The 134065-nt window shown below is 46.2% G+C and overlaps 12 protein-coding genes and 1 long non-coding RNA gene across 49 annotated transcripts; 4 read left to right on the top strand and 9 right to left on the bottom strand.

The window, feature by feature from the left end:
• Positions 1-33233: 33233 nt before the first annotated feature.
• On the bottom strand, positions 33234-36684 carry LOC120654654 (probable protein phosphatase 2C 45). The gene is made up of 8 exons (XM_039932268.1): positions 36384-36684; positions 35141-35274; positions 34927-35025; positions 34681-34839; positions 34395-34481; positions 34212-34303; positions 33977-34051; positions 33234-33890 (listed from the first exon to the last, which is right to left on the bottom strand). The coding sequence occupies exons 1-8, from the start codon at positions 36593-36595 to the stop codon at positions 33699-33701; spliced, it is 1050 nt and encodes a 349-aa protein (XP_039788202.1). The 5' UTR covers positions 36596-36684; the 3' UTR covers positions 33234-33698.
• Positions 36685-39633: 2949 nt separating this feature from the next.
• Positions 39634-40431, bottom strand: LOC120654308 (basic proline-rich protein-like). Its single transcript, XM_039931810.1, has one exon. The coding sequence runs from the start codon at positions 40429-40431 to the stop codon at positions 39634-39636; it is 798 nt and encodes a 265-aa protein (XP_039787744.1).
• Positions 40432-41965: 1534 nt separating this feature from the next.
• On the bottom strand, positions 41966-43520 carry LOC120654653. Of its 2 annotated transcripts, XR_005667139.1 has the most exons (4): positions 42962-43520; positions 42407-42554; positions 42111-42237; positions 41966-42007 (listed from the first exon to the last, which is right to left on the bottom strand). It is a non-coding gene; the product is annotated as an uncharacterized LOC120654653 (long non-coding RNA). The 2 variants fall into 2 exon arrangements; XR_005667138.1 differs by having other exon boundaries at positions 41975-42237; positions 42962-43512.
• A 7141-nt stretch (positions 43521-50661) lies between these two features.
• LOC120654652 (exocyst complex component EXO70A1-like) lies at positions 50662-53376 on the top strand. Its single transcript, XM_039932267.1, has one exon. It carries the CDS (start codon positions 50890-50892, stop codon positions 52891-52893), a length of 2004 nt encoding a protein of 667 aa, XP_039788201.1. The 5' UTR covers positions 50662-50889; the 3' UTR covers positions 52894-53376.
• Positions 53377-54634: 1258 nt separating this feature from the next.
• On the bottom strand, positions 54635-58105 carry LOC120654650 (eukaryotic translation initiation factor 5-like). Its single transcript, XM_039932266.1, has 2 exons — positions 57934-58105; positions 54635-56574 (listed from the first exon to the last, which is right to left on the bottom strand). Exon 2 carries the CDS (start codon positions 56272-56274, stop codon positions 54925-54927), a length of 1350 nt encoding a protein of 449 aa, XP_039788200.1. The 5' UTR covers positions 56275-56574; positions 57934-58105; the 3' UTR covers positions 54635-54924.
• A 1139-nt stretch (positions 58106-59244) lies between these two features.
• On the bottom strand, positions 59245-68923 carry LOC120654649 (golgin subfamily A member 4-like). Of its 6 annotated transcripts, none has more exons than XM_039932261.1 (11): positions 68401-68923; positions 68131-68307; positions 63500-68041; positions 62198-63002; positions 61390-62066; positions 61152-61278; positions 60991-61072; positions 60798-60912; positions 60439-60554; positions 60186-60315; positions 59245-59665 (listed from the first exon to the last, which is right to left on the bottom strand). In XM_039932261.1, exons 1-8 carry the CDS (start codon positions 68509-68511, stop codon positions 60813-60815), a joined length of 6621 nt encoding a protein of 2206 aa, XP_039788195.1. In that variant the 5' UTR covers positions 68512-68923; the 3' UTR covers positions 59245-59665; positions 60186-60315; positions 60439-60554; positions 60798-60812. The 6 variants fall into 6 exon arrangements, with proteins under 6 accessions (XP_039788195.1, XP_039788197.1, XP_039788199.1 ...); XM_039932263.1 differs by having other exon boundaries at positions 60186-60349; positions 60439-60549; XM_039932265.1 differs by having other exon boundaries at positions 60186-60349; positions 62198-62999.
• Positions 68924-70094: 1171 nt separating this feature from the next.
• Positions 70095-81948, top strand: LOC120654647 (ATP-dependent DNA helicase PIF2-like). Of its 25 annotated transcripts, XM_039932246.1 has the most exons (17): positions 70095-70660; positions 72657-72719; positions 73427-73506; positions 73589-73728; positions 74302-74381; positions 74453-74638; positions 74747-74776; positions 74854-74961; positions 75070-75099; positions 75177-75284; positions 75380-75515; positions 75624-75701; positions 75779-76400; positions 76483-76600; positions 76824-81424; positions 81518-81581; positions 81674-81948. In XM_039932246.1, the coding sequence occupies exon 15, from the start codon at positions 78309-78311 to the stop codon at positions 79656-79658; it is 1350 nt and encodes a 449-aa protein (XP_039788180.1). In that variant the 5' UTR covers positions 70095-70660; positions 72657-72719; positions 73427-73506; positions 73589-73728; positions 74302-74381; positions 74453-74638; positions 74747-74776; positions 74854-74961; positions 75070-75099; positions 75177-75284; positions 75380-75515; positions 75624-75701; positions 75779-76400; positions 76483-76600; positions 76824-78308; the 3' UTR covers positions 79659-81424; positions 81518-81581; positions 81674-81948. The 25 variants fall into 25 exon arrangements, 21 of the variants coding, with proteins under 21 accessions (XP_039788180.1, XP_039788185.1, XP_039788186.1 ...); XM_039932251.1 differs by lacking the exon at positions 73427-73506 and having other exon boundaries at positions 70095-70399; XM_039932252.1 differs by having other exon boundaries at positions 70095-70399; positions 73427-73728.
• Positions 81949-84422: 2474 nt separating this feature from the next.
• LOC120654646 (mitogen-activated protein kinase 3-like) lies at positions 84423-88531 on the top strand. Of its 3 annotated transcripts, none has more exons than XM_039932235.1 (3): positions 84423-84594; positions 85790-86215; positions 87544-88233. In XM_039932235.1, the coding sequence occupies exons 2-3, from the start codon at positions 85793-85795 to the stop codon at positions 88231-88233; spliced, it is 1113 nt and encodes a 370-aa protein (XP_039788169.1). In that variant the 5' UTR covers positions 84423-84594; positions 85790-85792. The 3 variants fall into 3 exon arrangements, with proteins under 3 accessions (XP_039788169.1, XP_039788168.1, XP_039788170.1); XM_039932234.1 differs by having other exon boundaries at positions 84424-84594; positions 85787-86215; positions 87544-88508; XM_039932236.1 differs by having other exon boundaries at positions 84526-84631; positions 85787-86215; positions 87544-88531.
• A 772-nt stretch (positions 88532-89303) lies between these two features.
• On the top strand, positions 89304-92085 carry LOC120654645 (GDP-fucose transporter 1-like). The gene is made up of 2 exons (XM_039932233.1): positions 89304-89762; positions 90787-92085. The coding sequence occupies exon 2, from the start codon at positions 90805-90807 to the stop codon at positions 91822-91824; it is 1020 nt and encodes a 339-aa protein (XP_039788167.1). The 5' UTR covers positions 89304-89762; positions 90787-90804; the 3' UTR covers positions 91825-92085.
• A 1701-nt stretch (positions 92086-93786) lies between these two features.
• LOC120654644 (protein CHLOROPLAST IMPORT APPARATUS 2-like) lies at positions 93787-97191 on the bottom strand. 3 transcript variants are annotated; one of them, XM_039932231.1, is made up of 3 exons: positions 95446-97191; positions 94205-94415; positions 93787-94086 (listed from the first exon to the last, which is right to left on the bottom strand). In XM_039932231.1, the coding sequence occupies exons 1-2, from the start codon at positions 96667-96669 to the stop codon at positions 94230-94232; spliced, it is 1410 nt and encodes a 469-aa protein (XP_039788165.1). In that variant the 5' UTR covers positions 96670-97191; the 3' UTR covers positions 93787-94086; positions 94205-94229. The 3 variants fall into 3 exon arrangements, with proteins under 3 accessions (XP_039788165.1, XP_039788166.1, XP_039788164.1); XM_039932232.1 differs by having other exon boundaries at positions 94210-94415; XM_039932230.1 differs by having other exon boundaries at positions 94251-94415.
• Positions 97192-108160: 10969 nt separating this feature from the next.
• On the bottom strand, positions 108161-118487 carry LOC120654643 (pathogenesis-related homeodomain protein-like). Its single transcript, XM_039932229.1, has 12 exons — positions 118319-118487; positions 114604-115062; positions 113806-113971; positions 113601-113721; positions 111631-111746; positions 111185-111535; positions 110825-111022; positions 110539-110628; positions 110173-110223; positions 109572-109646; positions 109036-109260; positions 108161-108898 (listed from the first exon to the last, which is right to left on the bottom strand). Exons 2-12 carry the CDS (start codon positions 115020-115022, stop codon positions 108482-108484), a joined length of 2229 nt encoding a protein of 742 aa, XP_039788163.1. The 5' UTR covers positions 115023-115062; positions 118319-118487; the 3' UTR covers positions 108161-108481.
• A 777-nt stretch (positions 118488-119264) lies between these two features.
• LOC120654642 (DNA-binding protein BIN4-like) lies at positions 119265-124555 on the bottom strand. 2 transcript variants are annotated; one of them, XM_039932226.1, is made up of 12 exons: positions 124334-124555; positions 123230-123434; positions 123058-123101; positions 122392-122581; positions 122234-122298; positions 121993-122043; positions 121397-121514; positions 121167-121213; positions 121066-121092; positions 120789-120864; positions 120373-120512; positions 119265-119733 (listed from the first exon to the last, which is right to left on the bottom strand). In XM_039932226.1, the coding sequence occupies exons 1-12, from the start codon at positions 124376-124378 to the stop codon at positions 119635-119637; spliced, it is 1107 nt and encodes a 368-aa protein (XP_039788160.1). In that variant the 5' UTR covers positions 124379-124555; the 3' UTR covers positions 119265-119634. The 2 variants fall into 2 exon arrangements, with proteins under 2 accessions (XP_039788160.1, XP_039788161.1); XM_039932227.1 differs by having other exon boundaries at positions 119277-119733; positions 122395-122581.
• A 918-nt stretch (positions 124556-125473) lies between these two features.
• On the bottom strand, positions 125474-132574 carry LOC120654640 (26S proteasome non-ATPase regulatory subunit 2 homolog A-like). Of its 2 annotated transcripts, none has more exons than XM_039932224.1 (25): positions 132363-132574; positions 132185-132285; positions 131817-131937; positions 131673-131732; positions 131476-131543; positions 131245-131287; positions 130669-130734; positions 130523-130561; positions 130221-130303; positions 129979-130087; positions 129817-129900; positions 129499-129657; positions 129317-129421; positions 129125-129229; positions 128852-128992; positions 128650-128754; positions 128349-128570; positions 128003-128116; positions 127690-127905; positions 126867-126926; positions 126669-126782; positions 126462-126547; positions 126263-126371; positions 125997-126175; positions 125474-125906 (listed from the first exon to the last, which is right to left on the bottom strand). In XM_039932224.1, the coding sequence occupies exons 1-25, from the start codon at positions 132468-132470 to the stop codon at positions 125834-125836; spliced, it is 2670 nt and encodes an 889-aa protein (XP_039788158.1). In that variant the 5' UTR covers positions 132471-132574; the 3' UTR covers positions 125474-125833. The 2 variants fall into 2 exon arrangements, with proteins under 2 accessions (XP_039788158.1, XP_039788159.1); XM_039932225.1 differs by having other exon boundaries at positions 129817-129891; positions 132363-132568.
• Between the last annotated feature and the right edge of the window lie 1491 nt (positions 132575-134065).

Raw genomic sequence — 134065 nt, 5'->3', positions numbered from 1 at the left:
TAAGAGGAGGACGGTGAACCACACGCGCGCGCGCTCGCTCGCCTCGCCGGGCCGGGCCGGGCCGGGCCGAGGCCGAGGCCGAGGCCGCGGTGCGGTGCGGTGGCTATTTTGCCGTGGACAGCAATTAATCGTGCGATTAAACGTGCAATTAAATCTGTAATTAATGGCCATAACCGCACCACCTAAATGACTCTGATGGTGTCCAGGTTCAACGAACCTGAGCACCTGAGTCACTATATAAGGAGTGCCATGCCCCTCATCCATCCTGCACCAGAGCACTGAGGCAACTCGGCTCCTCTCTTCTCCCTCTCCAGTTGCAACAACTGAGTTCCCCAACGCTAATCTCTGCGCGCACAGAATTAGCGTGAGCAGGCCTCCGAAACCTTGCTCGCCTTGAGATCCTGCACGGGATAGGCGGGCAATCAGGTTTTTGGGTAACGCTTTAGCGTGACTGCTCAAAAATACTAAGGCTTTGCCCGATTGTACGACTACTTCCTGGTGGACGAGCCGAACGACTACGTCGACATTCTGGTGGCCGAACGACTACGTCGACTACATCTTGGTGACCGTTCGTGGGACTGCACTGCGAACTTCTTCCTGCACCGATTTAGTTCGACTACTTCGACTGAGGCCAACCGAGTAGATGTCTACTCCAGTTGGTAACAGCGCAGCCAATGCCTCCGGCAACGGCCCCGCTTTAGGGTACTCCCTAAAACTTTGGTTATTTATATTGTTTATGCTTATGTGTGTGATAAGTATAAACATGTTCACATGTTTTCTTTTACTCCTTAAAGTCATAGAAATATTGCTAGTTTATACATTTAATTTTGGAATTAAAATATACCGAAAATTGCCTAGATTTCTAACAATCCAAAAACCTGATTGCGTTAATAGGCTTTCGGTATCTAGCTTTGCTGCATCAATCAAACCATCACCTTTTGATGGTTCAAATTACAAACGTTGGCAAGAGCGGCTTATACTGTGGTTAACATTATCGAGAGTGATCCATGTGAAAGAGGGTAAGCCTGAACAATTCTCTCCAGAGGAAGGGAGTGCGTTCGATGAGGCTGATATCCTCTTTCGAGGCTTGATCATTAGTGTTCTCGGTGATAACCTGGTGGATTCTTATATCCGGCTGCCAACTGGCAAAGCTTTGTGGGATGCTCTTGAGGCTCAATATGGAGTATCTGACGCCGGGAGTGAGTTGTATATCATGGAGCAGTTCCTTGAGTACAGGATGGTCGAAGACCGTTCTGTAGTGGAACAGGCTCATGAAATACATACTCTGGCAAAAGATCTCAAAAATTGCAGCAAAGAGTCCCCATGTATGTTACCCAATAAGTTTGTGGCTGGAGGTATAATCTCTAAGCTGCCACCTTCTTGGAGGGACTTTGCTACTTCTCTAAAACATAAGAGACAGGAGTTCACAATAGATGGACTCATAGGGACTCTTGATGTTGAGGAGAAGGCGAGAGCAAAGGACATACGTGGGAAAGGAGTTGTTGGTGCTTCAAGTGCCAATCTTGTTCAGAAGAACAACTCCAACAAGAACAAGAAAAAGCCACCGCAGAACCAACCAAAGACTAAGAAGACAACCACTTTTAAGAAGAAGAAGAAGACGGGAGCTTGCTATGTGTGCGCTAGTACGGATCACTTTGCTGCAAAGTGTCCGAACCGCAAAGGCAACAACTCCGCCAACATGGTTATTAGCGAGCCTGGAGGAACTTCGGGGTACGGTAATTTATTACCTACTGTTCTTTCAGTCTTTGGTTCACCCGAGTGGTGGGTTGATACTGGTGCTAATATTCATGTTTGTGCTGATGCTTCTTTGTTCTCTTCTTACCAGACCGGCGGGACTTCCTCCTTGCTGATGGGGAACGGATCACATGCGCGTGTTCTTGGTGTTGGTACGGTAAATCTGAAGTTTACTTCGGGGAAGACCGTGCAGCTGAAGAACGTGCAGCATGTCCCCACCATCAAGAAGAATTTAGTCAGCGGCTCTCTACTGTGTAGAGATGGTTTCAAATTAGTCTTTGAGTCCAATAAATGTATCTTGTCTAAGTTTGGTACTTTTGTTGGAAAAGGTTATGAAAGCGGAGGTTTGTTCCGTCTTTCTTTGTCAGATGTTTGTAATAAAATTGCATACAATGTTATTAACGTTGATGAAACAAATGTTTGGCATTCGAGGCTTTGTCACGTTAATTTTGGTTGTATGATGCGCTTAGCTAATTTGAGCTTAATTCCAAAGTTCACTTTTGTCAAAAATTCTAAGTGTCATGTATGTGTTGAATCAAAACAAACTCGTAAGCCTCATAAGATCGCGGAGGCAAGGAGCTTGGCACTCTTAGAATTAATTCATTCCGATTTGTGCGAAATGAATGGAGTGTTGACAAAAGGTGGTAAAAAATATTTCATGACTTTGATTGATGATAGTACTAGATTTTGTTACATCTATTTGTTGAAGTCAAAAGATGAAGCTTTACACTACTTTAAAATCTATAAAGCTGAAGTAGAAAACCAACTTGAGAGAAAGATCAAAAGAGTTAGGTCAGATCGTGGTGGCGAGTATTTCTCAAACTTATTTACTTTATTCTGCGAGGAACATGGTATTATTCATGAGAGGACGCCTCCCTATTCACCTCAGTCAAATGGGGTTGCCGAAAGAAAGAACCGCACTCTAACGGATTTGGTTAACGCCATGTTAGATACAGCGGGACTTTCCAAGGAATGGTGGGGTGAGGCTATATTGACTGCATGTCATGTCCTAAACCGTGTTCCTACAAAGAATAAAGAGATAACTCCTTTCGAGGAATGGGAGAAGAAAAGGCCAACACTGTCATACTTACGTACATGGGGTTGTTTGGCAAAAGTAAGTGTGCCAATAACCAAGAAACGTAAGCTTGGACCTAAAACTGTGGATTGTATCTTTCTAGGTTATGCTATTCACAGCGTTGGATATAGATTTTTAATAGTGAAATCTGGAGTACCTGACATGCATGTTGGTACTATAATGGAGTCCAGAGATGCTACATTTTTTGAAAACATTTTTCCCATGAGAGATGAAACAAGTTCATCTAGGCAAGAGTTCATCAAGGATGATGGCTCTGCTGAGCCGATAGAACACAATGAACATACACTTGTAGAAAATTCTGAGGAGGATAACAATGATGCTCCGAGAAAGAGCAAGAGACAAAGGATTGTAAAGTCTTTTGGTGATGATTTCATTGTATACCTCATAGATGATACACCCAGAACCATTGAAGAGGCATATTCATCTCCTGATGCTGACTATTGGAAGGAAGCAGTAAGGAGTGAGATGGATTCTATTATGTCTAATGGAACCTGGGAGGTCGTTGAACGTCCTTATGGATGTAAACCGGTTGGATGCAAGTGGGTGTTCAAGAAAAAGCTTAGGCCAGATGGTACTATTGAAAAGTACAAGGCTAGGCTTGTGGCCAAGGGTTATACACAAAAAGAAGGAGAAGATTTCTTTGACACTTATTCACCAGTTGCCCGATTGACCACAATTCGAGTGTTACTTTCCTTGGCAGCCTCTTATGGTCTTCTCGTTCATCAGATGGACGTTAAGACGGCTTTCCTCAATGGAGAGTTAGAAGAGGAGATCTATATGGATCAGCCGGATGGGTTTGTATCAAAGGGTCAAGAAGGAATGGTTTGTAAGTTGTTAAAATCTTTATATGGTCTCAAGCAAGCGCCTAAGCAGTGGCATGAAAAGTTTGATAGAACTTTGACCTCTGCCGGCTTTGTTGTGAACGAAGCTGACAGATGTGTGTACTATCGCTATGGTGGGGCTGAAGGAGTGATTTTGTGCTTGTATGTGGATGACATACTGATCTTTGGCACTAGCCTTAATGTGATTAAGGAAGTCAAAGAGTTTTTATCTCAAAATTTTGAGATGAAGGATCTGGGAGAAGCTGATGTTATCCTTAATATAAAGCTGGTAAAAGAGATCAATGGTGGGGTGATTCTTACACAGTCTCACTATGTGGAGAAGGTGTTAAGTCGCTTTGGTTATAGTGACTATAAACCTGTCTCAACACCATATGATGCCAGTTTAATTCTTAGAAAGAACAAAAGGATAATGCGAGATCAGCTGAGATATTCTCAGATCATTGGTTCATTAATGTATTTAGCGAGCGCTACAAGACCTGATATCTCGTTTGCTGTAAGCAAACTGAGCCGGTTTGTTTCAAACCCGGGAGATGATCATTGGAAGGGTCTTGAAAGAGTAATGCGCTATCTGAAGGGGACAATGAACTATGGAATTCACTACACCGGGTACCCAAGGGTACTAGAAGGGTATAGTGATTCAAATTGGATTTCTGATGCTGATGAGATAAAGGCCACAAGTGGATATGTGTTTACACTTGGTGGTGGAGCTGTTTCCTGGAAGTCTTGCAAGCAGACCATCTTAACGAGGTCAACTATGGAAGCAGAACTCACAGCATTAGATACCGCCACTGTTGAGGCTGAGTGGCTTCGTGAGCTCCTTATGGACTTGCCGATAGTTGAAAAACCGTTACCGGCAATCCTAATGAACTGTGACAATCAAACGGTAATTGTCAAGGTGAATAGTTCAAAGGATAACATGAAGTCATCTAGACATGTGAAAAGGCGGTTGAAATCTGTCAGAAAATTGAGAAACTCCGGAGTTATAGCCCTGGACTATGTTCAGACGGCTAAAAATCTGGCAGATCAGTTTACAAAGGGTCTTTCACGAAATGTGATAGACAATGCATCTATGGAATTGGGCTTGAGACCCACGTGAGTCATTCTATAGTGGAAACCTGTCCTATGTGATCGGAGATCCCGTGAATTAGGATGGTGAAACAAACTAAAGTCTGACTGTGAGAAGAGAACCTTTGTGAAAAGGGCTCATTCCGTGTATAAGGTGCATTTCTCTTCTAATCTGTATGGCAGGTTGGTCTATACCTTAATGTGTGCCAGGTGGTTTCTTTTAAACAAATGAGTTGTTTTCTTGAAACAAAGATGTTGTCCTACAGAACATCTGAAAGGAACACACCTATATGAGTTTGACCACTGGTCATGGTCTATGAGAATTGGGTATTCTCTAGAAACTCATGAAGGGCCTGGAGTATGACTCATAAGCTCCAAACCGCGGGGATGCTTTTGCAGCCTAGTACCAGTGTAGGGCTCTGGTCAAACTTGTTTGCACAAAACTGGCAATTCAAGGCATAGTCCATTGCACAGTTGTGAATAAGTGTAGCCTTTGTCCTAGATGGAAGTTCAACTTAACAGTCTCTGTCGAATACTGGTATATCAAAGAGAGAATGAAGGTATTTCTAGTGTGGCTTGAATTTCTTGGTGGGGATTGTTGGAGTAATGGGCTTGGCCCATTTATTCTAAAGCAATAAAAGAATTTAAAGCCCACTATTAATGCTAGGGAATCAATGTTTAATTCCGTACCGGGAATTGAGGAGGATCTCAACCGACTTAAAAGGTGGACTTCTTGTACACCACTTGTGAAGCCGGTAAGAGGAGGACGGTGAACCACACGCGCGCGCGCTCGCTCGCCTCGCCTCGCCGGGCCGGGCCGGGCCGGGCCGGGCCGGGCCGGGCCGTGGCCGTGGCCGTGGCCGAGGCCGAGGCCGAGGCGAGGCGCGGCCGGCCGGACGGGCGGTGCGGCGCGGCGCGGCGCGGCGCGGCGCGGCGTGGCGCGGCGTGGCGCGGTGTGATGTGATGGCTATTTTGCCGTTGACAGCAATTAATCGTGCGATTAAACGTGCAATTAAATCTGTAATTAATGGCCATAACCGCACCACCTAAATGACTCTGATGGTGTCCAGGTTCAACGAACCTGAGCACCTGAGTCACTATATAAGGAGTGCCATGCCCCTCATCCATCCTGCACCAGAGCACTGAGGCAACTCGGCTCCTCTCTTCTCCCTCTCCAGTTGCAACAACTGAGTTCCCCAACGCTAATCTCTGCGCGCACAGAATTAGCGTGAGCAGGCCTCCGAAACCTTGCTCGCCTTGAGATCCTGCACGGGATAGGCGGGCAATCAGGTTTTTGGGTAACGCTTTAGCGTGACTGCTCAAAAATACTAAGGCTTTGCCCGATTGTACGACTACTTCCTGGTGGACGAGCCGAACGACTACGTCGACATTCTGGTGGCCGAACGACTACGTCGACTACATCTTGGTGACCGTTCGTGGGACTGCACTGCGAACTTCTTCCTGCACCGATTTAGTTCGACTACTTCGACTGAGGCCAACCGAGTAGATGTCTACTCCAGTTGGTAACAGCGCAGCCAATGCCTCCGGCAACGGCCCCGCTTTAGGGTACTCCCTAAAACTTTGGTTATTTATATTGTTTATGCTTATGTGTGTGATAAGTATAAACATGTTCACATGTTTTCTTTTACTCCTTAAAGTCATAGAAATATTGCTAGTTTATACATTTAATTTTGGAATTAAAATATACCGAAAATTGCCTAGATTTCTAACATATGAGAGGCTGAGATGCATGGCATTATCTTCAAAGATTAACAAACTAGTAATTTGCAGCAAAGATTAGAATGATTATTGGACAAACACAAAACATCACTTGCTTCTGATGACGTGCTTCAAAAGTCAAAAGGCAAGCTCAATGTATGTCGTCGGGAACAAATTAATAGCGTTTGCCTTCTCGTACGACCTAAGGCTGTTTGCAGCGGTAGACTCCAAAATTCACCCCCTAAAACAATATTTAGATGCTCCTTCAAAAAATTTCACCCTCCAAATAACATTCTACTGCAACAATGGCCTCTAAATTTCCACCCCAAAAAGAATATTCCAACTCCTCCCACCCATCCCTGTGGCCGCACCCTGAAATTTTCCATCCCGTGCCGCCGCCGCCGCCCGGGCCCTCGCACTGCACCTGCGCTCGCCCACGTCCTCGGCTCGTCGCCGTGCCCTCCGCTCCCCCTGCACTACAACACGCACCGGTTGCCCCGCCGAGCCGCCTCCGTCATCGACGCGCCGCCGCCGCCGCATCGCCGAGCGCCGGAAGCCGGTCGGCCCCTCCTCCCCCACTTCGGTGGCCACACCCCCTCCTCTTCCTCGTCGGCGACCGCACCCTCACTGCCGTCGGATGCGCAGTGGCTGGAGCGGCTGCCAGAGAAGATGAAGCCGCTGTACATGCACAGCCTTCCGTGCATCGAGGCGTGGCTGCGCAGCCTCGGGTTCACGCAGTCCCGCGAGGACCCCGCCCTCTGGGTCGCCGAGATGCCACTCTGGCACGCGCGCCAAATCAAGTACAAACCACATATTCACTCTTCCAAATTCCAAGTCTCACTGAATCAATACTATGTGCTACCGTGGGGGTTCAATTCGTGCTCATGATTGTTACAAAAATCAGCTTGGATGACTGAACTTGGTTTGGATGTTTCATTGTTCTGTAGTCTGTACAAGCACATAACGAATTGTTCAGCTAGGATTTACAGTGTTTGTTAGGAAGGACTAAAGGATTGTTGGTCTAGTAGTTCTGAAGATTCTTTAGTGTGCCAGTGTCTTAGCTTTTTTTAGCTACTTCCTAAGTTGCATGAGTTACTCTGTCATTAAATCAGTATGAATCCTTTGCTGGATCATCATCACTCAATTTTTCATCAAATTGAGTGCCCACTAGTGCATGTTGATTGTGAATTGATGGGCTGAATGTTGATTATGGATTGATGGGGTGAATGCTGACAGCTCCCAATCAAACCAGTTGATATCTCATCTCCCAATATAGTCTCCACATACTTATTGCAGATTTATTTTAAATTGCAGAAGCTGAACTGAGCATGATGAATCTATATGATGCATACCCAGTGATTGCATATACCCAATGATTGCATATACCAAACAATGGAGGACGAAGATTGTACCCTTGTTCGTTACTTGATTGCTGAGGATAACCCGAATTACGAGTTTCTCGATGACGACGACGACATACACACTTTGGTGTCAGCCATGGATGCAGAGAGCTCCTACCACGGCTGAATACATGTGAGACGATTTGTCCCTAGAGAACGTGCTGATGGAGAGGCAAGGATCATACGCCAATACTTTGCTGCCAATCCTATTTACACCCCTGAAAAGTTTTGTGAAAGGTATAGAATATGGCATGTCAAATTATTGTCTTTTCTCTCAATATGTGCATGTTGCTTATATTTTCTATCTTGCAGGTTCCGTATGAAGCGTCACGTCTTCATCCGCATTCTTAATGCAGTTCAGTCTGTGGACAGCTACTTCCAGCAACGCGAGGATTGTACTGGGTTTTTAGGATTGAGTGCTTTGGAGAAGGTGGTGGCCGCAATGCGCATACTAGCGTATGGCTTGCCGTTAGACGCCGTTGATGAGTATGTGCAAATTGGCACGTCAACTGCTCGTGAGGCTCTTAACCATTTCTGCAGTGCTGTTATAGCTGCCTTTGGGGAGGAATACCTGCGTTCTCCAACACCTGTCGATGTGGCTTGTCTACTGCAAGAGGGTGAGAGACGAGGTTTCCCAGATATGCTTGTGTAACAGAACCGCCTAAATTAAACCGGCTTAAGTGCGCCAACTATCATCTTAATACTTAATCAAGTCACTGCACACTTAAAACGGTGTAATCCGGCAGCCTGTTGGGTTAAGGATCGAAAACACTGGAAGTCTCACTCGAAGGCGAGCATAGATGATTACAAGTAGACAGAAGTTTCTCAAATTTTAAATTACAAAACAGAGCTTAACAAAATGAGTTTATCATCAGAGTTCAAAATGCAGCGGAAATTAAATAAAAGCTCGTTTTGAAAACAACATTATTGTAACACCCCAGGTGTTTCATTAGCTAAACCAGGGTCATTAGCACCAAATCATGTACCCTTAACCCAATGCAAGTCTACATAAAATGATTAGGAATTCAAAATCTTAGTTGTGTTAGATTTAAAATAACTTCCAAACCGTGGTTTAATTGAACATTTTCCTGAAATAAAACTTGTAGAGTTTCAAGTGTTGAACAATTTTCATTCTCAAATATTTTTAAGTTTTTATACAAAAGTCGAAGAAAATTTGAATTTAACTCGAATCGGGTAATAAAGTACATTCGTCGGGATTTCAAATTTAACTTTTGATTTGAGCTCCAAATGAAAGTAAGCCTGAAACAAAAGTGGTAGGGTTTGAATTTTGGAACAGCTTTCGTATTCAAAACTTTTCGAGTGTTATTTGAAAATTTTGAGAGAAATTCAAATTTGAGTTAGTCAATTTCTCTCTCTCTCTCTCTTTCTCTCTACTCTCTCTGTTCTCTCTTTCCCTTCCCTGTTCCCGCCCGGCCGAGCAGAGGCCGCCGGCCGCGCGCCGCCCTCCCGGCCAGACCGCCTTCCCACCCCCGGGTTCCCCAAACCGGCTCCCTCCAATCCGCCCAGACTCGCCACGCGGCACCGCCCCCTTCGCGCACGTCAAGGATGGTCGCCGAGGCACCACGGCGACGCCGTGACGAGCCGGGCGACTGTGCCTCGCCCCGTCTCACACCCTTGACCGCCCAGACCCTTCTCTCGAGCCCAGAGGCGTCCTCATCCTTCCCTCCTCCACTCCGAGCCCGAGAGCCGAGCCCCGTGTGCCCCCTTTGCCGCGAACGGCCACCGCCGCCCACCATGGCCGCCACCGTCCCCTAGGCTGTCGCGGAGCCCCCTCCTCCACCCTTCCTCGCGCCCAACAAACCCTGTAGCTAGCTTCCTTGCCTTCCACCGGTGCTCCCCGACCCGCTCGCCGCCGCCCTGGCCCGCCGGACCGCCGCTGCCGCCGCCAACAGCCGCCGCCGGAGCCCCTGCTCCGCAGAGGAGCCGCCTCCGGCCGTCCCGCGCCCAATCGAGGCCACCCCGAGGTTGCTCTCGCCGCCCTCTTACTCCTCCCCCTATTCCCCCTCGCCGCCGGCCGCCGCAGGCGCCGGAATCCTGCCGCCCGCCACCTCCCCTGCTTCAAACTCCGGCCAGGGGCGTATCTGCAAGGAAAAAATTTCTTCCAGGGGCCTCTACGCAAAAAGATCTTTTCCCTTTTTATTTTTTTTTCAAAACAGCAAACTTTGAAAATGCCTATAAATTCGTAGAAAAATAGGAAAAATACAAATCTAAATGTTTTGGAATCCTTGAAACAAGATCTACAAGTTTCATTACATGCACATATTTATTTTCTGTTTATATTTTAATCTAGGAAAAAGATTAGATTACCTTGTCTATAATTATTCTAGGAATTCTACTCAGCATATATAGGTGATTTTTGGTTGGTAGCTAATCCATGCCATGATTAGTGTTGTGTAAAAATTTGAGCACCAGTTAACACTTATAACTAGATGAAACCCTAGTCTTGGCTAGATCTAGTAAAATAGTATATTCTTTTATTCCTGGATGTTCTATTATAGACATATGTATGCAACTTTTTCTGTGTTCTTACCATACTATATGAACACCACTGTCCAAGTTTAATTATTTTTAGAATTGTGTAGCTAGCTATGTGAATTAATCCTTAAAAATGGTGCTATATTTTTATAAATAGTTATTGCATCTGGAAAAATCTGAAATTTTTACCATAGCTCAGTCTTCAGAATATAAGCTAGCATACAAAATTTGAGAGCCAAAAACATTTTGTAACTCTCTATACTAATTAGTCTTGTTATATGTGAGTTAATTTTGTCAATTTTATTACTCATGTTTTATATCTAGAAAAATTCTGATAAATTTAAAGAGTGTTTAGCATCGTATTAGATCCCTCTGTAAAAGTTTGAGATTCAAAAGTGTTGTAGTTTAATTTGTGTAAATGTTGTAGTTGCTGAAACTATTTCTAATTTATGAAGTGTTGAAACTCAACCCTAGATTTTTTTATGAACTAAAACATATTAGATTTTACTCTATAAACGATTGTTCAGTAAAATATGAATGAAAGTGTTTCACTTTTTAACTTCGGGTTTTGTTTGCATTACAACTTTATAGTGAAGCAAGTTATAAATTATTATCTTTACAACAACTCACCCATGTGCATTTCATTTAGATACTACTACTCTCGCTGACGGAACATACGAGCTGGTGCCCGAGTCCGAGAGTGAGCAGCGTGAAGCTCAAGTGAATCTAATTGAAGCTACTGAAGACCCGAACCCGATTTCGGAAGAGTCCAGAACTAGTTACGCCCAGGAAGGCAAGCCCCGGAGCATGTCCTATTATTTTAAGTTTATGCAACTTATTATTGTTCCTATCTACTTGTGCATTTAAGTTACATGAGTTGATTGGAACCTTAGTTGCATGATCCTAGGTACCTATGCTTGAACACTAGTATGTGTAGGTCGCTAGTTGGCTATGCTAATGTTTCGGTAGAAGTCGAGTGATTTCCTGTCACTCGCGAGAATTATAGGAGTTGGATGTTTACTACCTACTGCAACTATAAGGCCTACGGGCGGGACTGTGGTACTTGTGATGTCCCGTCTGTTTAGTGAAATTTGATAAGGCCGCAGTGTGTGGTAGTGGTGGTTAAGCGTTTGAACGTACTAGACACATGCCGAGAATATGGTAATCGGTAAGCTTAAGTACCTGATTGGCCCGGCGAGTGGACTTCTCCCTCACCTTCTTTGAACGTCGTTTCTCATGCGCGCACATGCGGGTGCAGAGTCATCGTACTCTGTAGTCGAGGACGGTGACCCTGATCCACAACCCAGAAAGAAAGGGGAAATGTTGCACGTGTGAGTCTGGGAGTAACCACGTGACGTGTGTTTAGGTCTGCCTTGCAAGGTTAACAAATTCGATTCGAATCGTCCGCCTCTCACGGATATTGGGACTGCTTAACCCTTTTGCCATATAGAGTAAGAAGTGAAAGATAATGATGATGGTAAATTTGGCTGGTTGTTTGATGAAAGATAAATGTTTCTCACCATATATGCTATTGGATAGATGCTCACCTAGAAAGGTTAATTTAAGTAGAACCTTGAAGCTAAAATGTAAAAGTAAGGACCTACACTCTATTGCTTTTTGGCAAAACAAACCCCTCAAGCCAAACGCCTTGCATGTCTAGGTAGTGGGCTAAGTATACCCTCAGACGGGTAAGCCTTGCTGAGTATTAGTGTACTCAGCCTTGCTTGTGGCTATATTTTGTTTCAGGTGAAACTTTTGAGGATATGTTTGCCAGTTTGACCTGGCCTTGCACTCTTCCGCCTGGTTGGTCTGTGGAGTGGGATACATCCCCGGCCAATGATGACAAGAACGAGTGATGTCATGAATCGGGCTTCATCGTGACACCCATATCGTCGTTAGTTCTCGTGTTTACTTTCCGCTAAAATAAAGGACTCTGGTGAACTTCTTTTATGTTGATTTTACAAAGCTCTTTGTGAAGTGTGGAACTTGGTTTGTAATCCTGCAGTTATGTTAAACTTTCTGTGTTGTAATATATGGGTAGTGTTGCAATCTCTGGACTCGCCTTCGCGTGAGTTATGCTGCTTTGTTCAATCCAGGTTTAAGTGGTTTTATCAGGAATTTACCCGACGGTCCTCCGATGTGCTCCGTCTGCTGTGCGAGTTAAACCTAATTGCCTTTGCAACAATGGTTAGCGCACTTAAGCCGGTTTATGTCGGGCGGTTCTGCCACAGCTGGTATCAGAGCTGAACAAAGCGTGCATCGGAGAATGTGACGAGTTTTCGAAAAATTTTATCAAAATTTTGATCATAAAAATTGCGTTTGCAAAATACGTAGGTTCGTTAAGGATGGTGCCTAGTTCGTAAAGCCCTAGGGGAATTATGGGAAGTTACTAGGTGGCTATCTAACTTATGTCATTATATACCTGACTTCCAGCACTTTACTTTCCGTCAGACCTTATTTTTGTGCTCAATCAACCCTTAAATTTTGTAACGACACACCTACGCTAAGGTAAGAAGGTAAGGATCCTCAGTCAGCTGAGAGAGTCTGACCTTCCCGTCGGTGATGCGAGCCGAACGTTGCCCTTAAGCAATGGCTTACTTGAGGTGCTACCAATATACCAACTATCAGTTGACTATATTGGGAGTAAAGTATACTCAGTCAGCTGAGGGAGACTGACCTTCCCGTCGGTGATGCGAACCGAACGCTGTGCTCAAGCAGTGGCCTATTTGAGCTGCTTCCAATATATCGACCATCAGTCGATTATATTGGGAGTAAAGGAACTCGTGAATACGCTATCTCAGTGGCGTATGTTAACGTTGGCCATACGGCGGAAAATTGTATGGCTGTCGTTTCTATAGTAAATGGCAATGCATGGGTGAATATGTGGGCAACTGCATATGCGTTACCCATGTGGCGTAGGACACATGGGGGCCGTTCGTGAGTGCTGGCACGAAGGGTCCAGTCGTAAATATTCATATATATATATACACATGATATGTATCTTCTGCAGGTACACTAACCGCGATTACGTTAAGTTAAGAACGGTTAGAACTCGGCTAAATATATATAGGGAGAGACATAATTTGTGCTATGCTACCGGCGCTAACCCCGTAAGTCCAAAGCTATTTGGCAGTTGTTTGTTTTGTAAGGACGAATAGGTCGTGCATGCATCATGATCTTAATCTGAAAATCAATAAAAGTACATGTGGTAGTGGGGAATACTGAGGTTTGCACCTGAGCACGTGTTATTTTTTTCACGATTAAGTTCTATTTAGACTCTGTTCTGTCTGCCGTGTTTGGATATAGGAAGTTACCGAACTCAGCAAAGGACTCTATCTGCCGAAGTGCTTGAGTAGAATACAAAAGTTGTAGAATGTTAAATTAATCCTCGACTGACAAAAGTTGGGAGGGTTTGTTTGAACAGAACGTCTTAATTTGTTATAACAATTCCTTGATTAATGTCTAAATGTATTTTGTTTGGACGTTAATCGCTGCTAGAACGCTTAGGACCTTATACACAATACAACTTGTTTTATAAAGAAAATGTGTGCGTGTGTGGGAAGGGAGAAATGTGGAATTTTGAAAGATGAGTTTGGACAGGATGGATGGCATTTCTGTGTGATTTGCCGATTGGTGTGCTTGTACCTGTGTGGTTAAGCAAGAAAAGGAGATATCCATCTTGTCACAACTAAGGACCGAGTTGGTGTGTCATCTCACCTAACTCCACTATCGTGCAAACCACTCGACCGTTGTATGGGCAACGACTTAGCATAAACCCAACTAGTTAGTCTGATAGCCATCAGGAGAGCTGAGAGCAACAGGTGATCAAGGAGAAGGGATTAGCTCTGTGTGACTTATGCCCCGGTTAAAACCTCTGTGATAGGTCAATGACCCCTTGGTGGATCCTGTGATGGCTAGTCAGGTCTAGCTAAGGTGGGTAATGGCTTTGTTGGGATCTGCACCGACACTAAGCTGATCGAGTTGTGGTACCCCGCTTGTGGGTAAAGTTGCACACCTCTGCAGAGTTAAAATCTATTCGAATAGCCGTGCCCATGGTACTGGGCGAGTTACGATGTGGTCACATAACTAGTGTTTCTTCTGGGAATGGACGGGTTGGCGTGAGTTGTTTTGGGAATGTGTCCGGCAGTTGTGCCGTGTGCTACGGCGGATGAGGAGTCCGGTAGCAACTTAAAACTTGAATCCTGTGTGGATCAACACTACGTGTTACTTGGTACAAGAAAACTTGCTTTGAAAATCCTTTCTTTTAAATGAACCCCTGCATCAAAATTGCTTACCGCAAATAAAACCCTAGCCTCATCCTTGATTTACCCTATGCATTATATTCTGTTTATACCCCCTCCGTGGGTGTGGTTGGACTTGCTGAGTACGTTTGTACTCACCCCATTCTTAATTTTTACAGAGGAAGATCTAGACTTCGTTCCCGAAGACGTTGAGTAGAGGTTCCGTCCTGCACCCAACCTTGCCTATGGATAGGATCACCCGCAGGAAGTTTCGTATGGCGCAAGACTCTGATGGCCCCCTCTTCGTAGTTAATGTCGTTGTGTGGGTGTTAGTTGTTATCCTCGCGATAGTGGCGCTTCACTGCTGTCGTGGGTTTTTGAGGGTACCCACAGCCGGGTGGCGGAACGCACCCGCCTATTCCCCAAGGGGGAGTACTCGGGGAAGTGCTAAGCTATAAGGACGATCTAGCTTCGGGGCAAGAACGCAAGAACACCCGGATTTAGAGTGGTTCAGGCCGCCGGAGTGTAATACCCTACGTCCACTGTGTGGTGTATTGCACTAGGAATGAATGAGTCTATCCTCTGCCCCCAAGTCTCTCTTTGGATTTGACCTTTTCTCTAACGGGCGCCTCCCTTTTATAGAGCAAGGAGGGCGCGTACACAGGTGTTGGACCCCGACAGGTGGGCCCAATATGGATGTATACTATAGACACTAATGGAGCTACAGTGGTGGAGCATCTCTTGCCAGATACGCTTCGTCGCCTTGTAGATGCTCTGACCGAGGGGAGTCTTCTCCCATCCCATCTGTAAGACGCCCGTCGAGGCAGTGTAGGTTGCGGCGTAGACTGTTGGGTCTACCGCGTAGGCGTTATGATACTCCGTCGCCGAGTTGTCGTGTCTAACTGGTGTAGCAGACTGACGTGCGTGGCGTGAGTGGTGCCAGCGGCTGTACAGTGTACCTTGCTAACGCGCGGTCAACAGTACAGCCTGGCGAAAGTCTCCTCGGGCTCTGCTGTGGCAGAGCGCACTTAACGCCTCCCGCATTGAATGAGGTAGGTGGCCAAGTATTCCCGAGGAAGCTTGGCAGCCGCGCGCGTATCTGCTTCTGCGGACACGCGGCGGCTCCGGACCCCCCAGGCGGGGTGTCTGTTCCCTCCCTGCCGAGGGGTCCGGATAGTATATGGGGGTCTGAGACCCCGTGGGAGGTCCGGGGCCCCCCCGGATGTTTTGTCTGAGTGCTCCCTTCTCCGGGACACGTGGTGCCACCGGACTCGACCCCGAGCGGGATGCGGGTCCGAGACCGTTGGTCCGGTGAGATGGAATCGGACCCCAGGGGTCCGGTTGCTCAGCTCCTTTGGGCATAGTTACGGATAACTACAAGTCTTGACACAGCAAGAGGGGGTACCCTAGTCCAGAGGTACCGACAGTGGCCCCCGGGCCCACCTCGGGAGAGGTACGAACCTGCAGGTGGGGCCATTATTGTGACGCAATGCTGATTGCGTTGGCGTGCTCATGTTGAGAGCGAGTGCTCCGGACCCCTTCAAGGCCGTAGCACTTGTTGCCAGGTTCAGGTACTAGAGCGCTCTCCGCAGGGCGGCGAAGGTGCAGGCTTAGGGTACGGAACCAAGCTAAGCGGCTGCTCGGACCTTGAACCGCCCAGGGAGCCAGCACTACTTCCCCGGACCCGGCTCCAGGCGACCGTGGCGAGCGGTCTCCGCCGGAGCGGGCCACCGGAGTGGACTTGGAGCGACCGTGGCGAGCGGTTTCCGCCGGAGCGGGCCACCTGAGTGGACTTGGAGCGACCGTGGCGAGCGGTCTCCGCCAGAGCGGGCCACCGGAGTGGACTTGGAGCGACCGTGGCGAGCGGTTTCCGCCGGAGCGGGCCACCTGAGTGGACTTGGAGCGACCGTGGCGAGCGGTCTCCACCGGAGCGGGCCACCGGAGTGGACTTGGAGCGCCCGTGGCGGGCGGTCTCCGCCGGAGCGGGCCACCGGAGCGGACTTGGAGCTACCGTGGCGAGCAGTCTCCGCGACCGTGGCGAGCAGTCTCCGCCGGAGCGGGCCACTGGAGTGGACTTGGAGCGACCGTGGCGAGCGGTCTCCGCCGGAGCGGGCCACAGGAGTGGACTTGGAGCGACCGTGGCGAGCGGTCTCCGCCGGAGCGGGCCACAGGAGTGGACTTGGAGCGACCATGGCGAGCGGTCTCCGCCGGAGCGGGCCACCGGAGTGGACTTGGAGCGACCGTGGCGAGCGGTCTCCGCCGGAGCGGGCCACCGGAGTGGACTAGGAGCGACCGTGGCGAGCGGTCTCCGTCGGAGCGGGCCGCCGGAGTGGACTTGGACCGTTGCTGACGATCCCATGAATTACGTCACCGGGCCTTGCAGCAAGGTGTAGGAAACTAGGCCTTATACTAGAAAGGAGCCCGGGACCTCTAGGGACAGCAGACTCGGATACTAGGGGACTCGTAACAAGGCAGTGAAGTACGTAGGCTTAGGGTACATTATCAGGCTAAGATACGCAGAACTTCTGTACCCCAGGATACGGGTACCACTTCTCCTGAGCAGGTCCTTAGGGGTCCGAACTGCCTTCCAGCTAGAAGGGGTATCCCAACCTGACCACAAGCTAGCAACTCAATTTGGATTGTTAGCAACTAAAGAAAAAACTCCGTGCGGGAGAAAGAAACATGCAGGTTGAACGAACAAGTGCTATTAGGTTAAAGTAAAGATAGGACTGAGAAAGCGAATCTCCTTTATTGCTTGACTCGTGGTGTACATCAGAGGTCGGGATTACGAGGGCGGACCTCTACCGCTCTGGACCACTTGCTGGTGTCGCCTGTTTGTGCGATGAAGCCAGAGATCGGGTTTACAAGGGCGGACCTTTACCGCTCTAGGCCACACGTAGGCACCAAATCATTACAAAGGAGAAACACACTCTATCCTATCTAGTGATAACCTACAGGCATCACCTCGTAAAGCGTGCACGTTGCTGGCCGTAGTGGAGCTGCCATCTTGGGGGCTCTTCTGAGTCGTTGGGGCGATGGCGCCCTAGACGTGCTTGTACAGCATCATCCAGCATCACCTCGGGAGCTTGCAGGGCTTCTCCCAGCACAAGAATTGTCCTATGCTCAGATAGCATGGAAAAAAATTCTTTGGCTTTGAATGGGAGTGGCCCTGCCGTTGCCAGCTGTCGCCGTCTGCCGTCGGAGGCCGGCCCGATGACTGCTCATCACGAGCTGGGTGCTCGTTTGAATGAGCACGGAACGTGTAGAAGGGCGGTTGTTCGCCAGCTCGACCTTGGTGCTGGCGTTGGGCCCCCGCGCCTGGTGGCGGAGTCCTGTCTGCAGCAGCACCGAGAGAGACTCGGTCTTGTGGAGGGAGGAGTCGACGGTCAACTTCCCCCGGGCGACAGTGATTGGCTCCAGGCTTCGTGTTGAGAGAAAGCCTTGAGCCGACATCATGCCGCCGCCGGGGAACCCTGGCAGTTGCTTGAGAGAAAATGTTGAGCCGACGCAGAGGTGTTGTAGGGTGACGCACAGCGGGTATCTCCGCTGCGCGCCGCCGCGCCGGCCTTGAGGTGTCGCAGTGGCGACGCATAGCAGGCGCCGCTGCCGCGCACCGCCGCACCGAGGGCATCGTCGTCTCGGTGCCGTGGCATGCGGCGTGGGTGACGCCATGCCTCTCTTCATCTTCTCGTCGCTGTTGCAGAGGATGAGCTCAGCCTCAGAAGCCTGGAGATCTAGCCAACGCATGCATCCTCCCCACGGACGGCGCCAAATGTCGTGGGTTTTTGAGGGTACCCACAGCCGGGTGGCGGAACGCACCCGCCTATTCCCCGAGGGGGAGTACTCGGGGAAGTGCTAAGCTATTAGGCCGATCTAGCTTCAGGGCAAGAACGCAAGAACACACGGATTTAGAGTGGTTCAGGCCGCCGGAGCGTAATACCCTACGTCCACTGTGTGGTGTATTACACTAGGAATGAATGAGTCTATCCTCTGCCCCCAAGTCTCTCTTTGGACTTGACCTTTTCTCTAATGTGCGCCTCCCTTTTATAGAGCAAGGAGGGCGCGTACACAGGTGTTGGACCCCGACAGGTGGGTCCAATATGGATGTATACTATAGACACTAATGGAGCTACAGTGGTGGAGCATCTCTTGCCAGATACGCTTCATCGCCTTGTAGATGCTCTGACCGAGGGGAGTCTTCTCCCGTCCCATCTGTGAGACGCCCGTTGAGGCAGTGTAGGTTGCGGCGTAGACTGTTGGGTCTACCGCGTAGGTGTTATGATTCTCCGTCGCCGAGTTGTCGTGTCTAACTGGTGTAGCAGACTGACATGCGTGGCGTGAGTGGCGCCAGCGGCTGTATAGTGTACCTTGGTAACACGCGGTCAACAGTACTGCCTGGCGAAAGTCTCCTCGGGCTCTGCTGTGGTAGAGCGCACTTAACGCCTCCCGCATTGAATGCGGTAGGTGGCCAAGTCTTCCCGAGGAAGCTTGGCAGCCGCGCGCGTATCTGCTTCTGCGGACACGCGGCGGCTCCGGACCCCCCAGGCGGGGTGTCTGTTCCCTCCCTGCCGAGTAGTCTGGATAGTATATGGGGGTCCGGGACCCCGTGGGAGGTCCGGCCCCCCGGCTGTTTTGTCTGAGTGCTCCCTTCTCCGGTACACGTGGTGACACCGGACCCGACCCCGAGCGGGATGCGGGTCCGAGACCGTTGGTCCGGTGAGATGGAGTCGGACCCCAGGGGTCCGGTTGCTCAGCTCCTTTGGGCGTAGTTACGGATAACTACGAGTCTTGACACAGCAAGAGGGGGTACCCTAGTCCAGAGGTACCGACAACTGCCCACTTCCGCGTAGAGTTGTACGGTGATGTACCATCTGATGTAATAAAAGTGTTATCAGCCTCCTGGGACTGATATTGTATCACTTTTAAGTCTTCTCTCATGAGGGGATGCTTCAGGTTGTATCAGAGCCGTAGGATGTGACCCCTAGGAGCGAGACCCCTTTTCCAAGCCTTTCCCATTAGGTCCAACCCTGTTTAACCTCACAGACCGTTTTTATGCAAAACGTATTCACCTAATTTTTGTTTTTCAGATGGCTGAGGAAGGATGGACCCAGGCAATTGCCAAGCTGGACCTGGTTTCCCCAGCCTCTTGATCAATGCCCTGGAAAATCTTGGCGTTACGGAACGCCCAAGGTACTACAGCAGAGAGTACGAGCACCATGGTACCCTCCACTGCAAGGTGATCCTGGTCATCGCCAGAAGTGACCGCTACCCCGACATCCAGCCATGGCGAGTGACCGCCACAGGGTTTAGGCACCAGGACACCTATCCCTTGGCCGTCAGGAAGGCGCTCCGTTTTCTATGATAGATTTTTGAAAGACACCTCGCCCCCACACCCATGAGGTTCTTTTCGCCGGCCATCAGAACGCCAGTTTGGGAAGCATGCATGAGAAGTATGGAATGACGCCGCCATGAAGAAGACCCTCTGTACCAAGTGGCTACTTACCTAGCCTCCTTGGATCAGCTCTTTGATGATCAAGCCAACATTCTGAGGGAACAGACCCATCAAGCCGAGCAAGTAGAGCTCGCGGTGAGACTACAGCAAATCCGGGCAGCCCAAGCCGAGGCAAGAGCCGCAGCCGCTGTCAGCAGTGAAGCAGTTGCCCAAGAGAGCCTCAGGCAGGCCCGAGACCGGCATATGCAAGAATGGACCCGAAGTGGAACACCAGTCCCGGCAATTTGAGAAGACCATATTCTACTCGAGACGCCTTTCATAGGATGGGGACCACTCTTGGGAAACCCACAAGCCCCACCCGAGAACCCTGAAAGGTCTACTGCCGCTGATAGAGGAGAAGCTGCTACGCAACCCTTGGAAAATGGAAACCTAGAGGACGGCGAGCAAGGACTACTCGCACACTCCACCCCAGAAGAAGGTTCGCCCCGCGAGTAGAATGTCTGATGCCATCCTAGTGTTGTACCCTCCCAGCCCCTTTGGCTTAAGTTGTACCCTTAAGTGTGAAGCTGTACCCGGACGTGTAGTACGCGCTTTAGTCTTGTCCCCGTGTTGTACCCTCCCTTGCAGTAATAAAGATGTTTGCGCTTGTTGGTTGCTATGTTTGTGTGCTTGTTAGTTTGTGTACTTTCCGGCGGAAGGTAGATTCTGCCTTTTTAAAAATACGAATTAAACAATTTAAACATCACATAATCTTAATCCCAATCTCACAAAATCTACAGATGGCTTCCCGAAGCGGTACAAGGGCCTCCCGCAACCGGACCCCTGCAGCCGCTGAGGCATGAGTACAGCCTAATGGGCAGAACCCTCCTCAGGAAGAACAGGAAGTGAGCCAGAACATAGGAGAAAATCAAGGAGAAGTGCCACTGCCACCACCACCCCTCGGGGACCTGGCACAGATAATACACCACCAGACCCTCATACTGGAAACACAGGCCAATGCCCTCGTCAACAAGCGGCCACGAGAGCAGACCATGAACGACAAGCTGACAGCTTTTCTGAGGACCAAGCCGCCCACCTTTGCCGGATCCAGCAACCCCTTGGATGCAGACTGCTGGCTGCGTGTGATCCAAAGGAAGCTCGAGCCGTTCGAATGCCAGGATCGAGACAAGGTTCTCCTGGCAGCCCACCAACTCACCGGGACTGCCTTGTCCTGGTGGGAGAATTACTGCGCCACTGCCGAAGATGCTTCCACCATCACTTAGAAGGAATTCGTGAAGGAGTTCCGCCGCTATCATATCCCCTCGGCCACCATGAAGCGCAAGGCGGATGAGTTCCGAGCACTGCAGCAAGGGAGCATGTCAGTAGAAGAATACACTCACTAGTTCATGGAGCTGGCCCGATATGCACCAGAGGAGGTGGACGATGATGAAAAGAAGCAAGACATGTTCAAGAAAGGATTGAACCTAGAACTTCGGACCCTGCTTACCCCTCAGGTCTACCAGGACTTCAACACTCTGATGAACAAGGCCATTCTCACAAAAAGGGCCAAAGCGGAGGAAAGGAAAGATAACAAGCGCAAGTTTCTGGAAAGCAAGGCCCGCCAGCAGGACCGCTTCCAGAAACCAAGGAAATCCAGCTATATGGCACCAAGATATCAGGCCCCAATGCAGTATAGGACCTAGTCCCAGGTGACAGGCCCACAGGCCTCTAACACACAGTTCAGGAGCCAGAACACCGTGAAGGCCCCGCAGAGCAATGCCAGCCAAGTCACCACCAACAACAGCATTACTAGAGCCTGTTTCAACTGCCGTGAGATAGGGCATTTCATTGCCAACTGCCCATATGCCAAGAACAAGCCTGCCACATCAGCTTTCTCCAACACGGTGAATGGCCCAAGGCCAGTTCTGTCAGGTGCTAACCGAGTGCCCATCCGCAACAACAACAACACCTACAACAACAGTCAGCAGATGAGGCAGCCCCAGCAGTCATTTGGACGAGCCCGCGTCAACCACATCAATGCGTAGGAGGCTCAAGGAGCTTAGGGCGTAGTGCTCGGTGAGTACCTAGTCAGCTCAGCTCTTGCAACGGTATTATTTGATTCTGGAGCATCACACTCATTCATATCCTCGAGTTTTGTGGAAAAGCACAATATACCTACAGTACTACTAAAAACACCCCTATTAACCCGGACGCCTGGAGGTGACATCAAGTGTCAACTAGGTTGTCTATGGGTAAGGATCAATTTAAGTGGGGTAGAATTTCAAGCAGACCTAGTAGTACTTAAGTCTAAGGGAATAGATGTGATCCTTGGAATGGACTGGTTAAGCTGACACAATGGTCTCATAGGTTGTACTGACAAAGTGGTACACCTAACAAACCTAGAAGGAGTACGAGTGACCTGCCATACTCGGGGAAATGGATCTGACCCAATGGTGTTTAGCATGGAAGCCAAGTCTTTGGAAGAAGTCCCAGTAGTAAACGAATACTCAGATATTTTTTATAAAGAACTTCCCGGAATGCCACCAGATAGGGATATAGAGTTTGTCATCGATCTTGTCCCTGGAACCTCTCCTATAACCAAGAGACCCTATAGGATGGCAGCTTCTGAATTGGCAGAATTAAAGAAGCAATTGGAGGAATTACAACGAATTGGCTTCATCAGGCCAAGCTCGTCGCCTTGGGGAGCCCCAGTCCTATTTGTCAAGAAGAAGGACGGTAGTACGAGGTTGTGTGTAGATTACCGGGTGCTGAACGAACTTACCATCAAGAATAAGTACCCCCTCCCCAGGATTGATGACCTTTTTGATCAGCTAAAAGGAGCCAAGTACTTCTCTAAGATTGATCTGAGGTCGGGATATTTTCAGCTCAAGATTAGAGAAAGCGACATCCCAATGACAGCATTTGTCACCCGTTACGGGCAGTTTGAGTTCACCGTAATATCCTTTGGACTAACTAATGCACCTGCTTATTTCATGAACCTCATGAACAAGGTGTTTATGGATGAGTTAGATAAGTTTGTCGTAGTCTTTATCGACGACATACTTATTTACTCCAAGAGTGTCCAGGAACATGAGCAACATCTAAGGGTAGTTTTGGAAAAATTGAGAGCAAACAAACTCTATGCAAAATTCAGCAAGTGTGAATTTTGGCTAGAGAAAGTGGCTTTTCTTGGACACATTCTGACCACAGAAGGAGTAGCAGTCGACCCTGAGAAAGTCGAAGCGGTTTCCAATTGGCAGCAACCAACTAATGTTAGTGAAATTAGAAGCTTTCTTGTATTAGCTGGGTATTATCGAAGATTTATCGAGGGATTCTCCAAGATAGCCCGGCCCATGACGGAACTACTTAAGAAGGAAAAGAAGTTCGTCTGGACAGAATCTTGCGAAAAGAGTTTTCAGGAATTAAAGCAAAGGTTGACAACCGCTCCAGTACTGACCCTACCGGACATTCATCGGGATTTTGTCATTTATTGTGATGCGTCCCGACAAGGATTAGGGTGTGTACTGATGCAAGACGGGAATGTTGTTGCATACGTTTCCCGCCAACTCAGGCCTCATGAGCAGAATTATCCAACTCATGATTTGGAATTTGCAGCCGTAGTGCATGCCCTTAAGATTTGGAGACATTATTTGATTGGAAATAAGTATGAGATTTACACCGACCATAAGAGTTTGAAGTATATTTTCACCCAGCCAGATTTGAACCTAAGACAAAGAAGGTGGTTAGAACTGGTTAAGGATTATAATGTGGAAATCCATTACCACCTTGGTAAAGCTAATGTGGTAGCCGATGCCTTAAGCCGAAAATCTTATGGACCCAAGGATGCCCATCTGCAGGAAGAAATGGCACGATTGAATGTGCACATTGTCCCTCAAGGTTCCATTCGCCAGATGAGCATTCAACCCACTCTAGAGGATAAAATCAGAAAGACCCAAAGTTCGGACAAGGACTTGATGGAAATCCGAAAGCAGACTGGAGAAAATAAGGCACCGGATTTTAGAGTGGATAATGAGGGAACTCTATGGTATAAAAATAGAATTTGCGTCTCCCAGGAAAAAGACTTCCGATAAATAATCATGGATGAAGCCCATAACTCGACCTACTCCATCCAGCCAGGATCCACCAAGATGTATATGGACTTAAGACAAAAATATTGGTGGAAAGGAATGAAGGCGGATATTGCACGGTTTGTCGCCCATTGCGATACTTGTCGAAGGATCAAGGCCGAGCATCAGAAGCCAGCAGAATTGTTGCAACCCCTACCCATCCCGGTTTGGAAATGGGATGAGATAGGAATGGACTTTGCAATGGGTTTACCAGAACACAGAAAGGACATGACTCCATATGGGTAATAGTGGACTGACTCACAAAAGCGGCTCACTTCATACCCATGCGGACAAATTACGGAGGAGAAAAGCTAGCCAAGCTTTATGTGGAAAACATAGTAAAGTTGCATGGAGTACCTAGCAGGATTGTTTCAGATAGAGGGACCCAATTTACCTCTAGGTTTTGAAAAGTTTGCATAAAGCCATGGGCACTAAATTGGATTTCAGCTTCGCCTATCACCCACAAACGGATGGCCAGACAGAAAGGGTGAATCAGATTATGGAGGACATGTTGAGAGCATGTGTCCTTACATATGGCAAAGATTGGGAGCAAAGTCTACCCTATAAAGAATTTTCGTACAACAACAGTTATCAAGCGAGCCTGGGTATGTCACCATTCGAGGCTCTCTATGGAAGAAAATGCAGAACTCCCCTGATGTGGTTAGAAGTTGGAGAACATGCCCTAGTTGGACCCGCACTCATAAAGAAAGCAGAAGAAAGAGTAGCCGAGATCAGAGAAAAGCTGAAGGCTGCCCAGTCTCGACAGAAGAGCTACGCAGACAAGAAGAGACGAGAAATACATTTCAACCCGGGAGATTTCGTATACCTTAAGGTTTCTCCCATTCGGAAAAATCGAAGATTTCAAGTACAAGGAAAGTTGGCCCCTCGGTACATTGGACCGTACCAAGTTCTGAAGAAGGTCGGAGCCGTAGCATACTGTCTAAAGCTACCGGAAGAAATGTCAGATATACACCCAGTGTTTCATGTCTCACAACTAAGAAGGTGTTTGAGGATACCCGAGACGGAACACGTACCAGTAGAAGCAATAGATTTGCAACCAGACCTGCGATACCAGGAAATACCGGTCAAGATTTTGGACACTGTCACTAGGAGGACAAGAAACTCGGAAGTACGGATTTGCAGAGTTCAGTGGAGCAGACACGGAATAGAGGAAGCTACATGGGAACGCGAAGACGCTCTGAAGAAGGAGTTTCCCCATTTGTTTAGGAGCCAGCCGAATCTCGAGGATGAGATTCATTTTAAGTGGGGTAGGTTTGTGACATCCCAAAAAGTTACCAAATCAAATCACGCGCTAAATAATTTCAAAACCTCTTTTCAATCGTTGAGCTCAGTCCATTCAAAACCGATCCCCGCCCGATCTCCCGAAAACCCGGTCCCGACATCCAATCGCCGTCCCGTCTCTCTGTTTGCCCTCGTCCAGCGCGTCACGCCCGACCGGCGCGCGTGCGCGTCCGGCCGCGATCTCCGCCATCTCTCTCTTTCTTTCTCTCTTTCCTTTTCTTTCTCTTTTTCCTTTTTCCATTTTCCTTCTTTTTCTTTTTCCTCCTCCTCCTCCCTTCCTTCCCTCTCTCCTCTCCCGCGTGCTGCAGCCCGCTCGCTGCGCCGCCCCGACAACGCTCGCGCACGCCCGCTGGCTACCCCGGCCGCTCCCCGTCCCTGTGCGCGCGTGCCCCGCCCTCGGCCGGCCCACGCGCACGCGGACGCGTGCCCGCACGAACGCGGCGCTCGGTACACCGAGCCGCAATGCCCACACCACGCCCGGCCGCCTGCCCGCGCGCTTGCCCACGCCGCGCGCCGCACGCGTTTCACGCGGCCGCCATCACCTCCGCGCCACTCACCTGCTGCCAACGCGTGCGCCCCCACGCGACGCGCACCGCCCGTCGTGCCGCTCGACGCTTACGGCTCGACGCCGGCCGCCCCCAGTCCCGCTCGCCCCTGCTCCCGGGCCCGCCCACGCACGCCAGGCCCTGCTCCCACGTGCACTCGCCGCGCCGCCCGACGCCAAGCAACAGCACCGCCCCTGCTCACCTGTCACTCGCCGCGCCCTCCACCATCAAGCTGCACAGCGCCGCCTGCCCCGCTCGCCGCCTACCCGAGCTGTCGCGTCACACCGTGCCAACCTCGCCGTCCGCGCCACCTCTCCGCGACGCCGAGCAGCACAGTAGCTCGCCCCCACCGCCATTAAAGCCGGCCACGAATCCCGCCGGGCCGCCACCGACGCGCCCCGCCCTGCACCGCCTCGGACGCCTATAAAAGGGGCCGAGGAGAACCCCTGGCGCCCCCACAACCCGTAGCTCCGCCCAGCCCAGCGCCTCCCTACCTCTAGCGCCGCCGCCACGCCCGCCTTCACCGGCCGCCGCCCCCGCCGCTGCCCCGCCTTCTCGCCGCGTCCCAGTCCAAGGTGAGCGGGGGAATCAAATCCTCTCGCCTCCCTCTTCCTTCCCCCCCCCCCCCCCCCTCCACGGTCGTCGCCGGAGCTCAGGCCGGCCGGATTGGCCGCCGCCGGCGCCTTGCCTCCTCCTCCCCTGTTTCCCAATCAAAAGGAAGGAGAAGAAGGCAGATTTGCCCTTGGCCCCCTCCCCTTCTCTCTATTTCCTAAAGAGTCCCTCCCCCTTTCTAACCATTCTACAAAAGAAACCCCCTCTTTTATTATATTTCAAAATAAACCCTTCCACCATATAAACTTAATTCTAAATAAAACCCTACCTTTTTCAGACTAACCCAAACACTCCCCAGAATTCTAATCAGGCCCTTTCACTAATTACAAACAAGTCCCTGGACCCTTGTTTAGACCCTAAACACCCCATTAACTTATCATTTTATGCGCCAAACAATCTCCGATCGACCTGAAACTTTACCACGCCAAACCTAACATAATTTTGGCTGTGTCATTAGGAAACTGCCCAAAAATATTGCTCCTATCTCCATATCTTAATCGTTTCTGATTCGAGCTCAACGATAAAACTTTTATTTCTTTTTCTTGATTGTGTGTTTGCGTCGTAGATCACGTGGTGAACGAGGGAGAACCCGTCGATGAGCAGTACTGCGAGCAAGCAAACGAGGACCAGTTCCGCGACCCCAAACCCGAAGGACCGTACCTCGAGCAAGACTTCCCGGAAGGCTTCGAAGACGGCAAGTTCAATCCCACCCTTTGATGCATATTTTGTCCTAGTTTTTATAAACACAACCTATTGGCCTATTTTATAAAATTGCATATGTTTTGCCTGTTGAAAATATGGTTGGATAGCCACCCCTTGATTTGTTATAACCATTCCTTGACCACCTAGATTAATGTCTGAATGTGTTTTGTTTGGACGTTAATCGCTGCTAGAACGCTTAGGACCTTATACACAATACAACTTGTTTTGTAAAGAAAATGTGTGCGTGTGTGGGAAGGGAGAAATGTGGAATTTCGAAAGATGAGTTTGGACAGGATGGATGTCATTTCTGTGTGATTTGCCGATTGGTGTGCTTGTACCTGTGTGGTTAAGCAAGGAAGGGAGATATCCATCTTGTCACAACTAAGGACCGAGTTGGTGTGTCATCTCACCTAACTCCACTATCGTGCAAACCACTCGACCGTTGTATGGGCAACGGCTTAGCATAAACCCCACTAGTTAGTCTGATAGCCATCAGGAGAGCTGAGAGCAACGGGTGATCAAGGAGAAGGGATTAGCTCTGTGTGACTTATGCCCCGGTTAAAACCTCTGTGATAGGTCAATGACCCCTTGGTGGATGGATTTGAAGGGAAGGATTTGGAGTTTAGGGCTAAGGAGAGAGGGAGAGCTCGTGGAGGAGTGAGGAAGAGAGAAAAGCTGATGTTTTACCGTCTGGAAACAGTAGAAAGACCCTAACACGTGATATAGGATTTCAAGTCCAGACTATCCGGAAGAATATCCGGAGTATCCGGGTAAATCCGGAATTTCCGGATTCAAACCCGGAGTATCCGGGTTTCTATGGCTCCAGAATTTGAAATCGAGTTTTGAGTCGATTTGTGACTCGACTTATAACTGAGAGAATTGGATCACTAGTTAGCTAGTTAAACCTAAATTTAACATTCGGGTGTTACAGGCGAGCCCGGCGTCGAGCAAGGAGATGAGGAGGCCGGCGAGCATGGTGATGGAGGCTTGGGCGAGCATAGCGACGAGAAGGTCGGCAAGCGGCGTCAGAGGCTCGAGCAAGCTCGGCGACGAGGAGGTTGGTGAGCGCGGCAAGCGGTGAGCTCGACCGGCGAGCGGTGCGCCGACCATGACAGGCAGTGAGCGCGGTGGCGCGGCTGCGAAGGTTCCAGTGAATGTTGTGGCGAGCGTGGTTGCCGCCACCAGCGAGCGCGTCCGCGGAGGCTCCGGCGAGAGCGGCGGTAGGCAAGCAGGTCTGCAGGCTGCAGCGCAGATGAAACGGAGGCCGGGCCGGGCGTGCGAGCCAATTCATTTTTTATTTTTCAAGAGTCAACTCTCAACTATATCGAATCTTCTCTCTCCTTCATGAGTCGGGTCCTCCAGTGGTGATGCATCGGTTTGGGCATGCCATGTCGGACCATGGTTCGGTCACTGGAGAAGCTCTAAGGGGGTGTTTAGAAACAGGGACTTCAAAAAAGTCCCAGGGACTTTTTAGTATTTAGAAGTATTAAATAAATATTAATTATAAAACTAACTGCAGAACCCTGGGGCTAAACTGCGAGACGAATCTAATGATGTATCTTAATCTATGATTAGCGAATGGTTATTGTAGCATCACTGTAGCCAATCATCGATTAATTAGACTCATTAGATTCGTCTCGCGAAAAAGCACTCAGCTGTCAAAAAACATTTATAAACAGATTTTATTTAATAATATAAAATAGTAAGATTCCTTTTGATGTGATAGGGACTTTTGGAAAAAGTCCTGGAGCCAAACAGGCCCTAAGAGTTCAGTACTGCAGCTTGACTGTTTCAGATGGTCTCTGTAGTGTGACTGTTTCAGAACAGTTCATAACTTAGATTGATGTGACTTGTTCAGAGGGGTTATTGGGACGGAGTTGATAGTTGTTGTTCTTGTTTGTCTTGTCTTCCTATATATTCACATTATTGTAACTAGCTGTTATCTTGCTAGGTCCAGGCACACAGCTGATGGAAATGGACGATGCTCCAATCAATCACCACAGCAACCTTTTATTTTACCTGTTCACAGAGCAAGACCGGGCCCAAGGTTGCTGCTGCTCTTTTTTTACTGCTGCTCATCAGCATATTGTTGTCACTGTTGGAACACGTCAGTGGTGGTAATTGTACGTTATTTGCTGTAAGTCTATGCTGTGATGCAAATGTGAATGATGATGCAAGATAATAACGCACACGCACTACGGAAAAATTGCCCGTGACCATAGATGAAGTCAAAGAAGGCCTGGATAATGTAACAAAGTTTTCATTTCTGACAAATATGAACTTCCCACGCTCACCGGTCAGTGAAAGTTTTTTTTAAAAAAAAGAAAACATTTCGCCGAATTTGTTCTCTACGTGCTAAAGGGGTACAAAAGGCTTGGTGACCAATGCAAGATCAAACCAATGTGTCTATACAAATTAAAAGGGGCTAAATAAAGTGAGCCGAAAGATAGAGCCAGATGGACCAGTTAGAGGCGTTTTTCCTTTTCCCTGAACTTGGCATTGCTACATGTATACTACTGGACTCTGATGCAAACCCATAGCTTTTCTCGATCGTCAATGATAGATAGCAAACGACGCCGTCAATATCCACGAGATCTGGTCGACAAAGTGACCGTGTACAATCCTTTTCGCAAGAAGCAGTGCAATTCAACATCAGCAATTCAGCATAGACTCAAGTGGATCGCGAGAAGTTGGTGGACGGAGACGGGGCTTTTGCGATGGAGGGATCGCACCGGCGCACGTGACTCCTAACATTACACTACTATAAAATGGCTCATTCATCCCCCGCCGTTAGTACCGGTCATGTTTTGGTCCGGTACTAAAGTTGCCTCGACGCCACTTTAGTACCGGGTCTAAATTTGGAAGCTCCCAGAACCATTTTAGTACCGGGCCAAGCCACCGGCCGGTACTAAAATGGCGCACATTTTAGTACCGGCCGGTAACACTGACCGGTACTAAAATGCGATATTTAGTACCGGCCGGTGGCTTGACCCGGTACTAAATGGTCCTATAGGGTTATTTTAAAAGGAATGCATCTCTCATCCAGTCACAAGTGATGCATATGTGGGATGGTAAGCAAGGCTCGCGCGAGGTCGGAGGTCATGAGTTCGATTCCCACGGACCGCGCATATTACGCGCGAAATTCACGTGACTTGTGACACGCGCATATTACGATGCGTGTGTGTGCGGGGGCCTCTTAGCTGGTCCACATTTTTTTTCTTTAATTTTTTGGCGCAAAACCATTTAGTACCGGTCGGTGTTACCGACCGGTACTAAATGTTCTTTTTAGTACCGGACGTTGCGACCGGTACTAAATGGACGTCCATTTAGTACCGGCCAGCTGGTACCGGCAGCAGCAGCCGGTACTAAGGCGCCTGCCGCCCGGTACTAATAACTCTTTTTCTGGCAGTGTTAGCGCTCCCGATTAGTTTGATATACTCCTTCCATCCTGAAATATAAGATATTTTAATTTATTCTAAGTTAAAGTAGTTTAAACTTAACTAAATTTATTAATAAAAATATTAACACCCAACACATTAAATAAATAATTTATAAAAATATATGTTTTAATAGATCTATTTATTCTTATTTGTCATTTAAAATTTTATTACTCTTCCTATAAATTTGGCTAAATTTTAGAACAGAGCACGACTGAATTGGAGGCATGAGCCGCGGGCCCGCGGCGTGCACACGTGCGGAATCGTGGCCTGGCCTAATCACCTAATAGTTTTCAATTTCCTTCTGTGCACGTCAGCGTGAAATACACAAAGGATCCACACGTCGGGTTTCTCGTTGGGCCGGCCGACCGACACGCCAAGAAGCACACAAAACGGCTGAGCCCGAAAGGCCCAAAGAAGCCCGCCCTCGCCGTTCCGCCAGTAAGCAGCTGCCCAGAGTATAATTTTTATTTTCTTTTAATCCTTTTTAATTTAATATTTTAATAATAATATACATGGATATAAATTTTCAAAAACTAGCTATTTTTTATTACGTCATGACTTGTGGTCCGACTCTCTGAAGGGTCACACCACATACTTTGGCACGACCAACCTGCCACGCTAGCACACCCCAGCTCGACAAGGTCCGTCGCGCAATATGATTTGGCGCGAAGTCGCGCCATGCCGCATGGCACGACTCCTTCGTAAATCGCACGACTCCTTCGTAAATCGCGCTGAGTGGCTTGACGCGACTCAACTAATGCAAAATAAAGCTCTTTTGGTCATACCATTCCCGCATGCCGTCCTATCCTTCCCCTTCATAGGGCTCCATTCAGGCGGCCGCGCCACCCACGCCTCCCTCTCACTGGCCGCCGCCAGCCACGCCTCCCTCCTGCCGGCTCCTGCCGCCCATGCCTACCTCCACCATCCGCGCCTCCCGCCGCCATGAACGCCTCTCGTGGCCCTTGCTGGGCGAGGCCTGCGCGCCGTGCACGCCAACGGTGCTGCCGCAAACCCAACATGCGCCTCCCGCCGACGCCAAGCACGTCCCTCCCGCCGGCAGGGTCTCCGATTCTTGAGACCGCAGTTCTAATGGATTTGTAATGAGAGTAATATTATTAGACTTGTCATGAACACTTCGTGGACTTGTTATGTACTCCCTCCGTCCCGCAATATAAGCACTTCTAGCATTCAAAATTTTTATCAAAATGTAAGCATTCCTATGTGTGGGTCCCACCACGTTATCCTTCTGCCTCGCGTCTCCTGGATGACTGGATCTCCAAGCCCGCACGCCTGCCGCCGCACTCCTAGCTCCGGCACGCCCGCCCGCCGCCGCCCCTTCAAGCTCCGGCAGCCGCGCGCTCCGGCCGCCGCCAGGGGGCCCTCCTCCCCGGCTCCCCCTGCTCCGGCCGCCGTGGGGGCCCTCCTTTCCCTGCTCCAACCGGCCGAGGCACGCCCGCCCGCGCTCCTCCCCTTCCGCCCGGCCACCGCGCGGGGGCTGCCGTGCTGCCCTCCTTGACGGCGGCGGCGAGAGCCGCTCAGCGCTGGTGTCCCCGAGAGCCGTGCCAAGGCTCATCCACTTAAGGGCAAAATTGTCATTGCCCCCTCTTTCTATTTTTCCAATTTGAATCCTTGGAGTGCTTATATATTGGGACGGAGGGAGTAGTTTCATTGGACTAGTAATGCTAGTACACCTCTGTGTTTTGTTTTTTTTGCATGGTACAACTTAACCGGTGTGAAAAGGTTTAGTCCGACAAGTTGAGGTAGAATTTGTCTAACAACAATCTGCTCGTGGTCGACCCTTGGCGCGACTCCTTTATGAGTCGCCCCATGACGCTTGGCCCGACAATCTAAAGTGCGGTCACGAGTCATGCCAAGCCGCTTGGCATGACCGCTTTTTTTAGTCACGCCAAGCCGCTCGGCATGATTCATGAAGAAGTCACGCTAAGGTGTATGGCGTGACACAGTCACGCGCTAAGGCTAAGGCGTGATGCAGTCGCACGCTAAGGCGTATGGCATGACACAGTTGCTCAAAGGCGTATGGCGTGACACAGTTGCGCCAAAGTACATGGCGCGACTCAACTTTGGCACATCAGCAGTGCAAACCAACTTTGGCACATCAGCACATCAGCAGTGCAAACCGTGGGAGTCCCAGCATGGCAAATTAGTCAAACTTTGCCACATTAGCAGCACAAATCGTGGGAGTCCCAGGGTGGCAGATTAGTCGCGTCATAGCGTGGAAAATTAGTCGCATCATAACATGCGACGTGACCCTTCAAGAGTCAAGGCACAAGTCGTGGTGTTACCGGAAGAGCTACTTTTTGAAAATTTAAATCCACGTTATCATTAAAATATTAAATTAAAAAGAATTAAAATAAAAGAAAAATTCTCCAGAGAAGCACACAAATGCTCTAGCTTTTCATACAGCAGGCTTTCTTGCATAACAAAATCAGCACACAACTCTGAAGAAGAAACAGATCAGATTCATTTGTTCGCAAAAAACAGTAACACGGCGACTAACGTACCAAATTCTTGAGTTCGACACCGAAAGGCAACAGAGCAAATGTTGAGAGATTAATTGTTACATACTGCGGTGCACAGCTTGCTTAAAATCGTTCCAACAGTTTCACACGCACTTGCTGCGAAGAAAACATCTAAGCACGATTCATGAATCAACAGCAACGGAAAAGCTACATTACAAAGCTTAATGGAAATGAAAGAGTCCACCTTGGATCATACAGTAACAGCACCAGCCCTGTCGTCCATCTAGGCCGGCCAGGAGCAAGAGCAAAAGCAGGATGACGAATGGGGCAAGTCAGTTTCCTTGCGGAACAGCTGCGCGGACGCACGGCGGCGGGGCATCTACTTCGAGCATCAGATACAACAGCCAGAAGAACGCATGCATGATTGATGATTCTACATGAGCAACTAGGAAGTTTGGTCATTGGCAGACTCTTTCTCTTTCTCTTCGCCTGATTTGTCACCAGAGGTCGTTCCATCTAGGAAGCGGACAATGACAACTGTGATGTTGTCGGAACTTCCCCTTTTGGAAGCTTCTTGGAGAAGCTTGTCTGCTGCTTCCTGGGGATCCTGAATAGGCTTCACCATGGCAACAGCTTCCTGGGAAATACATTACATCAGATAGGCAGACCAAGTGCAGAATATCCTAAGACTAAATGAAAATATTTCAGCAATATTTCTGGTACCTCATTAGTGACGACATCCCAGAGTCCATCGCTAGCAAGGATGAGGAATTCAAGGGAGCTGTCGACCACCTCCTCCTGGTAGTAACAGAAAAAATCGCTTTGAGATGGCTATGACAATTGGTGATGATAGAACCTCCATTTCTAGGCACTTACAAACTCGAAATACTTCTTCAAACCATGATATGTTTGGAAAAATATCCACAAAAATCCATAAGTCAAAACTAAGACAACAAACCTTGATTTCTGGGTCAGCAACAACATACTGCTTCAAGAGTTTATCGCCAAATGCTCGAGAGACGGCAAGAACACCACCCACACGCCATGTCCCTACAAAATTCCAACAAACAGTACAAAAAACAATTATTGGCACATATTAAGATAGTTTCATTTTGATAGATAGATTCAGAGGAATCATTACCAGCCCACATAACAAAGCCCCCAGCATCCTCAATTCTTTGTCTCTCATCTGACTGATCAGGTTTGTGATCCCTTGAAACAGCAATAGCTGCAGGTCAAGATGAGAAAAGCATTGTTAAACTGGAATGCGAGAAATTTGGAATGCTGCTATTCAGTTTAACCATGCGTCATGGTGAAATACTCGACCACGAAAAGGTATAGCACATAATAATTTGAAAAGTTCTGATGGAAGTGGAAGTATAGGGACAAGACACTGCGATACGTTATGTTACAGACAATAAACTTACCCTGTCCTCCTTTAGATATAACGGCTCTAGAATCTCCGACATTTGCAACAAGCAAACGATCACCTACAATAATAGCTGTTGAGGCAGTTGAGCCAGCATCTCGAGTCTGACTACTATCAGCTTTCAAAAATTCTGAATCTGTGTGGTTGTAAGTTTCGGCTGCAGAAAAATAACAAAAAGGAAATCAATATCACCCTATCCCAGAGTAGAAGAAGCACAATGTCTACCGTAGTTATGTGCGCATACCGATTGCAGCCTTGGTATCAGTGATGAACTTTGGGTGTTTAATTAAATTGCTGAAAAGGTGCTGCTTGACATATTCAGCTGCTCTCACTCCACCGTGACCTACAAAAACAGAAAACTATGCTCACTTTACCACTCAAAATAACAGCTCCGTGAAGGGGTGCTGGCACTATGAAAATCAATAGTCAGTACTTTTAGTGGCACTTGGCATACATACCATCATATACGCCAAACATTCCAACTTTCTCTCCATCAATGTCGTCTATCCTTGCCTCATAAAAGTCCTCCATCGATGCTCTTTTCCCAGGAGAACTTGCAACTCCATAAATGTAGCGCCCATTTTCACTGTTACTGCAAAGGAAAATGTTCTGTCAACCCACTATGAATTAAAACTTGCAGGATATTGCACACTATCATATAAAGAGAAATCCGGTACAAAGAATTTCCTGTGACATTAATAAATCTAGATAGGAAGTCTGTGTGCTCTATATGTCAAGAGGGGAAGAATTGATGAAAAAAAAAATTAAAATCTTACTTCCACCAAGTTCATCAAAGTAACAGTTTCTTTCTTTTTTTTAAGTTTTTTAAGTAACTTAAAATACAGTTTTACACATTAGTGCAACTAGTTATCTTATAGTGCGTATGTTTAACACGTAATTCTTTGATTAATCTCAGGACATAGTGATCAGTCTAGCACTTCTATTGTAATGAAAGAGCACCAATGCAAGGAGTGTTTTATTTGCAAGGGGTATATTTGGTGATCCAAGACATCCTTAAGGTCCAGTGATAAACACATGACCGAATCAAATATCGGAAAAATCCACAATAAAACATGCACGCACGAGTTTAAGTTAGTGCGGACTTAGAGCAGGCACGGGGCGAGGAAGGTTAATTAGCTAGGGTGCGCTAGACAAACTGACTGGATGACCAAAACCTTAACAGATCCTGACGCTTTGGCATCAAAACGGCAAGGTATGCATCATTGATATGACTTTGTGCGACACATCGTTAGGGGAAAGTGGGATCGGTGACGTGCAGTAATAAGCAATGGAGTGGTAGTCCTCAATAATGATGAAAAAGGAAGGAAATACTTGTAGGCAGAAGAGGATCAGAGGAACTCATGGATGACCCAACCATCACGTTCCCGTGCTCGTCAGCATCGCTACAGCACGCGGCTATCAGAAATCGACGCCAGGAATCACACAGATCCAATTGAGAGGCTGGCGGCTCAGCTCACGTCCGCCGTCTAATTCACCCGGAAGGAACCCGTAACCACACCACCCCCGAACGAGAACCCAGAGACCGCAAGCAGCACAGCTCATCCCCGCGGCCATGGATCTCCGCTCCAAGGCACCAGAGCCTCCCAGAAAGCTAAAAAAAAGTCAACCAGAGGAGGAGAGAGAAGGGGCCCGATAACGAGATCGCGCGGAGCAACCGGGTTCGAAGCGGCGAGGCGTCACCTGATACCGCCGGCGGCGTCCGGCGGCCCGTCCCCGTCGAGTCCCATGCGCGCTGCTGCTGCTGCCGCCGCCGCCACCCCCGCGCCTTCCTCCGAGCGGCAGGAGCAGGAAGAGGCCGGCCGCCCCGCGAGCAGGAGGGAGAGGAGCAGCACCGGGAGCGGGGGCGAGAGGCGCGCGGCGGGAGGCGGTGGACCCCACGGCCCCTCGCGCATCAAAGGAGGGAGGAGGAGGAGGAGCGGTGGGCAGCCGGGGCAGCGGGGCGTGGAAGGAGGGGATGGGGGGAGGAAACGGATGGACGCGACGGGGAGTGGTGGAAGGGAAGGGAAAGCGAGGAGGAGTGGATGAGAATGATCGGCAGGTGGCTGACGTGGCGGGCCGCCCGCGAGTCCGCGACCGGACGGACGGACCTGGTCAACGCCTCCCCTCCCCGGTCAAGCCGCGCACGGGAGGAGGGAGGTACGTGTACGCCGGAGCCGGGACAGCTCCGCACCCCCTGTTTTTATACTTGGTCACGACTCGTCGGGACGTTCGTGGTGGTGGCGCGGTGTCGGGACGTTCGCATACTCGGATCATGTCAGTGCTCAGTTTTTCTTCTTTTATTTAATAGTCCGAATAAATTCCAACATACTACCTCCGTCTAAAATTATAGGTTATTTTCACTTTTCTAACTATGTAGATAGACATAATATAGGAGACGTACGCCCTCCGTCCCAAAATAAAAATGCAATTCTAGAATCGAGTATGCGAATCAATACTAGATGTAACATTACAAAAATATCATTTTGTATTTTGTGATGAGTCAATAAGGTGTTAGTTGTCTTTTGCGAGAATATTTCGGAAATTGTCTTGTATTTTGTGGTATGGAGATCAAAGTTGTGGGAAATTTTTTGAACGTTATAGTTGTAATTATTTTGGGATGGAGGGAGATATGCATTTTAGAAAATATTGAAAGCATACATAATTTGAGAAGGAGGGAGCATGAGGTGGGAGCTTGGTGTAACGATGTAATATAGTGTTAGCTAAAATATAGTAGTAGTACTTTGCTTGCTTGTGTGGCAACGCGTTCTTCTTGACGGAAAGGGGACAGAGGACGAGAGTATATGACCACGGTGAAGTCAATGGAGTCTCGAGCGGGGCAGACACGGGTGATGGGGGGAGCACAAGCACATGCGGGGAGTTGCCCGCCCGTTTCCTTGCGACCGTGCCTTGCCTCGCTCGCAAGATGGCTGGCTGGCTCCATCGGATCCCCCGCTCCGGGATCCGAGCGCTAGCTCGGGCGGCTTGTGCCTCCGCATGCGGAGCAGCCGGTCACGGTTCGAGCGCTGCTCGGCCGTGATTTCCACCGGGAACAGTTGCTTCCCTATTTATCGTCTGCAGTCTCTCTCGCGCGTGGAGCCACAGAGGGAGAACGACGTGCTCGTCGTCTACGGCACCATGGATGGTTCCGGTGATCTCTTTAAGGACGCGGTCCAGTCTGAGTGTAGTTGTAGGTTTGTTTGAGTACTCGTAGTGTGTGGGGTGTGTGCGTGGGGTGTGTGCATGCGTGTGTGAGGTGTGTGTAGTAGTACTTGAACAAATACTACAGCTGTACCCAGTTGAGAGTCAGTCAAAAAAAAATCCCCCGCTCCGGCCGGGGGCGGGGGCGCCATCTCCGCGTGCCGGCGATCGACAGTGACCCAGCCAGCCCCACGCTGTGCCCTCGAGATTTACGCGGGGACACGCGCGGCCGGCGGCTGACCTGAGCCCCGCTACAGGAGTTGGGTGTTGGGAACTTGGGACTCGGGGTGAAAAGGCGAAGGAAGAAGGAAGTAGAAGCCGAATCCGGAATGGGAGTGCTCCTGCTCTTCTTGTCCATTCATGGGGGGAATGGAAGGAGCTGGCCGGCCTGCCCATGACCCGACCTGAGAGAGTACCAGAGTAGTACCAGACTACCAGCATTTTCATCAGCCTAGTATTTTTCTTTTTAATTTCCGCTTGCTCTAATTTTCTTCCTCCTCTTCGGTGATCCATCACTGAATTTCGTTAGAATTTCATCGAAGAATCTGATCCGCGAGCCAGACAAGTTTGGGAGCAACCATATCTTCTGCCAGCTGATTATATTAATTACTAGGTCCATGCCCGCGTTGCCACGGGTAAAAAACAAAAAACTCAATGCAAAAAGAAGATAACTTGACAATCAATAAGTAATTCAAAATCCTGATTTGCATTGACAAAACAAAGGGTTACTGCTCCAATATTATTTTCTATTGATATCACATACTGTATTATACTTGTGCCAAGCAAAAAGGAGGCAATAATTCATTCAAAAAATTGGAAACATAGGTCAATACCCATGCGTTGCTACACGCGATACAAAATGAATTCAGTTCATTCATATGAGAAGCGTACAAGATTTCAAAATGAAGTTAAAAATATCATCCAACACCAGAGCAATAATATCATATGGTCAATCTGCAAGCAAAGAAAGAACAATTTCTAGCAAAATACTTTAAAAGATATGAAGAGGGTTTCTGTGAAGTAAATAAGATCGCAAAAAATTTATAGCTGGCAGAAGCATAGCAATAAAAAAATTAAAATACTCAATTTTTCACTTCATCCTCAAAGTCTGCATGATTCTATAGTTTGATGGTGTATGTGCTACTGGACAACATTTGATACCTAGCTCCCAGTAGTAATCTGAACAGCAGAATTCTGCTTCAAAACAAGCAATCAACATTTATCAGTTAGTTTACATGATACAAAGCATAGGTCATCGGACATGACCAAACTGCTAAACTAACCACTGATTAGTAGCTTAACTGCATCTTTATTACCTTAAGACTCTCCGCACTCGTCACTCTCCAAATTCACTCTCCAAAAGGAATATTTTTGCCTGGTCATCGAGATTCTCTTCTTTATATTCAGTTTCTCCGCGTTCATTCACTCTCTATATCTACTCTCTATACCAACTAGTCAGTTTTTTATATCCCCACCGATGCCTTCCCCCTCCCCATTCTCTCTCTCCCCTTCCCCACCGCCAGCTCCCCTCCCCTATCTCACTCCCCTCTTCTTCCCAACACGGCCGGCGGCCCTCCTCCCTCCCCCTCCCCCTCCCCCTCCCCCTCCCCCTCCCTCGGCGGCGGTGGCCTGCGCGGGGCGAGCCCCGCATCCGGCGTGTCCTGGACGGTGGATGCCGGGCGGGCAGCGCGAGGCTCCTCGGCCCGGGGCTCTGGCGGAAGGGCTCGTGCGAAGGTCTTCGCGGCGGCGGGCCTCACGTAGAGGTCAGCGCGCGGCAGCGAAGACCATGGAGGGGCGGGCGGAATGGCCACGGCGAGCAGGAGCCCGCGCGCCATGGCGGAGGCGCCGTCCCGGCCCCTGCCCCCGGCGGCGGGGTTGCTCGGCCCGGGGCCGCGGCGGCCTTGGGCGGGCGAGCGTCACTGCGGACCGCGGGCGGGGAGCTCCGCGCTGCGCGGCCTTGGGCTGGCGGCGTCGGCCTCGGCGGGCCGGACCTGGAGCTCGGGGGTGCCGCCCACTGGAGATCGGCGGCGGGCATGCGCTCGCGGGGCGCGGGGATGCGGCGGCGGGCGGTCGAGCTCCCGGCACTCCGCGCCCTCCTGCCTTTGCTCTGCCTCCCTCCCTCCCCTGCGCCGCCGCATGCCAGCCACCTTCTCGCGCGCATCCATGGCCGGCTCCAGCGGCGAGCGGCGGCGTGATTTCCATGGCTAGGCGGCGGCGTGCCCGCGGGGCGGCGGGGCGCGCGGCCCGGCGGCGTGCCCGCGGCGCGATAGGGCGACTGAGGCACGGCAACGTGGCCGCGGGGTGCGCGAGGCGCGGCGGCGTGCCCGCGGTGCGGCGGGGCGAGCGAGGCACGGCGGCCCCTCCCACCTACTGCTGCTTCGGGCGGCGCGGCCACGGCGCGCGCGAGCTGCGTCCCCTGCGAGCGGCGGCCATGGCGCGCGTGAGCTGCGGCCGCAACGAGCTGCGTCCCTGCGAGCGGCGGCCACGGGGGGGCAGGGTAGGGCACCGCCGCGGCCCTTGCTCGCCAGCGCCCCGCCGGAGCAGGGGCCATGGCGCACCCTCCCTCCCGGATCCGGATTGGAGCTCGCCCGTCTCCTCCTTGCGGAGGACGGCGGCGTCAAGGAGGCGGCGGTGGGCCTCCCTCCGCTCGCGGCAACCGCGGCCCCTGCTCGGCCCGGCGCGTGCGGCAGCAAAGAAACGTGCTATCCATGTGCTATTGCGTGTAGCGAGTGTTTTACAGAGTGGGTTCAGAGCCCACTGCGGACAGCCTAAGGAGATCATGAAGCCATGATTCTATGAAGCATATTTTTCTAACATCATCAGCAACTGCTGTAGAATGGTTTGTCTAGTTTATCTACTGAGACAATACTGTTGAGACTCTTACTGTCATTGCTCAGTTCATTTTCTACTCTCTAAAATTCTGCACAAGGAAAACACGAGAACAAAGTAAATAAGCTGTCACAAGGAAAAAGATTCATCGATTTTACGGCAGGTGCTAACTTGCGAAGCATTGTCACAAAAATACGAAGGCTCACTTCACTACTCTGTCTTCCTCTTCCTGTGTAACAAATGCTAAAATAAATACGTATTGATCATGGAGTTAAAGCTGACATGTACATCATATATCTGGTCCAGATTAGCCATATTTTCTTATAAGGGCAGAACTACAGCATCCTTTGACATTTTTGCAGCTAAGAACATTTAACCATACTCGATTAACTTCACCAAGCCAGGGGCAATTCTGAGGGCAGTTGGCTTGAAACACTGGAGTATTCATAAAGTATTTAAGACCACAAATAATTGAAGCATATCAGCCTTAAAAAAACAACAGCATGGTGCTTGAGCTACCAAACATCTCACTGAAACATGCAAAACACAGTAGCGAGTACCTAGCATCCAAATTTCATCCTTATAGGTTTATACTGAATTTAGAAACTAAAAAAGGCCAAACAATGTGAATTCAAACTCAAAGGACAGAAATATCTGTAGTATGACAATTCGGTAATATTTATCAATGACTCACTGCAATGAGCATCAATAATCAAGTAAGAGACACAAACTTTCAATTGTTTAGTGTGTTTGCTGCCTTGCTGGATCACCATTGTCCTTCCCATAGTCACAAAGTTCCTGGGTCGACCGGGTCGAGGAACGGGGTCGAGGGTCGAGGGTCGTCATTTTATAAAATTGTGGTACGAAGGGGATATACATCTATGGAACGATAAATTATTATGTGGGACGCGACCCTAATTCATCGGGGTCGATATCTTCGGGTCGATAAAGACAAAAACTATATATGTGCTACTAATGAACAAACTAATCTGCACAAGCATATAAGAAACATATAAAAGAGTACATTTAGACCATGCTACACGTGCTTAGCTCATTGTCTAACAAAAACCACACCAATCCACTGTCCTTAACCTCCTTATCCCAATTAAATCTGCTAGCAATGGGGCTGCGACCCCTTTCAAACCGGGACACGATCCAACCTTGAATGGGACACTGACCCTCTTCGATCCTGACCCTCGAATCGGAACGATGTTCCCGGGTCGAGGAACGAGGCATCGACCCCGAATCGTGTGACTATGGTCCTTCCTGATATCTTTCTTCTTCTCCTTTCCAATATTCTGCGGTTAAAAAAGGAAGAGCTAAATGGTATAGAACTACTTGAATGCTTGAACCAACTCATTTTGTAATTGTGAATTAAAGTACTGAGAATAGTTTGACTACCTGTTTATACCTATGAAAAGCTGTTAAAAATATAATGAAAGACCTTTGATCATAACAGTACCCTCGGAATCCATCCCTGATGTCCTTTACACTCCGGAGTTTAATGCATTGTTGCATTCTCTTGGACCTATTAATTAACCATGATATGATCACTTCAACAAACGACCATAGGGAGCTACGGTATACACAAGTTCTGATGACCGCAAATCACCTTTCAGATAACTCAAATGTACAGTTGCATACAAACAATTCTACAGATTGTAAATATGAAAATCATGTGTCGAGAATAAACACACCTTGACAGTAAATCTGTTTGTTCCCGCGACAGATAAACCTGAGAGCATTGCACATTGCTCACTGCTTTATTTGATCCATTCCATCATCAATAAAGAAAAATTTTTACAAGAATAACTTGTACGGTTTGATACTACAATCCTGATGACACTGCAGATGCAGAAAAAACATATGAGTTAGCATCAAACAGGATGAGAAAATATATCTCCATTTGACTCTGTAATTGGCTTAAATTGGAAACCCAATGGTATGCTGTGCTTGGCACACGATCATTGGGTAAGGCAAGTTGAATCTTTCTCATGCAATGAAGGTTCAGATAATGTACAGGTGCAGTGTATGCCATAATTCATCAATGTTGCAGATTGGCAGATAGCTATTTAGTGGCAAGAAAATCTGACTATTTTCAGGCAAGAAAACTGCTGCATTGTTTTCTCACTGAATTGCTTTGAAGATGGTGTACATGGAGTGGTTCTACAGCGCAGTTGACTTTCTTTGGTTCAAGGCTGGCTAGATCTGAGTGGAGCATACTACGATTACGAAGGTATTAGCTAGCTAACCTTGGAGACAGGGGCGCGGCAGCAACAGGAAGAGTGGCGTGGAGGCGGCGGAAGCGGAGGCAGGGGCGAGGGCGGAGGGTCGTCCGCCGCGTCACCTGCTGCTCGAGCGGCCGCGGCCGCGTTGCGGTGGGTTGCGACGACGGCACCATTGGGCTCCTCGACCGCGGGATCCGCCTCTCCTATGGCTTCCAAGCCCACGCCTCCTCCGTCCTCTTCCTCCAGCAATTCAAGGTACGGGGCGCGCAGACTCGATCTATTTGATGCTGCGGGAGGGATTCTTCTCCGCCTCAAGGTACGGGGCGCGCGGGGCGGCGGGGGAGGCGGGGGCGGAGGAAGAGTGGCGCGGCGGTGGCGGCGAGCACGAGAGAGAGAAAGAGAGAGACGAGAGCGGCACGAGAGGGATGCGCGGCGGCGCGAGCTGCGGGGCCGGCGCGAGCGACCCGCGGCGGCGCGAAGTCGAGGGCTGCGTGGCGGCGGCAAGGGTCGGCGAGGAGATGGAAGTGGGTGCGGGACGTGGGGACGTGGGTGGGGAACGGTGCGTGCGGGGGACGACGAACGAACGAAGCCTGCGGGGGGAGCGCGTGACGAACGAATCTGCCAGGAATATTCGGATGACGAAAAAAAAAGTAACCCTTAAGGTTTTTTTAGTAGCAGAGAAGAGAAGAGAGAGATAAAGATAGAGATTTATGCATGTCCCTCGTCTCCCTCAAGGACCATTAATCGATTGAGGGTGTGTTTAGTTGGTGAAAAAATTTGGGTTGTGATACTATAGTATATTTCGTTGTTACTTGACAAATAATATATAATTATGAACTAATAAAACTTAAAAGATTCAGCTCGTGTTAATCATTTTGTGCTTTCCTAAAATATTGGGCAGGTCTACACAAGGAAGAGGTCCAGACCCAGATCAAGGAGGGAGTCGGGCTGCTGCTATCGATGGCCTACCAGCTGCTCTCCGATCAGAGTCGTTCTACAGCAAGAATGTTTCTTCCTCCGCCGTTAGTTGACCAAGACCAAGGTGATGTTGTGCCAGACGAAGAGGATGCGTGAGATCAAGCTCATCTCATGTTGGGTTCCTTAGGTTGTCGTTAAAATTGTGTTTTTGGGATGTTGGCTTCCCCGGATGTTAGTCTTGCCTTTTGGTTTGGTCTGTAATAACGCTACTTCTGCTTCCCGAGGCCCTGTGGTGTCGTTTGGCTCGAATCAAGTCAGATGGCTTCCCACACTAGGAATCTTCTTCCCTAGCCTTTCCCCCCTCTATCCCCCCCCCCCCCCCCCCGCTACTCGTTCACAAACTTCTGTATTTCCGTTTCATGCGAATGGAAATGGGGGCCGGCCTCGATTAAAAAAAATCAGTTAAACTGTGTAATTAGTTATTTTTTTCAACTATATTTAATGCTCCATGCATGTGTCCGAAGATTCGATGTGACGGAACTAAACAAGGCCTGATCCACGAGCGAGCTGTTGCACCCATGCCTATACGTCGACTATGTTACAATCCATCACCTGAAGGCTAAGTCACATTCAGCCTATAAATCGACTTCCATAGCCCACGACGGCCTTCCTCTTCCTCCCGCGCCATGTCTTCTTCCTTCTTTGTTCGTCTTCCTCTGCTCACAGCCGCACTAGGGTTAGGGATCAGGGCTTCGAGGGTTTGTGTTGCTAGGGCTGGGTTGTCTCCGGACTCCGGCATGTCTGGCCATAGAGGGAGGTCAGCGACGGTAGGGTAGCAGGGGAGGCAACCCTGGATGGGACGGCGAGGCTGCGGGAGCCACTGACCGCGGATCGTGGAGGACAATTGATGGCGCGTGATTGTGACGGGAGTCACGACGAGGTCCTCGAGGTTGCGGTCGGTGTTGCGAGGGCAAGCGGGGTCGGCGATGACAGCGGCTCCAAAGGCGGGAGCCCTCAGAGACGGAGGTGGTAGATGGCGGCGGCAGCACGGGTGCGAGCAAGGGCCTTGTTTGGTTTCAAAGCGCTAGCTAGCGCTACAAAGGGAATCTCGTATGCATGGTGTGCTAAATGAAGTTAATTTGCAAAACCTTTCCAGAAATGGGTGTAATTTTTCGTGACGAATCTAATGACGGTAATTAATTGATGATTTGCCACAGTGATGCTATAGTAAAAATCCTCTAATAGCTCGGTCAAAGGCATCATTAGATTCTTCAGGGTCACTAGCGCGGGAGTTCTGAAGTTGGTTTTGTAAACTGACTTTGTTTAACACCGTAATAAGCGGTCAAAATATCACAATTCATTAGCACGCTACACACCAAAACGGGGCCAAGGTAGCAGCGGGAGCCCTCAAAAGTAGAGAGGGCCGGCGGCGCAGGGGAAAGATAAAGCTTCCTCACTCGTGAGTTGCTCCGCTAATAGGTTGTCCGTGTGCTCCGAAGAGATACGTAACCGGTTCGTTCTTATCCACTCATCTACAGTAGAGAGGGAGAAGAGGGCGACACCAAGGCGGAAAGAGCTTCCGGCAGCGATTCCGCCGGCCCCTCTCCTCTCCGATGGCCGGTCCAGCGTCGGAGAGAGGGGTGGGCCGCAGAATCATTGCGCGGATGTATATAGACTAGATGTAGTTGTGTCTAGGTCTAGGATTTGCCGAAGGAGGGCGCAGTTGTTCCTGTTCACGTGCGGATGGCGGCGGTGCTTTCTCCTGCTCGGCCGGGCTTCCTCCCGATAGTTGTCGGAGACGGCAGTGCGGCGGGGTGGATCTTGTTCCTTCTGTTCGCCGCTGGCGATGGCGGCGCGGCAGAGAGTATTTTGCTCCTCCTAGAACATCCGGGTGAGTTTGTTCGCTTGGATCTTCTTTGTGAGGCTGGTTGGAGTCCCTCCGTTGGTGTGTGGATGGATCTCCTCTTCGGGGTGCTTCTCCTTGGCTTTGTTGTTGGCGTTGTTCTCGCCGGAGTTCGGGTGGCGTGCTGGGTGTCGGGGTTAGCGATTGCGGAAGGATTTGGGGCCGATTCAAGGGAGCCGACAGCTGTGCTCTCCAACCAACGATCTCTTGCAGCTTTCCAATGTTTGGGGTCCGCTCTTTGCTTTGGCATGGCATTGAACGGTGGCTTGAAGTCCGGTTGCTCTGCTCAATGTCCAGCGGGATCTAGGCGTCAGCGACAGTTGAGGAATAAGATAAGCAGTAGCGGTTAGGACCTTGTTGTAATTTCATTGTTACTCAGGGACCTTTCTGCAAGATTGGATTGTACTGTGCTTTCTTTTTAATATATGTTACAATCCTTCTCGCAAAAAAAAAAGAGATACGTAACCGTGTCCCACTGTGGCGGTCTGCACGGCTGCACAGCACCTCCCGTCCGGCATCCAGAGCTGTGCTTGGAGCTGGAAGCACAAGTGCCTAGGGCTGAGCTGATGTAGCTATACAAAAGTTTCAGGACCACTAGGTAAAAAGAATAGGAAACAAGAAAGTAGCAAAATAGGAAATCTTATTTTTTGGGATGGTTCAGAATGGGCCCTGTCGTGGTGTGGTAAACCACAGCCGGGTGGCGGAATGCACCCGCCTAAGCCCAGAGGGAGAGTACTCGGGGGTTAGTTAGGACTAGTTCGATCTCCTCATGAAGCAAGCGCACAAGAACACTCGAGGATTTAGAGTAGTTCGGACCTCCGGAGCGTAATACCCTACGTCCACTGTGTGTTGTATTGCTTGTGCTCTCAAGAGGTTGAGAGCAGGGTTGTTCGGCGTGAAACCGAGCTTGTGTTGTGAGAGTCTTGGAGTATCTCGTGTCCATGTGAACCTGTGTTCTAGCGGGCGTGCTCTCCCTTTTATATGTCCAAGGGGAGCACATACACTGAGCGGGCCCCGACAGGTGGGCCCGGCGATATATTATAAACTACAATTTGGCCTTCAATGCCTCAGATCCGGAGATCTTGTCATCGGCTTCCGTGCGTAGCTTCTGACCAGGGATGGTCTTGAGCTGTCATGTCAGAGTAGAGTCTAGCCTCTGCAGCCGTGCGTCGAGGACATGATGAAGCCTCGAACTACTGACTCAGTCCACTATAGCAGCGTGCACTATTGCTCCAGTCAGTAGCTGGTCATCATGACTCGTCGCCCATGCGTGAGGCACTGAGTATTTAATGCTTGCCTTGGTAACTGACGAGCCGCCTCGGTAATTGGCGATCCATAGTGTGGACTGACAAAAGCGGCACCGTGCCCAGAGGCAACAGAGCCCGCCTCAACCACTCGCACTTAATGCGGGTGGTTGAGGGAGCTTCCAACGGAAGGCTTGCGCCCGCGCCTGCGTTTGTGTGACACGTGGCGGCTCCGGACCCCTCCCGAGCAGCTAGCTGAGCCGAGAGCTCACGGGGGTCCGGATAGGCACGTGGAGGTCCCGGACCTATCTGCGGGAGTCCGGATGGCACGTGGAGGTCCCGGACCCACCAACGGGGGTCCGGGTCCGCGGCCACAGGTGCTGAGCATTTCCACCTCTGGGACACGTGGTGACACCGGACCCGTCCCCGAGCGGGAAGCGGGTCCGGGACCGTTGGTCCGGTGAGATGGAGCCGGACCCCAGGGGTCCGGCTGCTCAGCTCCTTAGGGCGTAGTTACGAATAACTACGCGAGTCTTGGCACAGTAGGAGTGAAATGTCGTGGTGTGGTAAACCATAGCCGGGTGGCGGAATGCACCCGCCTAAGCCCAGAGGGAGAGTACTCGGGGGTTAGCTAGGACTAGTTCGATCTCCTCATGAAACAAGCGCACAAGAACACTCGAGGATTTAGAGTGGTTCGGCCCGCCGGAGCATAATACCCTACGTCCACTGTTTGTTGTATTGCTTGTGCTCTCAAGAGGTTGAGAGCAGGGTTGTTCGGCGTGAAACAGAGCTTGTGTTGTGAGAGTCTTAGAGTATCTCGTGTCCGTGTGAACTTGTGTTCTAGCGGGCGTGCTCTCCCTTTTATATGTCCAAGGGGAGCACATACACTGAGCAGGGGCCCGATAGGTGGGCCCGACGATGTATTATAAACTACACTTTTGGCCTTCAATGCTTCAGATCCGGAGATCTTGTCATCGGCTTCCGTGCGTAGCTTCTGACCAGGGATGGTCTTGAGCTGTCCTGTCAGAGTAGAGTCTAGCCTCTGCAGCCGCGTGTCGAGGTCATGATGAAGCGCCGAACTATTGACTCAGTCCACTGTAGCAGCGTGCACTGTTGCTCCAGTCAGTAGCTGGTCATCATGACTCGTCGCCCATGCGTGAGGCGCTGAGTCTTTAATTCTTGCCTTGGTAACTGACGAGCCGCCTCGGTAACTGGCGATCCACAGTGTGGACTGACAAAAGCTGCCCCGTGCCCAGAGGCAACAGAGCCCGCCTCAACCACTCGAACTTAATGCGGGTGGGTGAGGGAGCTTCCAGCAGAAGGCTTGCGCCCGCGCCCCACGTCTGTGTGACACGTGGCGGCTCCGGACCCCTCCCGAGCAGCTAGCTGAGCCGAGAGCTCACGGGGGTCCGGATAGGCACGTGGAGGTCCCGGACCATGTGCGGGAGTCCGGATGGAACGTGGAGGTCCCGGACCCACCTGCGGGGGTCCGGGTCCGCGGCCACAGGTGCTGATCATTTCCACCTCTGGGACACGTGGTGACACCGGACCCGTCCCCGAGCAGAAAGCGGGTCCGGGACCGTTGGTCCGGTGAGATGGAGCGGGACCCCAGGGGTCCGGCTGCTCAGCTCCTTAGGGCGTAGTTACGGATAACTACGCGAGTCTTGGCACAGTAGGAGTGGATACCCCAGTTGCAGGGTACCGACAGGCCCAACCCAAGCTCACGGAAAATCGATCTCCTCCGGTCAAGGGTCTTGGATTACGCTAGAATTCTAGTGTGCACGTTTCCCGAAAAAGAAATCTCACATGCATGGTGTACTAAATGAAGTCTATTTACAAAACTTTTTCAGGTATAGGTGTAACTTTTCGCGGCGAATCTAATGACGGTAATTAATTGATTTGCTACAGTGACACTATAGTAATTGTCCTCTAATCGCACGTCAAAGGTCTCATTAGATTCTTCAGGGTCACTAGCGCGGAGGTTCTGAACTTAGTTTTGTAAACTGGTTTTGCTTGACATTATAATTAGCAGTCAAAATCTCACTATTTCTAGCACGGGGATAAACCAAACAAGACCAAGGTAATCGGATCTCTGTGTGCCCACGAAAATATGGTCGACATACGGGAAGTGTCAACTTATTGGGCCCACACCATCAGGCCTGCGTCCAGTGGGCCCAGAAAGGCCCGCTAGTGCCGTAACAAGCCGATGGCCCAGCCGGGACTGTTTGTGTTGTTGGTCTCATCTTCCTCGTTGCTTATTTTTTTTACTATAATATACTGGGCGAATTAATCGAGTAACCAGGCTCACCCATCCGCCACGAAGACAAAGCCACTCCAAATCTCTCTGTCTCCTGTAAATTCGTCTGGATGAATTTGAAGCAACGTCACTTTGGATTTGTAATTTGTTCCCAGTTTGTGTTCAAAGTTTGCGAGAGTTTTGAAGCCTGGACGACCGAGGAGAGAATCTCTCCACAACCAGACCAGGCCGCGGCGGACGCCGGGCGATGGCCCACGAGATCGAGAAGCAAGGCCCGCCGCCCCTCTTCCTCCTGCCTGCTGCGGTGCGGATGCGCTCGCCTCTCAATCAGATCCAGCCCGTTGCGATTTGTCACCTTGCAGTGCTGCAGCGTGCACGTGCGTGGCCCACCGCCCGGACCCGGACATGGCATTGGATCTCGACGATCACATTATTCCCGCGCTCCACATGCAATCATACGATACGATCGTCTTTTTCTACCTTCAACCCGGCAATGATTCGGCCAGGATTGAAGTCCATCGAAGTTTCAATTGCTAGTCCCCCTCTTTTTCTTCTTTTTTTTTTCTTCACTCTTAATTCTTACCTCTCCTCTCTCTACATTGTGGTTACTTAGGTCTTTGTTGGAGAACCAGCTCGTTACGCGGCACGCGCGAGCAACAATCTAGTACTACTCCTATATGATTGAAGATGAAAAACTATCAGCTCCGTATTTGTAAGTGCAACGAGCTAGAAGATGAGATTGTGAAATTCGGAACAACATTCATCGAAGCTGGTTACCTCCTTTTCCCCCACCCCCACAGCCAAAAGGAGGAGAGAAGGAAGGAAGACGAAGAGAAATAAAACTCTCTAAGAGCTTGTTCGGCTGTACATGGATTCAATTCGGGGCGAAAATGATAGAAATAATAAGAGATATATAACAAGAGACCGGTATTTATTCCAAGTCAGAAACTAATTACAACAAAATAGACTCATGATAGCTGTAATAGGAGACTAAGAATCAATCCATGAGTTTAAAAATGTGAATTAATCACAGTCTCTTATTGTATCTATAATGAATTTATTTTATTGCAAGTAGTTTCTGACTCGGAATAAAATCCGATCTCTTGTCATGTACGAAGTATGTTATTGTTTCTATCATTTCCGGTCGGAACCAAACAAAGACTAAATTAGACCTCTTAGATACCCCACTGTTGCCGCTTGCACATGCGAAGCCAAGGCGGAGCAGAACATTCTCCCTCCATTTCTCCTCTCTTTTCGCTCACTCGTCAGCACATTACAGCACAAAGCGCAAGATTGCCGGCGCACGAGCAGAGCAACCCTACGAAAAGCAAAACAGCCACGCGAGCGCAGCCAAACGTGCTTTTCCGCCCGGAAACAAAACCCCGCCTCCCTTTTCGTCCTTCCCTTCCCCGTTTGCCCCCTGCCTCTTCGTCTTCACCCGCCCCCAACCAAACTCCCCCTCAAACCTCTCTCTCTCTCTCTCTCCACCCGCAACCCGAGAGGAAGGAACCGGTACCAGTGAGAGGGGGAGAGCCGGAGAGCGCAGAGAGAGTGGGAGAGGGGGAGGCTCCGGCTCCGGCATCCGGCATCCGCCATTGTGTGCCGGGCGCCGTCGATTCGGGCGGCGGCGATGGATCAGGAGGAGGAGGACCGGGTGGCGGCGAGCCTGGCGGCGGCGCGGCGCACGCTGCGGGCGGGGGTGGAGAAGTCGCGGGCGCTGGGGCACGCGCTGGCGCGCGCGGGGCCCCGGCTCGAGGAGATCCAGGTGGCGCTGCCGGCGCTGGAGGCGGCGGTGCGCCCGATCCGCGCGCCGCGGGGGGAGCTCGCGGCCGCCGGGCCCCATATCGACCGCGCCGTCGGCCCCGCCGCCGCGGTGCTCAAGGTGTTCGACGCCGTGCACGGGCTCGAGCCGCCGCTCCTGGCGCCCTCCGGCGCGCGCGGGGAGGACCTGCCCGGGTACCTCGCCGTCCTGGCGCAGCTCGAGGAGGCGCGCCGCTTCCTCGCCGGCAACTGCGGCCTTGCCGCGCAGTGGCTCGCCGATATCGTCGAGTACCTCGGCGACCGCGACCTCGCCGACCCGCGCTTCCTCGCCGACCTCGGGGTCACGCTCGACGGGCTCAAGGCGCCGGAAGGCGACCTCGACGGCGGGCTCCTCGCCGCCGCCCTCGACATCCTCGAGGCCGAGTTCCGCCGCCTCCTCGCCGACCACTCCGCGCCGCTCGCGATGCCGAAGCCTGGGGCCGCGGCGGCGCCGGCCCGTGTGCCCGCCGCCGCCGTCCACAAGCTCAGCCTCATCCTTGATCGCCTCGTGGCCAACGGCAGGCAGGACCGCTGCGTGGTGGCTTACATTGATGCGCGAGGGAGCGTGGTGAGCGCCAGCCTAGGTGCTCTCGGCCTTGACTACCTGCGCGACCCAGCGCAGGACGCGCAGGCGTTGGGACCTGCACTTGAGATGTGGGGGCGGCATTTGGAGTTTGTGGTGCGCCGCCTCCTCGAGTCAGAGCGGCAGCTCTGCGCCAAGGTGTTTGGGCAGCACAAGGATGCTGCATCCGCGTGCTTCGCTGAGGTGGCGGCACAGGCCGGCGTTCTTGATTTCTTGAGGTTTGGCCGTGCAGTTGCCGATGCCAAGAAGGACCCCATCAAGCTCCAGAGGTTGCTGGAGGTGTTTGATTCATTGAATAGGCTGCGGCTGGACTTCAATAGGTTGTTCGGCGGTAAGGCCTGTGCAGAGATTCAGAGCCAGACGAGGGACCTTGTGAAGCTGTTGATTGATGGTGCCGTTGAGATCTTTGAGGAGTTGATTGTGCAGGTGGAGCTACAGCGACACATGCCTCCCCCATCTGATGGGGGTGTGCCGCGCTTAGTTACCTTTGTCGTCGAGTACTGCAACCGGCTGCTTGGTGATCAATACAGACCAGTGCTTGGACAGGTGCTCACCATTCATCGCAGCTGGCGCAAAGAGGTGTTCGATGACAGGATGCTTGTTGATGCGGTGCTTAATATCGTCAAGGCCCTCGAAGCTAACTTTGATGTTTGGTCCAAGGCGTATGACAATGCTATGCTGCCGTATCTCTTCATGATGAACACACACTGGCATTTCTTTAGGCATTTGAAGGCTACTAAGCTAGGTGAGATCTTGGGTGATGTGTGGCTGCGAGACCATGAACAATACAAGGAATACTATTTGTCAATGTTTATCCGGGAGAGCTGGGGAGCACTTTCCCCACTACTGAACCGGGAGGGATTAATATTGTTCTCAAAGGGCCGAGCCACGGCGAGGGACCTGGTCAAGCAGCGTCTCAAAACATTCAATTCAAGCTTTGATGAGATGTATTGCAGACAATCATCGTGGGTCATACCGGACAAGGATTTGCGGGAGAAGACGTGTAATCTTGTGGTACAGACAATCATTCCTGCTTACAGGAGCTACTTACAGAACTATGGGCCACTTGTGGAGCAAGAGGGAAATACTGGCAGGTATGTAAGGTTCACTGTCGATGGTATGGAGAAGATGCTCAGTGCGCTCTACATGCCCCGTCCCAGGAGGGCTGCAAGTATCCAGATCAGGCACTCGAGCAGCAAGATTAACAGTGCAATGACTGGGTTGCATTGGAGCGCTTCTGCAGTGAAATAACTTCTGTTGAAGAACCCAAAGATTGGATCAAGTATTATGCAATGACTGGTATGTGGCAAATGATTCATTTGACCCAGTCGGCAAAGAGTCCCGCGCTGGATAGGCGACCCAATTATGGACCAATGATGATAGCAGTGGTGGCATATGAACATAAACTCCTCTTTAGTTAGCATGAGAAGAGAAGATGGTGTGATCGTTCCGCAGCTCCTACTTGCGATGTTACTTCCTCCTGGGCTATCTTCTCTTGTTTTTGTTACTTCCTCCTGGGCTATCATTCATTTGGAGGATATTCAATCAGCAGCTTAGTGTATGTAAAATCTGTTGTATTTTGAGCTCATTAATTCATTATATGTAGTGGATTATATGGAAACATAACTCAATTAAAAGGAACTGGGAATCTTGGTTGCTAGCAGTCCTGGGGTTCCAAAGTGAGGCTCTGAGATTTGTTTAACCGGTGATTATATGTGCCCTATATCAGTTGAATTTCATATTTTCCTTCAGTTCGTGCCACTATTTCCAAATGAATTAATTCATTTCTACTGGACCCTTTTGTTTTTTTTTTGTCTAAACTGTTTTGTGCAGCTGAAGGCCCGAAAGATCCCCTGTATCTTGACTCGACATCCAATTCATTGACTTCGATCTGGGACAGGTTTTTAGCTCTGGTTGCAACTCGGTCCAGTGAGCCATGAGCCCATGACATAAGCTACTGGTGTTTACAGTGTGCACTGATGCAGGATGAATTTGAAGGAAATTGAAATTATGCAGCTTATTTTGTGCATATTCAGTAGTAAGCATCTGAAATTTTCTTTGAGATTTTTTTTCTCTCCCTTGCAGTTTGATTGGTTCCTTCTTCTTCTTTTTTTCCTTTTTGCGGGAGAATATTTTGATTCACCCGGCTCATCATTTTTCTGTTCGGTTCGGTTCAAAATGGCTTGACGGGCCGCAAAAAAACGTTTGGGCCGACAATAGGTTGTCGTGCTCGACGAGCCCACGAACAAAATGCTAACATACGGCCTCCTTTATCTGGACCGTTGGCTGGGCTCGTTCCCGTGTCCCGCGCGAAGTCTCTAACCCTGCCTTGTGCGCCCTGACCACTCGAAAAGAAAATAAGTGCGGCGACAAGAGTTACCGGCGTGTAGTAACAGTTCTCCTACTGACGTGTGAGCCCTGCACTGCTCTGGAAGCCTGGAAGGAATCACACTTTGTTCCCGAGTTCTTTTTTTTTTTTTGAACTTAACGTTCCCGAGTTCGGGACCTCCGGCTTGGACGTTCCATTTACAACTTGTCCTCAAATAGGAACACAGTTACTAGTTTCGCCGATTTGGTAATAAGATGCAAGTTGCTACTTAAAGGTGGTGGCCAGAAAATGTTTTGCAGGAGCTAGTGTGCAACCTACGTGGATAGTCACTAACAATTTGCTAAGCATTTCGTAGTACTTCAAAGTGTCATCTACTCATCTGTCATACCACTATAGCATTAGATGTACTAGTATTATCGGGTCATGTGTCATACCACTGTAGTATTAGATGTACTAGTATGATCCATCACAGGAGTACGGGTTGGAAAATAAACAAAGCTCCTGTTGGACTTCTTATCTACGTCGAGGAGTTTAGAATCCTAGTGAACTTTTTTTTTGTTATATTGTTCAGACAAAAGGTTCAGGAGGGATATGGAACCATTCTCACAAAACAACAAATCTGAACAACCCCTAAAGCATGCAGACAAATAAACAGTCGACAGGTGAAATAGGTAAACCGAAACTTCCAAAAAACATCACACTGAATGTAGCAGCAAACGGGCACACGCCACGACAAGCAACAAACCACAAAGGTACGCTTGCTTACAAACTCGCATAACGCAGTTTAGACAAACACCAATTGTTGAGACTGGATACAAAAGACTGACACGATCACACGGGATACGACACCGACAATATCACACGAGATAAACCGACTACGAGACAATCAAGACACAAAGATAAGTAGTAATGGGGAGCGCTGTGAAATCAAAGCAGCACCGCATCCACAGGCCTCACTCATCATCCTCTTCTTCAGACTCGGCGCTCTGGAGCCAATCCACAAACGGCTTGGCATTCTTCAAAACCTGGGAGTTCTTGCCTGCAGTCACAGCAGCATTGTACCACTCCACGATGGTTTCCTCCTCCAGCACATCTCCATCGTACAGGGCTTTCAGAACGACTGGGACCTGCTTCAGTGCCTCGGGGGTGCACTTGCCGCCAAAAGACTCAATTGCCTGGACCAGCACGGTCTGGGCACTCTCATCAGGCACAGCGGCAGCAAGGTACTTCTTGTTCTTCACCACCTCCTTTGCAAATCCCTTCCCCACTCCATCAAAGAGAGCCTCGAGGAGAGCGTTCATCACATCCTGGGGAGGGAGGGCTGAGGATGCCAGTACAGACTTGAGCTGAGTGGGTGTTGCAGCACTTCCCAAGCTAGCCTTGATGTCTCCAACCAGTTCACTGTAGGGACTGGGCTTAGTGACGGCTGGCTCAGAGCTCTCTTGGGCTTTCGCAGAACCATTAGCAGTGGCTTCTTTAGGGGTGGCCTGCTTCTTCTTCTCAGTATCATCAGTGGAGAGCATCACCATCTCAGCAGTTGCCGCACTCAGTTGCTCCTGCATGCGTTGTTTTGCAGCCTCCAGAGAAGTGTCAGTCTGCCACTCGACATCATCATCCTCTTCTGCAGCTGCATTGTCTCCATCACGACTGCGAGTTGGAGATGTTGAATGATCTTCATCAGAGCCAGCTGCAGCAGCCTTCTTCTTTGAAACCTTAGCTGTGGATTCCTTGGAAGATACACCTTTCTTCTTTGCATCCTTCTTCAGTTTCTTCTGCTCCTCATCGGCAGCCTCACCTTCCTTCAGACGTTCCTTCTCAGCTCTCCTCATGGCCTTCTTATCTTTTCCTCCCTTCTTCTGTTCAGGTGGGTTCTTCAGGATGAAGGTTGTAAGCTTGTCCCTCATGTCAACATCTGAGATGAAGCCACAGGCAGCACATTTCAGTGACATCATCTGGGTCTTAGAGATCAGAATCTCAGTCTCAGGGTTGCCACACCCGTAACACTGGACATACTTCTTGATGAACACCTCAAGTAGACCAGCCAGCTTTGCAGTGTCATGAGCACCATTAACCAAGGAAACTCCTGTCTTCTCATCAAACTTAGACTGTGCGCCAAGCTCACACCCAAAGTATTTGGTTGTGTAGGAAGCTGGCCTGGCAAGTGCTTTTGCAATGTCAACCATGTTCACAATGTTTGTCTTGATGCCATTACCACGCCCTTCTATTTTGGTAATCATCCTTGGCATCTTGTACCTGTAGAAGGCATCATCCCTGTTTGAAGCACCAATGTTTTGCAGAGCCATCTTGGATAAAGATTTCTGAAGCTGATGCTATCAGATGTGGCAGAATCCTGAACCGAGAGTAGCTGCTGATCCTTGGAGAAAACCAGGCTGACTCTGAGCACCAGCAAAAGACACCTCAGAACAAGATGACCAGATGGGCTCTTGATGCATGCAGTGGAATGGAAGCTTGTGCCTTTTTCTCGTTGCACGAGAATACTCTCCCAACAATCCCAAATAAAGCAAAGATTGTTCAGACATAAAAGAAGCAGCAACACCTAAGCCCTCCACTTTGTCAGACTGCAGCAGAACAGATGCTGCTACCTGTTTTAGCACAAATAGAAGAACAAATGTCAGTGGTCAAGTAAGATTGATAAAAATTTGTCAAGATTTGGCAAATCATCACGCCATGCCATAATGAGGAATACTGTGTGAACTATGAAACATTGTAAGGCACCCAAATTCAACATCCAGATTAATCATTCTATATCAACAAGGCACAAACAACAGCATAAATTACATTATATACCACACAAATAGACTATCTACAGCCTACACAACAACACTCCAGTCTTACCACAATCAGAACTGTGCCGAAATAACATACCCAAAACTAAAACAAAAAGGAGATAGTAAACAGCAAAACCCATGACTTGACAACAAAATCTTACATGATCCCACAGCTAAAGTAATGTTATGCTAATTCAGTAGCACAGCATGACATTACAAGGTACTTGTTCTATTCCTCAACATGAGTAAGTGCATCCCATATGCTTAGCAAATAATGAATTTATGCTACATTTGTAAAAGCAATGGCAAGAAAATACAAAACATAAGCTGTCAATCAGAACAAAATATGAGCTGCAAGTGCATTCATGACCTTCCACAATATAATTGATATGCAAAATTTGTGCAACAAAAAAGGCCAGCAATTCTAGCGCAGACAACAAACAGAGCAAAATAAAAAACCACAGGAGCACTAAATCGCTTAATCACTTCCGTTGCAACATCCAACAAGATATTAATGACTTAAAATAGCTAGAATAACCACCTAGCACACGCTGCATGAAGAATTCCAATCCCCCTAGCTGAGCAGTTCCTAAAAAGCTAAGCTACACAGGACTCAAGATTGAACTCTCCACGATTGAAAATTTCATCGATCTGACGTGGAATCATATCCTACCTACACCCAATCCGGCGATTGCTACCAAAACCAACCCAAATAAATCCTAGTGCCAAGCTGTCACGAAACCACTCAAACCCTAGCTTATGCCGACATCACAACCACCACCTACGAAATTAACTCCAGGATCTGGAACCTCTGAACCCGGCAGCACCACGCCCAGATCCGCCGATCAGGACGCTCAGACCACCGCCCCGCGGCCCCGAGCGGAGCCTGCCAGTTCCAGTTCGCCGACGGCCAACGCCGCGCCCACCAGCTACCCGCACCCAGCGACCGGACGCGCCGCGCGCGAAGCGACCGGCGGCCCGCGCGAGCGCCCTATCAGCGGCGCCGCCGGCTCAAGCATGTAAATCCGATAAGGGGAACACAGGATCCGAAGCCTCGAGAGGCCGCTACCTACCTCCCCCGCCGCGGATCGAACCGAATCGAATCGGAACGGAACGAGCATAGCAAGCAGTCAACGAGCCAAGCCGTGGACGGACGGGCGCAAGGATGCTCACCTCGGCGGCGGGGCGGAGATCTGGAGAGCGCGACGGCGAGCCGGGGCCGGCGCGCGATTAGGTCGTGAGGTGTTGCGGGGAACGGCGGCGAGGCGATGGAGTGCGGGGGATGGGGCGGAGGCGGGGCTTATATAGTGGGGCGACGCGCAGGGGCAAAGCAAAGCGAGCGAGCTAGGGCTGCCGTATCCACCTCGCCTTCTTTAATTTTTTTTTTCTGAGTTTTTTTTTCTTTTCGTTTTCGGTGTGGTGTGCAGTGTGCTGGCCTGGCGTTGGCTTCTCGTCCGCTTCCGAAAACTGTTTTGCGTTCTGAGTTGTGTTGTGTGGCCGGTAGGAGGAGGATTTCGTGGACCGGACTCCACCTGCAGAAAAGAAAATCATAAAGAAGGAGAGGGCCGTGTTGAATAATCTCCCACAAAAATATCTGACGAAACTTGAGGGAGGGAGGGTCACTGTAAGTCGGTACTAGAATTATCAAGGGAAATTAACATCAAATTTTCAGGAGACTCTTGTACGAGTGTCTCGTGTAAAAATGAACGGGGGGGGGATGTTGGTGAACAAGTTCGAGTGATAGTAGCTTCTGTTTAGGTTAGGTGATGACACAACAGGTTCAATCTAGAATGCAACAAAATCGGTGATCAAGATCAAGATACTTTGTTACAAGATAGAAGCAGAAGAAGCATGTTTTAAGCATGAGAGATGTCACAATTATGCGGCGGTTCAAGAGCCTGTGCTCAAATCTAAATGTTTAGCATTGCCAAATGCACGAGGTGATTAAGGAATCTCGATCTAGCTATTTCGATTATAAAACTAATTTTTGTATGCAAGCATTTCTTTTCCAAACATCTTTTATTTTCTGGAAACTCCAAAGGTTTTTTGAAAACTTTTTAGAGATTTCTGCTGAAGGACTTTTATGAAGTGCCTGAACAATAAAATAGGAAGAGAAATAAAATGCTACTCATAACTCATCGCTCTTTGCATTGAAAATTTTTAGTGAAAATATTGCGTGTTATAGAAACAGATGAAGATTTGATCACAATGTCTGTATGGGCGTACGGGCGCGGCGCTAACCTCTCAGCTGAGCATGATCACTGTACCGCCGTGGGTACGGAGATTTTGCAGCGATCGAGAAGTCATGTTGATTTTTTTTTAAAAAAAAGCTCTGACTGGCCGACGCATCTTGAGGTAACTAAAATAAAGTCAAACTTGTGTAACTAAAATGTATGATCGTTTTTTCCCCTTAGATTGCTCATTGTTCAAATGCTGCCGTGCAAAGCCCACATTCGCCCAAAAAAATGAGAGAGGAAAAAAAAATGGTTACGAAAGGGAGTTTTTCTCAGGATCCCACCATCCAGCAGCAACTATAAGCAGTTTGAACGACCATGCATCTTGTGTTTCTCACAAATGGACAAACACAGTAGCGCAACAGCAAATAGGTAACTGTTGTATAGGAATTCTATCTAAAATATGCTCATAATATGAGCGTATAGGACGTGCTAGAGCCTGCAGAACATGATGAAGCATCACATTGGAAACCTAAAAAAACTTTCGGGCATGTCATGCCTCAGGAACCGAACGTAACCTGCTTTCATGTCAGATATACTGATTGCACATGCTATCAGGATGAACTAGCTGTGGTTATCAACGAAATCAAAAAGGGCAACTGGAAATTCTCTACAATCTTCTCAAGTCAAGAGCGACGATTTCTTCCTTTGGAGCGTCGAGGTCTTTGTAACTGCAACCAGAGCGAGAACCAAGTTACATATAGTCGAAAAGGTTCCTTAAGACAGTGGATTCATGATGAGACATTCTATCGCTGCACAAAGAGTAAAATGCAAATATACAGCAAGTCTTTCAACCCTAGGATAAGTCCCCGCATGGTAAACCTAACATAGTGGGAAATCTGTCAAAGTTACAAAGCTATAACTTGCAAAGCAGGTGAGCATGGAAGAAAACAGGGTTAAGGTGAATGTGGTTGCCACTTACTAATATGGAATATACTAGTTCTGCATAGTCTTGAATCAGTCTGACTAATCCAAGAGAAAGTTGATGAGTAAAAAATGGTTGCTATTCCCACCACAAAAAGCAAACCAAGTGGGTCTGTTTAGTTGGGGGAAAAGGGTGTAAATTTTTGTATTGGGAAGCGTGCTCCGTGAGAGGGGGCACGGTCTTCAATGCAAATGTTTTTGGGGATTTCGGGGATTAAACACGGCCATAATCTTATGACTGAGTTGATTAGAAGGGAACTAAAGTACCTTCAATAAGTACGTCTGTCAAGTGGAAATGATGGATACATGGGTAGCATTGGTCCCATCACTGAACGCTTAGATTGTCGGGCAGCATTTGGTCCTGGGAGTCCTTTCTGCATCATCTGCATGCCCACCTCTGCAGGTGTGCAGGAACAAATGGACCGTGTGGGCTATAAGCAGAAAACAAACAAAATACCCAACTTTAGTATACATCATGGATATTCTAACCGAATTATTAGCTGTTGAATTCATAACCTACCCAGCACCAAGCACAGGTATTAGTACTAGTGCAGGTTTGGGGAGAAGTAGAGTATCTGAACCACGTCCACCAGAAGCACCATACATCTGTTCATCAGGCCTTCGTCTCATTCTATCCTGCAAATGAGGAAGATTACCAACAAACATGTTAAACTGCAAATCTAGCATGTTGAGAAACATCACTATTAGCTATAAGAATGAGACTACAAATGCAAGTGTGTCAGCACGAATCCTACTCAGAATCCTGCTCAGCACAAACTAGAAATGTAATTTTACTGAAGATGTTCTAATCAAACAGAAGGGTCAAGGGTGCAATAAGAGTAGAGAGATCAATAGGTGTTTAGTAAAATTATCACGCACCACTACACATAGACTTCAAATAAAACTTGCGAGCAATGCATGCAGTGCAATCCAATATATCAAGACACCAAGTCTTAAGGTCGGTTGCCTCATGAGCAATCTATCACCAGAGACCCTGTTAAAATAAAAAGAAAATTAGTGACTCTGCCAAAACATCATCAATCAGTAAAGTAACAGGCGTAATTGCAGTTACCACATCCCATCAATTCTGTCTGATATCGGTCGAGTGAACTTGGGAACAAAGTGTGACATAGTCAATGACTTGAAACCATGCGCTGCCATAACAAATGTGAGATCAACAAGAGAACAGAACTAAAAGTGAGTCTGTATTCAGGAAGCAGGACATATGATTACCTTTATCATCATCTTCATCATCTAATGGCTTGTCCTTATCCATCTCTACATCGATAGCAACTTGGTCATTGTTGACTTTTCGCGCCCCTCGAAGCTGAGTGACAACTGATGGGCTTACTTTGTCATTCTGCACTCAATTGAAATATGCAGGTAAGCATAAATAATACCTATTAATTTGTTCTATGTTCTATCCAGTCTGTACAAGTACTTGTATATTCACAAAATAGAACATACTTACCATTTGCTCAATCTCTGAGGTACCAGGCAAGTTTATAGATCTGCTCAGCTGACTGGAAGCTCTGTCCCGGCGAAGCAACCCTATTTGAGAATCCTTTTGGCTCAATGAAGCTTCTAAAGCATCTGATTTACGCATCAATTCTTCCATTTTGGTCCTTTCAACCTGTAGTAAAGAATCTTTGCTTTGAACTATTACCCTTAAATCATCTGATTCAGTTATCAGAGATCCTATTTTTTTGCCCAACATATTCATATAGGCAGAAACTTGAGAGCCATCACAATCACAATGCACACCAAACTGCAAAAGTGCTGTTTCTAACCATTTAATGAAATCATTTATCTGTGATGAGTACTTTTTGTTGCTCTCTTCAGTGGTTAGCAGCTCATTAGTACTTCTTGTAACTTCCTGACGCAGAAAAGAGATCTCTGAATCTCTTTCTTGCAATTGTGACTGAAGGTTTTCCACTTCTGCAAGAAGATTTTCAGACAAGCTATGCAATTCATCAAACTTGTCAACAGTTGTTGCAAGTTTTGCCAGAGCTTTAGTCCTAGAAATTTCTGCGCTCTTTAAAGCAAATTCTTTTTCTTGCACCAATTGCTCCAACTCATGGCTTTTATTCTCCATGACTTCAAGCTCTTTTTCTTCTTCATCAAGTGCTTGCATCAAACCTTCAATTTCTGCAGAACATACGAACATATAAATCACCATAGCAACATATGTTTTCGTTTTTTATTATGCAAAAATATTTAGCAGTGAACAAAACAAAAGTGATCAAACTAAACTGAATCATAGCATTCTGACAGCTCACCTTGGTCTTTTCTGCTTAGTTCATCAGTCAATTCCTTAATTCTTCCGTGCTGCTCACTTGCCACTGACTCCATATTTTTAAGCTCATTTACTTGAGTCTCTAGAGCCTTGTTCTGATTATGCAACATATCAACTTTCTTTGCCAAATTGTGGACCTCCATTCTTGCATCTTCAAGCTCAACTGAGTGTTGCTTTGCAGAAGATTCAGCTACCCTTAACTGATATGAAAGCTCTGAACTGATTGCACTAATTTGGATATCTTTAGCTTGAAGCTCCTGCTGCAACTCAAGAACAGTAGCCTTCAGTTCCCCTGTGCTGCCTTCCTTGCTGTTCTGAGAAGTTTTTATAGCCAATACTAACTGTTCAACTATTGATTTTATACATTCATACGCAGAATGCTCAACAGCATAGGTCCAGTTACCAGGGTACATATCAGTCATCCCTTCAATCTCAGCAACTGAACTGGTGCATGCTTCATATAGCAAGCTCATATTCCTGCGTGCAGATACAATCTCCTCGTCTCTTTCCTTCAATTCTGACTGTAGTTCAACAACTTTTGCTCTCAAAGATTCCAACTCATTATGCTGAGAAGTGAGTCTGCTCTGCAAGTTGGACATAACATCTAATAGCTCTGTTGCTTTCTGTTCAACTGAAAATCCATGCTCATCGATGCTCCTTTTGATATCATTACAGTCCTTTACACAATCAGATAAAGCATGGCACGCAATAGCAAGATGATGCAAAATATGTCTTTCATCGGTATCATCCATCTTAATTTCCAAAGGAGCATTTGGAATATGAGCCTTCTGTAAAGAGCAATTTAAGACCAATTAGAAAGTGGTTAGGGCTTATTACAAATCCAAAAGTAACACTCTTATAATTCCATAGAGCAAAAAAGATGTGTGTACTGTTTCGGCACAGGAAAAAAGCAAGGTCTTCCATCTTATTATGGGTGGAAATGCCATATTCTGAGGAAAACATTAATGACTTCCATGGTGAACGAACCAACATGGAAGTTTAAGGATAAGGATATATTTTATATAAATATTATCTTTCAGGTTTTAACAATATGAATCTCACTTAAAGAAAAATAGGTTGGAGTCACCTAACTATGCAGACAATGCAGGAAAATGAGCAGGGAGTACATGTCTAGGATATACATGTGATGAAACACAGATACAAGTTAACCTAAGCAATCAATCCTATCTTCAAAATGGTACAGAAATAGCTAAACCATAGAAGATGTTGCGAGTATATTGAAATGAAGCAAAACACATAGAAGTGTACTTATAGCACAATATACCTTGTTATTTATGCGGTTCGACAAAACATGTTTAGAAGCAATGGGTACATCCATCATATTTGTGTCATCCATCCATTTACCAGAAGCCTTCATGAAGTTTTCCATATAGCAGATAAGGTCCACATCCTTACTGAATGCATTGACAAGATGATGTGAAAGTTCATAGCAGACTTCTCTTAGTTGACTGCTGGTGGAGTTCAACTCCATCAAATGATCCACTTGCTTCCTTCTTGTTTGTGACTGCACATGCATAATATGCTCAAGGTGATGAACAGCATTAGCTCTTGCAGATTCTGTAACACTGTATTGTTTAGAAGATTCAGAAAGCACAGCTTCTGCCTTAACCAATTCCTCCTGCAGGTTGTCAGCCCTTTCATGGGCTTCATTTAACTCGGCTAGAAGCAGTTCTGTTGCTCGCTTCGATTTCTTCACTTCATTTTGTGATGAAACCACTGTTTCCTGTAGGTCAAGGCAAAATTTCGCTATTTTTTCAACCTTGGTGATTGGATCCATATCAAATTCCTGAGCAACATCCACTTTATTTAAAGCATTTAATAGTCCACTCAAGTACTGGTTTGTTTCATGCAAGCTCTTCTCATTCTCAGCCAAACGGTCCATCAAAGATGATTTCTCAGTCTCAAGTGATTCTATATGTTGTTTTCTTTCATCTTTAAGTTTCTCTATCACAGCACTCATCTCTTCCATAGTTTGCTTCAGGCTGTCTCTGTGTTGCACTAGGCCCTTCCCTTTTCTGACAGCAACATTTAGTTTCTCCCTCAAAGAGGTACACTTTTGCTCTTCCTGAGTTAACTGCTCCTGTAGATTGTCCCGTTGCTTACCCACAGATTCTAGCTCAAGAGCTAGCGACTGGTACTTTTGCATCTGCTCAGCATCACTTTCGTGTAATTTGTTTATTTGAGCATGTAAGGTCTCAATTTCCAGCATTTGTGATTGCATCTTCTCCATAGCTTCATCACGCTGCTGCTCCACTAAGGCCAGGTTGTTGCGAGCATGATCTAACTCACTATTTAAAGAATTTAGTTCAATCTCTTTGTCACTTGTACAAGTGTTTGATGTAGAGGCATTGTTAGATGGCTTGATATCCTCTAATTGAACATCTCTGTCAGCAAAATTCCCTTCAGTGGACTTGGACAAAAGAGTACCATAGTCATCTAAAAGTTTTGTCACCAATTTACCCAAGCACAAAATAGCAGACATGTCACCCGATGAAATTTCAGAATTACTGCCATCCTGCAATGTGTTTTGCACCAAATTCAGCAGCTTGTGGATCTCTATGTCCATTTCGTGATAGTGCCTGTTCTCCTCAGATTTATCAGCTAACTTCTCCTGCAATTCAGATAGATCTTTTCGCAAATTATCTCTGACAAACTCATCTTGAACTGCTTTCTCAGAGAGTCCAAGGAATTCAAATCTTAGTTTCTCTAGGCTTTGTGAGAAAAAATCCTTCTCAGCCTTTATAGCAACAACCTCTGCGCTGAGTTCAGATATCCTTTTATGAGACTCTTCCAGATCAGCAATAAGCATTTCAGAGGAATCCTCAAGGTGCTCAATCTTCATTTGTAATGAATCTCTTTCCTGCTCCACCTCCAAGAGTCTGTTTCCTAACCATGCTATCTTATCTTCTGCTTCCAACATCCTGAACTGTGGGGGGGTGCTAATTTGACCAAGGACTTCTTCCCATTTCTGTATAACACTGTTCCTCTCCACTAGAGATTGTTCCAACATGTTATTGTGTTCAGCCAGCTCATAGAATCTCCTATGCAGCTCCTCATATCTGCTCTTTAATTCATCTGATGCAGGATTTGAATATGAGTTCTGCTCATCGTTTATGGCATCCATGGCCAAACTAGACTCAGAATGCCCATCAACAGAGGATCTCTTGTCACCAACAGGTAGAGTAAAAGAAGTGCCAACTGCCATCTTTGACAGCAGTTCTATTTTTTCAACTATATCTCGAGAATGAAATTGCTCTGGCAAATCCAGGTCTTCTAAGACTTCTTCAATTCTCTGAAGAACAGAGTCTTTGAGAAGAAATGAGTCCCTTAGAGCTGTAGCTGAATTCCTTATGTAAGAGAGCTCTGATTCCAAAGCTTCAATTCGATCTGCTTCTGTATAGGATTTGAGCTTGGCTTCCAACTCGTTCAGCAATGTTTCCTTTAACTGCAGTTCTTGTGTGAGCTTCTCGACCTCACCAGACTTCTCCAACAGAGACTGCTTCAGGCTGTCACGCTGCACTATCAAACCTTTACCTTTTGCAACAGCAATGCTAAGTTTCTCCTTGACAGATGAAAGTTTCTGATCTAACTGTTCAAGTTCAGAAACCTTTTTTTGAAGCTCAGTACGCGAAGTTTTAAGAGCTTCATCCAGCTTTTCCATGCCATCCCTGAAGACTGGAATTTCAGTTTCCAGCTGAATGTTTAGTACATTGAGCTGGTCGAATCTGTCTTGCAAGTCACACAGCTTCGGTAAAATTTCCTCTTTGATCAATGTAGGCAAAGGGTAAGACCACTTGTCAAATGAAATCTGGTTAAAAATATTGATCTCTTGCAAGCATGTCTTTGACAAGCAGATTTCTTCAGCTGCATTTTCAAAATTTTCAATGCATGAAGTCACACCCTCCTCAATGCATGGGAGAATGGTGTTAAGGATATGATCTTCCTTGCTAAACCCTTCATCACTATCAGATGTCAATTGAACAATTACTGAGGAATGATTTGCTGAGTGGGAAATCAACTTTTCTGCTAAAGCAAGGCATCTACTTCGTAGTTCATCTTGTGTGGCATTTTTACTTAAAGAAGCTGACTTAAGCTCTTCATTCAGAATGCAAACATCATTCAAATTTTTTGTAAGAGAACTGCATCTCATGTTGAGCTCCTCAACTTCTTCACATTTACTCAACAGTCTCGACTCAAGGTCAGCATTAGTTGAAAGCATAGAATTGTGTTCGTGCAACAAATTCTTTAAATGCTTGATGAGCCTTCCATATTGACGTTCAATTGGTTCCTCAGCACTATATCCTGTACCCAACTGATCTGAACTTCTAAGTGAATCACATAGAACTTCCTGCAGGGAATCATATAGTTTCTTCATAATTTCAAATGCTTGTTCACTCCCCTCTTGAGCAACACAGTTTGCTTTCCTGAGCTCCACCAGAGAACTATTGAGCTGAGCATTATCAATTTGAGCAGCCTCTAATTTCTCCTGAAGACTTTGCAATAGATGGTCCCGCTGCTCCTCAACTGTTCTTTTTGCTTCTTTCTCAAAAGCAAGGCTTGCAGTAAGCTCCAGATTCTCCTTTTGCAGGGCCTCCAGTAATAATCGGCTGTCAACTAATTCACTCTGGATTTGTTGTGAGTTTTCCTTGGAGGAATGTAGCTCAGTCTCCAAATGTGCACACCTCAAGTTGCTAGTGTTGATTTCTTCTTTCAAGGAAGCCATGGTAAGTTCAAGTTCTCCCTTTACTGTGATCACCTCGGAGAGCTCATGTCTACATTGATGAAGCTCTTTGCTTACTGCTAGTTTGGTTTCTTCAGTTTCTTTTAGTAGTAACTGGAACTTGGTGGTCTCATCAGAAGACTGCTGTGTAACAGCTGAATAAAGACCGGCAGCCTCATCTAGCTGCAACTGGAGAAAATCCCTCGATAAAGTTACATGATACAGATGCCTCTGTATATCCTCAAAATGATCTGGCACAATGCCTTGCAATACCACACTTCTAAATAAAGCTGGATCACTATTCAGTTCACAAAGTGGCGTATCCACCGGCCCTGTTGGCTTGGCCTGTAAACTTAAATCATTTGTAGTGACAGCTTCATCAGTTACATGTGTTGCACTTGGATTTTCTTCAACAGCTTCCCTGTCTACTCCATCAGTTTCCTCCGCAGTGCCTCTTCCCACAGGACTTTCAGGAATCTCATTTGAAGCTGTAACAGTCAACTCTTCTTCAAGTGCAGTCGCAGAAACTATTTCAGCAGAAACTGCGGGCTCAACATCAAGTTGTACATCTCCATCTAATGGCCTCCCAGAGACATCCATCACCATTTCTTGAGCTCCTTCATCATTGTTCTCATCAGCTCCAATGTCTTGAGAAGGAATTGGCACCTCGGTGACTTTTCCGAAACCGGAGCTTGTTGGCCTGTCAACAGGATCCATTTCCACCGGCTGCTGTTTCCCTAGTTGGTTGGAATCATCATCAGCTCCATCACGTTGAGAAGAAGTATTCAACTCCATGTTGTCCTTCATAATCGTATCTGGCAGATTACTATCAACATGCACCTCACCCAGCCGAGCTCCTACAAGATCGTCTCCACTGGTAGAAGGAATTGGCAGGTCCTCACCATCAGCTGTCCCGCTTTCACGTTGCTCGGAACTGCCCTGCTCACTAGTACCGACATTATGCGCATCAGAACTATCAGCTGCCATCTCCTGCTCTTGCACTGCATCTGCATTCTCCATAGAGCTGGACTCCACGGTACCAGGACCCTCGCCATTGCATTGCTCTGCCTGCGACCCCTCAGCTTCCTGCATTGACAGACGAGCATTACACACAGAGACAACAGCAGCAACCCACTCAAAACCCAGACCCCCAGACTGGTGAACACGAGCTTCACCTCAAACAGAGTGCTGCCGCCCTCCCCGGCAAGGAACTTCAACCCGACAGGCGATCTCGGCTCGGGCACGGGCTCCTCCGCCTTGGCCGGCCCCTCCTCGGCCTCCGCGTCGGCGTCAGCTTCAGCCGCCTTCTTACCGGGCTCCCTCTTGTCCTTCTTCTTCCGGAACTGTTGCAGCTGCACGCAAGCAAAACGCAACACCCGATCAAAAATCGCAAGGAGGAAAAAACCGACAAAAAATGGGGAGAGGAAATCCTTGGGACTCGCTACCTTCTTCCGCCCGGCAGCTAGGAGATCGGTGCGGCTACTGTTACCGCCGCCTCCACCACCTCCTCCTCCTCTGCCGCCGCCGCCGCCGCCGCCGCGGCCCCTTTGATCCATGCGGAGGAGATCTCCAGCCCCGGGGCAGCGGTCACGCGTGGCGGGGAGGCATCAACCAATCCCGTCCCGCGGCGCCCGCCCGCCCGCCCAACCCAAACCCTAGGCGCCGGCGGACTTCCCGAATCGGACCGGGTTGGCGCCAATCTGCAAGATCTGGGAGGCGGGAGGGAATCGGCGTGCTCGAGTTTGGGGGATTCGGGAGCATGAGGTGCAGGAAGGAAGAAATTGACGCCCCGGAAAAACAAACAAACAGGAGGTTCGCGTTCCACGTTACGTCCCGTACTGGGTTTGGGCGGGGCCCGGCCTGGTTGGTGGCCAGTGTGGCCTGGCCGGTGTCGGTTCGAGGGCTACGACGAGACGGCAGCGCGACGGTTTCCGCCCGCGTCTCCTCACCGCTGCTTCCGAGTGTTGTGCTCTCGATATTTCTCTTCTCTAAGGCTAAGGCCGTGCCGCGGAATCGTCGTGCGGATGTACATAGCTTATTTAGAGTTAGTGTCTGCTCCCTGTTGATGCTCTTTGACAAAGTTAGGCGTTGTCGGAGGGATTTCGTTTCTTTTGCGGCTTGGTGTTTGTGGTGGCGTCGGAGCGGCGAAGGCGACGACGACACCGACGAATAATGGCTCCCAACCTTGTCCTCGCCCCAGTGATGCTCTACTTCGGCGTATCTAGCGGGGTCGGCGAGCTATGCTTTCGAGTCCGTGTGTCGGGCTCATCTGTAGTCTTCGGGTGGCAATGGTGATGCCGGTGTGCTTCGTCAAGGGTGCAGCGACGACTGACGGTTCAGCAGATGGCGGGCGGGTGGATCGAGCTCAATTTCCTGTTGGCGACTGTCAACGGCGAGCGTCGATCTAAGATCTGGAGGGCTTGGGGCGCGCCCCGGCCGATGCTTCTTCAACGGCGAAATCGTCCCGGCCTCGATGTCGGGCGACTACTGCGTCTCGTCAACGCCTTCGTGCTATTGAGCTTCTCCGGGTCTGGGCGGCGGCAGAGTCTCCTGTTGCCGGAGTTGGAAAGGAAAGGTCCCAGGGACTTGGTTGTAATTTCTATTTTCTTCGAGGGCCTTTCTGCAATGTTGGGTGGCACAACTGTCTCCTGTGTCCACAGTGCCCGTACCTGTATTTCTACTATGTGTACGTTTTCCTTAAGTATAATACAGATATCTTTGCTAAAAAAAAGCTAAGTCCGTGTTTAATTGTTTACATGTAAAAATTTTGCAAAAGAATCTTGCTAATTTGAAGTACTAAATGAAGTCTATTTACTAAATTTTTTTCATAGATGAGTTGTAAATCGCGAGACGAATCTAATGATGATAATTAATTTATGATTAATCCATAATAAGCGGATAATTACTGTAGCATCATTGTTGCAAATTATGGATTAAGTAGGCTCATTAGATTCGTCTCGCGATTTACAGCCCATCTATGCAAAAAGTTTTGTAAATAGACTTCATTTAATACTCTATGCATGTGTCCAAATATTTGATGTGATGTTTTTTTTTTGTGTTTACGGGGTTTACGGGTTGGGTGATCTAAACAGGGCATAAGGTGACTTTTTTTTGGTTCGTCATCGCTCCCTTTCTTTCGTTCGTCCGCCCCCGCCGCTCCGCTCCGCGCGCGATTTTTCGTCCGTCCCCGCCCAGTGCCCGACGGTTCCTCCCCGACGGTTGCTCGCTCACGCTGTCACGCCTCTTCCCCCCACCTCCCCCAGGCAGTTCCACCTCGCCGCCGCCCTCACGCCACCTCCGCCCGCTCTCTCGCGCACGCGCTACACGCCTCCGCCGCCGCCGCTCGCCCACCGGAGGTCCGAAGCATAATCGCCACCACGAAGCAGCTCCGAAGCCGGCCGCCGCCGGCCGGATCCCGGGCAAATCCGGCCCTCTCCGCCATAGGTGAGTACACCCCTAAGTTCCCCTCCCTCTCCAATCCCTTTTTCCCTCCTCTCTGGCATCCCAATCCCCACCTCTCCGCGCGTCCTTCTTCAAGCGCCGCGCCTCCTCTCCACTCGCCCTCCTCGCGGCCGGGACGCTGCCGTCGCGCTGCCACCTCTCCCCGCGTCCTCCTTCCAGGATCGACTCCTTCGGGGTGGTGGTGCAGGAGGGAAGGCCAAGCCGCTAAAGGCGCCCAAGGTCGTCAAGAAGGAGTACGACGAGGTATGCTGCTACGCGTTCTCCTTTGCTCTCGTTTCGTTGCGCGATTGTTGGTTGCCTGATTATGGATCTGCGCCTGTCGTCTCTGAACGCAGGGTTTCACGGTTGATGCGGGTTAGGTTCGTTGATGTTTGGTGGTTTATTCAGAGATAAGGTTAAGCTTATATTATACGAACAGATAGTGCAAAAATTAGAGCACAATTTAAATAGTTTAACATATGAAAGCACTGGTTTCTTAAGGATTTTGCTTCCACGTGATATCAGTTTTCACCTAAAGAAACAGATAACCAAGTAACCGAGTTGGGCACAATGGCTTGAATCCCTTTGCAGTTATTCGCTCCATGGGGGCTTAGAGCACTGCTCTGCTCTGCTCTGGCAATGTAACTGAGCTGCTCTATCTTAAATGGTAAACAAAGATTTTTTTTTTGGTGGGAGATGCCAAACAAAGTTGGGAATGTGAAATAGTGCCATTGCAAATTTAGAGGATCCCTACAACAAAAAATAACAATATTAGACTGAATTTTGGTGCGGCCCTCAATAATTCTGAATAAAGTGCCTTTCTGAATAATGTGCCTCTCTGAATAAAGTGCTTGATAAAGTGCCTTTCTGAATAATGTGCCTTTCTAAAGTGCTTGATAGTTCAGGGATTAGGCTTTAATGCAGTGCTTGATAATTCATATTAACATGTCATGGACGAAGGTGTCTGCGACATTCATCCACATAAGCTTCTAGGTTTTCTATCTTCTTTTGGAATGATTATGGGAAATTCAGGATTTGGGTTCTTTTCCTATACTGCAGACAGTAGGAGCTGTTTTTTTTTGTCTATTCTGTTATCGTCTGTAATTAATGTAAGCTGGATGGGGTATAGTGTATAGAGGGACGAAAATTTCTAAAATTGAAATTGCACAACCTTATGTCTAAGCCAGGGAGAAATACAATAATATTATAACAACAAATACTCTTTATGTTATTGGTTCTTTTGCTGGAACATATGGCTGTCAATTTTCATTATAACCAAGCATATTATGGAAAGTATTGAGTACCAATCTGAATGCTTGATAATTCATATTAACATGTAATGGACGAAGGTGTCTGCTACATTCATCCACATAAGCTTCTAGGTTTTCTATCTTCTTTTGGAATGATTATGGGAAATTCAGGATTTGGGTTCTTTTCCTATACTGCAGACAGTAGGAGCTGTTTTTTTTTGTCTATTCTGTCATCGTCTGCAATTAATGTAAGCTGGATGGGGTATAGTGTATAGAGGGACGAAATTTTCTTAAATTGAAATTGCACAACCTTATGTCTAAGACAGGGAGAAATACAATAATATTATAACAAGAAATACTCTTTATGTTATTGGTTCTTTTGCTGGAGTAGAACATATGGCTGTCAATTTTCATTATAACCAAGCATATTATGGAAAGTATTGAGTACCAATCTGAATATATTTTCCTGCTATAAAAATCCATATCTCTTTTGATTTGGACATCTGTTATTGTTTGAGCTGATAGTGCAAAAATTATAAACAGGTTAAGCTTATATTATACGAACAGATAGTACAAAAATTATAGCACAATTTAAATAGTTTAACTATTTAATTTGCAGTATGTAGTTTATGTACACTTACTTCCAAGAAATTGAATGCCCATGCTTGAGAGAGGGAAAATCATCATTTGCTATCTTGGCTTTTTTTTTGGGAATCATTCCATCGACCTGCTGTATCTCTTCTTATAATTTAGAAAGGAGTGAAATTCTGATGACTTGAAAATGTTAACTAGCTACCTTCTATCGATTCCCACATGTTTAACCACGAAATGATTTGGATTGTCATCTTGCATATAGTTCTGATCTATTTGGATATTTTATCTGCTGCAGAATTTGATACATTTGTTATATAATTTCGTGGAACCCATGTTGGTGTTTTCAAAAGAACAAAATCATGTGAGTCCAGCCGGCTATCTAAATTTCTCTCTGCTTTTATTTTGTTTTCTTCCAGGTTGAGCTAGCTCAGGAAATCATTCCAAGTGTTCTGGCTCATGGGGTGTCTACTTATTAAGAAGTATGATTTCACTCAACCTGGCGTTACTGTTTGCGGCCTGCTTTCATTGTCTAACCAATATATGTTGACTAGCTTAAAATAATATTTTTGTCAAGATCATGAAGATTGTAGTCATCGTAATACTGTGTTCTGAGCATAGACCTTAAAATCTCCAGCCCAACCAACATAAATAGCTAGCTTCTCCAACCAACATAAGAATGTTAATGCTAGACATAAGAATGTTAATGCTAGAACTGGTTATGGATGATTACTTGCAGAGTTAAGTGCCATTCAGAATTAAAGGTAACTCTTGCTTTAAAACTCAGTTAGCAACTTAGTATCGCTTCCTCTCTGTATTCTGGTCCTTTTTTCTCTCTCTTAAGTGATGCTAAAACTTGATGAACTTGGATTTGAGGTACCATGAAAACCATTTGATCCGCTTCACTTAACCAGATCTATGGATACATGAATTTATCTGTTATAGATGCTCTGGCATTTATTTCTTGCCCCCTGCAAGTGTGAGCAAAAAATTCTCCTTATTTTTGTGGCTCTTGTGCCTGAAAATATACTATTGCAGTCGCATCGAGCCTACTATTGCAGTAGCATCTGCTTTGAGTATTAAGTGATATGTAATTCAGTAGTGCAATAAATTTGCCTGTTTGGTTTAGAAATAAACATACACGAACAGCCCATTTGATGCTGCTTCAACACGTTGTTTGCTTATGCAGGTGAGTGTCCAATAACATGTATGCAGTGTCACTTCTATCTACTCTGTTTTGAAGTTGATTTTGTCCTGAATAAATTAATGGTAACAATTGTTTGGTTCCAGTTCCACTAATCCAGTTCATGTGTACCTTGTTCTGCTTTTTATAATTTTATGTACTTTAAAGGTGTGTGCTTGGTGAAGAGGTGGAGCGGACAGGCCTGAATCTAGGACCTGAGCATTGCCCATTGTTGTCATCCGAGTGAAGGGCTCCAAAGAAAAGGCCACGAGTATAGATAATTGGTGAAATTCTGGAAATCGTACTAGGTACTGAAATTCTTGCAGTTACAATGTGCATAATTGTTGTGGTGTGGCAATCCAGAAATACCATAGAGTGAGATCATTTCCTTGGAATGATGTTGTGGACCAGTTCATGTTGCTAGGTTTGTTGTGCCCCATGTATTATTGGCTATGTGCACTATCAACAGGATATATACTGTGTATGATATGATGGTTGTTATGGTCTATGGATACACGAGATTTGATTAAATTTACCAGAATGAGATAAAATTGTGCAAGTTAGGGCACATCATGTTGAAAATATTGATCGTGTAAGTTTGTCAGGGTGAAAACCTAACTGCTCTCCACAGTATTATGCCGATATTGGATTATATATTTATCCAATGACTTATGCAAGCTTTGAACATTGTACTCTATATAAATAGTAGTATTAGGAGTACGAATTTCTTTGAACTCCCGTAGCAACGCACGGGTATTTAACTATTCATTTATCTCTGATCAATGATCTATTTAGTGTGTGTAAATTATGTTTGAGCACTTTTATCTCAGTACCTGATCTGTATGATCATGAAAATATTTTTTCCTGTCGCTGACTTTCAGGTCAGCTGCTAATCTGACGACATTATTTTTTGTTGTCTACAACGCGTGATCAAAGATGGATCCTCTGAATAATACTAGAGGTAGTGCTTTGAATAATACTATAGGTAGTATTGTTCAAACTCGTTTCACGGTTTCTTTTCTCACCGTACAGAACGGGAAAGAAGACCTTGTGCTACCCCACTAACAGATGAGCAAAGGGAGGAGGAGAACAAAAAGAGGCGTGAGGAGTATCGTGAAAGAATTATTACAGGCGAGCAAAGGGAGGAGAATAACAGGAAGCAGCGTGAGGCATATAAGAGGAAGAAGAGTCATGCACTCAACAAGGAAAATGATCCGGGTTAGCACATGTTCGATTTAACGGTTCGATTGTTAGTGCACACATGATATTGTGCACGCTTCTATTTAAAATTACCGTCTCATCTTAAGATGGTCTCTTAATGTGCAGTGGGTGGAGTCATGGCTGAACATTCAATGGGTAAGAGATCCTATGTTATTTCCTCGAGTTCTTATGCAATTATAGCATGGCAAAAACCCAACTGTCCGTGTCTGCAGGGTCGGATTTGCTCAAAGGAAAAAGTCAGAAAAACAAGAGTCCCTTGAAGTCTGTTGATACAAATATTGAAATGAACAAAGAGAGGCATAATAATGAAAATGATCCGGGTTAGCACATGTTTGATTTAACGGTTTGATTGTTAGTGCAAGTATGATATTGTGCACGCTTCTATTTTAAATTACCGTCTCATCTTAAGATGGCCTCTTAATGTGCAGTGGGTGGAGTCATGGCTGAACATTCAATGGGTAAGGGATCCTATGTTATTTCCTTGAGTTCTTATGCAATTATAGCATGGCAAAAACCCAACTGTCCGTGTCTGCAGGGTCGGATTTGCACAAAGGAAAAAGTCAGAAAAACAAGAGTCTCTTGAAGTCTGTTGATATAAATATTGAAATAAACAAAGAGAGGCATAATAATGAAAATGATCCGGGTTAGCACATGTTCGATTGTTAGTGCAAGTATGATATTGTGCACGCTTCTATTTAAAATTACCGTTTCATCTTAAGATGGTCTCTTAATGTGCAGTGGGTGGAGTCAATGGCTGAACATTCAAATATACAGTGGGACAAGTCAGTAGATTCAAATATTGAAGTAAACAAAAAGGGATGTGAAGGTTATCGGAAAAAGGATGATGAAACTGATAGCAGAGCAATTTCTGCAGGTTTGTGTCGAAGTACATACAAAATTATACAACTGTTTTCATTTTGTTAGTGGTCTAATTATCAAGCATAATATTTATTAAATTTTCTTTATTTCATATGGTGCTAAGAACCCGTCGTACCTATCACGTGCACTCCCATAGTCATTGAGCGTTCGATGTCTCTACCTTTCACCGATGAAATAAAGGGTATGAATGTCTTCCCCATTAATACAATATTTTGTTTTATTAGAATGAGATTTAAACTCATTATCATTCTTTATCAGATTCATACCCGGTCAGTGTTGCAACTTCTAAGACCAAGGTTTTAACCAGTGAACAGCGGGGCCGTATAAATAAGTGTCGTCGTGAAATATATCATGAGAAAAAACAATCGATGATGCTGTGTGATGTAGATCGACGGGAGAGCATAAAGCAACGAAGACGAGAAGCAAGACATGCAAAGGAGGCAAAGTCTAAGAAGACTCATGCACAACGTAGTCGAGAGTACAAGATAAGAAAAAGAGTCTCATGAGAACATTCTACACCTGGATTCCATCGCTATGGAGAATCCACAATTTACACCTCAACTCATCTTCCCCTCCGAAGGTCAACCCACCGTAAGAGCTGATGATTTGGTTTCTCTGGAGTAAAATTTAACACCGTTGTATATCCGGACTACATCAGATCAAGCTTCAGAAAACCAGACGCTTGAACAAAGCATTGAGTTGCCAGTTGCCTATCACGCAAAACTTCCAGAGACGTGGAATTACTGTGGGGAGAGACAAACCCTATTAGCGTGGCGAAATCTTCAATTTGAGTCAAAGATAGGAAGAAAGCACATGGGTTCTACTGATGAAACTCCCACTCTGGATGGCGATCCGACTCAATCTACCGTCATCAATCTAGGTGAATACGTCTTATTTCTTAACATGGTCTGGTCAACCCCAGTATCATTGTTCACTAAAACCTTTGTCTTATGCTTCTATAGGAGCATCGGGCCCAACACCAGCACACCACACAACTCCTCTGTCTCAACCATCCGATGCTAATGCAAGTGATTTTACAACCATCCATACAACTTTTTGTAACACGGAGGAGCATTCTTGGTGATATGTTGTTTCAATTTTTATTATTTAATACTAGATTCTCATTCCCAAGGGACACAACATTCGAGAAAGGGGCAAGCACCTGACACCAACCCTAATATGCATGCATCATTTGTTGATGATGGCCAGTTATTCTAAGTTATATTAGATTAAACAACAACAAACTATTCACTTTGAAACGTACTAATTACGAAAATATTTTCTAAATCTCTCCAATACATAGATGGTGACGAGGATGTTGTATTTGAGGAGGATAAGAAAGAAGAGGAGGGTTACCTTTTCGCCTGACACGGTATTTTCTTATCCATCTAATAAGATCAGTTAAATACTTTGATCATTTAATAATATAGATATAGATTATTAATTATTATATTCAATATAGAAGAAGACGAAGCTGATGTGGAAATCAACCTTGATGATGAAGATAACGGTGCGCCAGATGTGTTGGATCCTTATGACATTTTGTATGCCAATGTCCCATCGGAAACACATAAGTTAGAGGCGGTGGAGAATTGTGAGCGCTGCAATGCTAAGAAGTTTGAGTATGAAACTCCTGGATTTTGTTGTCGCAGTGGGCAAATACATTTATCCACACCCGACACACCTCCTGAACTTGAGGCTGTGGTCGGCTTCAGATGATGATGCAAGGCACTTTCGTTCTAACATCAGATTCTTCAATGGATATTTCTCATTTACCTCGCTATATTGTCACCTTGACCACATGACCACGGACATGCGAAATGGAGGTGTGTATACGTTCCGTGCCCATGGTCAAATTTACCACAATGTACGTTCATTTGGTATAGAGGAGGGTACTGAACCAAGACATCTTGAGTTGTATTTCCATGATGATGATCCTTCGCTCGAGCTTCATTATCGAAGATGTCGAGAGGAATGCCTAAGGAAAGACAAGGAAGTCATCGACAGGTTGGTTGTGATCATGCGGGGCAACCCATACTCAGAGCATCTTAAGACTATGGGTACAGTTGATGATCTGGATGATTATCGTGTGGAATTGAATCTTGACCAAAGGTTGGACCAGCGAACCTACAATGTACCTCTCACGTCTGAGGTTGCTGCGGTTTGGATAGAGGGTAGCGAGTGACATGGGCAGTTCGAGAATAGTGTTGTACTCTAGGGGAAGGATAGATCTATTCACAGCATTCGATCGTACCATGGTTGCTATGATGCTCTGTCGTACCCAGTATTCTACCCTAGGGGTGAGCATGGGTGGCACAATTACATCCCAAAGGTGGGAGTCACAATGGAGCAAGTAAATGCTGCTCATGAAGACCGTAAGGCACGTGCAGGCGGCGAGGATCTAGGTACATTATCGAACGCATCTATTCATTATTTATTTTGATGACTTTTTTGGATGGTTTATTAATTACAGTTACATTCTCCATTCGTGTAGGGAGTCCTGGGAATTTATGCGTATCAGTGCGGGACTACTACTGCTACAAATTTCAAATGCGTCTTGGCATTTTTAACCCAATACTTTTCGGCAAGCGACTTTTTCAACAATTTGTGTTGATACATATGTTAAGATTGAAAGCTCTCTATTAGATTACATCAGAAACAATTAGGACAGTATAAGAGCTGATCTGTACCAGGGTCTTGTCGATAGTTTGAATGCTGGTGAGGGCCGAGGCAATGTGTTGGAAGACGTACTGTTCTTTCTACGTTGTTCATCGGAGGTCCTCGTGACATGAGGCGTCGGTACATGGATGCAACGGCCCTGGTACGCAAGTACGGTAAACCCGATATCTTCCTGACAATGACCTGCAATCCTAATTGGAATGAGATCGGGAATGAGCTGTACCCAGGCCAATCAGCCCAGGATCGGCCAGATCTTGTAACTCGTGTGTTCAGGGCGAAGTTGGAGGCTATGAAAAAGAAGTTGCTGAAGAATGATATATTTGGAAAGGTTCGGGCATACGAGTATATTGTGGAGTTTCAAAAGAGGGGTCTACCACATGCTCACTTCTTGCTCATAATGAAAAGGAAATGGAAACTCACATGTCCGGAGCAGTACGATCGACTTATATCTGCTGAGCTACCAAACAAGAAAAAATATCCAGAGCTGTACAAGATGGTGGCTAAGCATATGATGCATAGGCCGTGCAGTGTGCTAAACCCAAATTGCCCATGTACTAAGGGACGTTCTTCATGCAAGAATCACTATCCGCGTCCCTTTGCGGAGTCCACCTCACAGGGGAAAGATTTTTACCCTATATATTGTCGCCGTGATAATGGGTGTAAAGAGAAGGTTCGAGGTTATGAGCTTGACAATCGGTGGGTTGTGCCTTATAACCCGCACCTACTGCGTGCGTTCGATTGTCACATAAATGTCGAGGCATGTAGTAGCATTAAATCAGTAAAGTATTTATTCAAGTATGTATACAAAGGTCACGATCGGGCTTCCATAGCAGTTAGGGAGTCAGGCCAGGCTGACAAAGAAGGGAACATAGATGAGATCAAGGCATATAGAGATGCTCGATGGGTGACCCCTCCAGAGGCATTGTGGAGGATATATGGTTTTGATATTAGTAAGAATTATCCGCCCATACAACAACTTCAGCTGCATGACATGCACATGGTGTCATTTCACAATCGTCAGAAGATTGAACATATTGTTAATAAACCAGGCGCCGATGAATCAATGTTGACAGCTTATTTTAAAGCAAACGGAGTGCACGAGTTTGCTCGCAACATTTTGTACAGTGATTTCCCAGAATTTTTCACATGGCAGTCTGATGGTAAATTTTGGCGCCCTAGGGAACGAGCTAATACTGGGCAAGTTGGGAGGATCGTATCAGCTCATCTAGCTGAAGGTGAACGCTACTATCTTCGGATTCTCCTAAACCATGTGGCTGGAGCAACTTCATATGAAGATTTGAGGACTGTTCATGGTGTAATTCAGCCTTCTTTCTGTGAAGCTGCTGAGAAAAGAGGATTGATGGAGGAAGACACTCACTTGATGAGTGTCTTAAGCTGCCACGTATCAGATGCCATCATCACTACGAAGGCTTTTTGCAACAATATTGGTATTTTGTGAACCGAGCGATGTATTCGCACTCTGGCAAAAACACCTGGATGCAATGTCTGAGGATTATCGTCGCAATAATCCATCAGATGCTATCGTTGAGCAGATGGTCCTAATTGATATTAGAAACATGCTGCAATCAATGGGGAAGGAAATAAAATCATTCCCTCTCCCTGAGATTGATAACACTTATGATGACGCATGTGGTGTTCCACATGAGATATTCAAGGAATCAAATATAGAGAGCATCGAGGATGATGTGGCCTTATCAGACTCCCTTAATAATGAGCAGAGGGCTGCTTATGATGAGATCTTGTCATCTATTGATTCCAAAGATGGCGGGTTGTTTTTTGTGGATGGCCCGGGTGGCACCGGGAAAACATTCTTGTATAGGGCTTTGCTTGCCAAAGTCCGCAGTCAGAACAAGATTGCTGTTGCGACTGCTACATCTGGGGTTGCTGCGTCCATAATGCCCGGTGGGAGAACAGCACATTCCCGTTTCAAGATCCCACTTACCATTGAAAGTGGAGGATATTGTAGTTTCACTAAACAAAGTGGTACAGCGACTCTGCTGCGCACTGCATCTTTGATTATTTGGGATGAGGTTTCTATGATCAAGAAACAGAAAGTGGAGGCGTTGGACAATAGCATGCGCGATATAATGGATAGGCCGGATTTGCCTTTTGGTGGGAAGACTGTTGTATTTGGGGGAGATTTTAGGCAGGTCCTACCGGTTGTCAGGAAGGGGTCGAGGGCTCAGATAGTGGATGCTTCGTTACGCAGATCATACCTGTGGGATTACATGCGTCACCTAAAGCTTGTGCGCAACATGAGAGCTCATAGTGACCCGTGGTTTGCTGAATATCTTTTGCGCATTGGCAACGGAATAGAGGAGAGCAATGTTGATGGTGAAGTTCGTCTCCCAGACGAAATTTGCGTACCGTATACTGGAGATGACAATGATCTTGATAGATTAATTCAATGTATCTTCCCTAACCTTAATGAGAACATGGCAAACAAGGACTACATCACTTCGAGAGCTATTTTGTCCACAGCAATGATTGGGTTGATAGTATTAATATGAAGATGATTGGATCTTTCCAAGGTGGGGAGGTGGAGTATTATAGTTTTGATTCTGCTGTGGATGATCCACACAACTACTATCCATCGGAGTTTCTTAACACGCTTACACCTAATGGATTGCCTCCACATGTGTTAAAGCTAAAGGTAGGTTGTCCAATAATATTGCTTCGGAACATTGATCCTGCTAATGGTTTATGTAATGGTACGAGGTTGGTTGTCCGTGGTTTCAAAAGAAATACTATCGATGCTGAAATCGTGTTGGGCCAGCATGCTGGAAAACGAGGTTTCCTCCCTCGGATACCATTTTGCCCCTCTGATGATGAGATGTTCCCGTTTCAATTCAAAAGAAAACAGTTTCCTATCCGACTCAGTTTTGCCATGATGGTTAACAAGTCACAGGGGCAGACTATCCCTAACATCGGTGTTTACCTTCCTGACCCCGTTTTCTCGCATGGGCAATTGTATGTCGCAATGTCAAGGGCAACTGCTAGAACAAACATCAAGATTCTGGCACTTCCACCTAATGCCACTGAGCTGGAGGAAAGATCTAAAAAGGAGAAGAAAAAAGCCGAAAGGAAAGGTAAGGAGATAGTTAATAACAAGAAAGAAAAGAAAACGACCCCAGTGTACAATGGGACATATACGAAGAATATTGTATACAAGGAGGTCCTAAGTCCTAACAGCATAGTATAGAGGTATTATGTCTAATTACGGCATATAACTAATATTGTTATTTTCCAAGTTGAATCTTTGTGCATCTAACACTTTTCTTTGTTTCATCACTGCAGATTTGTGTAGTCACTTTGCTCTATGTGTCCTCTTTTTCGATGAGCTTGACTCTCTTCCTATTCAGTTATTGTCTCTCGGTTATGCTCTTATGCATACATGATCGCTCCCTGTAACTTAGTTATGACTTATGACTGTTTTTTATATGTGTATTTTAGAGGGGAGGCAGCGATGGTGATGCTGGATGGTGACGCTGGAGGTGCTACAAACAGGGCATTGAAGATTTAAATGCTTATCGGAAACTGCTACCTGTGAATGTTAAAGATTATCTTAGCCGCATCACAGATAAAAAATATAAAATAGAATATAGTGTACAATTGGTTGAATATTTAGTTGTCTTTGGTGACAATAGTGATCCAATTGCTTTGATTTATTTCACCATAACTTTTAGAGTGACAACGTTATATACAATGAATGTTGTTATTTGCTGATAGATTTATATCGTTAAGCGCTTGATTTTTTCCACACCCGTAGCAACGCACAGGCACTCAACTAGTCAAAAAAAAAGTGCTGTGCTCTCGAGCTGCTCCTGCTGATCCGCTGCTCGACCTCTCATCTCTGATGGTTTATTTAATCTCTCTGGATAACAGTGCAGACTAAAATGAGATACTCCCTCCATCCTAAAATAAATGTAATTCTAAGAGCAAACTCGCAAACCAATGGTAGATGTAAAATTACCAAAATACCCTTTGTCTTTTGTGGTGAGTGAGGTATTAGGCCAGTCTCAGTGGTAGTTTCATGAGCACAGTTAACAACACTGAAAACTAGGTAACTATGCCAGATGAGTTTTATGGTGATGAAACTCTCCTCATATACCATAAAACTCCAGCATTATATCTCCTTGCCATGTCAGCAAAATTGATGATATTTAATGCTATGAAACCCTCCATGAAACTCCCATTGAGATTGGTCTTAGTTGTCTTTTGTGAGAATCTTCTAGAAACTGGCTTGTCTTTTGTGGTAGGTGGGTCAAAACTAATATTTTTTGTGGGACAAATTTTGAACTCTAGAATTGCATTTATTTTGGGGCGGATGGTGTATGTTTTAGGGCAATCAAGAGGGTACAGAGAGTTTGTACTTACCTACTCTGAAAACGAAAGGAACCGGATCGTTTTCATGTGTCGCATTTTGTACTTAGGCCATGTTTAGATCCTAAAACGCAAAATGCAAAATTTTTATAAATCGCTTGCATGGTGTACTAAATATAGTCGCAAAATAAATTGCATTACACAAATGGACTGTAAATCACGAGACGAATCTAATGAGCCTAATTAGAACGTGACTAGGCACTAAATTGCTACAGTAATGCTACAGTGAATATGCTTTAATTAGGCTCATTAGATTCGTCTCGTAGTTTACAAACGAGATCTGTAATTAGTTTTGTGATTAGTCTCCATTTAATACTTCAAATGTTGAAGATTCCCTTCCAAAAATGCAAAATACAAATTAATCTAAACAAGGCCTTACCTGCTGCTTTTGCAATGTGCAAAGTGAATAGGCTAGGTAGTAGCTAGAGTCATCTCTTCTTTTACTTCAAAAAAAAAAAGAGTCATCTCTTCTTAACACTCTGGACAGTGCCCTAGTAAGTGCTAACAAGCTGATCAATTACCGCAAGCTGCTTCTAAATATTGCAAGTCATCTCCTAGATGGGGTAATAATAGATGGGTGAGTGTTGAAGTAATCGGTCACTAGAAAATTAGTGAAGTCACACGGTAGAGAGTTGCTCATGGTGAAGCTGCTTACCGTACAAGAACCTCCATTTACTAATCCCCCGTGAGGTCGAGTTATTTAAGGCGAACATGGATGTGGGCAAGTGGATTCATGTTGGCCATAACAGGCTTGCCAAGACGAGCCCTCTTCCTTAGCCAAGCTTTTTCCAAGTGTTCTCATGTATTTGGGGGACATGAAACCAGGTTTCATATATTTACAAATGATTTGTTCGATACTAGGTTATGGATACCTAGGTCATTTAGAATGCCATTGTCTCTAGCCGAATTGGTTAGATGGCTCTACTAGCACTCCTCGGATCCTAAATTCGATTCCCAATGCATATTCCCACCAGAGTTAGTAATTTAGCATACATATGGATTGCTCTTATTTTAGTCAAAGCTGGAATTAAAGGAAGAATACACAACAATCTACAAGGTTGGAGGGTCATTTTGTGATGTTCTAAAATTCCATGTACTACTAGCACATTGTCTCATGAAAACACCAATAAAGGACGATTGCTATTGCCCGTTTCTCTGTTTCGGTGCGAGGGAGAACTCTCTTAAAATTTTGAACGACATGTTTGATTTATTTGCTAATCTTATTTCAGGCCGAACGAAGATAAAAGGATGTACACAATACAACCATGTGAACATCTGCTTGTGTACGCATTTTACTTTATTTAAAAATATTATAAAAACAAATATTATAGCAAAATGTAAACAATATTATAAAAATTGTGAGAGAGTTATATAGATCATATATTAATGATGAATAAACTAACCACTGTACGAACGGACCGATAGATAGGCTGCAAGCAGTTGCAAGTATCCTTATAACCGGCGGTTGATTAAATTATTATTATTATTGCTCTAAAGCTTCAAATGCGGCACTGGACAGTTCCGTGCCAAGTGCCACCTTTCCTCCTCGCACCGTCCGGCTGGTCGGCACGTCACCCCCCTCGCCCTCAACTCACACGCATCGGTCGCGTCGAGCGCCGCCCGGGCCGACCCGTCGCATGCATCGGTCGCCCCGACTTCCGAGCATCCATCCCCCCGTGTCGGCCTCTGCCCGGCAGGGCCCCCCCGCATCCGACGGCCGACCGGCGCCGGGCCGCCGGATCGACGGCGCGGGAGCCGATGCCTCCGTGACCCCGTCAGAATATTCCACCCCCGCCCCGCGCCCCCGCCCTCTCGCCCCCGCGTCCTCACGCTCACGGGACTCCCCCCTCTTCTCCTCTGTTTCTTCCTCCCCCTTCCTCCCCCCGCCCTCGCTCGCGGCTGGAGGTGGTGGCCGCAGCGAGCGTCGCGAAGCCTCCGGTTGGTTCATGGCGCTGCCGCTCCGATCCTAGCTGCTCACCGCCCCCGGCCAGGCGCGCCACCCCCCTATCCTCTCTCTCTCTCTCTCGCGTGAGTGAATCCATCGCGGTTTCTTCTCGCGTCGTATTTTTTTTCTCCCTTTCTGTCTGCTAGCTTGGTTTGTCCTCCAACCGTCCAGGAGCGGCGCGTTCCTGTCCGGACTCGATCGATCTCGCTTCGGAGGAGCTGGGGCACCGTTCCGAGCTCTTGATCTGGGTTACCCTAGCTCTAATCGCGAGCTCTGATTAATTGGCACCTGCGTAGCAGAGTGTAATTTGGTACCGACCGTCTGGTACTCTGGTGGTGATGAATTCAGGGGTGGGACGCGGTAACGATCGGGGAATGTGGTGATCGGTCGGTCAGTGTCCGTGATCTGCTGGTTTTGTTATCAGTTGCTGTGTAACCATCTGGGTCGTTGCCTTCAGGAGCTAGATGTGGGCTAAATTGCTTGCATGGGGCGAATTTGGGATTAGGAAATTAGCTTATGATTGTAGCACAGAGGCTATTCTAAAACACGGGAGCTGGTAATAGTAATGCTATTGCATGCTGGCCCGCGATCGAGGGCATCAAACGGTTGATGGTGAGAGTGCTTTGCGGAGAGAAGAGGCACACTTCACAGGGGTGGAGTTGCATAGGTGGGTTGACCTAGCATTGAATATGCCCGGTTGCCCAAACAATGCTGTGATTCAGCAAGGATGTTATTTATTTGCATTTGGTACTTACTCTACTCCTTTTCTGAGTTGATGTACAACATTTTAATAACAACGTGTTAATGTTTGACTGCACGTCCATGTGAACATGTACTCATTGGTGCTACTAACTGCTGGACCTTATTATGATGTAATAATGGATATATTGATTTGTAGTACACACTGCAGTTTTGGTCTCAGATCTAAATATTCTAGCTAAGTTTCACCTCAATGCTCATTGGGATAAAAGATGAGGAGACCATGTTATTTGGCGTGCACTTTCAGGTGCTCTCAGCTAAGAAGTGAGAATTGAGAGCATGTCAGTTACCACATTGTATTATAGCTGGTGACCTACAGTTTGTGGGCATTCTAGTTCTAGATAACCGTGACCACACTGTTCTATCTGGTCTTTGACTACAAGTTTTTAGGTCTCTTGCATTTGTAATCTTGTAATTGTTCCAACTCGTCTGTTTTAATCATTACTTATATACTAAGTTAATTTCTTTTGTTTCCTTAGTAGAAAATGGCGATGATGGTGGATCCTCCGAATGGAAATGGAAGCCAAGGAAAACATTACTACTCTATGTGGCAAACATTATTTGAGATCGACACCAAATATGTGCCGATCAAGCCCATAGGGCGAGGAGCTTACGGAATAGTTTGTTCATCAATCGACCGCGAGACAAATGAGAAAGTTGCAATAAAAAAGATTCACAATGTTTTTGACAATCGTGTGGATGCACTAAGGACCTTGCGGGAGCTGAAACTCCTTCGCCATCTCCGCCATGAAAATGTCATTGCTTTGAAGGACATAATGATGCCAGTACACAGAAGGAGCTTCAAAGATGTGTACTTGGTCTATGAGCTCATGGATACTGATTTGCATCAGATAATCAAATCACCTCAGGGACTTTCTAATGACCACTGCCAGTATTTTCTTTTTCAGGTAAATATTATTTCATATCTATGTTGTTATCTACACAATCGCAGTCAAAAGAGCATAATCTCCAGGGCAATTCTAGTTCGTTTCACATATGCTTGCACTTAATTACTAGTGTTAGATATAACTGACAATAACTCGTCGTTATCTTCTCCATTGAAGCTCAGATTACTTTATAAATATATAGACAACTTTGAATCTAATGTCATGGAACAATTTAAGCCTTTCTATTTCTTTTGGGCTTAAAAGGTTAATCCTACCTTTTCGGCTATTCAGTCCATAGAATAGTCCAAATGTGATATGTAGACTCCCCCCTCAAATCCAAATTAACAACCAGCTGAGCATGCTGCATATGTTAGTAGCTGTCACCGTGAGCGCGGTCTTTGACAAATTTTGAATTTCTCAAGTTTGATTTCATATGCGTATGTTGTCACAGGCTCATAAATACAGTCATTCTTTTTTTTTTGCGACCGTGCCTAAGCACGTATTTTATTAGACGGAGAAGAAAAAGGTTTAGTACAAACGAGCATTGGATAGAGACCCAAAGCTCGGCAAAGAAAAGAAAAAACAATTACAAACGCAAGCTCAACAAAGTGCAACCAGACCTGTCTCCAAAGACAGCAGGGAAAGCACCAATCTGCTTGAACCCTGCTAACAACCAGACATCTGCTTCTTCTCTGACACGCAGGAGCAGCTCAGCGACTGTCAGCTGCTTGTTGTTTTAAAAGTTCTAGCATTACGTACCTTCCAAATCATCCACGAGGTGAGAATGACTAGAGAATCAAAACATTTGCGGTCCGCCTTCTGCAATCTCTTTCTCAACCGTGTCCACCAATCAGCAAAGTTTAAATACAGTCATTCTCTCATTGGCTTATCAAATGTACTTTAGTAATAGCCACATGCTTTATGGAGCCTAACACCAACACCCTCTCTTTAGATATTTATCAATCACAGTATGTTTTACTGACTTGTTCGATCCACATCTCCCATTCCAATTGATATATTAAGGCAACTTGGACCTTGATCAGACTTCCTGTTTAAATTAAACAATAGCTTTTATTGGAAAATGGGGTCATCTGATAAAACTGCACAATAGCAATTTTTCAGCTCGATTGCATAGTAGTTCTGCATAGGGGCTTCTGAGACCACAGAAAGTAATCTCTACATGAAGTAAAGAGCAGGTTGATGAATTTCTCATTCACTCTAGCCTTAAGCAATTCAGCTTCATTTTTATTTTGAGGACATTTGAATTATTTTGTCCTTTCATTCTTGATGTTTGCTACCTACGTTTCACTGATAATCTGAGACACTGTTCCTTTTGTTCTTTATTGTAGTTGCTCCGAGGACTGAAGTATCTCCATTCAGCAGAAATACTCCACAGAGACCTAAAACCTGGAAACCTGCTGGTGAATGCAAACTGTGATCTGAAGATATGTGATTTCGGTCTTGCACGTACAAACAGTAGTAAAGGCCAGTTTATGACCGAATACGTCGTCACCCGCTGGTACAGAGCTCCAGAATTGCTCCTCTGCTGTGACAACTACGGCACTTCCATAGATGTTTGGTCTGTCGGGTGCATCTTCGCTGAACTCCTTGGTCGGAAACCAATATTTCCAGGAACTGAGTGCCTAAACCAGCTCAAGCTCATAGTGAATGTTCTCGGCACCATGAGTGAGTCTGACCTAGAGTTCATTGACAACCCGAAAGCTCGGAGATACATAAAGTCCCTTCCCTACACTCCTGGTGTCCCCCTTGCAACTATGTACCCACATGCTCACCCTCTTGCCATTGATCTACTGCAGAAGATGCTCATCTTCGACCCCACCAAAAGGATTAGCGTCACCGAGGCTCTTGAGCACCCTTACATGTCCCCTCTGTATGATCCAAGCGCGAATCCTCCTGCCCAGGTGCCCATCCATCTTGACTTAGACGAGAACATCAGCTCGGAGATGATCAGAGAAATGATGTGGCAGGAGATGCTCCACTACCACCCTGAAGTCGTCACGGCAATAAGCATGTCATGATCTTGCACTGCCCCAGGACCTCGGCAGGCTCACCCTTTTTTTTGATAAAAGCCTACTGTGATGCGATTGCCAATTACGGCGTCTAGCTGTTGTAGCAAATGCCTGTTTGGATACTTCGCTTGTGTAAATATGATGCGCCGAATAGGAGTGGTGCATGGATAGCTTTTAATTATCTTTATAGACCATCACATGGTGTATGTATACTGTATATCAGTCAACTGTCGTGATGTTGTATGAGTTGATGAAGCTCTGTTAAAGTGAACCCAGTAATCCCATGAGTACTTAGTTTCAGTTCGTATGCCTCCAGTCTCCCTACTAATGATGTGCTGCGTTTCAGATTTCAATGGCTTTAATTTTCCGGGTGATATTGTGAGGTGATCTGCTGCTAAAATCTCTTCGTTTCCACGCGATACAACTATACAAGCACAACAATATCAAGAAAGTGGAATACATTTTTCAGAGGAAATTCCTCATTACAAAAGTGGAGATCTCCATTCTGAATTTGGAGAGGCAGACTCCCATAGACAAAATAACATTCATGAATACAAAATTAAGTACCATTAGATTAGTTATAAAATATATTTTTAAATAATTTCTTTGAAGACATAAGGGCCAATGCTATTTACTGTGGTTAAGTTTGAACTAGTTTGACCGGTACGGATCCTATACTTGTTTTTTAGGACGGAGCAAGTAGTATTCTAGTTTTTCCCTAAATATAACTTTTTTTATCTTTAACCATCAATTTTGAAATATTTGTACGTATTGTATATGAATTGATAATCAACGATAGAAATATTTGACTCATAACGAAGCTAGAATGGACTACTCCATATACTTCAAACGGAGGGTGTAGCTTTTTTATATACATATGCACAGCTCAAACCGTGAAATTTGGAGTGACGCGTTTCCAATGCTGTGTGGAGACACAACAGAAACGGCACCAGCTCCATCGAACTTCCAGCTTCGAGAACATTGAAATTTGAAGGCTGTTGGAAAACCGAACAAGTCAACGCACTTCCTGGTGTAGTGGGCAGATCGAGGCCCACCAGCTCAGCCCATCCACGACCCCTCCACTTCGCTACCCCTCTCTGCCTGCCTTGTCCCCTCGCGATCCGGCATCCTCCTTCAGGCACGGCGGCTCTGGCAGCGGATCCGCGCGGCCACCTCAAGAGTCAAGCCGGGGATCCCTCCAAGCGAAGTTCTTTTCCTCGGATGCCCTCCCTCTCGCTCCCCCGACGCCCCTCTCCCGCCGCTCCCTGCGCCCCTCCTGCTCGGCGCCCCCACTGCACGACCCCCCCCCCCCCTCCCTGACCCTGCAGGCGCCGCCGCCCCGAATCGCGCCGCCGGCGCTCCTGCCTCTTCCCCGAGCAGACCTGCGCCGCCGCCCCAGGTTCCCCCGACCGGAGCAGCCCCTGCCGTCCCCGATCTGAGCAGCGCCGGGCCCTGCCCCTGATTCACGCCCCCCGCCGGCCCTGCCCTCCCCCACGACCGGAGCAACGCCGCTGACACCGTCCTCCCCCCGGACCGGAGTAAGTTCCCTCCCTCTCCTGCTATGCACTGGATGAATAATCTGTGGTAGAGAACTAGCATGCATATTTGCCAAAACGGAGATTAAGCTTTTTTGTTCAGGCATGGTCATCATATGATGATCCAAGAGGTAAGATAGATAGTAAAGCTACTTTTTTTATACAATTCAGTCGTTCAGAGCTGGGAATGTCTTTGTGGGATGGTTGGCACCGCTAGCTCGAACTTGTTAATTATAATCAAATTTGACACATGGCGAATGGAGGAAGCCAGAGTAAACTGTTTGTTGGCTTGGTTTAGAGTTTTTCCCCCTATTGATAGAAGAACCGAATTATCCTAGCCACAGATTATTGATAGAATTTCAGATAGAGTAAATTGTATATTTTGGCGCATAGATGCTGCATAGAAATAATAGCCCCTGTATATTTCAGATTATTGTTGGTATACCTATATTTGATCTAATTGTAATATAATTATGTAGTCAAGATACTAAAAAAAACATAAGAATTATTGACTTATGCTCGTATTAAGAGAAAAATTGAGATATCATCAGGCTCAGGGGCACATTAGACATTTTACCACTCAACTCAGACAAATCGACTCAAAATAATCAGGATTGTCAAACACCCAACTTATCCAGACAGCTGGCTTATCTTAGAATCTTGCTTCTCAGAAAAGCGAGGTCTAGCGGAAACAAATAGGATCATTGTTTCGCTGATTCTCGGCAAAACGGCTTCCTAGATAATCGAGAAATAATCAAAGCGTTTGGGTGGGATTTTGGCTTATTTGCATCGATGCAAATTAACTTCGCAATTCTCTTCGTCCGTTCATCACTGTAGTGCATCATTAGATGTAAGCTTACTCGCAATGCCAGTTCATGGCCCTACTAGATAGTCTGGTATCTCATTAGTCCAGGTATCCAGGAGCAGACTGGTTGATGCCATCTAGTTCCTGGATGAATCTAGTGTCAGTAATCACCTTCTGATACTTCCTGGTATTCCACTTCTCATTTTCCCCGTGAATTTTCAGGTCAACAAATCCCGATCCATGGCGAAGCAAGGGTACGCAACGAGCAGCCTAGTGATTGGCTACGCACTGTGCTCTAGCTTGCTGGCCATCATCAACAAGTATGCCATCACCAAGTTCAGCTACCCTGGCCTCCTGACAGCCCTGCAATACCTGACATCAGTGGTTGGAGTCTGGGTACTCGGAAAGCTTGGCCTCCTCTACCATGATCCCTTCAACTTCCAGACTGCCAAGAAGTTTGCACCGGCTGCTGTTGTCTTCTACCTTGCCATATTCACCAACACCCACCTCCTGAAGCATGCCAATGTCGACACCTTCATAGTATTCAGATCCCTGACACCGCTTCTGGTGGCTATTGCCGACACCACTTTCCGGAAGCAGCCATGTCCTTCCAAGCTCACATTCATGTCCCTGATCATTATTCTGGGAGGCGCAGTTGGCTACGTGATGACAGATTCGGCGTTCACCCTCACTGCATATTCGTGGGCACTCGCTTATCTGATCACCATAACTACTGAGATGGTGTACATCAAGCACATGGTAACCAACTTGGGGCTGAATACCTGGGGCTTTGTGCTCTACAACAATCTGCTTTCGCTGCTAATGGCACCGGTGTTTGGGCTTTTGACAGGGGAGCACTTGTCGGTATTCAGAGCCATTGAATCAAGAGGGCAGAGCTGGTTTGAGCTTGATGCCTTTGTGGCTGTTTCATTGTCCTGTGTGTTTGGTCTGCTCATCAGCTTCTTTGGTTTCGCTGCAAGGAAGGCGATATCTGCCACGGCGTTCACAGTGACAGGGGTGGTCAACAAGTTCCTTACGGTTGCGATCAATGTGATGATCTGGGACAAGCATGCAAGCACGTTTGGTTTGGTTTGCTTGCTCTTCACTCTTGCTGGTGGAGTGCTCTATCAGCAGTCAGTTACAACAAAAGGGAATTCTCCAGCACAGCGAGAGGCGGCAGCTAAGCAAGGTAGAGAAGATGACACGACTGAGTTGGATGAGGAGAACCAAAGGCTGGTTTCATCTCCAAAGGTTGTCTGAGGTATATGGCCCCTAGAGGTATCAAGTTTTGTTCGTCTGTCTGCAATAGGCACTGTTTCTAAAGGTCATATTACTCTAGGAAAGTCAAGAGATATCATTGTTGTTGTAGAAGGAATTCTGGCCTGAACTCACAGTTGCATGTGCACTCTCAGGCACTGTGTGTCTGTATACCAGAGTCACTATGTACAACCTTCCTGACATTTTACATATTTTACCAGTGCTATTAAGCTTCATGGTTCTAGTATGATGATATTTTTATCATTGCCTAAATCTTATATAGAGGCCCATTTGTTATGAGAACAGGCGAAATATACTACACTGCGTTAAAATTTGGACATCTTCAGGACGTGTTTCATAGGATCGTTTGAAAATATGGGCATCCGAAGTATTGTTCTACGAAACGGTGCTGACAAATTGTGTACTTTTAGCTCATGACATGATGTATCAGAATATGAGATAAATGTTGTAGCTGTTGTTTTTATAAGAATGTTGTAGCTGTTAGCAGTTGCTGGTTGTTTGAGCTTGTTTTTTTTATGTTGTCGATATTGCTGGGTGATTTAGAAATAATTTAAGATCGAATGACTATAGTCATATCATTTTGTACAGTAATTGATCTGATTGACTTTTTCCTGGAAAGACGATCCCATCCCAGAGACTCCTTCGCACTAGCCTGACAATTGAACAAGCACAGAATCAAACAAAGCTAAACCGCACTAGTGAGATCCTAAAACCAAATACTGAACTCAAAAGGCAACCGATTTTTCAAAGCTTGCAAATAAAGAGTCAACAAGCAAAGAGTGACTCGACCTTTTGCAGAGCTTGGTTCTACTGATCACTTTATAAATTGATGGGTAGCAATAATAAGAAAGAAGATACTCATCAGCAAGCATACTGATATTTCATAACCAACAACCTTTTACATCAGCAGGGAAGAACCAAGTCGGAAATTGTGGTTTGCTCCGCAGCTTTGACATCACGGCTTCCGGCAGTAATGCCGTGATTGTCCCATCTCTCATGTAGTACACGCCGGAGTCAGCAAGAGGATCCATAGACACACCGAAGAACTCTTTTGAAGAATTGTTGAAAACCCTATGCATGAAGTAGATGGAATCTGCTTGAACACCACCTGCACCTCGGCTAGCGGCCACCCAAGCTGTCCACCTTGATCCACTGGCCAGGGGCAGTTGCAAGGTCCGCTTGGAAACCGGACTGTTCTGTTGTAGCTACCCAGCTGAGCATCCGGTGGAACGCTCATCCACCGCCTCAACATTAGCGCTTATCCACCGCCTCAACATTAGCAGCTAGCTTCCCATCGGATTCTGCAATATATGTTAGAGCATCTCCAGCAGATTACCTATCTCTCTCCCCAATACCAAAAACTTGTCTTTTTGGTAATATGGAAGGTGCTCCAGCAGACTACCGATCCTATCGCCAATACCTTTTTTTTTTGCAATCACCAAAAAAACACCTCCCTCCCTCTCAAGTATAGGGGGATTCCTCCCCCCCACCCTATCTTTGAGTAATCTGCTATATCACTTGCTACAAAAAACGTAAAAAGTGTGGTGATGGAGAGAGAAAATATATAGGGTATGAGAGATAAACAATCTACCGGAGATGCTCTTAGGATCAAGTATCTGTGATTGCTTCAAACACGTGCTGCGTTGTTTACTGTTTTGTAATCAACATCTGATGTTGTGAAATTGCAGAGGTTTTTTTAGGTGGTAGTGAAGTGAGATCTACAGTGCTTCTTTTTTTTCGTTTGCTATTTTCCTAGTGACTGCAGTAAATGTTTCATGTAGTTGCATGCCTGCAGGTAATTTCCCTCTTAAAACGGTGACAAGCACAATGCTTGCATAGCAGATGTGATTTGTGAAATGGCATTAAATCATCCGTGCTGTTTGGAGTTGCATTCAGTCAGTAATTTTGGAGCAGTAGAAGTAAATAGAAACCCATCATTTGTGCTGCTTGCTATATGACTCTATATTCTAACATCACTTTATTTCCTTCCTTTACCTCACATTGTAAACCTGAGACAAACTATTTCACCGCCATACCATGACAATCCACTCTAAAGGCATCCTATCCTCTCCAGAGCAAAACTCCGAAAAAAAGCCCTGGGGAAAATCCTCACTCACATCTCTTAGCTAATGATAAACTAAAAGGGACAAAAAGATGCTGATAAAAAAGGCTAGCAAGTATCACTGTCTAGCTCTCTTCCTCCAGGGCTTGCTGAAGAAGAGATGGGCTCCTAACAAACCTTCCCTGCAAGAATCAGAACAGGAAACAAACAAGTCAGTACTTCAGACACTTTGCTATGGTTAACTGCATCTGCAGGCTAAACACATGGTAATTTTGGTGTGATTGAACAGTGAGTTTTTGCCTTACGAACAGATCTGATATGCTTTCTAATCAGTTCTAGTGCTTGCCTTCATCCGAGGCCGGCAGTCGGCGTTCACCTTCCGCACTTGGTACCGGATCTTCTTCGAGAACAGCCGAGTGCGCCTCTTCTCCTTGTACCTCAACACACTGGCTTCCCTGATGCCGCCACCAGCTCCATTCTCTGGGAACAGATCAATGTCTGCAAGTTTTGCCTGCACCAAGGGTAGATCTTCGTCAGTAAAACTGTAAGAGCAGGTTTACATTCTCTGAAAAGTCTCTCGAGGAGAGATACATGTCATAATATGTCCATATCACAAAATGCTGAACGTATCTATAATTATGATTCTTGTCATTTCTGACAGCTGCAAATATTGGCGGTTGCCTGTGCAAATTGCAGAAAATCCAATAGAATTGGGGCTGCAGTTTGTTGCAATTGGTCTATCATAGGACCAAAGGACATCAAAATGAGCCCAAATGACCCTTTGCAAGAAGACATACATGTAATCCTTGGCATAAGGTCTTTCGAAAAAAAATCTTTGGCCTAAGATCTCCAGGCTCTATTGTCTGTGGTCCACTGTTGGATAATTGAGTTTAACCAACCATAGCCGAATAAAATGGCTGAATTGAATTTACACATAAGTTTAACAGATTTTAAATGCCTCATGAGATCTGAGAACAGTTCTTACTAAAACCTAAGATTTTAAAACTCATACTGTGTACATGAGTTACTGCAGTACCACTGATACTCTGGAAAGATGTGTACTCACAGATATGTAGCAGTGCAGTACTACACAGTACTTTGTGCGAGGGACCATCCATTTGGATAAAACAGTACCTAGTCTAATTTTACTTGTGACTTGTGAGTGTCCATTTTTATGTTTGAAGGAAGCAAATGTCCAATTGACAATTCCCTTATTTCTTATGGAAATCTGAAACGAATTCTTTCTGATAAAATTGATATAATTCTTTCTATCAACGAAACATATTCAAAGTTTTAGAAAATTTCCAATTAATCTGCATATGAATGTAATAAAGATGTAAAATTCAGCTATAAAGTGCCAAAATCTTACTATTTGATCTAATCCCAAATGGTCAAGATTCACTAACTTATAAAAGCATCAAAATTATGCTCCACTTTCCTTCTCTGCAAGAACCTTCCCCTTTTTTTTTCCTCAGGGAAAGCAGCAACACTGAAGTCTGAAGAACACTAAAGACGTATGCAGATGGTAGTCAATTACTCACTCGCACGTCGGCGGCCGACGTCGGCGACTCCGGCCCGCCGCCCTCGGTGAACATCGACCCTTTGTCGGACCACGCCTTGAGCACCTCGTCGGCGTCCAGCTTCAGCCCCAACCCGGTAGTTGGCGCCTTCGTCGGCGTGCTGTCAGCGTCGCCATCGCCATTAGCAGCCTCGACCGAGCCGTCAGCTTCCTCCTTGCATTTCGCGCTGGGCAGCTCCTCCTTCCCCTTGGCCATAACCTTCTCCATCTTCACCACCTTCTTCTTCTTGCTTTTCTTCTTCTCTGGCGCCGCCTGCACCTGCGCTGCCATTGCAGTGTCCGACGCTGCCGCTGCTGGCGGTGTCGGTGGTGCCACCGTTAAGTCCTTCACCGGCACGGCCGGCCACATCCACCAGGCGCCGTCGTCGTCCCGCCGCTTCAGTGCGCGGTTGAGGTTGGGCCGAGCGCCGTGCCGGAACCCGAGGCCGAGCTCGAACCTGCCGACGAGGCCGACCACCATGAGGCTCCTGAGGTAGGGGTGTATGCCGGAGCTTGACAGGATGGAGTCATCGGACGTGGTGGACGTGTTGCTCTCCACGGTGAGGCTGCCCATGATGCCGTCGAGGCCCTCGGCCGCGCCGGCGGTGGCCTCGTCGACGTCGAGAATTGACTCGGCGTCGAAGCCGTCGTCATCGAAGTCGATTTCGCCGAGCTCGTCGACGTCGACGGTGTCGGGGCTCGCCGGTGACGGCGCCGGGTCGCGGAAGTCCCGGAACACGCTGCTCACCGGGGCCGGCGACGAGCAGTTCTTGGGGCCAGACGGGCTTTGCGGCTGCGGCGACGGCGCGGGCATGTCCCGGAGCAGGAATGCGGAGTCCGCGAGGACGGGGAGCGGCGGGAGAAGGTCGGAGGATGGGTCGAACGCCGCGGCAAGGCCGGAGAGCTGCCGCGCCGGCGGGCGCGTCGCCGTCTTGGGGCTCTTCTTGACGGGGAAGACGGAGGGGTGGATGGAGGCGAGCAGCGCGGCGGCCTCGTTGTACGCCTGGTTCGGCCGCTTCCGCGGCGCGCGCGCCCGCTTCAGCGACACCGACGTCGCCGACGACGACGCGTTCGACGCCTCCGACAGCGTCGACGACGGCGACGAGTGCACCGGGCGCAGCGGCGACGAGTGCGCTACAGGCGACGTCGCCGCCTTCACCATGTCCAGGTCCAGCCGCAGGCCGGTTGGTATGCAGGAAGACGACATTGCAACGCCTCAGCAACAACTACTACAGCTGCTCAATACGATCACTTCGCCCTCGTCTTCAGGGAAGGTGAAATTAACAGCTCCAGCTATTCTTGGATTAATTCCACAAACATCAATCCAAGAACACAGGAGCAAGAAATGTCTAAACCTAATCAAGAGCAAAAGCTAATAAAAAAATCCACACACTTTGCCTCCACCTGGGACACCAACAACACTTTGGGAGGATGAAGTGAAAAGATTCTGTCTTTGCAACGGCTGGACTCCTCTGTGGCAAGAAGTGGGGAAGAAGCAGAGCAGAGGCCCAGCAAGAACACAAGAGCAGGAGCAGGGGAATTCCCTTAGCTGAGCAGAGAAGCTGTGTTGGGATTGGGGATGGATGAAGAAAGAAGCTGCAACAGTACTTCTTGGATCCTTGGAAGGAGAGAGAGATTGTAAAGAGAGAGAGAGAAAGAGGGGGTGTGGGGAATTGCAGCTGCTGGGGGGAGGAGGAAGAAAGGGTTCTAGAGAAGGGGGTACAGGGTGGGGTTTTAGAGGGCTTGGGTAAGGCTGGGCGAAAAACTCGAAACTCGCTAGCTCGCTCGACTCGCTCGTTAGTAGCTCGGCTCGAGCTCGACTCGTTTTATAATGAGCCAGCTCGTTTTATAACAAGCCAGCTCGTTTTATAATGAGCCAGCTCGAGCTGGCTCGCGAGCTGCTCGCGAGCCATAACAAGCCAAGATAAATAACAAATATTGTATGAATTAGTTGAAACGATCAACGAATAATTGTTGATCATGGTCATGGATGATAACATACTTATATTTTTTATTATAAAATTCACATTATTTTATTTATTTCACTTTAAATATGCATGTGATGTGTTTTTTTTATAGATTTACGGTTATCATCCCTATGTAAATATTTTTATACTCTGGCTCGCGAGCCAAACGAGCTAGCTCGAGCCACTAACGAGCCGAGCCGAGCTAGCTTTCTGGCTCGTTTGTATAACGAGCTATAACGAGTCGAGCCATAACGAGCCGAGCTATAACGAGCCGAGCCACTAACGAGCCGAGCTGGCTCGATATCCAGCCCTAGGCTTGGGTAGGAGGCTACAGGAAGAGACAAGCACCCTCTCATCAGGTCCCTTTCTCTCCTCCTGCCTGTGGGACCCCTGGCATTTGCTGGGCCCACGCAGAGTTTTGTGCAGCCCCCCCCCCCCCTCCAAGTCATTTGTGCTCTTTATTCCTAGGCTCTAGGTTGTGCATGGCTTTTTATTTCAAAAAAAAAAAGGTTGTGCATGGCTGGGATTTGCTTGGGTCATCTAGGATTTGCAATGGTTAAAATGAGACCAATTTGCCCTAGATTGTGGGGTTCTCAAATTTGGTACCATCATCACCTTTCTTTTTCAGAAGAAACTCACAGGATAACTAACTGAAGGCATTTTGTTTCAGATTTTGTTAAGCCTATGAAGTTTTAATCTCATATGTGTGCCTGCAAGGAATCAGCTGGTACTAGCTAGAATCATCATGTGTGATTTCTGTAATTTCTACAACTTTGATTGAACAGATATTTCAAACAGCATGTTAAATCACAGGTGGTCAAAATTCTAAGCATGGCGACGAAAAAAAATCGAACTTCTCCAATTGTGGTGAATTCTCAATTGCTTCATGTCACGATTCTCGCTTGGAACCAAAAAACTAAAAGGAAATTATTTATTGTCAAGCTTTTCTCAAGCTTATTTTGTCTTTTGTTTTGTATTGATTGTCTATTGGTAACCATGTGACAGATCAATAATATTTCTTCTGGAGATGGCACTGGCCAATGAAACATGGGAGTAAGCATTACTTAATGGCATCCTCTTTTGGACTAATAGATTTTGTCGCCATGCTTCTTGTGCCGTATGAAAAGCAAAGCTTTGAAGGTTTCCTCCCATATTATTTTTTGTAGATATGTCAAGTTTCACCCTTGTCCTGATGCATGCTACCTCCATGTCTGTGTATGTGCAGATGTTAAATATACTAGTTTGTTAATTCGGCATCCCATAGTAATAATCGTATATTTTAATACATTTTTGCAAAAGTATAATTTAATATTTGTTCTGATGATCTTTCTCTAGTGGACTAGTATAATTATATTGCAATAGCATTTGTTTAAACTAGTTGGTTGTCGTTTTGTATGAAGTATATATATATACATGTTTCAAGTCGATTGTATCAATAGATTCAGCACTGAGTATGAATTGTTCTTCCCCTTTTTTTCTCGCTTCCGGTTAGAGGACAAAGAACAACCTGGGATCCAACCGCAAGTGCAGCCATTTGCTAACCGTCTATTTGGATGGTGGGAGGAGTTCAACCCGGATGGGTCGAACCCCTTTTTAGGGTGTTTGGTTGGGGAGCGGCAGGGGATGGAGCCGACCCGCAAGGGAATATTCGCACTAGATGCGGGTTGGCTCCATCCGCCAAAATCGGGCGGACGGAGCCGACCCCCATTTCTCGGCGTTTCTCGCCATCATGTCCTCTTCTCCACACGTCCTCGAGCTCATCAAGGAGCGCCCGAGCTCGGCCCCCAACGCGGCGCCCCGGCGACGACCTAAGGCGGCGAGGGAGCGGAGGAGCCCACAGCGAGCGGCGCCGGCCCCAGCAGAGGATCTGAGGCCGTGGCGGTGGAGGAACTAAGGCCGGGCCGGCGCCGCGCGTGGATCCGGCGGCCCCGAGCTCGGCTGTGCACGGATCCAACGGCAGCGGCGAGCTCGGGCGCGGATCCAGCGGCGGTGGCGAGGTCCGGCGACGGGGTGAGGAGGCGCTGCCGGGGGGAGGGGGGCGAGGCGGCCGGCGGCGGCGGGACGAGGCGAGCCGGCGGCGGCAGGACGACGCGAGCCGGCGGTGGCTGGGGGGAGGCCTAGCGGCTGGCGGCCAGGAGGCGGAGGGGGGGTGGCCAGGAGGCGGAGGAGGGGCGGCGGGCGATTGGCGCCGGCCTGGAGGCGGAGGAGGGGACGACGGGCGCGCGGCGGCGGCCTGGAGGCGTCGGAGGAGGGGGCGACGCCGGCCAGGAGCGGAGGCGTGGGCGTTGCGGGCGAGGTGCCGAGTGAGGAAGATAAAGATGAGAGGGGTTAGTGGATGACATGTGGGTCCCGACTGGGACTCTATCTAATGGTGTTAAGTTGCCATCCGTTCCATACTTTTCAATCCCTTCAACCAAACAAAAAATTGGAACGAACCCATCCTGCTAACCAAGCATGAGAGGGGTTGGAGCCATCCCTAAAACGAGGGATGGAACCAACCCAACCCACTAGGTCCCCCATCCAAACACACGGTAAATGTAGGTCCAGGAAATGAGATTCAAGATTCTGGTTGTATATTACGCTTATAGATTCTTATAGGAAGGGTTCTAGAGCCTATTTCCATTTATCAAGAAATGCACAATATTTTTAAATAACATTTGTCCCTATTGTCAGGGGTAGTGGTTTCAAGATTAGTGGTCCATCGAGGAAGACAGGAGTACACACAGTTATGTGCATGTTTATATATTTGTGAAAAAAAACTTTTACATCATCAAAAAGTTATTAAATAATGGTAAATTTTATTGACATCGAGAAAGTGTTTATCTAACCGCACGTTTTGAAGATTGTATTAAATAGCTGATAAATCGAGATGAAAATAACGCTAAATTTGTTGCCATCACACATCAATTCAGATGTATGGATATTTTGGGCTGAACCAAATGATTCTGAGCTTGTGGTGCCAAAACATTTGTTTATATTCCTACCTAATAAATCATGAGCATTTGCCTTGTGAGTTGTAAGTTGTAACCACCAAAAGCAAATCGGAGGGGCATTTTAGGAAACAGCCGAGCTAGGGCGCTTTTAAGCTTCTGATTTCCGATCCCATCCACCCCAACGGAAAAGACCCCATGATTTTCTCTTATCCGCTGACATGGCGTGCTCCCATTGGCCGCGCCGGATTCTCGGGCCTACGTGGCGCGCTCTTTATCGGCCGGGCAACCTTTTCACGGGAGGCTAAGCGCGGGGCCCGCAGGATCTTGGAAGCTTGTATGTGTGCATGGATGACGGCGATTGGTCCAGTACAAAGAGCAACAGTGCTACGCACACACAAGCCTCTTACCTCTCGCACCTCTTTACCGGTGATTTTTAGGTGCACCTCTAGATCTTTTTAGTTCAAAATTTTGTACTATTTCTTCAAAATAATATCTAGTTTGGAAAATTAGTACAAAACTTTAAATTAAAAGGAGGTGCGCCTAAGGATCATTAATTAACATCTCTATTCATTTTCCATTTCATGGAAGAATTTGGGGGTTGTGCTGAATGTTTGGGCCCCTCTTAACTAAGATAAGCTTTGCGTATCGAAAGTTTGCGTCACAACATTCGATTGCGAATGGGCCACGAGTTGCATCTTCTAGTGCCCTTGAATTTGTCAGTGAAAGTCAGGAGTTCCGGTTCTATTTCTGTCAGCGAGAGCGGCGCCGTGAGCAGAGTTTTCTCCATATGCGCGTAGCACCTCGCTTCTTACTTTTTGGACTTTTGCCTCATATTTGCGAAGTAGGATGTGTGGTTGTGATGCCCCATACGTTGTGTCCCCGAGGTTCAATCACTAATGATAGAGGAGAGGGGCCAATTGAGGCATTTCCAACCAACCAAATTAGTCCTGGCTCATTGTTTAGGATGAGTGTTTTTTTTTCATTTGTCCCTGGTAGGGCCAGTCCAGCTGCAGGATCTTTGTTGCGAGATATTTTATTTTGACATCAAAAGTGTCCCTTTGTGGTTGGTGGCTCATTTTTAGAAATTCTCAGAGAGATCGAGTCACTCGATACTGTGGAATCAGCATATACACAGTTCCTCAACTATTATAATTGATAACTGATAGCACATGCATAATAACAAGAGCCAAACTCATTAAAAATCAATAGGATATGTTTTGTATATTAAAAATTTGAACATACTCGATTTGCAAATATAACTTGATCTACCTGCACGTACATGTACATTAGCCTTCAGTAATAATCTATAAGGCCTTTGTTTACCTTTTGAGATATTTATGTGGCAGAAGAGAAATATCTCTTTAGCGGCTGCCACCAAAATTCCAACACAGCAACATGCAGTAGTTTTACAAATCCTGAATGGTCAGGATGTATCAGCCAATCATAGTACATGGTCTGCAAAGGGATTCAGATAGGCTCATCATCAAGCTGCTGTGTGCAGAACAGCTAGAACCTACTGTCTAACAGACGTGTGTTGCATTTGTGGCCAGCTATTTTGAGAGGTTTTGTCTGTTTTGTAGGGGTCGTACTAGGCTTGTTTTACGGCTCTCCTTTGTTGTCGACGTATGTGCGAACATCTTCTCGTCCAAGGGCCACAAAATTTAAAAGGATAGGAGAAAAGGAGGAAACATAGTATACTTTTTTCATTTATCCAACGATACATAATTGAGTCTCCATATATATATTCTAGGAGATATTGTATTGTCAAAAATAGAATATATATATATATATATATATATATATATATATATATATATAGTTCAACATCTACTAACAAAATTTCTGTGAACATATCATAATAAACTAGCTTAATGTCTTAATACTGTTGTATTTAATTATGCTTAACAAATACATTACTATCACAGCTAGAGAATGGGCTATTAGTACCGGTCATATGGTTATGCACGCAATTTTGAGGATTCGAACCCACAACCTCAGGTCTCACGCAGAGCTTCCTTTACCATCCCACCTATGCATTACATGTGACTATGTACGAGATGCTTTCCTTTTGAAGTACCCGAGGAGGCCTATTTAGTACCGGGCCAAAGTCGCCGACCGGTACTAAAGACCCTTTATTACCGGTCGGTGTCATTGTCCGGTACTAAATAACCGCGCTATTTTAGTACCGGACCAAAACACCCACCAATACTAAAAAGTAGTACCAGGTGGTGTTATGAGTTATGACCCAATACTAAAATGGCTCCGGGGGCTTTCAAATTTGGACCCGGTACTAAAATGGCTCCGTGCCAACTTTAGGTGCCAACACGTGCAAGGGCGAATGACCATTTTTCTTGCAGTGTATATACTAATGTCCTTACAAAACAAAGAAATCAATCATACCACCGGAAACCGGAAACCCAATTTAGTATATATTTGAAGGCCACCATATACCGATTTCCAATAATTCTACGTGTTGGTACGTGTTTATCCATAGGACACGAGTACATGTACTTGTGGACATGTACTCACTTGCTTCATTTAACCACTAGCTAGATTGGATATTTCAAGCTAGGCAGCAAGCTTGAGAAGATGTCCATACGGAAAATATCATGGCGATATATGTGCATGCATGCATGGCGGTTAGTTGATTGTCGCTATAGCGCCAAATGGAGTGAGATGATCCGCGGCATGGCGAAGGGCGAAAGGTGTATGGCGGCACGAGACCTTGCCCAAATGGTGGTACCACGGCGGATGGGGGGGGGGGGGGGGCATAAGAGAACAAGAGGGAAATGAGGGCATGTCTGGGGTGGAAATGTTCAGGTTTGGGCTTTGCCAGAGGCAGCCAGACAAAGAAAACAACATTGCTAGCTCGAGCCTGTGCAGAAGAGCCAAAGGTGACCACCCTAATAATTAGTAACAACACAGCATGTGTGCAGAGAATTATTATAGTGTGCAGAGTATTTGCCTATTTCTGTATGTATGTATGTAGATCTTTTGGAGAAATAAAGAGGAAGGAGAAAAGGAAACCAAAAATTGTAGTGCTGTGTATGTATATGTATGTATGAGCTGGATACTATGCAGTGGGTGGTTAGTGAATTGATTAGCCGCAGTCTGCAACTTGATGATGAATTTTTATCTTTGGAGAAAACGATGAATTTGACCATATCTGACCTCTGTGCCTGTTTGAATTTCCTTTCACCAGACTGCACATTTTGTTACACGCAATAGCTCCTGCAGGCTGCTGCAGCAGCAGCAGTGGTTTTAGCAGCAGCCGTGCAATGCAAGTAGTCTGCATGATCTTTGGAAAAGAAAAAAAAGAAAGTAGCTAGTCTGCATGCTGGTAGCTGCTGCTGCTGCTGGAGCTGCCGGAGCGGTGGCTGGTGCTTTTTGACGCGCTACTCGGCCTTTGCCGTTGCAGGCAAACGCCAAACGCTCCTCTCCTTTGCAGGCTTGCAGTTGCCGCTGTTGCTGGGCTGTGACAGTTATCCTTTTCTGCTGGGCTGTCGCCGGGGAGGAAAAAAGCCAGGCGTGGCCGCATGATGCACGAGACGACCGACCATCCATCCATCCATCCATCTATCCTTGGCCAAAATGGCAAACGCTTCCTGCTGCGCCGCGGCTTCGTCTACCCTGTACAGCAGCTACCATTTTTTTTTTTGGCGAGTTTTAGCTACCATTGTTACAGTGCCTCGTGCCTTTCTTGGTCCGCTTGGCATGCACCAGATAGCAAGATAACCTTCTCTCTGCTCTCTACTGCTACTGCCTACTGCGTCAGCCGATCAGAAAATTCAGAAGTTCAGAACGACCGGCCCCTCTAGCTCGATCGTCCGCTTGGCATGCGCTAGTAGGTGCTTGCAAATTGCAATGCGGCTTGCTTTCACAACAACATTTTTTTAGTCCAAAAAATAGGGATGGTCGTCTCTCGGGAAAAAAAGAGAGCACATTATATTAAAAAATAAAGGAAATGAGGTTGTCGGAGATCGGAACCGGGTTGAACATGTTCCGCCACGAGGAACCCAAGTCGACTTTTCTATACTTGCATGTAGAGAAATCTATCACATATATATTATATATCATCAATCGACTAAGATTTCGTTTTTCTATCCATCACCGTTAACAGGCATTGATCTAAATCTAATAGTTTAGATTTTTCCTCCTTCTCTCTACCTTATCTCCTCCCTCGCTCTCCCCACCTCTTCTCCTTCCTCCATCTAGCCACCTTCTTCCTCCTCCAGCCATCCCGCCGCCTCCCATCCGCCACCGCCCAGCCCCCTCCGCCACCGCCCAGCCCCCTCCGCCACGCCTCCGGTGCGAGCAAGCTAGAGCCCTGCCGCCTCCCATCCGCCCCCGCCATCTCCCAATGTTGCCGCCGTCACCTCCCGCCGCTCGCCCCCGCCCCGACCTGGCCCAACCACCGGTCACCACCGCCCCGACCGGCAGCGCCCCCGCCGCCGCGCCTCTGCCGCCCACGTGCCCGCCTCTTCCGTCAGGGCGGCCTGCCGCCGCCGGATCTCCTTCTAAGGCCGGCGTTGGCGGTGAGCACCCTCCCCCCCTCCCCGCAACGACCCCGAAACCTAACGCGGCCGGAATCTCATCAGGATTGGAGAAAAAAAGGAGGACAAGAAAAACAGCTTTAGCTTTTTTGGGTTGGTGATTAATGGATAAGCAAATTTTAATCAATTGACGAGAAGTAAATCTCTATTTTTTAAACTAGGATCAAACGACAATGAGATTCATATATAGTACTTCTACCATTCTCACACTCTGCCTCCTAATCCGCTGCGAATATAATGGTTCAGGCAAAATCAGAATTCAAATATGAGCGAGTTCACAAAAGATCCAAGCAGTGACAGCGGAAGGCGAGCAGTATATCAGGCGCTGGTAAAGAAATTAAATTTCTGGAAGTTACGACGCTCCGGCCCGGCTAGGGTTTAATTTGCTACTACTTGCCTTTTACCGGAAAGATCCAAGAGCACGCGGAGAGACGCGGGGGCGTGTACGTACGCGATGCCCCCCCCTCCGGCCCGTGGGTGATCTTGATCGATCTGGAGAAGATGATGGCACACATGGGGCCAAGGGCGTGCGTGCTGCCCCGATGCAACCAAAAACTCGCAACGATCGATGCATGCGAGTATGGTTGCAATGCAACCGATCCAGATCTACAGTGCCTGCCACTGCTTGATAGTTGATGCATGATCACCGCTGCACAGTAAGACACCCAGAGAGAGGGAGAGAGAGGGAGGGAGAGCGAGACCCAGTGCTCGTTTGGTCCAGGGCGCGGCAGCGTCGACGCAGCACTGTACGTCGACGCAGATTCCGAGGCGGCTGCCGACGACGCCGCGGAGCCGGGCCGGGGGGCGACAGTCGCTGGCTAGTGGACCCCACTGCTTGTGCTTGGTAACCGTGCGTCGTCGTCGCTTGTGTGTACGTTGTGCGTGTGCGTGCGAACTTCCCACGCGTCCGGCGACCGTCTCTCGTGCATGCAGGCCAGGGTCTCTGGTAAACACGAAAAATGCAGCTCGTAAGGTCGAAAAAATAATAATATCGACACCGTTTTACCGGGTGAATCTCTAACCCCATAATCACGACAAAATATATGATGTGTTCTAATAATGATAAATTTTTAACCGAACAACAGAGTTGTCGATTGTATTAACAAGAAGATGAGAATTTGGATTGGACGATACAATAAGAGATTTACTCCTTTTAAGGTGACTTAGATCTTGAATTTGCCTAAGTCATTAACGTGGACCGTTGGATCCCGTCCAGAATCGATCTGTGTGTCTTTGTTTTGTTTTGTATTTGTGTCTAATGTTGCAAGTAACTTACGAGAATGCAATATCTAAATATACAATAAATAGAAAAAACACCGGCTTCGAACATGAAGCAACTTGACGGCAACCTAACATCAAGCAACTTTCTAGTTTTTATTTGGCTTCTGGTTTTTTGCTTTATTTTCCTTTCTAGTTTCTTTTGATTTACTTTTTCTTCATTTGTAAGAATTTGTAACTTCTTCTCTTTAATATATTTTAACCAGTAGGCGTGTGCCCCTCCTGTTCCCATAAAAAAACATCAAGCAACTTAAGAAACAAGCTGTGCACCACTCAAATACCAAGCCAGCACTCAGCCATTGCAAACTCCACAAATCAAACATCACCTGTCACGGCTTTGGAATGATAATTAAGTACATGTTGAAAGCATCTATCTTATCTTGTCACTGTTTGTACGAATTTCTACGTTAACGGTCAAAGTCAAATACAATTTTGACCCGTACGGGAACCTAAAACTACGGAGTAGTCTGGTCGTGGTTAAATACCAAAAGTAGAAACAGATTGGCGTGCTCTGTAAGAGCCTGCTGCCTCAAGTCTGTACGATCTCTGAACCTCTGCAGGAATGTGGTGTTGTCGACGTGCACGTTTCCGCTGGCCAGAGAGAGGAACTCCTGTTCCATTTGTGTTCCTTCTGCTGCGCAGCTGCGATCCCAACACATTACTGTGCACGTCCGTGCTCTTACTGTACTCCAACCGTTTTCACTTGATTTCTTCCCACCTCCAATATATAACTTTTCGCTCCCAAACAAACGGTTTCATCCGTCCTAAATTATTAGTTATTTATTTTTTAAAATTTATATACATTGCTACATATATATTAAGTATATCACCCCATCCAAAGGTGCAAGACATTTGTTTTGGCTTAAATCAAAGTAGTTTAAATTTGTTCAAATTTACAAAGAAGAATATTAACATTTAACACATCAAACAATTAATAAATTATTAACATATATTTCATAATAACTTTAAATTGTTCTCATCTGGCATTCATAATATTACTACTTTTTTCTATTAATTTTGTCAAACTTAGAATAACTTGACAAAACAAAATGATTTATATTTCAGGATGGAAGGAGCGGGTGGTTTGCAAAGCATATAAATTTGGAAAAGCTAAAACAACTAATAATTTAGGATGGAGGAGGTATACACGCAAAGATCTCGTGAAATCACATCAAATCCGGCCGTCACCAATCACTCGCGCCGAGCAGTGCGAAACGCTGTGAACAGTACGATAAGAACACCCACCACATGGTTCCAAGCGAGCATACAAATATATCTGACGTCCCCATCGGCAAGAACACGCATGACCATGAGCTGCCCATCTTATCCCGGCCCTGTCAGCTAGGTACCGCGCGTCCCCCTAACAGAGGGATTGCATTGCATGGCGCGCGGCGCGGACACTTGGACCCCTAAACCATCCTCCGTTCCCTCCGGATAACGCGAAGTTGGTTGATGCTGCTGCGTGGGCTGTGCAGTGCAGCACAAGGTCAGTGGTCACGGACCATGGGTGAAAAAGGAGGCCACCCTCTAGGCTCTTATCCAGTATCCTGCTGCCTTTACCTCTCGCTGCTCCAGCCAATTTGACTGCTTGAAATTTGAAAAAGAAAAGGTGTTATCGTGTAAATTTTTGGCTTGGTTTTGGAGCTGGAGATCTATCTCGCCGAGGAAGCATCTCTTTTTCCAGGGCTGCCTGGTCTTGGGTAAAGTGTGATGGTATGGCAACATCAACAGGATCCATTTCCTGATACATGAACCAGTGGTTATATTAGGCAGTTTCTGCAATCTGGTTGTTTCCGGTGTCCAGAAGATTAAACTGAAACGATACGTTACTGATTTGTGTCACCAGCAGTTTCCGGGAGCGAATTCTAACAGCAATACAACAGAGCAAAGCTTTGAATTCAAACGGCAGTAAAATAGCAAAATTTGTACAGCACACATTCTGTCGCGCGACAGCACACAGGGGAATCATGCATGCATGTTAAGTTCTCTTTGAAATTAAATGACTCGTTGAGATCAGTGTGCTTGGTACAACCATCAGGTCATAAGAACAACTTTGCTAATAAGTCCAACTCTGATCTAGAACATATAAATTCCAAGGCACCGAAGGTATGTTTCTGGCTCATTTAGACTACCAGACGCCTATCAGTAATGTCGAGGCCCCAGAGCACTCTGACAGTATGTTATGTAAGCCGGCACTTGTCTGTTTCTTGTTTCCTTTTTTTTCTTGGTTCTCTATACAGTTATCTGCTATATAAAACCTATAAGCAATGCCCAGATAAAGCGCCATGCTACGCTTTTTCCTTGAGCTCAGCGGATGGCACCAGCACCACAGCTTTGTTTTTCATGTCACTCCCACCATTACCACAGCCCTCTGCTCCTGACGACAGCATGTTCTTCTTCAGCTTCTGCAGCCTACATTCAAGTCCGCACATCTCATCGATAAGATCCAGGAAAGGCTGATAATCTGAGGCCCCAACATCCACCAAAGGAGCAGCTTGCTCTTCAGGGCAGGCACCAGTATACATCTCAGAAGCAGCTTGCTCTTCAGCACAGGCACCAGTATCCATCTGAGGAGCACCTTGCTCTTCAGCGCAGGCACCACTATCTATCTGAGAAGCAGCTTGCTCTCCAGCGCTGACTTCACTGATTATTGGATGGCTCAAATCGGTCCACAAACAAGACTTGCTTGTAGGTGACATGCTCTCCTGCAAACATGTTGAGGCTACACAATCAATTCAATGGATCTGACAGAAGTAGATCATTTTTCAAGGCCCCTGCTACTGTGGATTAGTTCTAAAATTTAGACAAGATAAACACAATCAGCTTTGTGTATAGTTTCTACCTTGACTTGGTCTGTTGCAGAACAAGCTCGCCTCACAGGGCTGCTAGTTGATTCCATCTTCCTCTTCTCAAGATTCCGTTGCAATCGTGTAGGCACATTGATGATTTCAGACAAGGGAACAAAGCATGAATTGTCTCCTGAATCAACCTTGCCCAAGATACCAGCTTTTTCTTCACTTGTTCCCAAGTTATTGGAGGTAGCAGTAACATGACCATTTCTTTCAGCCTGCAGGACAAAAGAGACAATAACAAACACAGTCTGTTGAATTACCCACAAGATAAAACAAAAGAAATATTTGAGCACAATGGTGATGTGTTGACTGACAGTTACAGAAATCATTGATTCAAGTATCTAATAAACACTAAGAGTCTATGACTATAATTCCTTTGTGGGCATGGCACTATTATAACTGCCAGGATCAACAAGAATACTTCATAAAACTGAGAAACTCTTCTCAATATTTGCTTGCATGGTAGGGACCTTGGTGATTTCAGACATAGGAAAATAAAAGAGTACGAATTTTCTGCTGAATCAACCTTGCCTGAGATTCCAGCTTTTCCTTTACTTCTTGAGCTTTTGCTGGGAGCGGTATTATGACTGTTCCCTTCAGCCTGAAGGATAGCACTAATATTAAAAATGTTCGAGTATATAACCACAAGAAACAGAATGAAAACTAGAACTTGGTTCTGTGTATCCTTCACCTTCAATAAATTTACACATGGAACCAAAGCATATGGAATAGCAGAACATATAACAGTTAAATTGCAGTTTAGTCTAGAACTTGGTTCTGTGTATGCTTCAATAATTTTACACATGAAATCAAAGCATATGGAATCGTAGAAAATATATAATGGTTAAAATGCAATTTAGTTTGTGACAACAAATGATTCTGTATAAAATAATTGTGCACCTGTAGAAATCACAGATTCACTGGACTAAATAAATTGACATAATTATTTTTAGGACTTTGCTTACGGACCTCCCAGCAAATTCTAGCATAGAGAAACAGGAGTCATTGGGTGGGGAGAAACCAAAAATCAAAGACAACACTTAGGACAACTAGGAATGCAAGGAAACATTATTTAGTCAATGAAATTACACAGATTATATGAATAACCATGAGATAGGAATCCATGCCTTACGATCTCTGAGAGCAGCACACCGAGTATTTTTGAACCATTTATCAATCTGCAAATGGATGAGAGTCACTGGTTACTGCTGCTGAAGACATTTTAAGGAAACACAAGTTGGTAATCATTCTATACTTAGACACCCTGCCTATCACATTGTCAGATGAAAAGAGTGGCAACTGACAACTGTGGTATTGACTTGAGCATCTGATTTTAATTATGAATGGCATGTATAGTATCTCTTATAACAGAAGTTATAAGTCAGGTGCCACAGGGTAATTGAACGGCAGAAAGCAACTTCTAGGTGAATAAACACATACATGTTAGAAGTAACACAGAGCTGTCAAAATTGATCCAATTAAACACTACGTACCTTTTCAAAAGAGATGTCCAATTCTTTCGAGAGATTTTCTTTGACATCCCGGGGTGGGAGCTCATTTTCAGCAAAAGATTTGCGAAGCACCTAATTTAGACAGGTTAAGGACAGATGATATTAATGACATTGACAAGCAAGCGTAAACAAGACAAAAATGACAATTTCACAGGTGCAGGCACAATAAGCCAGATTGAAATCCCATTACAGCCATGAGTTCATCTTATATCATAACAAATACAAATGTGAATAACAATATGCATATATAAAGGGGCCTATCAATTACCTCGACTGCTGCGGGAGGAATCCTGAAAAGTTTTCTCCCCTTCTTCTGGATCTTTTCATATGATAGAACATTTGAGAAACCCTCAACAGAATTATCCCCATCACTCCTTGCACGTGTTTTTCTTTTCTTTCTTCTGTCATGACCCCAATCTTCATCCTCACTCGGCTCTTCATTCTCAATTATTTTGCCAAACATTTCCTGGGAAGGATAAAAAGTATTCAACATTCCAGCCGGTTGGGCTAACTTAATCCCACAATCAAAATACTTACTTAATGAAGGTGTGACCTATAAAAAATACATCCAAGCAAAACGATTTAAATTGCAGTACTGATGGCGATAATTTAGACTGGTGAAACAAACCTCATTAAGTCTTCTGTAATCAACATCTCTTCTTGGCCTTTGGTATGTTAGGATCTGTGTGCAATCATCTTCACTAGAATCAATGCCTAAGTCCAAATTGGCATGACAGAACCCTTCAGCACTATTGAATTCTGCTGATATGAATTCCGGAATATCATCATTTGGAGAATAAAGTGGACTTCCTGAACCATTGGAATCATCAGACATAATTTCTTCCCCGCTGCTCATGCAACTACTGTTGGCCTCGTTTTCTTCAGGATCATAGTCCTCATCACCTGAATACTCAGAAAGCCAATCTTCATCTAGTGCATCCTCAGAGTCAATTTGTTCAGTTGCTTCCTTGAAAACATCCTATAAAAAGCAAGTAGAGTTGACAATCGACAGAAATAGTATGGAATAACTAAAGTAAAACGATCATAACAGGTGCGGAAATGATGAACACTCACTTCAAAAGGGCACTTCACCGTAAAATTTGTTCCTAGATGTGCATTAATAGCTTCTAAAATTTTCACCTTGCACAAACAGAATTTGCAAAGCCATCCAAGGCTACTTGTTGGAGGAGCTGAGGTTGCACAAGACAGATAGACGTATTAATGGTAAAATAATTAGTACTGCAATATCTGTTTAAGAATAGACAAACAAGTCTGTGTATTTCAAATGAGGAGCAAAAAGTACAGCACGCAATAGAAATAAGTACAACACCATCACAACAGAATCTGTAGTTCCTAGATTATAAGATCAGGCATTAAATTACATCATCTTTTAAAATTCATCCTGATGAAGGTGAGCAACATTTAAGGTACATATCTACCCATGCTCAAATAATTATGACAAACTAAAAGTAGAAAAGCTGTGTGATAGAATGGCTCTATTATGGTCCTGTTTGTTTTCAATTAGCTTATAATCTAAGCGTGGCCGAGAGAAGCGAAGATTTTCTCGCTTCTCGATTCTCGCATCTCGTAGTACAAATCTCTGAAGCGGATTACCACAGAAGCGAAAATAAGCGAGGCGTTTGGTGGGATTATCGCTTATTTCCATCTAAAAGCCGATTATAATCGGAAACAAACAGGGCCTGTGTGAAGTATCTGAGCAAAATGTTTGACAGAACTATTGCAAAACCAGATAATGTAAAGAAACAATAGCAGTAACTCAAAAAATAAGCAGCAGTTCTTATAAAATGAATGCCACTCAATAATCACTGGTGTATATTGCATCCAGAACCTAAGCAAAAGCATACCGAATTGTGAACAGCACTACAACATAAAAGCATTATTACATAGAAAAGAAGAAAAAATTACAATAGTTCAAAAACCAAGAGACAATCTTGAGTTAGCACCTACTTCAGACTTATCTAATTAAAGATTGACCCTAAACTCTAATAGTGCTGATTTTGGTCCCTAGCAACCTCCACTTTGCTTACTGCAGTTCCATAAATTGCAATATCGTTGAATTTCCGCACAAGTTCTCTCGTACCACAGGTTGAGTTGGACAATTGGCACAGCTGGCTAGGGTCTGTGCTAAAATAGTAAAATTGCCAATCAAATGTCTGTATTGCATATGACAATCATGATAAGCAAACTAAACATTGGCAGTGTCAGTAACAAATGAATTCAAACTGCGAACTTTGGTATGCAGATGCAAATGGTTTTACATCCAGCCTTGGCCATCTACAGCCCATGTGGGCAATCAGACAGCTCGATTGTCTCAACTTGTCACACGTGATGTTTTTTTGATACAATAAGTAATACAAGGAAGCAAATGAGCAAAACTAAAAAGTTAGGCAGCAAGAAGCCGATCTCTAAAATATGTTTACGTTAGAGGAATTAGTGTAAAATTCAACTGTGAGTGCTTGGGAACCTTGCAGTACATGAAATAGAGCAAAATTGAACACAGATTTTCAAAGTCAACCTGGAACCTAGATGGAGTGACGGATAACTTTTTTTAGTAAGGGACAAATCTAACGAAGACTTAGACATATAACTTTTACCCGTCAACAAACAGCCTTTTTTTCTCGAACGCGCAGGAGAGCTGCGCATCAATATATTAAGAAGAAAAGGGGGTAATGATCCCCAAAATGTTACAGATCAGAAGGGCCTGCAACCCACCCTAGCAACAAGGTTAAGAGACTCTTACAAAAACAGACATGACCAGAAACACTAGACCAGAAAACACCCCCAAGTGGCTGGACCTGCCAGGGCGAGGAGGTGGGAAACTCCTTGAGCCCCCGCAAAGGACCATTGCTGTATCACACATTCACACTAAATACAAAAAAACAGCATGACAGGCTGAAACAGATAGGAGGGAGGGAAGGGGGAGGGTGCAAGATAATACCATTTAATCTCATTAATCTCAACAAGCAACCATATCAAATAAATAAATAACCGAATATTTGGAAGGAAAAGAAGAAATAAAATACCATTTTTTTCTAAAGCAGGTTCCGAACATTTCTCATGATATGCCCTTTTGCAAGCCCCTTCGCAGAGGATAATTTTATTGCTGGGAAATGATTCATGAGACTTGCATCTCGAACACATGATCTAGCAAAACAAATATTGATAATTTATCAGTTGAAAGATCCTGTGGAAGTAGAGCATCTGTCATTCGCTTGATGGTATACGTACATGTTCAGAATTGGTAGGTGCAACTGGAGGCATCACTGGGTCATCAACACCCCCAGTGGAATTATACAAATCAAGTTGACGAATAACATCACGTATAGCAATTTTGCATTTTATGATCTGTTTCTTGGCACGCTGCAGTTCCTTCTCTGGTTTTATTTTCTCTCGGCTGTTCGGAAAGTTGCACTTAATTAGTGTACTATTTAGTATTTACTATCATACCATATTTTACTGTACTAATTCATACGTAAAAGCAACGGAGCAACATAAGCAAGGAAATTATATAACAGCATCAAGGTGGAACTGATTAACAACAGTAGTATGGCCTGTTAACATGATTCTATTGAAACAATAGGCAGGAAAATAAGAGTCTACTTTCACTAGATCATGTCAACAAAAGGTACTGTACAGAACTTTCATCTCATAAACTTCAATCACATAAGTCCAAAAGTATACTTCCGACAAATTAACAGATCAGCATTATCCCTAGACTTGTGATCTTACTACAATTAAGAAAACTTAATTGCTTAAAAGTGTGTCCTTGTCGTATTAGCCACACGAAGCTATTCTACGTGGAGTATATAAGTTCCAAACAAATTGATGTCTTGTTGGCTTCAAGCCTTAAAAGTCTAAGCTACGTTACATTTATGTGAACTTCCTCCCTCCAGAAAATTTTATCCCGACATGATAATGTTATTCAGGTTACTTTTTAAATGAAAAATGCATTAACTCTAGGTGGATACATAGATTTGAAATTTTTCTTTCACCAGCAGATGACAGCAGTTAGAGCATAGTGTGCACCTTTGGCCATTCCATCCATCCCCAGAGTAAGCATCTAATAAATTCTGCTCCAATTTTATCTTGATTAGAAAATATCTCGCTCTTCTTTCCAAACGAATTGTTTCATCAATATTTTGCCTTTTTCTTCTTTTCTTCCTCCTCGCTACTAGTCCTGTTACAGTTTTTCCAGCAACAGAATCTGAATTCTTCCACCGCTTCAGAGGGCTACAATGATATTTCTTCGTTATGCTTTTTGCCAGAGTAGCATTCCTAACTTTCCTTGGTGATCTCTTCAAAGGAGAATCGGATTTACACTGGTGGGAAGCATTACGTCGACTTCGTCTGTTTGATACAGGAACCAACTCTGAAGAGGTCTCTTTCCTCCTTTTTGATGATCGTCCGGAATTGGAGCATACCGATTTATTTTCTGAAGAATGCATCACTGTGGTGGTGATGATGATGATCACAGGGGACTAATACCTAATATGATAAAAAGATGCGTTAAATACAAGATAGGCATAGTAAGAAACTGCGCCAAAAAAACTAGTGGCAACATGAAGAAAATATGGTAACTAGATAGTTATACAACAACAACAACAACATAGCATTTTATCCCAAGCGAGTTGGGGTAGGCTAGAGATGAAACCCAAAAGACACAAAGGTCACGGTTCAGGCACGTTGATAGCTAGTCTCCAAGCGCTCATATCCAAAGCTACATCCTCAGAGATATCCCAATCTTTAAGGTCTCTCTTAACCTTATCGGCACGCTTTAGCACCCCACTACGCACCGGCGCCTCCGGAGGCCTCCGTTGGACATGTCCAAACCATCTCAACCGATGTTGGGTAAGTTTCTCCTCAATTGGTGCCACCCCTACCCTTTCCCAAATAACTTCGTTCCAGACTCTCTCTCTCCTTGTGTGCCCGCAAAACCACCGCAACATCCGCATCTCTGCTACACTCAGTTGCTGGACATGTCGCCTTTTTGTAGGCCAACATTCAGCACCATATAAAATAGAGTGCTAAAAATAAAATAGGTATTATTTAGCAAAAATCTATGCTGATGTCAACTGTTATTTCTTAGGCATGCCATGTGTGTAAAGTTGGTCATACTGGAAGCATTTACAGAAAGGGAGCGTATCCTATGGAAACCAGCTATCCTACGTAAACTTTGGAAACTTCAATCAAGACCTTTGGATGGGCATCCGATGGATAGGGATGGAGGTGGAACAATTTTGCAAATAACCGCCCGCGATTATCCTTGCTAATCTTGTTTTTTGCAAATCTCCCCGGCAGAAACCCTGTCCGGCGCCTGGGACGCGTCATCCGTGTCGCTTTGTGTTGACTCTGCCTCCCGCGATTCAAGACGCCGCCGCCCAGCGAATCGCAAACGCCGTCGTCCTCGCGGGACTCACACGACGTCGTCGTCGCCCGCCGCCCCTTCGTTTCTCGCCGCGCCGCCGGCCCTTCGCGAGTTGGCCGTTGCCCGCCCGCCCACGTCGATCGTAGACTCCATGGCGTCGCCGAGCTCCATCGCGTTCGCAGCCGGCGGCGTCTGGCGATTCACTGGGCGGCGGCAGCGTCTTGAATCACGGGAGGCGGAGTCGAAACGAATCGACGGGGACAACGCGTCCCAGGGCGCCGGACGGGGTTGCTGCGGGGGTTGAGTTGCAAAAAATGAAATTAGCAAGGCTAATTGCGAGTGGTTATTTGCAAAATTGTCCCACCTCCACCCCTATCCATCGGATGCCCATCCAGAGGTCTTGGTTGGAGTTTTCAAAGTTTGCACAAGATAGCTGGTTTTCATAGGATACGCTGCCTTACAGAAAACAATTGTTGTGCCAGGTTCACCCCCCCTCCCCCCACCCACCACCCCAACAAAAAAACAGCATTAATCTATACAGGTGTGCACAGGAACATATCAACAAACTTACCAACTTTGACATAAACATAGTACACTACTGTTTCAGATGATGACATGATGTGCAGTACTGTATTACTTCTTCCCAACTGTCACAGCCCAGAAAAAAAAGGAAAGAAAATAAAAATCCCCGCCGAGCCCCACCTGACAGCCTCTCCCTCTCCTCTCTCTGTTCTGCTCGCGGCGCGCCGCACGCACGCGTCGCCGCCGCCGGTCAACCTCGTGCCACGTGCCGGCCATCTTCGGCAGCCGTGCCACGCTCGTCCTCCCTCACGCCCTTATCCGTTCGCTCGCCCCATCCTCTACCGAGGTCGGCCCCGTTCCCCCTCAAACCCTAGCCCTCCCCCTCCACCATTGGCGCCGGCCGAGCTCCTCACCGCCGCGATTCGCCGCCTCGGTGAGCCCCCTCGCCGATTCCTCGTGGGAGTAGCATCCTCTCCCTCGCCTCCTTTGATTTTGGCCCTCATCCGGCCTCATCCGCCTCCCTGCAGGGCCGCCGCCGCTCGCCGCCGCCCAACGCCGTCGCACCGCCTGTCCGTTGCCGCTCCTCGCCCGCACCGCCGCCGATGAGGCTCGCCGCCTCCTCCTCGTCCCCGTGCGCACCTTCCCCGGCCCGCTCTGGCCTCGCCTCGCCGCGCCGCCTCACGTCGCCGCCACCGTCGCCGCGCGTGCACGCGCGCCGTGGCCGCGCCCCGCCGCGGGTCAAGGCCCCTGGTCGGCCTTGACTCGGGCTGGTGGGCCGCTGGCCAGTGGGCCCGGCCTGTCGGCCTCTGGGCTGGCCGGCTGGGGTGCATCTAGCGTTTTTCTAGGTGTTTAGTTGAGCAGCAAACTTGCAAAATCCATAGAAATTCATGTATAGCTCCAAAAATTATGAAACTTGTTTTGTTTGTTTCCTCTAGCTGAGATCTACTTAGGAAAAATGTTGTTTTGCATGTTACTTTGCTGTAGATTTATCTATAGTTTTATCTTGCAAAAGTGAGTTTAATGCTTATTTATTTGTGTACTGCTAGAAAAATCTCAAACTAAATTTTGTTAGACTCCTTGTGAGGTGTAGTTTTCAGTGGTACAACTTGTTCACATGCTTCCTTGCTGTGTATCAAAGTTTTAGTTTGTTTTCTTATACTTTATCTGAAAATGGTTTAATATAGAACTTTTTGCTGGAAAGTGAGAAAATAGTAAACCCAGTTTTGTTAGCTTTGTTTTCATGCCTAGTATCTAAGGTATTTTTTTTTGTTTTGTTTAGATAAGTTTGCATGTCTTTTCCGATTTATCTTATTTTGAATTGCTGAAAACTAATACATTTATGATTAATTATAAGTAATACATTTAGGTAATACATTTATTTTGAATTAGCGCGTGGCGTGTCGAGAGACGGACACGTGCTAGCCCTCAACTTAAAGGATTAATCAATAATTTCACCTAAACCGAGTGCAAATTGGGCGGTTCTCACACCAACCATGCAGATCACTGTCACAAGGTGGACAGGTGAGCACAGTACGTTTTGCACATACCAAACCCGAGCGGACAGAGTAGTTGTAATTTAAAGCCGGTTGATTCCAAGCCGACCGGTGAAATGGGGGACACCTCCAACTTCAAATCCACTAGAGGAAGCAGATCCGGACTCTACAACACCGAACAGAACCAAACGGAACCTACCCAATCGATCCCCCTCTTCAGAAACACTAACCAGCTACACAGCAACCAGCAAACCAAATCGCAGAGCAGAGGCACCGCTAGCTAGTGGGGAGCCGAGAGGGAGCGAGGCGGGGTGGGTGAAGCTGAAGTGGGGGATTAAGATAGCGTAGCCTTGGCGCGTACCAGTACAATGGCACCGGCGACGGAGCAGCCGGGGCGCGCCGACCACCGGCCCGCCCGCCCGCCCAGATGCGGGGAGCGCGTCCGGCCACGGCGGGCGCTGGAGGCAGCCGACGGAGCTCGGGGCGGAGAAGACGGCGCTAGGGCATGGCGGCGGCTGCTGGGGGTGGGGTGGGGGGGGGAGAAGAGCGGAGCGGAGCGGCGGTGTCAACAGGAAGGCGGAGGCGGAGGCGGCGTTGCTGCTGCAAGAGAGAGAGAGAGAGAGAGAGAGAGAGAATTGAAGAGGACGCGGAAATGAAGGGGGGCAGCCGGGCAGGGATGACGTGTCGCCTCGGTTTCTCTGCGCCCCCAGCTGTTGACGCCCGCGGCAGAGGGCGGACGGCCGGACGGGTGGGATGGTCGGGAGCGGGCGATCGGACGGCCGGGGCAACCTTGGAAGCTGCGACAATTATTGCCCCGGCACCCGTCAGTCCGTCCATGACGGTTGACGGGCAAGGATGCATTCGAAAGAAATAATGATCCTTTTTTAAAAAACATACTCTAGCTTCCGAAAAAGTTAAATAATTTCAAATTTAATTAAATTTATAAAAATACTATTATTTATTATCCAAATAGATTTGGTATGAAAAATATTACATAATTAATCTAATGATATTTATTTTATAATATAATATTTGTTTTAAAAAAAATTATCAAATTTGAAATTACTTGACTCATCAAGGTTGCATTCCTTGTAGGACGAGTGGGTATGTCATTTCGTTGGAAAGCTGGTAATTTGAAGTGAAATCAACCAAATCAAGGGGAATTATTGAAGAGATCGCTCGAACTTTGAGGCTCGAGATGTGCCGGAGCCTCAACCCTCAAATGTAAATTTCGGTGGAGTGGCAGGGCTCGGACTAATGAACAGGGGATCGGTGCCACAGCAGTAACCATCAGGGGAACTACCAACTTCGAATGTGAATTTGGATTAACGAACATTCTGCCCAGACCTGGTCCAACATTTTGGAAAAAAAAGAACCCCGGATTAGTAGTACAGGCTACACCTTTTCAAAAAAGATAAAGTTTAGAAACTCTACATGTAAATGAGGATACAGAGCTCCTGGAGTATGTAAACACAGTATCGTCTTTGCAATTTTACATTTTTCTCTTTTTTTTCGTCTCTAAAATGAACGCTACATGATGTTACACCGGTGAACCCGGATCACATATGGTCTCAGCAAAGAGCTATCTGTTCAGACGATCAGACTTCAGAGTGAATTATCAGCCGCCAGCTATCTCAAGTTCTCCACAGCCTTTATCGTCGAATAAATCAGCATGCATCATTTTTTCGCCTTCCTAGTTCTCTTCGCAGGCTGGGTTTTCCTTGCACCCTTTTTAGGGGCCTTCCCTGCAACCTTGGCCTTTTTCAGTGCCTTGCCCTGCATGTCACAAGAATCAATTAGGGCTTCCATCAGGAGCACCTTGATGTCGAGATGCACACAATTAAATGTAAGCCAAGATGGTTTCACACTCTTCCATAATTGGTACTATGAAATGAGAATAGCAACGCACTAGCACCAAGCCACCAAGGAAGAGACCAGCAAGCAAAACCTGGAGTTTATGCCATCTTTCCTTTTCCTTATCCATATCCAGATTCATCACAAACTTATTGGTAGCACGTTCTCTACATCTTTGGTAATGGTTATGTGAAATTACTAGCTGAACATGGGAACAGCAGAAGGAAGCCTAAGAAACAGTGCTGAAGGCTCATGCAAATTTCCTGAATCCTGATAACGGCTCTCAGTGCAAAGGACATAATAACAATTGCACAAGCAAGTTAAATAATTAAGCCTTCAAATGCCACTGATAAAAGCTCAATCTGGATCTTAACACCTCTAATTCAGAATTCCCAATCACTAGTTCACTACAAATCTGGAACACTTCAATGGCCATCTTCTGTACATAACAAAATCCTAGAAACGCTACAACTAATTAGGTTAGTTTTTTTTTCTTGAACGCTAACATAATTGGGTTATAACAAGTTAGTTATCAACTGAAGTGGAGGCAAGGAAACGTACCACTTGTTTCTCAGCTTTTCTTTTGGTTTTCGCCTTAGGTTGACCGTCATCTTCATTATTCTGATCATTTTGATAAGCCTGTGATTCAGGGAGCTTATCACCCTCGTCATCTGAATCAAATGTGAATCCGTCAAGGGTACCTATACAGAAGATAGATCTATAATATTAGTGAAGAGAATTAGAGAAATTATAAGTTTATAACGCAGGCTGTCATCACATAAACAATGACTCCATAACTTCATGCAGATTGGTTTTTCCTCACAGGTGCATACTAACACTAAGTCACTAAAGCTACACTCAAATGAGAAAGCACCAATAAATAGCTCAATCAAAGAATTAGGAGCATGCCATAGTAACTTGCATGGCAGCTATGTACAATAAAGATGATCTGATCTGATGCCTATAATTATGCTAACCTTCCATCATAGTCTCCGCTTCAAATAAATTGGACTGTGGTTCAAGTTGAATGAAGTCATTCATTATAGCCTCTATCTGCACAGGAAAAACAGGGGATGGATTATGATAAACAGTTGCCTTGGAATAAAAGTGACCTGGAAAAATGGAATACATAGATAAATGTACAGTTGGAGATGGCACATTAGACGCTCGAATTTATGACATTTTATGACATGTATAAACTGATATGTTGGATAACACTAATATGCTTATAAATTTATTTAATCATTTACGAACCTTTGCTTCTGATTGTCCCACACTCACCTGAAAGAGAAAACCAAGGATTAAATACCAAGTCCGCATAATAAAATTTTACTTGAGTTTGACATATAACTTACAACACAGAATGTCCTGGATGGAACTATAGTTGTTTTGTATATCATTCCTGTTTGAGTACAGAAAGAGAAATAATTAGCTAACTCTTCGAATATGCATGTATCAAGGCAAAACAGGGCTGGTTTTCAAATGCTTAAGCAGAGTTTTAATGCAGATATCTTGCCTGGGATTTCCTACCACAGGAATTAAGAAATATAATGAAGTATCTAACGTGAAAGTTACTTAATGGTACCTTTCAGGTCTAACAACAAATCCTGACTTCCAGTAGGACCATTTGAAACTACTATCCTCCCAACAGCGCCAATATCTCCACTCAAATCTATCGAGTCACCATCACATTCAATCAGTGCCTAGAAAAACAACCAAATAAACAGAACAAAGGATTATTAAATAAAGTAAATATTAATAGCATAAATTGTTGGATAATATAATTGGGAGTTTCTAGGTAATAGCTTCACTGAGTTATTTTCCAGAAGTTCAATTGTTGATAGTTCAGCTTTACGACATAGTCACATGTACACAATTCAGAAATTTTAACCTAACCCATACTCTCGTTCTAAGTCATTATTTGCTATGAGTGGACATGTATACAGTATCATAAAAAACACAATTTAAATGTCAAATCTCCTGATTGTACCTCCGTTGATTATAAATTTAAATACCTTTGCACCAATGCTAAGCGGACAGTTTTTACGAAGGAACAGAAGAAGAATGGGGGAGGACAACAGGACTGTTGATAGCATTTGGTTGCAAGCATAAAAATTTTAATGGGAAGCATTCACATAGGCAGAGGCGCAGAGCACAAACTCCAGTAAGAGTTGATCATACCTTTGAACGTTGAACTTTATCGGGAAATATTAATGGTAACCTCTGGGAGACCTGACATTTTAGGAGAAAAGCATACACTCAATCAAAAAGCTGCACAGACCTAAATAATCACACAGAAAGGTACAAGCTGAATTCATTCCTTTTATTCTTTTCCCTTTGGTAAATGCCCAAAAAGTTTATCATCCAAAATATCAGGGGGTGCAAAGGCAAAGAGTAGAGAGAGGTGAGTAAGACATCTTACAAGGTTTCCTGTAAGTTTATCTTGCATTTCATCCTCAGCAACTCCCTCTTGATGTTCCAATGTGTCTATGTTGGACCATGAAACAGTAAGTACATGTTATTCACAAATCTCATTGTTAAGCTGGTAACTGAATTGGCAGGCACACTAAAATGTCTTACCACCTATTTGGTCTGGATCAGATTTCGTTCCCGCAACCTTTGGTTTTTTATTCTTAGTTTGTTGAACACCTTTTCTCTTGGGACTGCTAAATGAGTTCTCTTCATGATCAGCATCACCAGCCCTTGAAGGGCTGTTTCCAGGGGAAGCATCAGAACCATATGAAAGTGTAACCATATCCTTCTTTGGAGTCTAATTAAAAAAATAGGTACAGCAATTAATTGCAAAACTACAACACCAGTGTCTGCACCTACTAAGTTGTAAAAGTTAAATTAAACATAAGAATTGCAATATCTGATCACTAGCAGCACATAAAAAATTGAATATTCAAAAGATAAGGTCCAAAATAACAGTTGCCACAAACAGGAACTGATCACCTGTGCACGAAAAAGATGCACGGTCAACTGTATCGATGGCAAATGTTAGAATAACCAGAGCCTTTAATAATTCATTTGATGTTTACAGAGTCCTACTCCCTCAGGTCTTAAATATATGTTGTTTAGGACAAGCTAAACGAATTAGCTTGTCCTACGTGCCATATATTTAAAAATGGAGGGAGCATTTTTATTACTTGTTCAATTTTGATGGAAGTCGCAAAAAACTAGACCTGGATAGCAACATAACATGAATTAAAGCTAGGGAATTCAAAACAACATTTAAATCCATACCGAGCGACTAGTGTTATCTTGTTTTTCATCTGTGGTTGGTCCTTCTGCATGTTTGTCAAAAGAATCTATAAGCAACTTGAACTATGTGTAGCAAATGGATCAAATTTTTAATGAGAAGCACTCGCTGCTTCATAATTTTATCGCACAGTGTAGACAGGTCGACCAGATCTACCTTTTTTACTACTGAGGGTTTTTCTTCTAGCAAATTTCAGAGGTTTGCCCTTGTTTTGTTCAGGGTCATCTCTGTCACCAGCATAATCTAAACTAGCCTGCTTTTCTCCATTTCCTTGTTCTCTAGATGGAGTGGTCCTGGTAGGACTAGCTTCAGGAGAAGCATCAGACCCAGAAGAAAGCATCACTGGCGCCGTACTTGGTGCCTATATACCAAAAAAGAGAATAAAAAAGTTCAAATCCATGTAGTAAATGCTTATTGCTACATAGTAAACTTATATGAAGAGATGATTTGGAACGAAAAAAAAAATCTGGAAAGCTAATGTAAAGGCAGAAGTATGAGTAGCCAAGAATACTGCAAGAACAAGGTGCCGAGAATGGCGAGAATGACATTTAGCGCTACTGATGGGGTTCTGACATTTATAGATCCAAAAGGTTCTACAAGCTCCCCTTCGAAAACATTCACATCCCTCCCTAGACCTATACTATGGATATGGAAATCAAATTGCTAAAACAAGCTCAAGGACTCAAGGGTTTCATGTGGCTTCTCTGTATTGTCATTTGACAAACTCAATACCAGAGATTTGCTTAGAAGCAGAACAGCAATTACTGAATGTTTTGGAAATTTCTAAGCAGAACATCAATTATTTACCTAATATCTTAGAAGGGCATATGGCAATTTTCTTAGTACTCAAACAGGCAATTCGAAACATAAATGGCCTACAGCGGTACAGCTCAATTCTACGAGGAACAGCAAGAACAAGAACTTTCTTGAGGAGGACACGGACCGTTTATGGCACGGGAAGTGCCGATTGGCAGCTTTGAACAGATCAATTGCTAGTTCGACACTGGTGTGCTTCTGATGTGTGAAACTGAAGCCGCACATCTAATTTTGACCACGATACGAGTGACCAAACGAGAGGTTAGCAACCAGAGGAGGGAAACTCTTTCCACCCATCGGGGATCAGTACAGTCTGACCTAATTCGCAAGAAGTTCACAAGCAGCATTGCGGGACACTAAAGCGAAAAGCTGCCCCCAGCAGCAGCCGCCAGTCCAATATTCAGCCACGTAGGGTAGAAGAGATACTCCAAAGCGAGATGCTACCTGAAACGCGGTGAGCCAGTCGGGGTCCTCGTCTTCCTCCCCCATGCTGACCTCTCGGGGGCGCTCAGTAGCCTCTGGGGGAGATCACGGAGCCGCCGCCGCTCGTCGGGTATGGCCCGGCGGAGCTGCTGCGGGGGTTAAAGCCACGCGCGTCGGAGGAGCGGCGAGGGGGGAGAAGGGAAACGAGCCGAAAAGATCATGGATCCGGCCCATTGGCAGCCCAGTAATCCAGTAGTGCGTTTTCTTTTTTTAATATTTTCTTTTTGAGGCACAGCTTACACGAGGTTCTGATACTGCGACTGCGATCTGACGGAAAAAACGTCGAAGGAATATTGAATCTCTGCCAAAAAAAATGATAAACTGGCAACGAAGTTTGGACCACTCAACGGAAGAAACACAGCAGAGAGCAGTTACTGCAATTTGCAATGGCAGGTGGATTGGCCAGAGCTGCAAGGAGAGACCCTGTTCTGGTGCGATGAAGAGCTTGCTTCGGTGCTTGGATTCAGGTTGAAAGTAGCCTATATTCATAGAAGAGCTTTGTACTTGAAATTACTACTAGTTCCGGTTGTTAGGAAAAAGCCTCTAAATACAGGTTCAACGCATCAAAGTAGGTGTGGTACTGCGATCATTAAGTGGCCCAGTCATAGCAATTAGATCGTTCGACTAAAGTTGACAGGCAGGGTAGACGCTTGAGAATCATTGGGGATTCCTTGTGCGATTCATCGGACGGGGCACGGGTCCTTAATGCCAAATCAAGAGATTTGTCCTGAAATTTGTCAGTCAAACAAACATTTGGGTCATTTAGAAACCCAGATTTTAGCAGCTGATGGATAATTGCAATTTTTGTGTAGGTAGGGGATTAGAATAACTTCAATTTAACTAAGGCCTTATTCTATTCCACTTCTAGATAGGCAAACAAACATTGGGTCACCTTGTGTTACCCAGCTGTATACTAATTGCCAAATTGCTTACACAAACCAGACACACCATACTTTCTGTTGTTGGAACTTTGTTAATTGAGAGAAGCGAATTCACGGGGCATTTAGAAATGTTGTTCAGTAAGGGGTCGGTGCGGCAAGACATAACAGTTAAGTTAGTATCAAACTACGACGCAACTGACCAAACAAAAGATCACGCGGGTCAAAAACCAAAAATGCTAATGTGTACCCTCGTATCAACGAGTCAGTTCTAAGCATGCCCTCAGCAATTCCGATACAAAGATAGATACAAATAATCTCTGGTTTTACAAGTAAACAGCAACACCTATGCGCCCCCCAGCATGCATATCCAACTAGTATGCCATCACACAACCAAACATGTGATTAAGTCAGTTACAACTCTGGTGCGAAAAGCTAGCCTATTTGATGAACCACCAAAAAGTGCCGAGCAAGAGATGGAAGGGCATAACAAGGGTCCATATCAAGAACCACCACCAGGGCTTATGAGGTTGCGGTGCAGGCGAGCCCATAATCAGCATTATATCTATCAGGCAATATTGTCTCACTCCTCGTGATATTCTGGGTTTTTCTTGAGAATTACAAAGCCCTCGAGTACTGGTGTCAGTGGAATGTATCTGCACAACACAAACCAACAGTGATTAGTTTTCCTGGGAGAAACACATACAGATGGTGCAACACATTGTCAGTTCAATCTGCATTATTACTTTTCAGTAGCTAGTTCAGCACGCTCCCCAGCTGCAAGCAAGACAGGTGTGGAATGTGTCTGGAAGCCTGTAATTGTTTTGGGCCTTCCTGCCTGACCAACAACATCGACAGCTTGCCCAACTCGAACTGGAACAGAAAGGGGCTTCAGATCCTCATCCACCGTCAAAAGCATCCTCGGCTGTATAAGCAAAGTAGAGTTCAACCACAGTATCCAACAATTCTCTATTGCATTCAAACTTAGTGGCAATTGATTATTAAAACGTACCTGCATTGCCAGGACAATAATGTAAAGGATGTAGTGATATTTCCCTAGGATTGTGGACTTCATATCAAGGCAGGCATGCAGAACAGTGACAAGCCCCCCAAGCGCCATCCTAGATAAACCGAAGGAGAATAGAAAAAATATTCAAGTGTAATCCAGTGACATTCACAGGTGAATTGGTTTTTCATATATAGTCACTTACGGGGAAAGAAGAAATCGATCAGAATGGTATGGAGAAAGGGTCAACAAGCCCTTTCCAAGGTGAACAAGACCCTGAGCAATTCTTACCTGATGAACAGAACAAGAATCAATCAACTTATGCAACACAGCCAAGAAACCATTGTACATTTGTACATCATGGAGTAACGACTAAGGACGCCAAAAGACCATTGTGGAGCTATACACTTACACAAAATAGGTGAGCAGCTTCTTTGTAGTAATAACTTGAAAGGTTGCGAAGCATGCCAGCTATTCTGGCATTGTTCGTCCCAGCACCAATCAAACCCAATGAGATGATTGCAGCCTGGAGAAATTTAAATTAGGATGTAAGATATATAAGATTAAGAAAGGAACAGCAAGGTATAAAAAGGTTAAAAAAAATACAAACCATTGACACATCAGCATCTGCATCATGACTCAATCTGCTCAATGTGTCCATCACATTTACCTGATATGGCAAGGCAAGTATTAGAAATGAAATTTTGCCTGATTGGGCACATAGTTTTTGTAGTATTATTATGCAAACTATTCAATTAAATGCATCACTGAGAAACAATAAATGGTTATTGAAATAGAGTATTTAAGTGGTCGGAAAGAAGAATACGCAACAAAAAAATGTGTAATCCAAAATTATGAACCTTGCATAGGCATAAATGAGGTAGATCACAATTCGGTTTATAAATTGTAGGGATAATTTGGCTACACTGATGAGGACACCATGCAAAATTTCCCATGTGTGATTGTGTCTATTATAGAAAAGTGTTATGATTGCTTTGATCGAATTAATTTCTATATGGCACTGGATCCAACTTGAAGCCTTGTGTGCTGGGCCTATTGAGGGAATAAAAAGTTTTGAATTGTGAGAACAAAAACTAAGTTAGCTCAACAGGCCAAACTTTGTTACATAGGTTTTATGGTCAATATTTTCTTCTAAAAAGTAACATAATTTATCTAGAATAACACATGTGCTTGTGTGCACTGGTTGGTGCATCCTTTTCATGCAGTGACTCATGGCCTCATTAGATGGGCACTTCCATGAGCGTGTAACACAATTTTGCCAATTTATAATCCTCCAAAAAGATTCAAGTATAATACAGTTCTTCATGAAATCAAAGCTCTTAACGGTTCACTTATCAGGCATTAATGATTTGAGCGGGAGATAGATTTCACATTTGAGAGGTTTAGGATGTACGATCAACGTATCCACTTACCTTGGGATTAGATATACAGAGTATACCAAGAGCAAGAGGAACTGCCCGCCTAATATTCTGCTCGCCATACTGCAAAAGACGCTCAAGTGAGCGCACGGCCATTTCAGCTCCTAATTCTTCAGCCATAGCAATAAGAGCAATGCCAAGGACAGCTGGCCCTTGGTGTGTTTCGCCTTTCTCAAGATGCTGTGAGCAAATGCCAAGAAGTTTCTGAACCTGCGAGCAGAGTTGGAAAAACATATATTCAAACCAAACAAACCATGTTTTGTACAAGTTTGAAGTTGCTAGAAACCTTTTCCAGGATATTAAATACCTTAAGCACATTCCCTGTCCCCGCATATGCCAATGACATAAGCGTTACATCACAGTACTTCCCTATCTTCTCATCAAAAGTTTTAGAGACCTCCGCAGTAGCCTCTACACTTTCCTGAAATATGAATTGGCAATCAATGCTCAGTAATAGAAGCTAAACACATCTTTCAAAGTAACTAAAGTGGCATGTGGAAAGAGCGGGGACGTACATCTAGACTACATTTGGAAAGTAGCATGCACCAACAGGGTAAACAACTAATTTGAATAGTTAACCTAACTTACTCAATAAAATGGGCTTAAATTACCTATTTGAAATCAGAACTATCTTTACAGGTTGCTTAAATTACCTGTTTCCCAAGATATAGAAGGCCAAGCGCAACGGGAAGCAACCTTATAATGGGCTCTGCCAATTCAGCCTCACTACGCTCCATCAAGGCAAATATGATAGACTGTGCAATCTCTTCATTGCAAGAACCGACAAACACCAATCCCAAGGCAATGGCTGAGAAGACCAAGACCTCAAGAGGTGATTGGGAGTCTCCCAACACAGCAGAAAGATGCATTTTAAGCTGAGATTTAAGAAACAATATTAATAAGAAACATATAATCAATCAGTGAGACAGCAAGACAGTAAGCACTAATTTCCACCTCTTCTTTCTGGGAACCAGCATATGCAATACCAAGACCCAATATTGCACCGATACGAATGTTCGAGTCATCCTTTCCAATATACTCCATGAGAATAGCAAGAGCCTGGCAGAAAGGTTAGGGTATTAGAGGGGAGGCGGGGACCGGGGAGGGGTGCACGGGGAGCTGACGAAAGCAAGTCTAAAAAAAGTAAAGTACATACAGGATCACAATCATTCTTCACACCGCACGTGACAATTCCAATACCTAGCAACGCTCCAGCAACAACATGAGTGTCATTACTATGCAAGTATTTGTCAAGCTGAGCAAGCCCGGAATCAGTATCCCACAGAAGAATCATTCCCTGTAAACAACAAGTTATTTAACTATTATTGGATAGTTCAAAACAAGACTCAAGTTATTTAACTATTATTGGATAGTTCGAATAAAACAAGACTTTCTGGTTTTTAAAAAATAAAGAATACTGTAATTATACCAGACTAGCTGCTGCACTGGCTTTTCCGTGTTCCTTGTTCTTGAACAACCAGTTTCCAGAAGACCCACTGCTGGACGAATCAGATGGAGCGGTCATCAACTTGTCCTGCACACAAAGTTCAAAAAAAAAAACTCAAGAGGGACTATTTTCACACAAATCGGACCATAGGTAACAGTTGTCTCAAAAGCTAACCTGGCCAAACCCAGCATTCACAAATGCATTGACAAATGTTGCAGCCAAATTCTGTCTTGCAGAATCAAGACTGGAGCTGGCACCACGGCCATCAATCAAATGGACCTACAAATTGCAGAACCACAATTATTATGGATGACTAGTGCCACCACAAATATGGTAAGCAGTAAAATATACATCACCTTGTATATATCCTCAGGAGATTTTGGCTCCATGACCTCAATATCACGAGCAAGAGTAAGGTATCCCTCACTCAGCTTAGTATTATTAACTATTTCTTGCAAAACCTCCTTGTCATTGTCATCAGCAGCTATCTCATCATCAATCTCCATAGCCAGACCCTTCAGAAAAGGAGATATGATGGTTGAAAACAAGGGGAAAACAAGGTCATGATGAGGTACATATCAGTGTCATGTGCTAGCTAGTTGCCATGATTGAATATATGCGCACACATGGTATCTGACATACAGAGAGAAAAATGGGGGCGGAGGGGGGCTTACATGTCGTGCTATGATGTATGAGAATTGTTTCTTGAGCAGAAAATCATCAGTTGATGTGTAGACTTGCTTCACATACTGCATGGGCTACAGACGTTTAAAATGTGTGAATATGGATTCAGTTCTAAAATGAAGTGGCATGGCATGAGATACTCATGTACTAACTTTTTCAAGTTGCAGAGCAATTCTCAAAGCGCTTGCAAGGTCTCCAAACTTCATGTAGATGGTATATGCTATGTCAAGTGCCAACATATCGTCAGGAGCAGGAAGGTATCTGCAAGTTGTGCAGGCACAGAAAAGTGTTACTTTAATTTCTTATATCTAAGTTACATGTCTGTTCCGAAGTAGAAGGTGGAGGCAATAGAATAGAAAAGCATACAACATGTGATAAAGAGATGCATGCTTACTTGGACGAACTAGTAAGATACAAGCAAGCTCTTTTGTAATTTGTAGTGTCCACGTGCTCAACTAGCAAATCAAGGTCTTCAACCTGCAAAACAATGGAATTTATGCATCAGTGTATTCATTAGCAAGAAATATTGGGTGTTCTGAGAGAAAACTTTTCTCGAACACGTAGGAGAGCTGTGTATCTTTGTATTAAGAAGAAGAAATGGTCCAGTTACAAAACTCCAAGCACCACCTTGGACCAGAACCGTACTGGAGTAAACTGACATAAAACAAGAAAAAACAACAGAAGGATTGAAGGTACCTCCATCAGAAGATCTACAGCTTCAGGTTCAGCATTATGCTAATTAAAATAATAAAAGATATAAAAAGTTAGCATAACCAAGAAAACATTGTTCAAAATGAACAGAATAAATAAACATTCAACCATGAACTCTAATCAGAACAAACCTTCATGTGGAATGAAATAATTTGCTGCACAAGCTCCATTAGGGCATCAATGGGCAAGTCATCATCCTGGAAACAATGAAAACCAGCATTAGAGGTTTGAAAGCTAAACAATGCCACTATTTTCATTCCACTATGTGCCCAGTAGCATGAAATGAGAAATAAAACAAGAACAAGCAACAATAAAAATTTTACAGCTATTTGCAACGAGATTTGATTGAGGTTACGAAGTAGATGGGACTCACAAAAATGATAGATAATGAGGGAGAATAAATAAAATGCGACAGGAAGTAATGAACTTTAGGTGTTTATAATATCAAAATTAAGACATTACGAGTTCAACCATCCAACAATCAACACTAGAATCTCTAACCACCCAATTTAAAATTCTAAAATTTTGATATTAATGAAAAAGATGTTGATTACCAGAGGTTCTAGGAAATAAAGACTAAGAAACAATCAGACAACATTTTAGATCTTTAACAGGCGATAAATAGAAGAACCAGGCACACTAAGTTATGGATGACAACAGCACAAAAGGATTCACGAATTCTATTATAGAATGAGTAAGAGGGCCACCTGACGCTTTTGAAACTCTTGTGCAATCTCGCCAGCCAAATTTCTGTAGACAGTTATTCATTTAGAATCCAACAACATTGATGCAAAAATAGCATGCAAACTGACAACAGCAAAATAGAGATATTGAAATATAGCTCAATCAACAACGGCATTTCAGTATGAGGTAACTATATGCAAAATAGACTTAACTAGCTGGAAGAACTATATTAATTACTTTGGTTTTGTACATACCTTACATATTCATGACCCCATGAACCGATGTCTCCTTCAGAGCCCAATAAACGATATTTCAGGGACTCCTGAAAAACAAGGGGTGGGAAGGTCAACTGGAGTTGAATGAGAGCAGCTGAAGACCTTTTTCTCCAATAAACAAGAACATAGCTCATCTACTACAGTGGGGTGAGATAATTATCACAGCAGGCACATACCCTTTCTCCTTCAATGGACATTGTCAAAGCTAACACCGACAGTATGTCCGCCATGTATTTCTACAAAACAGTAAGGAGACATCAGCACTGTATCAAACCAATCTAAATCACAGCACAACTGTGTTATCAACACTTCACACAAACCTTCAATTCAGATTCTGGCATGGTCTCAAAGTAGGACTTGAGGGTTCCATAGTGTGGGCGGAGAAATTTCAGCGGCTTCGGAACAGAAGTCATTGAGCTTGTGGCAGAACGAATCTCCTGCCTGAGACGGATCGGTTTAAGTGACAGCAAAATTAGTTAAGAAAGCTGTTGGTTTGCACAAAACTACAGCAGCAGTACTCAATAAAACTCCTCTTAATCTTAGCCCATCAGGTAAAACAAAGCATACGGCACACTGAATTCAACCGCACATCGCAAGGATGAAAATTTTGAAAGAAAGCGCCAAAGCGGTAGGACTTTGCTACCGGGGGAAACGCAACCCTAGAACTGAATCTGGTGGGTCTGAATACCTCATGCTCTCGAGGGCGAGCTTCTGCACACCGGGATCCGCGTCCTGCGACCGCAGGACGTACAGGTCCAGCTGGTCCTTAAGCGCCTGATCCTCCTCCGACTGCGCCGTCGAACGCGTCAGGCGAAGCCAAGGCATCAGATCAAAGCAGGAAATGCCAGATTTTCGCGCGGACTCACCAGATCGTCGTCATCCTTCTTCTTCCCCTTCCCCTTAGCCACCGCCGGCGGCGGAGGCTGCGAGTGCTCCGACGGCGCGGTGGGGGTGGGATGCTCCGGCGGCGCCATGGCGGAGGACGGTTATTGACGAGGGTTTGGGGGCAGGGCAACCTGGGGTGACGCGAGAGGCGGAAGCAGAAGCAGAAGCAGAGGAGAAGAAAGGGATCGCCGCCTGCTTTGAGATGGAGGCCTCTTATCTGTCGGTTAGCCTACTTGCAGGCGAAGTTGATGAACTCTGTCTCAGTTCGGGCAGCCCAGTTCGGCCCACCACGGCAAGATGGAAGCCCATGCAATGTTTATTCTTTTTTGAAAGAGAAGCCCATGCAATGTTAGCTTTTTATCTTTTATTATTTTCTTTTTTTGGTTTGTTTGACTTTTCATCTTTTGTATAAACAGTTATGCAAATAGTTAAACGCAGAAGTTAAAAATAAAGTACATTTGATTATACATCTAATAGTACTTGTTCTAACTTTACTTAATAATTAATATTGGTTAAAATTTGAATAAAAGTCGATGGTGTAGGAGGTAGTAGGGCGAAAGTACATCGTGTGCACAAAAGAATAGCACACTCCAAGTTGCACTTTATAAAATAAGAAATGCACAAGCTAAGCTGTGCACAAGGACATGCGTTATATATAGCTGGCGCCATCGATTTCTAGCACTGAGACTGGTCATAATTAATGACTGTCCCCAATCATTTGGTGTCAGAAACTAGCACCGATGTTGCATCAAGCAGCTTCCAGTTCAAGACGATGTATCATGTTTATCATCAACAATATTTAATCTATTAGATATACTGTTTTAATCTTATATATATCATCTACCGTGATATTAATGTTTTTATAATAATATATATTTTTATATTTCATTGGTTGTTGGAACTAAAATTAAGTGTTAGTATTTTTATCGTAACATTGTTCTTCAAATATGTGAGTGCCGCATGTGCATCCTACTGACATTGGTTAAAGTTTGAATAAAAGTCGATGAAGTAGGAGGTAGTGGTGCGAAAGTTCATCGTGAATACGTAGCATGCACAAGAGAATACACTCCAAGCTGCACTTATAAAATGGGAAATGCACAAGCTACTCTGCAGGACAAGCGTTATATATTGCTGGCACCATCGATTTCTCCTTCGCATCGAGAATCGAGATCAAGAAGAATCACATTGCCGATTGCTCGATCTCGTCTCCCCTGCACCCTCCGGAGTCTGCGCTGCCAAGAAAACTTGTCGTCTCCATCCTCAGCAGACGATGTGCTACGGCGTGACCGAAGCCACGGTCGCGGCGGCGCGCAGGCCACCGCCGCACGTCATGCTGCTGTCGTCCCCGGGCATGGGCCACGTCGCGCCGCTGGCCGAGCTGGCGCGCCGGCTGCACGACGCGCACGGGTTCACCGCCACCGTGCTCACCTACGCCAGCTCCGACTCCGCCGCGCAGCGCGCCTTCTTCGCGTCCCTGCCGCCGGCCGTCGGCTTCTGCACACCGGGATCCGTGTCCTGCGCCCGCAGGACGTACAGCTCCAACTGCTCCTTGAGCGCCTGATCCTCCTCCGACTGCGCCGTCGAACGCGTCAGGCGAAGCCAAGGCATCAGATCAAAGCAGGAAATGCCAAATTTTCGAGCGGACTCACCAGATCGTCGTCGTCCTTCTTCTTCCCCTTCTCCT

The sequence above is a fragment of the Panicum virgatum genome, chromosome 1N, assembly GCF_016808335.1.
Source record: "Panicum virgatum strain AP13 chromosome 1N, P.virgatum_v5, whole genome shotgun sequence".
NCBI classification, from domain to species: domain Eukaryota; kingdom Viridiplantae; phylum Streptophyta; class Magnoliopsida; order Poales; family Poaceae; genus Panicum; species Panicum virgatum.
Note: the sequence above shows the minus strand (reverse complement) of the source record. Positions and strands in the feature narration are given on the sequence as shown.

What these genes read in the sequence shown, in the direction of transcription:
- LOC120654654 (XM_039932268.1), bottom strand. Translation starts at nt 36,595, where the DNA reads ATGCGCGAGGGGCCGTGGGGTCCACCGCCTCCCGCCGCGCGCCTCTCG. An exon ending in TGATACCAAGGCTGCAATCG is followed by an intron (nt 34,840 to 34,926) that starts GTATGCGCACAT and finishes ATTTTTCTGCAG; the next exon opens with CCGAAACTTACAACCACACA. An exon ending in GGGCTTTGTTATGTGGGCTG is followed by an intron (nt 34,304 to 34,394) that starts GTAATGATTCCT and finishes GGAATTTTGTAG; the next exon opens with GGACATGGCGTGTGGGTGGT.
- LOC120654308 (XM_039931810.1), bottom strand. Translation starts at nt 40,431, where the DNA reads ATGGCCCCTGCTCCGGCGGGGCGCTGGCGAGCAAGGGCCGCGGCGGTG.
- LOC120654652 (XM_039932267.1), top strand. Translation starts at nt 50,890, where the DNA reads ATGGATCAGGAGGAGGAGGACCGGGTGGCGGCGAGCCTGGCGGCGGCG.
- LOC120654650 (XM_039932266.1), bottom strand. Translation starts at nt 56,274, where the DNA reads ATGGCTCTGCAAAACATTGGTGCTTCAAACAGGGATGATGCCTTCTAC.
- LOC120654649 (XM_039932261.1), bottom strand. Translation starts at nt 68,511, where the DNA reads ATGGATCAAAGGGGCCGCGGCGGCGGCGGCGGCGGCGGCAGAGGAGGA. An exon ending in CGAACCGCATAAATAACAAG is followed by an intron (nt 63,003 to 63,499) that starts GTATATTGTGCT and finishes TGCTCTTTACAG; the next exon opens with AAGGCTCATATTCCAAATGC. An exon ending in ACTAAGCAGAAAAGACCAAG is followed by an intron (nt 62,067 to 62,197) that starts GTGAGCTGTCAG and finishes TATGTTCTGCAG; the next exon opens with AAATTGAAGGTTTGATGCAA.
- LOC120654647 (XM_039932251.1), top strand. Translation starts at nt 78,309, where the DNA reads ATGAGGCGTCGGTACATGGATGCAACGGCCCTGGTACGCAAGTACGGT.
- LOC120654646 (XM_039932236.1), top strand. Translation starts at nt 85,793, where the DNA reads ATGGCGATGATGGTGGATCCTCCGAATGGAAATGGAAGCCAAGGAAAA. An exon ending in GCCAGTATTTTCTTTTTCAG is followed by an intron (nt 86,216 to 87,543) that starts GTAAATATTATT and finishes TCTTTATTGTAG; the next exon opens with TTGCTCCGAGGACTGAAGTA.
- LOC120654645 (XM_039932233.1), top strand. Translation starts at nt 90,805, where the DNA reads ATGGCGAAGCAAGGGTACGCAACGAGCAGCCTAGTGATTGGCTACGCA.
- LOC120654644 (XM_039932230.1), bottom strand. Translation starts at nt 96,669, where the DNA reads ATGTCGTCTTCCTGCATACCAACCGGCCTGCGGCTGGACCTGGACATG. An exon ending in CGTCGGCCGCCGACGTGCGA is followed by an intron (nt 94,416 to 95,445) that starts GTGAGTAATTGA and finishes CCCTTGGTGCAG; the next exon opens with GCAAAACTTGCAGACATTGA. An exon ending in ACTGCCGGCCTCGGATGAAG is followed by an intron (nt 94,087 to 94,250) that starts GCAAGCACTAGA and finishes TGATTCTTGCAG; the next exon opens with GGAAGGTTTGTTAGGAGCCC.
- LOC120654643 (XM_039932229.1), bottom strand. Translation starts at nt 115,022, where the DNA reads ATGCATTCTTCAGAAAATAAATCGGTATGCTCCAATTCCGGACGATCA. An exon ending in CACCTACCAATTCTGAACAT is followed by an intron (nt 113,722 to 113,805) that starts GTACGTATACCA and finishes TTGTTTTGCTAG; the next exon opens with ATCATGTGTTCGAGATGCAA. An exon ending in CTGCAACAGACCAAGTCAAG is followed by an intron (nt 108,899 to 109,035) that starts GTAGAAACTATA and finishes ACATGTTTGCAG; the next exon opens with GAGAGCATGTCACCTACAAG.
- LOC120654642 (XM_039932226.1), bottom strand. Translation starts at nt 124,378, where the DNA reads ATGGGGGAGGAAGACGAGGACCCCGACTGGCTCACCGCGTTTCAG. An exon ending in AAGATAACACTAGTCGCTCG is followed by an intron (nt 122,582 to 123,057) that starts GTATGGATTTAA and finishes TTTTTTAATTAG; the next exon opens with ACTCCAAAGAAGGATATGGT. An exon ending in AGCGGAGACTATGATGGAAG is followed by an intron (nt 120,513 to 120,788) that starts GTTAGCATAATT and finishes TCTTCTGTATAG; the next exon opens with GTACCCTTGACGGATTCACA.
- LOC120654640 (XM_039932224.1), bottom strand. Translation starts at nt 132,470, where the DNA reads ATGGCGCCGCCGGAGCATCCCACCCCCACCGCGCCGTCGGAGCACTCG. An exon ending in TATCTTACTAGTTCGTCCAA is followed by an intron (nt 130,088 to 130,220) that starts GTAAGCATGCAT and finishes CACAACTTGCAG; the next exon opens with ATACCTTCCTGCTCCTGACG. An exon ending in TTATTGTCCTGGCAATGCAG is followed by an intron (nt 126,176 to 126,262) that starts GTACGTTTTAAT and finishes TTGCTTATACAG; the next exon opens with CCGAGGATGCTTTTGACGGT.